Below are 118,254 nucleotides of genomic sequence, written 5' to 3' on the forward strand. Positions count from 1 at the left end.
CTTGCGTAACCATGAGTCTGTTTACGAGGATCCAAACTGAAGTTGGATGACGTGTGTTTCTTCAGAGGTTGTTCCAGCCTTGATAAGTTGTGCTTTCATGCCTTTCAAAATCGCTCCCATCTCAAACCTTCTCTGCTGATGTTCATCAGCTCAGTGCAGCATGCTTGTTGAACTCAACACAAAAATCAAGCTCAAAGAGAAAAACAACAACAAACAAAAGCTGTTTTGTCCTAAAAAGAGTCGACAGTCTGCTGATTGTAGATCTGGTTTCTGGCTAAATCTATGGTGTACTGACAAGAATTTAAAAACAAAATCTCTCCACAAGGTTTGTGCACCATATTTCAGTTATATTCTTCTTCACTGCAAGGTGGTGGTGCAGGGTTACGCATGTCTGGGAAACACACACACAGACACATACACACACTTAGCATCAACACGCCATATCTTATTCCAAAAGTTCTTTATTACAGATCTGATCGAACACATCCTGCTCTGAGAGACATCTTCATTTTTCCTGTTGCCGTACTTTGACACACAGCGATGCTTCACACACGTTGGTTTGGTTTCTCTCAGCTGGTGTCCCACCTGAGTGAGCTCAGGTGCAGATCAGGAGCTAACAACCTCAGTCTCTATTTGTTTTCTTTTGGCTTTCGGTTTAAACTCACAGAGCTTTCTGGAAAAGAGGAGTGGAAGGGTAAACAAAGAAAACATCTTTGCTTACAAAAAGCAAAGGCCGGATTTGTTTTGCAGCTTGACTCAGACCTGATTAAACGATTGTTTGCTCATCTTTACCTTATGTTGAATAAACACCGGCTTTCAGATGCTTTTAATATGAGTCATTTATCTAGAAACACTGTTACATTAATGGAGGCTTGATCCAGCGTCAAATTAATCCAAGTAAACAAAGTCCATCCTGATCAGGAATTCTAAGCACGAATATTACTGATTTATTTTTAACGAAACATAAACGTTCATCAGCACGCCTCCTCTCTGTCTTCACTTACAGAGTCCATCTGTTCCACATTAAAAAACCATAAATCTCTCATCCAAGTCCAACCAGCTGAGAGAAGGATACAACCCTGTGTGGTTCATAATAAAGTCGAATAAACTGCAGCTGGAGGTAAAACATCAGTGAGGCTTTTTGTTTTGACATAAAGCACCCTTCAGACCAGAGAGGCTGCTGTACAGATAAAGTTAGACAGGATTAAAGCTCACAAATGAGTCTGTTAATGCAAGCCAAACACTAGAGGGAAAGTCAAGAAATGATTGATTTATCTTCAAACTTGTTTTAACATTCTGGGCGGCATGAAAAGCAAATATTTAAATCGTTTTTAGTCATTAAAGGTTTATTTTAGTATGTTTCTGTGTAAAAATTATAAATATTTACATTGTGCACATTATGGATGGCTTTCCAAACAGAACCCATGAAATTGAGATTGATAAGCTCATGGCTAGTCAGTTCAAAGCAAGTAATGCAATGCTGTTTATTTAATTTAATTAAAGGTGGCATAGACTTGCTACTTCAATAAATCTACTGTGGTCTCAATGTTTCCGTTTCAGGAAGTAGAAGTTAGTCAGAGCAGTGGGAGTGGGAAACGGCAGGATTTCAATCCCTACTCATTGATATTCATGATATACGACCATCTCGTCACTAATTCGCTAACAGCATTGCAACTCTTCAGCTTCCTCCATTCGCTCTACTTGGGTGAAACATTGCATTGTTGATGTTTTATCTCACCAAATGAAAACCTGAACCTGTTCTGTCATTTGGTGAGATTGCTAATGCTAATAGTTAGCTTCTAATAGCTGAGACATGTTCTGCTCTGTCCTGGCCAGAAAATAAACACTTCCGTGGTCGCAAGACAAGGTGAGTGAGTTCATGGATGCTAACTAGCTGCCATTAGTTTGGCATCTTTCAGGTGGAAATGGCACAAAAATTTAGCGCACTGGAGAAAGGTGCGGAACTCTGAAAAAACATTTTTTAATGATTATTTCTGATTGTAATCAGTCACTCTGGGTTTTCCATGCAGGTTGAATAGTCTCCTACACCTATCTCCTGCATTAGCTTCTGATTAGATTTGAAAAGCCCTACAGATCTACATCAAGCCATCACTTGGACTCACTCATCTTGGCTCGTGACAGGGGAAGGCTATTGTTGTCCTGGATGCAGCATTGAACGTCTCAGCTAGCAAAAGCTAACCATTAGCATTAGCATCTCAACCACATGGCAGAAACTACTCCAGGCTTGTGTTATTTGCAGAGATCAAACATCCCTGTCGCAGAGCTGAGTCAGCACGTTGCTGTTATCCAATCCGAGGCAAGATGTCCAAATATCAGGAAGTAAGACTCCAAATCCTGCTGCCACTCTCTGCTGCAGCAGACTTGTCCATGTTGATCCAGGCGCTTCTGCAATTGTATTAATTAAACGAGTGTTCAGCACCTTTAATAATAAACCATGCATTCATAAAGGATCTGTAAGTAATAATTTGACACAGGAAATGCCAGCTAGCATAAAAGTGTGTGACCTTCAGCCTACTTAACTCCACAATGAGCAAAGACGATAGACAAACAGCACAACAAATAACCTATTATGCCTTTCCCTGCTGAAAGACACAAAGCTTTTGCTATGAAGAGCGAAACACGGAGACAGTGAAGCCATTGAGTCGGAGCAGAAACATCTTCAAGGAGGAAGCGGCTCCAGTCCTCAAACTCAGAATAACCCAGCAGAGTTTAGACGTTTGAAACATTGAGATCATGAAACTGTGAATATCAAACTCTGTGTTCATTTTTTCTTCTGTGGCTGTTTAGCTTTTTATCAACCTCAACAAAGCAGAAAAACACACTTTTTATTGTCTATTCGTGTTATTAGCTGTGTAATAATGTGATTTCACTCACTAAAGAACTTTTCATCCTTTTCTGCTTTGGGGTTTTTAAAACAAAGAGTTGTTAATTATACAGATATAAGCAAGGTTTACTGTTTAGTTGCTTAGTTTCTGCTTTATAACACTGAACCCACATCTATTTGAGAAAGGATAGTCGGCCAAATTAAATACTAGACAAATGGACAATAATTAATTTCTTTTTCACACAGAGAAACAGGAGAGTCCTTCTTAGGTTTACTTAGCTGATCTCATGATCTTAATTGCTCGTGTTTAGGATTGTTTTAGTGTTTCAAAGGGTACGTCAAAATCTGCATCCAGTGCGGGGCTGAGCTGCCGCAAAAACAGTCTTCAAATTTAAATATCTGATTTCTTTTCTCACCTGAACAACAGCACACTGTAGAGCAACGTGAGACAAACACAAGAGGATTTATAATTAACCAACCCACACTGGAACTGCTCCAGGATGATAAATCACCTCAAACTGGGAGTAGACACACAACCTGCTATCGTAGACCTAAGCACACAAGTGTGCAGAAACCCGTTCAGATCTAAGTTAAAACACATATTTTTACCCAACATGTACTTTCTTATCAAGGTTTAACTCTCTCCAGCTCAAAATAAGTTTTGATAAAAGGACAAACAACTAAGTCCTTCAGGGGTACTTCTGAGTAGAAAAATGCCCGTGAAATACCTGTGTGGAGTAACCAGGTAGGCAGGTTTTAACGTTGCAAATCTGCAACGCCTGCCTCCAGAGGGTTCAATTATACGTCTGAATTAACCACATATTGTTTTGCTAAGACCTCAAATTAAGTCAACATGATTCAGTCAGTAGTCTTTAGTAGGAATAACAATCGTCCCGCTTATGTGGTTCTGAAATGATCTACCGGACTTTAAATAGTGATCGTGTCTGGGTCGTAAAATCTTAAATGACATAGTTTTGTCTGAGGGTAGTGCTCTTTCATTCTGCAGCTATAGTTAGACCCCGTTTAGAAAGCTGTGGTTGCTTTGGGTCACTGATAATAATGATTATATCCCACTGAGATTCCAGTTTTGCTCAAAGCGGCGTCACAAGGCAGGATGAATTCACAACAGGGAATTTCACCAGCACTCCAGATTGGAAACAGTTAGTAGTTCCTTGTTTTTATGAAAGCTTTCACATCTTCTGCTGGTCCCATAATAGTTCTGGTTCATACCAGTGTAATGCAGTAGAGACAAGAGCTCGGTGCAGAGAGCTGGGACCAGAGGTGGCAAATCTCACCAGCAATAAAATATATTTTACATTTTTGCAAATTGTATTAGTTTTCTTCCACAATCCCAGTCGTTTATGAAGCTCCTTTAAAAAAAAAGGCAGACAGGGTGCAGATCCAAACCCGTCCTTGTTCTGCCTCAGGCCACACAGCAGTACCGCTTCCACCAGGACTTAGAGAGGCTCTTCATCTTGTCCGGCGTCTGCCTTTGCTTTTTGCGACGTTTTTGTTTCCCTCTCGAGTGCTTACGGGAGCCGTGGTGCTGCATGCTGGCCAGTATGGCCGTGTCAAACACCTCCTTCAGGTTCTTTTGGGTCAGAGAGGAGCACTCCATGTAGGCCACAGCCCCGATCTCCATCGCACAGTGCCGAGCATCTGCTGGCTCCACGGGCCGCTCTCGGTATTTAGCCAGGTCGATAAGAACCTAAAGGATGATGATGTTAATTACTCTAAAAGTCCTTCAGTTCCAACTTATTTACTTTCTGTTTGATTTGTGGATTTTGTTCTATATTCAACTTTATGTCTCTGTTATACCACCAACACCTTTCAATGAACTCTGGGGAATAAACTCACTTTGAAATGCAATACATCTGGTAAAAATAACAAAACTTGTGTTATTTTAGCTGAGGTGAAAGGCCTATAGATCCAGGGAGAATAATACAAATACAGTAACTTTATGTGGAAGTCTCTAGTGAGAACATCAGAGGGTTAACAAATGGTAACAAGTTTGGCTTCAAATTTTACATTTAACATCATTAATCACTTTAAATTAAAACTAAATGGTAATTATAAATTCAGCTACCTCTGGTGAAAATTCATACGTGTAAATAATAAAATAATGGGTTTTAATTAGTTAATGAAAGAATGAGAATAGTTGACAAATGCAAACTGCCACAGATGTAATTTTGACATAAACTTTTCTATAATGTTACTTGCGTGCATCTGCAACCAAAACTTCTGATGTAAAGCAACAAATTGGTAAGTGTACTGAAAAACGTGGCTACTGAGCTCAAAGAAGTGTGCTTGTTATTTAATTTCAAATCAGGCTTTTGCAGGCTCTTTCTTTTCTATAGTGGCATTAAATGATCAGAATAAGAAATAAGAGACACCTATTTTTACCATCTCTCAAAAAAAGGCTGGACTCTTTAAAATCAGGAAAAACAAATTATAACGTTTCTTCACTGAGTTCATGTTCACGGTTCACACTTTGACACATTTTGGGTTCTTTCTCTTTAGGCAGAATCAAAAAGCACAAACTAAATAACTTGTAAAAGAAAGATATGCAGATCCTTCACAGACTTGCAGAAAGTTAAAAGTAAAAAACAAGTAACACTTTGAAATAAATCAATTAACCAATTAACGTGTTATTGTTCTATTTATTAATGTCATTGCCTATTTTGTTGCTGTTACTTGATTTGTTTTAATTGTGAGGTGACCTTGAAGTGTGCCTATAATTAAAATGCATTATTATTATTATTATTATTATTATTATTATTATTATTATTATTATTATTATAACCAAAGTATTTGTTTGCATGGAAAAGTCCTCATTCATCAAGTTGTTGGTGGTTTATGACTTAAATGTCATCAAAAGAACTTTTTCATGTTTCTACAACTTATTTTGATGCCTTAAAATCCAGTCATTTCTGTCTATAGAGCAAATAACTTGAAATATGTTGCTTTTTTATTCTCTGGTAGATTTGGAGAAAGACCTCTCTGTATTTTATTAAGTTACATTAATTAACAAAGCCATTAGCTAAAATGAAATGACAAAAAACATATCAGGCTGCAGACCTAAAGTGCTGTTTAGGTGAAAGACAAAACTTCCAAACCTTGACATCCTCTCGGAGGTCACACTGCGTCCCCACGAGGACGAGAGGGGCAAAGGGGGCGTGTTTCCGAATCTCTGGGATCCACTTTTCTGGAACATTCTGGAAGGAGGCTGGACTGACGACGCTGAAGCACAGCATGAACACGTCTGCGCTGGTGTAACACAGAGGACGCAGCTTGTCAAACTCATCCTGGACGACACCAAGAGGGAGAGTCGCTGTTAGTTTTAATGTTACTGAAAAAAACAAGCAAACGTGTGCTTCAGGACATTCCTAACACATCATGTTTGTTTCAGTGGAAAACTGTGACAGTTGTTTTTTCTGAGCAGCGGTAGCTTGTCTCATGGATTTTCTACTGTTATATTTTCAGCCAACGATCCTCTGCTGCAGCTGTGAACCCAATGACATCACTTCCTGTGTACAGCCAAGGAAAGACGTTTCAGACACATAATTTCCCGAACAATGACTGAAGCCACAGGGAGCTTCCCGAGGAAAAAAAAAATATTCACAAGTAAAATCGACCCTTATTAGTAACACTCTTAGTGGCAACAGTTGTAGTCAAGTTTTTGTGATAACTGGTAATGAGTCCTTCGATTTTCTGGCCCGGAAGTGGTGAGGGAGCCCCATACCATGACACTATTGCCACCATGTTAGAAATTTTGACATATATTTACTGTTAAGGATGTAAGAAGATACAAACTGACCCCCTCTGACCAGTATCTACATTCACTTTTATAAAGTAGCTGCTTCTCTAATTATTGATTCCCTATATTATTATCATTTCATTGTGTTTATTTCTTGATTCTAACTTTGCTTTTCATTATTTTTTCTTGCACTAAGTACCGCAGCAATTTCCTAATGTTGTGATTCTCGCACAAATGGCAATAAGATTCTGATTCTGAGCTATTGATGCAGAAAAATATGATGATATTTCGTGTTAAGATACTGAATCAATATTTAAAGGCAGTGTATTGATATATTTTTGAGAATGTACATGTATTTATTACTATATATCTTTAGTGTGGTGCATTTAAAACTCCAACTGCTAGGTGGAAGCAGTTTTTCATTCCGATGGAATGATGAGGTCTCACGACAGGGAGCCAACTGTTTCTTAATGCCAAGGAACCTTACCTTGATGTCTTGGCCCCGCCCCGGTTGCCTAGGAGATATGTCATCAAGAACCGCCAAGGCGTGTTTCAGTGTTCGTGTTCTACCGAGGCGTGTGTTCTCCGTTTGTTAGCCGTTTAGCTAGCTGAGCAAGGATACACGGGAGGTGTCTTGTAGCCTAGCCTTGGTCAAAAATTTTCCAGAATACACCACAGTATTTTCAAAAGGATGGCGGCTCAGAAGCTGGCAGCTACTTCGGGGGCAAATTTCAAGTTTAATTGTAAGTCAACTAATTTAAAATGTTTTTTTTTTTAGATCCAAAGAAGTTTTCTTAGGTTGATTAGTTCCAGGTTCGGTGGCTAGTAGGTATTAACTCACATACATATTTAATTTAACAAATATATACACAATTTAAAATGCAAAAGGCTTGTCATTTATTTATATCGAAACTTACACATTCCTATAAAATATAACGTTATCTCCCGTGTCATGTGACGTTATGTGACTGGCTGCTGTGGAGGCCGTGGCCATGTGAGGCAAGTCTGTTTAATTTAAACATTTTCTTTGACCAAGGAAGGACAGTGTCCTCGTAAGCAAGGCACCTGGCCTCGCAAGACATCGCCTTGCGAGGCCAGGCGCCTTGACATTGAGAAATACCCGTCAGCTCCCCTTCCAGTCGGCTCATGTGTCCCCAGAATGAAGAAAACTCTATGCAAGTCAACAGTGCTAAAAGAGCTATTTTCTAATCTGCTTTGTCTTACGTCCTGAATCATACACATGTTGTACCTCAATTTAAAGATGTGGGACACGGAAAAACAATTATTTAGTCATTGTTTCTGATTATTCCAGTCACTGGGTTTTTCGTGCAGGCTGAACATGAAAATAGCCTACAACAGCTATCTCCTGCATTAGCTTCCAATAGAAAACAGACGGTGAAACTCTAGAATTTGAAAAGCCAGACAGATCTATGTGACACTGTCAGCTGTCGTAGACCCACCCATCTTGACTCACGACAGGAAAGGCTGTTGTTGGTTTAGCGTCCTGTAAACAGCAGAGAATGTCTTGACTAGTAGAAGCTAACCGTTAGCATTAGCAACTTAACCACATGGCAGAAGCTCATCCAGGCTTGTGTTATTTGTGGAGATAGAATGTCCGCGTAGTAAGTCAGCGATAGAGTAGCATTGCTGTTATACAATCCGAGTTGAGATATCGAAATATCAAGACTCCAAAACCTGCTGTGTGAAGCTCAGCGGTGATATGAGTCACTGCTATCGCTAACCCTATACACCACACAAGATAGGATCGTGTTCTATTTTTGCCACGAGTCGCTTTTTGGACACGTCAATTTCCACATAGGGGCTAGACAGGAAATCTCAAATGGTTTCAGTGTAAAACCCCCAGTGATTTTCTAAATAATAGACTATTGCAGCTATGCAATTTCATATCAATACAAGGAACCTAATGGCTTATTTACTCCCAACACCATTACAGAAATGCAGCAGTGTATTATTCATGGCTTCAATCCTGGTAGTGGAGAGGAACAACATTTGGCATATGACATCAAACGTGATTTCCTTTGATGTTTAAAGGAGAGGTAGTTTTGGCTTGCTTTTATCACCCCTTCGTGTCCGTTTGTAGATGAGCAAAACTTATCTCCTCGCTGTGTGTTCGTCATTTTAACACCTTAATCTAACAGCTGAAATGTCTCCCCAGCCTTCCTTAGTGTCTACAGGAGTGATTCATCACTAAATTAAACAAATAAGCTGAGTTCATGATCTAAAACATGCAGGAAACGTGCTGGAAGCAGACTGCAGCGCCAGGTATGTCAGTTCCATTTTTTCTAAGTCCCAACAGAGTGCCCGGCAACTCTGAAGTTGCAAATGGAATATTCTGGCCACAGGGGCTGGGTGGCCTTTCATTAATCCTGTAAAGGGTCATTTTTGCACATACTGACGTCTCGAGGGATCTTGTGATCCCGTGAGCCCAGTGAGGAACACGGCAGAGATGAAATCTCCGCGACTGTGATTTGCACTGGCATGCAGCAAAACTCACGAGTAAATCATCCCGCCGCTGTTCCATGATGCTGATGCTTCCAGTGTGAAGTAGGGTATAACACGGATGTGTCTTGGAAGCATCTGGCTTTTAGTATCACAATATATCATGTTGTCTTCCCTGTATTGTGACATATATATATATATATATATATATATATATATATATATATATATATATATATATATATATATGTGTGTGTGTGTGTGTGTGTATATCATTCCTTTATATGCTTGCCAATACACACCCCTACTGATATGAAACATTTAAGATTGACTAAAAAAAAGGCAAACAGAAGCAATCTGTAAATAAAACACTTTATAACCCAGTTATTGTTCAGCAAAAAGAAAATATATAAGTTGTTTTTGGTGGTCATACTAGTCCCTATAGGACAGCAGCTGACTGAAAAGCTTAGAGGAAACCCAGGCAGGAAGCTTTGATGCATTTCAAACATTCCCATCAGCCGTGTCATACAAATCCTGTCTGACTTTCCACTGTCAATTCCCAAATATATAGATAAATAAATAAAAAGGAAAAGTAATGACATGAAAACTAACTAACAAAAAATAAAATACATGTGAGCTTAGTGACTGACCTGTCCAGCTGTGTCACAGAGTTGTAGTGTGACTGGCTGCCCATCCACTGATACCTTCGCTGCAAGCAAACACAAACAGACACCTGTTGGTGTAACGCCCCATAACCTGAGAGGCTTTAGATAAGGAAACTGACCATATTTACTTGTTTATTGAAGATGTTTCACCTCTCATTGGAAAGTCTTTAGAAATTAAATGACCAGTGTGGTAAAAGCTCAGGACAATCCAGACTTTTCTCATGCATTGTTCCACAAATGTGGAATGACCTTCCAAGCACTACCAGAACTGCGGCTTCCTTTTCAATTTTCAAGAAACTCCTGAAGACCCTGCTCTTTCTGAGAGCATCTTCTTAACTAGCACCTTCCCTGCACCCGTCCCCCCTCTCTACTGTCCACTCCTTGTTCCCTACTCTCCATGATTGATGTCAATGTTGTTATTGTTGTTGTTAGCCTCAAGGGCCGATTATCACTTGTAAGTCGCTTTGGACAAAAGTGTCTGCTAAATACATAAACATAAAAGAAAATGTATATATGGTCAAATTATGGAACATCAGATAAATCAGAGTCCCTCTCAACTTCTGTCTGCGTTTTTTGCTCACTGTAAGGAGGCAGAGAAAGCATTCAGTACAATTCAGTTTTAACAAAGAATTATTTGTCTGTCATACTTCACATGTTTATAAAAACCCGGTAAATATTTGTTTTGATTCCTTCAAAGATGTTATGGAAGTCTATTTCTGCCACTCTGGTAAAAACAACACAAATAACTCACAATTATGAGATATTTTCTCATAATTTAATATCTCCTATCATTGAAGAGATAATGCACATGAGACATGTGCTTATATTTTTATTTACATAAAATTCACATTTTTTTCATCTAAGTGGCAGAAATGGGCTTCCATAGCCGTGACTTGGTTACCACCTGTTATTATTAGAAAATGCTATTCTAATAAAGTGCTGATGAATGATACTTTTATGAAATAATATATATTTACCTGAGAAGTTGTCAAAGGCGGTGGGAACGTACTCGGTGGGGTATCCATTGGTGGTGTAGCTGACCACCAGGCTTGTTTTCCCCACAGCTCCGTCCCCCACCAGCACGCACTTCACCCGCCTCTCTGGTGCCACAGACCGCCGCGTCCTTCCTCCGTCCCGACTCCGGACCCTCCGCGGCGGGACGGGCGGAGGAGGGGACAGCGGAGCCGCCTTGAAGCCCCCGTTGCCACGCGAAGGCACCTGGCAGGGAGAGGAGGGCGACATGGAGGAAGAGGAGGCGGATAGTTCAGGCAGTTTGGTCCGCTGTCACAGCGTCCATTCCTCCGTCTCTTCCCGTCCGCGGAGCCCTGCTGACACTAGGCTGTTGCTGCTACTTGTTTTCATTTGGTCTCCATGGAGGGTGAAGATCTACAGTTTCTCCTCACAGTCAAATAAAACAGTTAAACTGAGCCCCTTCAAACCTCAGCTTTCAGTTACTCATCAAGAAGTTTGGAATGAAAGTGCTGCTGATTTAATTTGAACTGGTCAACAATCTGTGTCCGTCCCAAAACTCCCCTTCCGTGACATCACCGTGTGTGTGTGTGTGTGTGTGTGTGTGTGTGTGTGTGTGTGTGTGTGTGTGTGTGTGTGTGTGTGTGTGTGTGTGTGTGTGTGTGTGTGTGTGTGTGTGTGTGCGTGTGTGTGTGTGTGTGTGTGTGTGTGTGTGTGTGAGTGAGTGAGTGTGTGAGTGTGTGAGTGTGAGATGTTTGAAGCAGCCTAGATCAGTATATCAGTAATATACAGAATGACACTGAATTTCCAAAAGATTTTAAAATTTATTTGTGAAAAGACTTTTCCTCTGGTGATCAGATTATTTTAGTTTTTTGTTTACATAATTTAACTTTAGGGCCTTAAAATAAAATGTATATGATAATGCGCATTTTACTCAAGCCTACATTACATTCGCTATTTCTTGAATGATTATACCCCACAGGGTACTCTGAAATGCGCTGATGAAATTATGTATTCTGACAAAATATAAATGAGTTTTGGTCACTGTTAAAGTTCAGTACTTGTGTTGTTGAGGTACTTTCCACTGCTGCTGTTATCCAGCTGTGCTGCTGTTTTCCAGCTGTGTTACGGGTCTCCAGAGTGATAAAGTGGGCGTTAAATCTGTCAGTCTCAGATTGTAAAGCGTTTGCGCCATCTAGTGGACAAACATAAACATTTCAGTCCAAAGTTATAACCTTTATTTAAATTATGGGTTCAACGTTTTGACAAAAGCTGGTATACATGTTTTAAAATTCAACTGTATACATTGGAATAAGTTTTCACACAGTAAACAGATTATTAATTTAGCTGTAATCTTTTTACCAAACACGGAACTAAATAGTGTCTCTCGTGTTTTCACACGGACGATTCTCGTAGCTGAACCAACATGTGTTGGTTGTGTGACAACTGAAGAACAATCACGAGAATGTATTCTCTGTTGTTGGTAAATTGGTATTTTCAATAGATTTGATGTTAATACGCTAACATGTCCTCGGTGGAGGTAGTTTTGGGGTTCCTTGAGGAGGCGGAGCCGTGGCGGCTTCGCTCCTCGCAGTTCCCCAGCAAGGTGGGAGGGAAGCCGGCGTGGCTCAGCCAGAGAGGCCTGCCCTCCGGCTCCGAGCTGGAGTGTGAAGTCTGCCGGTTACCGATGGTCTTCTTACTGCAGGTTGGTACCTCAAAGAATCGTGAAGGTCTGTGGAACTGCTTCAGACATTTTCAGATATTAAGTTTTATACTTTTTGTTTTTGGAACAAGAACAAAAAATCAAGAGAGCCAGAATTCATTTGTTAGAAAAAAATAACTAGAAACTATTGCTTTGTCCCCCATTTTTTATAGCGGAACTTTTTTTTTATCATGCACAAAGAACAATATCCAAATCAGTTAACAATTCGTAAAGGGGAATTTAATATTACATTTTAGGGTTATTTAAATAACAGATTAAATCTGTGACCTGAGGTTTTCAGAATGACGTCATTTGACTGAAGTTGAAACCTCTGAGAATTTGTTTTTATCCATCCATCCATCTTGTCTGGATGGTCTGAACCCGCCTTGTCTACGCAGGGTTGCGGGGGGTATCTCCAGCGGTTGAATTTGTTTTTATATAATTAAAATCGTTGGCTGCCCAAAAGTGAACTCCTCAGCTCAAAAATATGGTTTAAATCAATTTTTTGCAACATTTGTTTTTTTCTCCTTCCAAAATGATAAACTTCTTTCATGTTAATCCAGTTCTGACAGATTTAGGCTGTTAATAGCCTAAATATCTATATCTGTTGAAACTGACCAACAGTCATGTAAAACTATACCTGGCTGTGTGCAGGTGTATGCTCCAATATCAGGTCAGGACAGAAGTTTTCACCGAACCCTTTTCCTTTTCTGCTGTAAAACTCCAGAATGCTACTCCCGCAGCGACAGCCGCTGCATGAAAGGTGCGTGTTTCCATCACTTTCACCATTGTGCTTTTTATCACATCACAGCCAGGGTAAAACATTGTTTGTTGTGCCAGTTTTTAGAAGTCAGCTCTCCAGGAAGAATGAGTTCTATCCCTATGAACCTCCCCCAGGTTTGTCCTTAAATAATATTTCTCTGTAAACATGAATGGTGTTCTAAAATAAAACATATTTAATATGTGATGCATCTGAATAGATGACAAAATTTAACATATGTTTTAGTATTTATATATTAATCATGTTAAAAAAGGATCACTGTTTCTGTTCTATGTTTTACACATTAAGTGTGTTTTCTTCTTTTTGGTATTATATTCAGAGGACGAACCAGAAAACAGTTCAGAGGAGAATCATGATGTGTTTACCATCTCTGGAGTTAAACTGTGTTGGGTGTGTGGTTGCCCTGGCAACAAGGCCTGCTCCCGCTGTCATGGTGTAACCTATTGCGGAAAACACCACCAGACCCTCCACTGGAAACAGTCTCACAGGAGGGAGTGCTGTAAGCCAGGTACAGCTTGATGGTGGCTAGAGTTCAGCTCAGCGTCAGCAGATTTATCAGAAATAATTTTATCTGCTGCTCTGTGTTTCTGCGAGGGTAGAGACATCCGCAGACACAACCTCTCCTCTTCTGTTTTCTGAATCTGAGCTCGTCACAGAGCCTGAGGAGGACAGCAAAGAGGAGCAAGAAGATGCAAAGGTTGAAGGAGGGGGAGGAGAAAAGGGAGGTGGTGGCTCCTCGTTAGCAGAGGGTACGTTTTTAGTTATTAAACTGATCTTTATCTATTTCACACTAATCGTTCATGTCTGTTGCCTTTCAGCTCTGGCGGAGGCAGATCTGGAGGAGATGGCGATGCACGAGACCGAAGACAACAAAACGTTCCAGCAATTTAAAAAGAAGACCTCCTCTGAGCCTCATCAGGTACCAACACAATTCAGAGGACAGAACGTTCAGTTTTCCTCTGTGACCACCTGATGATGATTTGTCTCAAACAGGTGATACGTTACAGTCGAGGAGGACGTCCACTCTGGGTCTCCTCTCAACACGTCCCTTCAGACGAGGATATCTTACCATGCACCTGTGGCGCCAAGAGGATTTTTGAATTTCAGGTCTTCGTGTAGTGACTGATGACAGGAATTAGCTGATTTTCTGCTGACTAAATCTAAAACTCCGAAATCGGTTTGTTTTGTTTTTTTTAACGATGATGTTTGTGTCTGCAGGTGATGCCTCAGCTGTTAAACAGTCTGTCTGTGGACTCGACCGGAGCGAGCATCGACTGGGGAACTCTGGCCATCTACACCTGCACTGACAGCTGTAACCACGACGACCGGTACTACCGGGAGTTCATCTGGAAGCAGGACTTCACCTCAGATCAGAACGCAGATTAAAAACCCATAACGGAACTTTTTTTTTAGCTTTGGCTTCCAGGTGCCGATCTAGCCTCATGTGAGTCTCCTGAACTGAGACATCGTCAAAAAAAAAAGAATCTCTGCTTTTCCTGTTCTTATGCAATGTCCACATCCCATCCTGCTACTGGCAACAGCTTCTTTTTCTTAACCTTACCTGTAAATTGAGTAATTTCTGAGGCAACACTGACAAAAAAATACTTTTTTCTTCATGATGGGTATGAAATTGTATTAGCCAGATTTCCTTTTGTAAGATAAATATTGTTTTGTTTAATAAACAAGTTTGAGTCTTTAAGTTTCAGATATTTGAGCAAAATATGCATCAACAATTCAATATTTTAGAGTCTCTATTTTCTTCATGATGTGATTTGGTTGTTCTACTCAAAAGTTACACCTTTAAAACGTCAGACTTTTGCTGTGAAACGTTGCTACTGAGACAAAACAGCGTAGACTTGAGTCACGTACGATTTTATAATTGAACAGGGTGACACATTGATACTAATAATACCATCATCTGAGTCTGCTGAGGGCACAAATCAGATGGAATAAATGTTTATGTTTATGTATTTAGCAGACGCTTTTGTCCAAAGCGACTTGCAAGAAGATGATGACTGAAAATGTCACTAAAAATCAAACATTGACCTGGTTGACTGCAAAACGTCCAGCGGCTGCCACAACTGTGAACCCAAATCTTTTGAAAGACATTCAGTAGACAGATTGTGTCAAATAAACTCCTAAATAAGTCAAAGTCTGAACTCTTCAAACATTTGTGTGTATTTTATGATGATTCATGATCTTTCCAATCACAGACTGCAGTAAATCCAGCTTCTGGCACATGGATAAACAGAGGACCCTGGATGACTTCATCTTTCTGCCTCCATTTGTTTTATTGTGTGTTGGTTGGAAATGCTTCAAACCTTCTCCATGTTTTTTCTCATGGTTTTGGCACTTTGTTTTATATGCATCATGAGCAGGGACGCCACCAAAGGGTGGCCAGCAGTGGCGGACAGGTAATCTGTGAGTTCTGGGCTGTTGTCTGCGTGGTATGCTTTTTGCAGACGATGTGGCCCTGTTGGCGATGTCAGGAAATGAACTCCAGCTTTCACTGGAACAATTTACAGCCGAGTGAAGCGGCTGGAATAGGAATCAGCTCCTCTAAATCCGAGACCATTGTCTTGAGTCAGATATGTGTAGAATGTTTTATCCAGGTCAGAGATGAGGTCCTGCCACAAGTGGAGGAGTTTAAGTATCCCGGGGTCTTGTCCATGAGTGAGGGAATAATGGAGTGGGAGATCGACAGGTGGATTGGTGCTGCGTCTGCAGTGACGTGGGCGTTGTACTGATCTGTTGAGGTGGAGAGAGAGTTTAGCCGGAAGATGAGTTACCGGTCGATCTACCCTCACCTATGGTGACGAGCTTTGGGTAGTGACCGAAAGAATGAGATTGTGAATACAAGTGGTCAAATTTGTTTTCTCCAGGGTGGCTGGGCTCTCCCTTAGAGATAGGGTGAGAAGCTCAGTCATCCAGGAGGAGCTCAGAGTAGATCTGCTGCTCCTCCACATCGAGAGGAGCCATTTGAATTGGCTCAAGCATCTGGTCAGGATGTTTCCTGGACACCTCCCTGGTGAGGTGTTTCAGGCACGTTGAACGAGGAAGAGACCTAAAGGAAGACCCAGGACACTGGAGGGACTATGTCTCTCGTCTGCCCTGGGAACACCTTGAGATTACCCAGGAGGAGCTGTCCCAAGTGGCTGGGGAGAGGGAAGTCAGGGCCTCTACTTAGCCTCTTGATCCCCCGCAACCCGACTCTGGATAAGCGGCTGAAAATGAATGAATGGATCCTCATTGGTCTTGTACATTGTATGTTGGTTTTAGTCACAAATCAATCAGCTGATCACAGATGCAGCGAGTCACTGCTGTCTGCAGTAAAGTAAAGTCACTGACACAACCATCACTGTCAATAAAGGTCCACATGAGTTTGATCCAGTTGCTTCATCCATGATCTCACACATTAAATACATTAAATACAAGAGTCAATTAGTGATAAAATGTTGGGCTTTATTTGTCTTTAAGTCAAATTTGAAAACATGGTCTTCATTTTTCAATTATTATAGAAAGCCCAGGCTTTTCCCCCCTAGCATGACCGACCTGGGGCTCTTAAGAGGATAATCCTGCATTGTTACTTTGCCCCTTGTGCGTAAGCTCATAAAGAGAAGCCTAATCCTCCCAGGTATGTGTCTACAAAGAGCCCAAAGGCAAACATGAACCTCTGCTCTTTTGATTTTTATGTTTTCATCAACAAATAGTTGGAAAAGGGGGTTTACAATTCCACAAATTATTTATAAGGATCTCAAATACCTATAACTGGTTATTCAATTCAGAAATACTTTATTAATCCCAGAGGAAAATTGATTGCTGTAGCAGCTCAGAATAATAATAATAATCAAGTCATCAAAGAGTTGTTGTATATTACAATGGCTGTTGGCAGGAAGGATCTCCAGTAGCGGTCAGTGTTGCAGCCAAACTGAAGAAGCCTCTGACTGAAGACACTCTTCCGTTGTCGGACAGTCTTGTGAAGAGAATGCTCAGGGTTGTCCATAATTTTCTTGATTCTCTGGAGAATCCTTCTTTGCATTATCTCCTCCAGAGGTTCCACGGTCGTCCCCAGAACAGAACCAGCCTTTTTTATTAGGCTGCTGAGCCTTTTCAGGTCCCTGCTTCTGATGCCACTACCCCAACAGACGAAGGCTGAAGAGATTACACTCTCAACAACAGACTTGTAGAAGATCTGCAGCATCTTATATCTAAATTGGTCTTTTTTTATGTATTCATAAGTTGAATGGCATCTATGCACATCTAACAAAAAACCCTTTGATTAGCCCTGGTGCTGCTGTGCCAATTATCATCGATTGCAGCAGCAACTGTTAAGCGTGCTGAATGAATCAGCTCACAAATTGATTTGGTAAAGCTTCAGAACATCCGGCATGCGTCCTCTGTCACATGTTGCTGTGCTGTAGCAGCAGAATGACCATGAAGTGATCAGCAACTTATTACAAAGTAATGAAAAGTTAGAGAAAGTGACAAGAAAGTCAAATGCAGATCAAATGTAGATTGTATAGAAATTTTGTCCTTCAAAATTAAAACTCAGAATCACAAATTTTAATTTAAATTCAATTTTCTTAGATGATGAATTTAAATGGATAAAATATAATGCAAGAAGCCAGAGTGTCCAGCTGCTGCAGCTGTTTTTTTCTCATGCAGAAACAAACCAAATTTACAGCCACTAGTTTTTTTTAAAGTGTCCACGCATTAAATGCAGTATTTTCAAACACAGCTTAATGTAATTTAATATGAAGTAAACCAAATGTGATCCTTCACTGTTTTCTTACAGCTTTATGACTTCTACGGTAGTTTCTGATAGAAACACTCAGTCTTGAAATTTCCACATTTTTAAGTAATTTTATGTTTCAGAGTCATACAAATGTACAAAGTCTTTGCCATTTACATAAAGAAACGTTATTATTATATTATTTTTAATTATTAAATGTTTTAGGATAGTTTATCCCAAAATGGGGACTTGTGGGTTCTTGTGGGTTGTGAAATATCAGGTAAAAGGTAACGAGAAGGTGTAAAAGTCGTCCAATTATCTTTTAAAAAATAACAAACATATTTCATATATAGTTAGACAAAAAAATCTAAACTACAAAACTCGGGGTTATGAGTCCGCAGCTTTTATATAGGAATTGAGAAATACTAGTTTAGATCATTTGCACGTCAGTTTTTATTAAAATATGTCAAGGTATAAAAAAAACTGTGTCTTAAAATCGTTATTTTTAATGTAACAGTAAAACAAACAAAGCTCCAGCTCCACATTTTTTTATTTTTAGTTTTTAAAGGCAGACTAGGTAGTTTTGGCTTGCTAGTGTCCGTTTGTAAAACCAAGAGCAAAATGTATCTCCTCGCTGTGCGTTCCTCTCTAACACCTAAATCTAACAGCTGAAATGTCTCCCCAGCCTTCCTTAGAGTCTACAGGAGTGATTCATCACTAAATTAATCAAATCAGCTGTGTTCACGATCTAAAACATGCAGGAAATGTGCTGGAAGCAGACAGCAATGCCAGGTATGTCAGCTCACTTTTTTCTTAGTCCACCAGACCAGACCGGTGTCGGTACAGGATCTGCTCGGGTGCAAGATCGGCAAGATCGGCTCGGGGTCCTTCGACTGCCGATGACGTCAAAGTACGGCAACCCCCCTCGGACAAAATACACTACTCATCTATACTGTTGGAAAAAAATTAGCAGTTTCGTTATTAAAATAATGTTTCTTAAGACGTAAGTTTGTGTTTATAATGGTATTTGTAAAACAAAACACTATATTTTATTCATAATGTTGAACTCCTCTTTGAGCACATCCCTTGAAGGATCATAGGTATTAGCAACACCTGTGAAATTGTATTTGCAGGAAAGAAGTGTGTCCCGTTTATTGAAGTATTTTGTGTTTAGAGTTTTTGACGTCTTGTCCATGCGTAGTTCAGTTACGCTCATAGCTGCTAGCCAAAACTCTGGAGTTAAAAGTTTTCTGGCTTTACTAAAATACCTGTCTGTACTTATTTGATTGATGGTAGTTTTACTTTCTATTAGACTCCAAATGTAATCATTTGGCACGTTTCTAGTTCATAATTTGTAAGAATGTAATCGGTGATATTAGCATTAGCATTCCTATGGGTTTTTCCCGTACAGTCTATGGTTTTTCCACGTATATTAGCATTGCGCTAACCACTCGCTGCCAAATTGCAGCCTTTGCAATTAGAAAATCTCCTTTTGTCACATCGCAATTTAATTGCACATGCAGTTAATCGTTCAGCCCTAATATACGCTAAAAGTGTATTTTCAAAGAGGTAATGATGGATTTCTTTGTAAAAGTTGTCCATCTATCCAACAGAAAAATTTGCCTGGACCAACGTAACGTGTTTTTGTAATTCCGTAAGGTTCATGTTCAGCCAATCAACTACTTTGACGTGATCGGCAGTCGACGGACCCCGAGCCGATCTTGCACCCGAGCAGATCTTGCACCGACACCGGCACTCTGAAGTTGCAAATGTGGTATTCAGGCCACAGAGGGCGATGGGGGTCTGAGTGACATTTCATTAACCATGTAAAGGGTCATTTTAACACATACTGGCTCAAGAAAATTATTTAAAATTAAAAAAAAAATCACAAAGTATCCCTTTAATCCATGTTTGATCTCACTCATCATGTGTTCACTTTCACAGACTGAACAGAAGAGGGCAGCATAAATCCTGCAGGGAGACTTGCATCAATGCAGTAATGACAAAACATTTTTACAATTAAAGTCTACAGAATAAAACAGACATCATAATAAAACTTTCTCAAAAAAGAAAACACATCTAATAATTAGAAGCAAATGAATCAAATAAATTCCACTCATGCATTTAAAATATACAACCTTATTTTTTCCTTGACCGCATGTGTGACAGTAAAAATTAAAATCAGCTGGCATTCTAACACAGAGCTGCATGCAGTTTGATATTCACTGACATTTAGTGAACATTGCACATGTTACCATGGTGATGTGTTGCATGTGTGCACGGAGTGCAAGCACCAATCCTTGAAAAAAATGACACCTCTGACACAGGCCCAGTGTGGGGGCAGACAGTGTATTTTTTTTCCTCCTTTGTAACTTTTTTTTACAGAACGGAAGATCACGAACCACATCTACAGCCTCCCACACAATTTCTTTGCTTTATCTTCTGCCTTCAAAGGTCATCTGAAGATAAGAGGAGCAGCAAACCTGAGATAGACCAGGGTGGGTCTGGAGACATGGCTTCTACGCAGGAGAAAGTTTCTTCACTGCACGTGATGGCTGCACCGAAATTTGATTGTGTTCAAATGTACTGACGATTTTAAATATCTAAAACTGTGGTAATGATTTTGTTCTTAAATAATAACAAAAAACGATTTGTATGCATAAAAACTAGTGCTTATATTCCATTCTTTCACTTTAAAAACCAAATAATTTAGAGTTATTTGAAAGTTTTTACTTTAGGCACTTCTAAATAAATATTTTATGTTTTAATCCAGCTATTATTTATTATAACTAAAAATAAAACTGACAAAAATGTAAATATTTTTTCACTGATTTGTTTTTAATTCATTCAGTGAACTCCGAGACAAACATAATCCAACCCTCCAATGTTAATTAATTGTGAATTCTCACAATTACAATGTAATTTCTAATGTATTGTCACCATAAAGGCCCTTTCAAATACATTGCAGACGTGTGCATTATTTTGTAAATTACATAATCACTAAAAAGTTTAGCATTTTCTGCAATAGCACAATACCAATAAAAGCTTTGTAGAAAAAGCTCTGAGCGTCTGTTTTCCAACGCGAGAGGGAACTTGCTGCTGATCCAGCTCTGAGGGAGCAGACATGGACAGATGCTTGCAGGAAAAGCACTGCTTCACAAAACGGCTTGTAAGCTAAAAAAAAAAGTTAAGATTTGTGTTTTTGCTTGGAAATAAAGACCACAGGAAATGTGATATCGATGCTTTCAGCTGCATTTGAGAGCTGAGCGCTTGTCTGAACGCCCACATGCATCTAGTATAAGTAAGTAGTGTGTTTGTGTCAGAGAAATAAGAGGGCGTCGGCTTGCAGAACCTTTAAGGAAACGGCTGAAAAGCCACCCAGCCAACATGTTTCTTCAGAACAGTAGACATGTTTTGTTTTAGGATTGCAACTGTACATTTTAGGCTTAAAACTTTTAAAGTTCACATTGAGTTGCACACAGATCATATATTTGAGTGTTTATTGCACTGCAGGTTGATCATAAACACAGAGAATCTGATTGATCTGTGATGGATGAAATGAACAGCAGCCATGATGCAACATTAAAACGTGTTTTACTACGTTGTTTATCAGTATTGCAAAAACCTTTGGTGAAACATTAAAAACACGTTTGATAAATACCGACCTTGATTAATATGTGTGCGAGAAATGCAGGTGCAGACATGAGATGTTTCATTGGTATTTGACGCCGGTGTTGCAGGGTAACTGAGGTTGTTTGTTGAAAGTGCTAATAGGTGTTTGTGGCATTTATCTGAACTGCAAGCAGGAATTAGCTGGTCAGTGAGTATCTGTGCATTGCCTTACAATGAGATTTTTGCATTTTCAATTTAGTAGTTAAGGTAAGTGAGGCCCAGCCTTTCAGCTTCTGATCCACAAAATCCTGTAAACGTCTCAAATATTGCCTTAAAGCTAAATGAATAGGAACATGTTGTGGATGCAGTTTCAACTCATATTGAAGTGGTTTTTATTTATGTCTATTTTATTTTGTGACGATGATAATGAAAAAAAACTGTATTATGAATTACTATTGACCCCAACTTTAGGAACCATTCAGAATTAGGCTGATTATAAAATAAGAGCTTCAGTAGGTAAAAATTGCGGCATATCATTATGATTACCAAATCCTGGCTTGGATTAAAATCACACTAAGGGGGTAGGACAAGGTGCACTCCGATTTAATCATTGGGTGTGTGTTGGGGGGGGGGGGGGGGGGGGGATCAGAACAGAAATTGGATGGGGGGTTTTACATACATCCACAAATATGAGTGTGTTCTGGTTTCCTAAAATCATAATACGAAGTAAAGGGGACATATGATACAAAACTCACTTTTTGCGTCCTTCTGTGCAGCCACGTGGGTCTCGACAACACCCCAAATGTGAATAAAAACATCACTTTGTTTTCTGCCAGTGCTTGGTTTCAGAAGTTACATGACTGAAATGAGCTGTTTTAAAAAAGTCCCATGTTGTGATGTCACAATAAGGAAAGGAAGCATGGACCCCTCATTCACCCCCTCACCTCTCCACAGTGGAGATGCAATGAATCACTCCCGACCCTACCTTGGTGTATGTCCTGTCACGTGGTGACTGTGATAGTGTTTTTTATTATTTAAAAAAAAAAAACTCCAAACAAACAAAAAAGAAAACAAATACAAATGAAAAAAGTCTTACAACACAACCTCTTTATTTATTTTTTTTACCATCAGATTTTAAAGAGCAAGTCACCTCCTACCAGAGTCTTACACCACTCACACTTCCTGTTTGAAAAATGCAACAAATACTGTTGCCTGGCAGACCGAGAGGGCGGAGTCGCAAACAAACACACACACACACACACACACACACACACACACACACACACACACACACACACACACACACACACACACACACAGGCTCTTAATGACATTGTGACATCATAATGTACCAGCTAACGTTATAGTGCACCTTTTAGCCAAAAGCGATGACAGATTTTAATTCAAATGCAATGCAGACGTTTTACGTGAAGAGGGTGCAACACTGAAAGTTTTGGGGCAGAATATTTAAATTTTAACTAAGATGCAGTAAAGTAACAAATTATTGACTACAGATGTCTACAGCACAATTAGACACACAATTATGTAGTTTATCAGCAAAAAAAGTTAATTTGGGAGTGAATTGCTCTTTAAATAAAATTAATCCTCTACTGCTTCATCTGCCATTATTACAAGAACAAAACTCTCTGTTTGGCCCACAATAAATAGCCTTTACTAATGAGGATGCAATTTAGGGGAAATGAGGATGCAGTTAGAGTATGTTTATAATTAGCAAATCCTTTTTGCTTTGCAGTGATGTAATTTGCCTTAGAGTCTACTCTGAAGTATGTAGCCCCGGCATTTAGGCATAGCCTATATCAGCCAATCAGAAGATGAGTGGGCGTGGTCAGCAACATCAAGTTTTCTTTGACATAGCCCTGAAAGGGCTCATTTTGGATAGTACTGAAAATGTCAAGAATAAAGCTGCTGATATCACTTTTTATGAGACCAAATGTAATTGTTTAGGTGTCATGTTTTTTTCAGACAGTGAAATGTCTTCTTTAATTGAAAATACTACTGAAAATATTCACAAAATGCTATATTTTGTCTGTTTTTGTGACCGTAACTGTTTCTGTAATTGTTTCTTAACCGAATGGCTGATGGAGTGCGTGCGTGTGTGCGTGGCCCGTGTTGTTGTGTGGGTTGACGTCACCGCTGGAACTGCCCTGTCACGCGGGGGTTAGTAAAAGTTGGGATAGAATCTCCAGGCGGGGAGAGAGAGAGTGAGAGACGGGAGGAGGAGGCAGAGCCAGCGGGACAACCACAAGGGCAGCTCAGCGCCTTCAGTAGCGAACATTTAACTCAAGGAAACACGTTTGTTCTTCATATTTGTTCGGGAGTCGAAGACGGGAAGGCAGTGAAACAAGGAAAAGCTTATTTTCTGAAGTTCAAGCCGAAATTTGACTCGTAAAGTGCCACACGGAGAGGAAGAGGAGAAGCCTGCGTCCGTTTTGTGTTTTGGATTTGACTTGACAAGGAGCTGTTGGAGAAAAAACAATAAACAAACAGAGCAAAACTCACAGAAAGCTCACGAATTGAACTTTGGCGCTTTGGCAAGTTAGTTGATAAATGTTGTGACATTTAAGGACGGCGTAAAAATTGCTCCAGCGGTCGACGGTCTTGTGGCGGGGTGAAAAAAAAAACCCGAGCTGTCAAACCCGATGACTACTGCAAACTGCCCCGGGAATGAGGACCTGGACTTCAGACTGATATTCGGAGAGGACGTGCAGCAGCCGCCGCTAGACACTGCAGGTCAGTGCGTTTAATAGTTGGCGTAAAAAATAAGGCGCAACATGTTGTAACCTAACTCATCTGCTAGCCCACTGTTGTGTTAACTTTGCGCGGGCAGCTTAAGCCCCCATGTCAGAAAAGGACAGCACGACTCACAAGTGCTTAATAAAGTCAAATAACATTTAATAGAAATATTCGCCTATTTCGTCTTTTTTCATTGAAACGTCTGTTCAGTCTACCTCTCATTAGCTTGGCATGCTAAGTTAGCAGACTAGCATCTCGGTGGCAAAAGTTAGTTTAAAGTCTTTATCTGTTTTAGTTGTGTTAGCTTCAGGGTGAGGATGAAGGAGGACTTCAGTATTTAGAACTTGTGCACCCATTTTCTATTAAATATTGATAATTCTTATTTCCAGTCAGTCTAAAATATTTGCATGTTTTGTTTTAGAAAATATCCATAAACAGCACTAGCACGTGTTTTCAATGTGGAGAAATATTCAAACAAGAGCCGAAATTCTATTAATACACAGACGCTAAAATCCACTTTTTTTAGTTGATTAAATTAATAGTTGGCAATGATGAACGTGTTTCCTCCCCAAAAAGCAGACCAGATATGTGTTGACACAGCAGGAATATCACATTAGAGAAGTTTACACACTGTGGAGTTAATGTTTGAAAACAAATCCTTATTGCATTTAGTTTCATTATATTTTGGTTTGTTCACCTGTTGGCAGCTGTTAACATCTGACCTGCTTTGCACCACCACCAGGAGGGTTTTAGTTTTGTGCAGCTTGAATGTGACTGATGCAAGTTTTCTGCAAAGTAACGCAGGCTTATGTTGTCAAAACCTTTATTGTGTTATTTACAAAATAAGTCAAAGCAATAACAGAATTGCTGTTGTAGTGTTTTAAAAACAACCACAAGTCAATTACTTAACAGCAAACATGGCCTTTGCTCTATAAAAGAATTTCTTCTAAAAGTGAGATTGATTTATTTTAACCTAGTTTATAAAATGAGTTATGTGAGCAAATTGTTCTGCATGCTGTTTATGTTTAGGAGCTTGCAAAATGACTTCTGTATCTTTGCAAACTTACATTTTTTAACTGAAATTAAGCAGCTTTGATTGAAGCATTTAGCAGAAAAAACAAATCTAATTCCAGCTGGATAAAAACTATTTAGATATTTTGAGTTTTGTAAAATGTGTGTTTCACCAAAGAAAACCTCGAATGCTGCAGGATGAGGTGAGCTAGCTCACAGTAACAAATCACAGGAAGAACTTTATTGTGTTTTTTAGCCTCTCTACTCATTTGGGTTTTTCACACAGTTTTTAATTAGCATAATGTAACTTCTTGGTCAGCCTCTGGATGTAAAAAAAATACACAGCTCACAATAATAATTCTAAAATTCTTAAAGGTGAGCTTATCAAAAGTGTAAAGCGACAATGTGTATTTTTTTTACCTTTAATCTATGGAAATATCCATTGAAATGTATTTGAAGAAGAATAAAATGATATTGTTAAAACATTGGCGGCTTTGTCACATATAACCCTAAAAATTGGGTCTAAAGAACATAGGGCACGGGTCTAGCGTCCATGTTTCCTTCTGGCCGGCTCAGGGTCCTACGCCTGTTGATGGCGTCACACTAGATGATTGTCTGGACATACAAAATTATGATGGTACCCTGTTCAAAAACATTTAGGTAGAAAAACATGATTTTACTAGCAAAACTGGTAAACTCTTTCTAAAACATATGGGACAAAACAGAATAAAAAACGAGGTGCAATATTTTGGCCAAGTGGTTTTGCTGTAGTATGATGACGTCATTGGCAGGCGCAGGACCCTGAGCAGATCCGGAAACTACAGTGTCAGAAAACTACAATTGGCATTGCATTCTCCTGATGGTATTACCTGAAGGACCATCAGAGTCTGAGGTTTCACATCGGGGTTGCATGCTTTTTGCTCCACAGGTAACATTTACTGTAATGTTTTATTAAACTAGCGACAGTGACGGCGATTTGTTGTAAAACAACCCTGAAATGTACGTACTGCCCCCTATCGCCAGCAACTACTCACTGCCAATTTAATACAATAATAATCGTGTATGCTGCTGCGGCAATCCATTGCCAATACTTAAAAACTTTATAATTTATTTTGTATATGTCCATGGTTTCTGCTTTGTTTCTGATGCAGGTTTTGCATTTTAAGCATCTTGTGTGCCATTTTAAAAAAAGACACTAAATGGTACGGCAGTGCTTGGTTCGACTGCTGCTCATCAAGAGTACTATAGGCAAGCGTTGTGTGACAGTTTCCTTTTTAAAGTCACACATCCATTCTGTTTTGTGACAACTTGGGACTGCCAGCTGAGGGGCAGGTCAACTTTGACCCTCATTCCACATCCATACCTTAACAAACAAGATGGACAGGGACAATGAAGGCATAACGGTCCCGCCTAAACATGCAGTAGACATTTATCATGATATAAGGCTGTTTCAATTGTAAAATTGGGTAAAAATCTATGTAAATGCTGTACCTTTTAAAATAAGTGCTCAAAAAAAGTTTGAAACTAAGAAAATAAAGTAAAAAAAAAAGCTTTAGTTCTCACTGGGCAACTTTATTAGGTACTTGGTAAAAGACTGTAGTAATTGTGTTTTAGTGTAGCAGTAGATGAAGTGGGTTATGTTGGTTTGCTGTTATCTTGCGTACAATGTGCGACTTTTTCACTCGTAGCACTCAGCTTCAGCTCAAACTGTACGACTTCCTCGCAGGGCAGATCTCACGAGTCATGTGCTCACACTGCACGACCCAGTTCTCGGATGCGATCTGACTGCTCAGACTGTACGTCTGGTAGCAACACGTCAGCCCTAAAAATATGCTAAAAATAGCAGTTTTTACACAACACGTCAGACTTTTTTGTCTTGTTTTGCCTGTTGTCCTTCGGGAGTGCTGCAGGAAGACACACAGGGATTTATGGGGGTTGGATTAGGAAAACGAAATAAAGAAAGTAAATCTGTGTTTTGTGATCAATTTAATTTGACATGAACACAACAAACACGCTTTCTTGACAATTTTGTGAGTAAAAAAACGTGTAGAAATTAAAACAAACAACGTGTGTTATTAGGGAAATAGCGGGCGAGCGGTGTTGATGCAGGATTGCGCATGCGCCGTGAGCGGTTCTGATACATTTTGGGTCGCAGCTGCTCGCAGCGCCGCTTCAACAATGCGATACCCTCACGAGGGACGAGCAAAATATCAAACACGCCAGAAGTCCGTGCCAGCTCACGATTGCTGATCGGTAGCTGGTCACATGGTGTTAATCGCCTCTCGTAACCCCCTGTACACTACACGACGCTCGGCGCAAAACACGCCCCGATCTCGTGGAATCTCGCACGAGTGGAAAATCGGCTCAACAAAAGTGAAAAAGTCGCACAGTGTACACCCGGCTTTAGTTGTCTAGCATCACAATCCAATTAGTAATGCTAATATAAAAAAGACTAAACTTTACAAACAGAATAACATAAAAAAGGAAATAATTTGATGTGGTTTGTTTACTGTGTAAACATCATAGGACTGTTTGCATTAAAGTGGGAAATTACAGCTCTTGTGTTGTATAGCAAAGCAATATAGTGGAAATCACACACTTATTAGTTAATTTACACACTCGGATGACATTGAATCAAAATATACTTTATTGTCCCCTAAGGGGAATCTAGGGGAACTCGAAGTTCAGTGTTAGTGGAGCCAAGACGTTTTCTTTCTGCACCCCTCTCATAAAATGTCAACAAAATAGAATAGCTCCCGTAAATAAATGGTTTGTGCAGTCATAAATCAATTTTTCCTCCTATTAAAACAAAAGTTGGGTTTGCAGACAGGATGAGAGGAAAAACTGTTTGGAATAAGCGTAGGAATAAAAGCTCCACTGTGCAAAAGTGGTTTGAGTTAGGTCTGGGCTATAATGCAAGGCCAAAATGGAAAGGAAGGAGGGGTTGCCTGTCTGAATTAATAACTGGTGTGTAGTACAGGCTCACGCACACACAGTAAATGGGGGTTTAGCATCCTTCTAAGTTAAATGGTCTCTTCAAGCCAACCAGGGGAAACTAATGTGAAAATGTGAAGTTTCTGTTTTCAAGTGGGTTGAGTAAAAAGTGAACAACAAAAGGATAGTTTTACAGTTTTGGTTTCTCTTTTGTATCAGAAAATGATTTAATCTTTTTCTAAATTTAATGTTGACTTTACACTTTTATTTGTTTTTAGCCCAACATTTTGCTGACTTTGCCTTCCAGTTCATAAATATGTGATTATTTATGTAATGTAAACTACAACATTCTACACCTCTCTGCCTTTCTTCTTTTGTTCTTCCTTGCTAGGTGTCCGTCTCTTCTGTCACGCTGTTGTCTTGTTGCTCTGGAAACGAGTTGTTCTTTGGGGTGAAATATTCTATTGTTCCATTCGATGTACTGTAAGGGTTTTCCCCGGATAAAGTTTGGCCAAATTATAGGACGAGTCCCTCATTTGATTTATCGCCAAAGATTTCCTTTCTTCTTTGAAAAAAAAAAATGCAATAAAACTTCTCTTTTCCTGTCTTGAAATACAGACGCCTGACAATAAAAAATAAAAGAAAATCTGCACAAAACATCTGAAAGTAGAAAGATTGGAGAGAACAGAGAAAAATTAGGCCAAAACATTTAGAAACAGATTTTTTAAAAAGATTTTGTTCAGTTTCTGAATAGAAAGTGTTTCATTTCCCTCCATAACAACAACAACACAGATTGAGGGGGCTGAGAAAATGATTTTGTGACAATAACAAATGTGTTACCAGAATTCACTCTACAAAAATACTTAACTATAGAATTATTCACATGTAATTATTAGTACCACAGCACAATTATGTGTAAAAAAATGTATTATTATTGCTAACAATAATGTATCTAGTGACATTTATTGCAACACAAAACAGCCACATTTTAACAGACATAGCATTAGCTATCTTATGCTAACCGGTGCTAATAATGCTAATGTAGCACCAAAAATGTCAAGTAGCATGAATATGCTGTAAATAAAAACCTCAGTAAATTTACTTGAATAGAACTAAGCTCGAGATGATCAAATGCACATTTATTTTATTTTTTTCTTCTTCTAAAAACTCACAACAGTTATCAGGCTTAGAGTGTGTCACATCTAAAATGGTCCAGGTGGAAACATTCTCTAACCTGCTCTGTTATCAGTCTCTGACAGAATGTGTTCTACACATGAGCTCTCATCTTTGGCAGATCTTCAACATATTCAGATCTTTCACGATCTATTATCAATAGATCACCAACTACTTCTCATTTTAATTTTGTAGGTGTGGTTATGGCTGTTATCTGGATGGGGGAGGTACATTATTAAAGACATGGTGTAAGGGTCCACAGGACTGGACCTCAACCCCAATTTGAAGCGATGAGTCTTTGTATGTGGCACCAGCTTATACCTGAGCTGCTCATCACCTGAAGGAGGATGTTTTTCTAGACCTTAGAACTGTTTTTAAGACAATCGTAAAAGCTCACTCCCTAACTCTGGCCTTTTAAATGCAGTCATTGCCCACAGGCGTCTTTGGATGCCTCCAGTTCTGTAGAATGTTGCAGCTCTCATTGTAGATATTTTACCAACAGTGGGACATGCTACGCCTGTTTTGCAGGTGTACTCGTGTTAAAAAAAACTCAAATTTGCTACTTTTGTTCTAAGAATTGCACAAGTAAATGATAGATGGAGCTGCCAGTCTGTAACTTTGGTGAAGTCAGTTTTAATTAAAAATGTTTTCAGTATGTTAAAATGTTCCAGTCTTGTTAATTGAACTGTAATGTGTTTTGGGAAAAACTGAGTGAATTTTACCCATTTTGATGGAGCCAATGATATTTTGAAACAAGTTCCAAGCAGGTGTTTTAATACTCTTTTGAAAAAGCTTCATAATAAACAGCTTGCTAAAATCTTTTGTGTTGATTGGTGCTGAGCAGGTACATCACAGCTGCTCTTCTGAATAAAAAACTAACACAAAGCTGAGTGAGAAGCAGCGTCATCAGCTACAGCAGAGGTTAATGCTGCTTTTTGCTGTGAGTTTAAAAAAAGTGTATTTATGTAATTTTGTTCATTATGTTGCTACAGCTGCATTAAAAGGAAAACTGATATGCAGTTTTTGCTATTTTTTATTTTTCACAGGAATTTACATTTTTTGTTTCACGACATTTGCTGTTGGTAATAATTGTTGAGCCACACCAAACAAAAGCTGTGTTGACAAAAATATGGATAAATGATTAAATAGCTTAATTATTTGAATAGTAAATCTTTGAAATAAATATTGTACTTAAAACTGTAAAATAAAAAAGCACAGACTAATCTAAGCTTACTATTTTAAACTACAGTAGTGAATTAGCAAGTCAGAAATATAAAAGAAACACAGCACATGTATGTTTTCTGCTCCATCTGTTAAATGGTTTCTTTGCATACATTGCATTATTTGAATAAATTTGAAATAAGCATTGCTCTGACTGCTAACTTGGGTTTTCAGCCACAAAAAACAAAAAAAACAAAAACAAAAAAACTGAATAGATGAGTTGATTACTTGTCTTTTAGTTTAGCTTTGCAGGTGTTGACTTGAAAAAAGCTAAGACTCACTCGGATTTCCATCCAACTATCCAAACTTCCTCGAGTACTTCTGTTGTGTGCTACAGTGATTTAAAAACAATAAAACCTAAACTATAGCTGTGAAAGCCATTCTATTTTTGTTAATATATATGACCCATAACAGGGTTTATCCTGGCTCTAATTGAGGCAGAGGTGGTACCATCATGACCATGCGCCAACACACTGTGCATTCAACTGCTTCACTTTTTTTAAAGGCCAAATATTATAAAAGGCTCAATAATCTGCATTAGATTAGTGTTTAGTTCCCTTTTTCCCATCTGATATTTATAGTTAAAATATTTTTCAAATTTTGACCTACATTTCAGTAACATTTTAGGTTTGTATTAATAACACTCATCTTAGTCAAAATAACACAAATCTATCCATTTATATTGGAAATGGTAATATTTAATTTCTGCTGATAACAATGTAATGGTGACATGTCTATTATGTACGGGTTGGCAATAATCCAGTTCAAATTATGTTCAAAGATAGAAGTGTTTGTGGATTATATACTACAATGGTTTGCCGTACTTCCTGCTTCTGTGTGCATCGGTTCTGATCCGTAGCGCTACAGGATGCAGAATAAACAGGATGGTGGGGACTTTTCATCCGCTTATAGAGTTTAGTCTTTCTTAGTTTTACGATCATCATATTTTTTTTCTGTGCGCCACGTGATTGTGAGACTGCTACCCGTTAGCTTTAGCATTAGCCAGTCTGCGTGTAGCTGCACTTTTGATCCCAAACTTTGGACCGGATCTGCCTTAGTTTGTGCCTTTGCTGGTTCCTGTATTTTCCTCCACTGCATCCAGATTACCACACTGTGCGCCAGTAAAAAGCATTTTTCTTACACGTAACCTACGTTTGTTCAATAAAGTTCTGGGGAAGATAGTAATTCAAAGATGTTGCTCCAGTGCTACTTTTAAAAATAGACCGACACGCACAGACAGCTTTTTTTCGTCGCACTGTAGAGCCCTGCTCTGATATGGAAGAGCCTGGGTGAAAATCAGGACGTCAATAGCACCAACCATAGATATGTACCAACTATCGCCAAACCTCTATCTGCTCTTGACTCAAAAGCAAAAGTCTGAATAGTCCACAGTTGTTCTGCTCCGTCACATCCTCCCACCCACCAAACCGGCTTAGTGCTGTGATTGGCCCACCAAACCCATAGACTGTTGTGATTGGCCCACTAAACCATCATAGTGCTCAGGCCAATGGTAGACCTGCTGAGGCTCATGTGGAGTGTGGCTAGACAGACATGCAGAGCAAAATAATTTTGCTTCGATAACTGTCCGTCTAGATTTCTAGGCTACTAAGTACCGACAAGGAGGAAATTAAGCTATTTTTGTGGAATAAATGAAAATCCTCACATAAATATAATTTAATAAATTAACATATAGTTCCTCAAGGTGATGAGAGTGGATTTAGATAAAAAATGTTAGTTGACTTCACACAGTAAGTGAAACCACGTGCCATTATATATGTGAGTCATATTACTAGTAACTGCAAAAATCAGTGTGTCAGCAAAGGGTTCTTCAGTTTGCCTGTTGCTAGCAGTCATTATGAAAGAAATGATGCAATGAGGGATATTATTGATAAATAATATGTAATATTTTCATTTGCCACAGACGATAGCTTCATTCAAAAAGTTGTATCTTGATTACACATCCTTAATGACTAAATCAACTTTTATCCAAAATACTTTCAAATCTTGTTCCAAGTAATGACTCATTATATAGCATTATGTTTGTTAGCCCTGTTGACTTTAAATGAATGATGAAATGGGGAAAAAAAAGGTCATGCCTTTGCTGTGGATTAGTAGGATGTTAAAAATGAAATGAGGCAGAAGGAAGCGGTGTCCTTAATGGGTGTTAGAGTAGTAAATCCAGTGTGGTGGTGTCTGGCATTCTACTCTTTCAAACCATGTGGGGTTCATATGGTTGAGTGGCGGTAGGAGGTTCACCTAGTCGGCTCATCGTGAGTTTTTCACATCACTTTGCGCTGAGTGAGTATTTTTCCTGTGTATTTTTTGTATTTCACACTTTGAAGGCAGTGTTTGTTTTTGTGGTTATTGTTTGCTGCTGTGGCAAAACAGAATTGTATACGTGCCACAAGGACGACGAGGCTTCTCTCCTCCTACATCTCTCAGGATATGAGAGAAACCACAAGTGACATCAGAGAGACTGATCTAGGCTAATGAAATATCCAGATGCCAGTCGTTACCACAGCCACTTGGTGTCTAGTCAGGTCTGAGTTTGATCTGCTAATGTGCTTTGACGTTTTCCTGCACCTGCATGATTTTTTGTCTAGAAACAAGGATAAAGTACATTTTTTAACCACTATCAAATAATTAAAATGTGTGCAGCTGGTGGAGAAAGTGTTGTTGCCCTTGTCTGTGTTATTGTCATTGCTCCACTTCTGTGAGCCAAGCGCACGGTCCTCTTAGTCCTTGTCGTGGGAAAGACTGAAATTACATCGCTCTCATGGTGGACTATTTTGAGCTCCCAAAGAGAGTGGCAGAGGGCAGGCGGCTGGTTCTTGTGACTACTTTGTACCTAGAGCAGGAGAATCCCTGTTGTCCCAGCACGTCTGCAGTCTTCAGTTTTTTTACTGCTCAGCCCTTTGTGATCATAACGAGGAGAGGAGTGAAAGAATGCTGTGCACCACATCACCAGGTGAGTGTTATGGCACTCCCAGACACAAGTCAGGTGTAAGACGTGTTTTGTCTAGACTTTTAGGCTGATTGATGGCTTACATCTTTCTTTTAACAGATGTTATTACAACGCGTGCAGGGAATCATCAGAATCTATATATTATCTTACTGAAAAAAAGCTTTTTGTCTAAACATATCTCTTTGTGTTTACTTTTGACAGGTTTTCTTTTTAGTTTAAGCCTAAATCTATCTCCTGTGAAATTTTGCTGAGAACATCCACTGCTTTACTTGACTTTTTGCCTTTTATTAAGTTTGTATTATTAGAATTTGTATTAATTTTGTTTTGGCTTGCAAAGTATGAAGGAAAAGTGTTAGCAATTTTAATAAAATCCTAAATGTAGATGAGCAAATTTTGATAGAAGTTAATTTTTGCTATTGAAGATTAAAATGTTTGAAATTCGTTTGATCAACATGCAAGTGTGCATATACAAATTGAAATGTAAATTTTGGTGGGTCAGAGGTTAGACAGTCATACGTATGGTCTACATGTGGAGTTAGATCATCGTGTGGGTGCCCCTTAACCCTGCTGAAAAGAGGGGGTCCCGTCCGGCACCCAGTGTGATGAATGAGAGGTTTGTTTGCTGGGGCGAGGCATGAGTAACTATGCACGGCATCTGTTTAGTTTAAATTTAGTGTAACTAAAGCTACTGTTGGCTGTGGTGTACCAGCAGGTCAGAGGCTGCATTACAACACTATAGAAGAAAAAGATTGTTCTTTATTTTTTTTTCTCTTGTCTTTTTGTCTTTTGAGGCTTGCTCAAATCCCCAAAAGGGATTAGAGCAGACTGATCTCTTCATTTCAAGTCATACTTCAATCAGCCAAATGCTTGGTGTAGGGTTTGGTAAATTGAGTGCTTTAAGAGCTCAATGTATATATTACTTCTACTCATGACCAATGAGCTGTGATACTCTGTCTAAATATAGAATATCACCCTGCCTGGTCTTTATTGTGCTTTAATCAGAAGATTCTAGGATTCTTTATTCATTAGGAGATTGTACACACTTCGTTTTGATTCAGAAAACAGTCAGGTTTATAAAAGTAAGAATTAATTTTACAAACAATTAAAACATGACAGCTTGGTTAACCAACATTTACTGTGAGTGGATGGAGCTAAATGTGATGTATGAAACATACGTGTGAATGGGATGTTAATCAGAACGTCCGCATCTCGGAGAGCTGCGTTCTGGATGTAAAAGAATTTGGTTTGCGTTAAGCTATGAGTTGATTATTATCAAAAACCACACCAGACGCTATCTGTGTCTACATTACCCGCTTTCAGAGACCCTCTTGGTGAATCCGAAGGTCAGAGAGGTCAGATGACCTCTAGCACCGGAGGGCTGTAGAATACTGTGGCACCGACCCTTCAGTCCAGAGATGTCTCAGGTCACGACAGATGGATGGAACCGCGTGTCTGGGACTCCTAAGGAGTCTAAACAATATCAGCTTGTTCTGCAGGAACCGTTAGCTTTATCAGCTTTGCAGGTGCAAAAAGGTTTTGACGACGTGTCAAATGCTTTGGTGGTTAAAGAGGTGTGCTCCAGATGGCCGGTCTGAAGCTTCTCTAGAACTGAGGGAAAACCCCAGTAATCTGGTTTTAATGTTCTCATGTTATGATTGTGTAGCCAACCAGAGGTTGACAAGTTTGAGGGATATTGTCAAGAATTTCAGAAACACGCCTTCTTTGATCCGGATGCTCCGATCCAGGGTAAAGGCTATTTATGTGTCATCTTAACTTTATCTTACTTTGTTCTTGCGTGAGTGCAACTGTTATGACCTGGTCAAGTAAAAATGCAATCAATCATTGAGCACGGGTTAATGAAACATTTCATTATTTTATAATTATTATAAGTAGCAATAAACAAACATTTATTTAATGATTATCTGGCTTATAAGTTTTAGAAGTTCATATTTAATTTTTAAATATGTTTTCTTCTTTCTTTTGTGAAGCAAAGAGTCTTGGATAAGAGGGTGCTCTGTGAGGGACCTTGAGGAGAGAATGTTATTGTTATGATTCCAGGATGTCAACAAGCAGTGCAGTATCTTGTGGCTTGTTGGCAGATAGAATATAAAATCCACCTCATAGGATGGAATTAGGTCTGTAGATGACTGATGACCTATAGGTCAATCTGTAGGTAAAATTGACCATTTGTGGACATTACATTGGTATTAACACATTGACTTTAATGTTTACTCCAGTCTTCCATAATGTGACATATTCCAGGAATATAAAGCCTTTGTTTGCAATATACAGTCATGATTGATGACCACTGATAGTTAAGCAGTTTTTTTGGGGGGGTGAATAAAAAAAAATTACAACTTTTAGTAAATTGTCGAGAATCGCATATACAATGATTCTCTGGAGTCCTACATGGCTTTATAACATTTATTATCAGTCAGAAGTGAAATGTGAACTCCTTGGATGTGAGAACTGGGATGAAATGGCAAAGAAAAGTAAACTGCTGAAATCAAATTAAATTTAACGTTCACATTGATTATTTGCAATATTAATGATGTACCAAGTGCTTTTGGTACAAAATCATGTATTTTTACATCCGTAAAATTTTTTTGTTGTGAAAGTATTTTTTAATCCACCGTAAACAAGGTTACACATTACAAATGACACGGGTCTCTTAATTTTCCCTTTTGTAAGTTTTTATTTTGTTTTCAGAGTTGTTTCTAAATTCCAATTTATAACATTTGACTTACATGTTTAAAAATGTCACATTTTGTTTTCATCTAATTATTATCTAATAGTAGATTATTACATTTTACATGTATCAATAAAAAAACATTTGTTGCATTTCAACATGTCTGTGTTTTAAAATAGTACCTCACACATGTTTCATTTGAGACTAAACAGTCCATCCATTTTTCGCTTCTTTGACTGAACTTTGACTGCGTTTCATTAATATCACACACACTGCATTCATTTACTTGCAGCTGCTGTTTTTGTTGCAAAATTTACAGAAAATGTTCTCCTGATTTTAAGAAATGATTTGACTGTTCTGCTCTAAATTTAGGGCTTTATGTTGAATGTGATAATGTTTTGATGACTGTATTGTTTATGCTAACCTTTTGCCGTGACGTGAGGACAACCAGCGGCTCAGGTCTTTCCTGCACGTCACATCACAAAGATAAAAGACTGCAGGTGCCAAAATACAATCTAGTTTTTGCATACGCTCCGCTGCTGTTTCTCACCAGTATCAGCTGATAGAGGGCTCTAGTTTTCGTTGCGCCGAAACTTATTTTCTTCCGGTTTGTTTCTTAATTATTTCCATTTTTTAATTTTCCTGCCTGACAGAAGTTTCTCTAACTTAAAGAGCAAGTCACATCAAAATCAACTTTTTTTTTAGCGGATAACTAGCATAAATGAGTGTCTAATAGTGTTGTAGACATGTGTAGTTATTATTTTTGCATTTTGATGCATTTTCTTTGAAAACTCTAAATTCTGTCTAAAAACGTCAGTCATCTTCAGCTCAAAAGTATTGAACACGTTTATTTTGAGTCTGTTTTAGCCAGTGGCTAACGAGAACGATGCTACGTATCCAAGAACAGTACTACGTAGCAGCTCTGTGGCTGTAGGTTATAAAAGCACCGCGGTCTCAACCAGCCTTGTAAAAGTCGAGGCTCAGATTCGCCGCAAGTGAGTTGTGCTGTAGTTAGCATTAGCACTGTGTCACTTCTAGGATTATAGTTATTTAGTTCTAGTAGCTTGGCTGTTAATTTTGTAGTTAAGTGTTTTTTACATGTTACTCTTTCAACAACTTGATGGAGTTTGAACTGGGATGGAGTTTGAACGGGGTTATGCTGGTTTGATGAGCATTTCACAAGTTAGTCCAAGCCGTTCCAGTAATTAGCCAGATCCCGCCAACTGCTGCTTCCTCAAAACGGAGATTTTGGGCCCAATTTGTGGTGAGTAAGCTAAATATTTACTTTTAACAGCTTCTAAAGATCGGTCCCTACCTGTAATTTTGCTGCTATATTTGCTATATTTATAATTACAAAGTAAGAGAGATGTGGACGTGATTCACGTAATTTAGACAATCGATCCACACTGCCGCAGGCTCGAAGCGAGTGTTGTGTGTGTTATAATGTCACAGACTGGTTCGGGTTAAGTTTTTGTGCCAGTTAGTAATATCAGCACAGATGCAGAGCAGGAGGGACACTGAGGAGCAGCTCCTCCTGCAGCTAAACTGACCTGGTTCTGAACTGGTGCTGAGTCCGGTTCTTATTAGAACATGTCTGATTCTGGACACTGAGTTAGCTCTGAGAGCAGTCTGATCACTCACCAGCCGTGTAATAAAGCACATATATTAGACTGTTTATTTTGTACATGATCTATGTATGTTATTTATAACCTTCTGTCTTTCTTTACCTTCAAGATTGAACAGTTTGTAATTATTTTAGCTTATTGTTACACAAATGTGTTGCTGCTCTTAAAAACAACTATACATATATTTTCTGTTTCTTTATATTTCACATAGCCTCCCAGCAGCAGTGTGTGTGACACTGGGACTATGATGGGAATTTCACCCAGAGCAAGCTTCTACACACCTGAACAGACCCAGGTGTGGTGGAGAGCTTCTGAGCAGCTTCCATCTGAATGACAGGACAAGCTCTATCACTGTCCATCCAGCCATCCATTTTCATCCGCTTATCCGGAGTCAGGTCGCGGGGGCAGCATGAAGATGTCCTCACACACCTGTAACCTATCCGCTCATCTGGCAGAATAGAAAGAGAAGAGACAACACCACATCTCATGGTCCTGGAAAGCCTTCAGCCATCCTTTCGATGACTGAGAGCCTTCATCCAGCTCTGTCTCTTGTCTGCCTACAATTATTATAATAAATAGTGTTTGACAAGTTCTTTGTGCCGCCAAATGTCTCATTTTAATTCCAGTTTTTATATTTTAATGGAAATTGCATTAATTGAATTATCACATTGTTGCACGTTTAACTAGCTCTATTGTGATGAATTAAACTAGCACCTCACTGTTAAAAGCTCATTTTAAATTTAAGCATGTTTAAATATTTATGGACATGAACAAAAACAGGAAATATATAAATTGATATTTATTTAATTAATTTAACAAATAAATGTTTAGAGGAGGAAGGAATCATTCAAAGGCACAAGGAATCATTCAAAGGCACATTCTTCTGGGAGCTGTTGATCCTGATGACACCACCACAGGTGACCCAGTCTGTTGACACTTGAGGATCACCTACAACCAAGAGAAAGCTGGTATCAGTAAATAATGAAATCAGCGCAATTTTAGGTGGATGTTTGTGTAACATAAATGAACACATTACAGAATTTTCTCATGGGGTATTTTTATAACTTTCTCTGCAGTAGACCATAACTTTAGCTCAGGGTAGGTGGCCATGTCCCAGAGAGCTGCTATCGACACGTTTCAGTGGTTTTTCCTACTTAGATTAGCTGTTCAGCAGCTCAGCTATTTGCTGGTGATTAAAACCAGGTGTGTTGAAGCAGATAAACCTCTAAAACATGCTTGATAAAAGCTCTCTAAGGCCATGGAGCCAAACCCTGCAGCTAATCTGATGCTATGGCTAACGACTACCTACCATTCAGAGCTGGTTCTGTTGGGTCGGCTCCGGTAGTTTCAGGCAACTCACAAGCTCAAAACAATAGGGCTCAGGTCTGCTTGTCTCCTCCAAATAGACTCGGTCCCGTTCTTCTCGATTGTCTGGGTAAGGAGGGGGAGAAACGCCCTCCACTTCTAATGACTGCTCAGAGTGAAAAAAGCTAGCTTCCTCTCGTTACCCATCCATCTTCGTCACTGCCGCGGCTCTGCCCTCTCGGTCCGCCAGGCAATGCCTGCTAATGTTGCAATTTTCAAAACTGAAATGTGGGTGGAGAAGGACTCTGAAGCAGGCTTGACCTGCTCTTTAAAGATGGTGGACCATGTACTTGAGACATTCGATTTTCTTTTCTGGCCATTTTTTTATCCTCATCACCTGTTTCAATACTCTGTAATCAAGCAGTCAAGTAGAGACGGTCCTCTGCTACAGAATTACGTTATCCCCATATGAATAGCTACTATTTGAAATGCTTTTTTTCCTACCTGTTCCACTGGGTTTGAGTTAAAATAATGACACACTTTTTTTGTTTTGTCACATGCAGACGCTGCAGTCTCAGTACTCTAAGTCCTGTTTTATGCAAATGTCAGTCCTTTACTCTTCACCGCTCCATTTCTCCTCACACAAGTGCTAGTTGGAGCTCTCTCTCACACAGACAAAAGCTTTGTTTCTGTGTATGTCTCTCATGCTAGCTTTCTACCTCTGTCTGATTGACTTTTCAGGCACGTGTATGGTCAGCTCAAACAGATTGTTTAAATGTCACGCTTGTTAGCAACAGCCTCTGATGTGATGCCAGTGCTCGTGTTGGAGGCCACTCTTCAGCTGTGTTGTAGCTTTCCTATGGTACAAATGTATCAACACATTTGGATGATTACGGTGTAGTATTCGCACAGAAAGGTTCTTCTCCCATCGTCAAATTATGATGGAAACTTTATATGTGCTTCTTTAGGTTTTTGAACTGAGGGGGGCATTCTTAAAATGACTTGTTTTTGAAGTTTCACCTCTTACCTTGTCTTTTCCTAAATGCATGGGAATTCTTTTGTTAAAGAGCAACTTACCCTAAATGAACTTTTTTGTTGATAAACTGTAAAAACGACTGTTTAGTAGTGCCGTACACATGCTTAGTCATTATTTTGGCATTTTAGTGCATCTTATTTATTCTGCTTAAAACCACCAGTGTAGCGCCTTGTGCAGGTTTAAAGTCTGCACTGCATTTGGATTTGAATCGGCCATTGCTTCTGGCCAAGCAGTGCTGCGTGACATTAGCTGGCACAGTGTGATGTCAGCTTCACTTTCACTGTGGCGTATAAAAGCAGCCGAGTACCTGCCACACATCTGGCTGGCACAACCCTGGTGGCCTCTGGAGCCGATACAAAACGATACGGCTCATGGCCACTTGCCTCTTCCAAAAACCTTACTCCCTTTCCTGTCTTTTCCTCGGGTGAAAGAGGTGGAAGGAAATCCTTCAGACTAGAAAACGTGCTGACTTTTGTTTGTCTAAGCTTGGATGTTTGTGTTTGTTAGCGGTAGGGTTGTAGCGAAGCCTCGACAAAGTCGACGGCTCGATTCTAAAAATTTGTCGACGTCAGATCCGGAAGTTGACGCACCGCGCCCACTTGTTGCATCCCCAGGAGTTTGTAAATAGAGGAGGAATCTGCCTGTTTTTCCTCTAGCTCGCCCTCTTCTCCGCCTTCACTAACATCTCCACCAAATACCGAAGACCCGGAACAACGTCCGTCCACTACTAGATTATTTTCCTGTTTTGCCCCTTCGTCTCCCGGCAACGGACAACAACTTCCGGGGTCAGACGCGCTGCTTCGTGTCTATCGCGGATGTAGAAAATCACCGGGAGCGTTTCTCCCTTCATTAAGGAGCTTCTTTCAGACATGAGGAGAGCTGTTTTGGTGGTAGCAGTCTCTCCTCTGTGCTGGTCTGTTTGCTGCTGGGTGTTTTTGGTTTATTTAAACTTGGTAACTTGAACTTAATGTTGGTAAAGCTACTGTTAGCATCTTCGCTAACAGCTTCTTGCGTTGGGATAAGCTGTTACGTTTTGGTTTAGAGTAGGGTTGTCACGGTATGAAAATTTAACCTCACGGTTATTGTGACCAAAATTATCACGGTTTTCGGTATTATCGCGGTATTTTTTAAACGGTGTTGCATATGTTCAGAAAGCATTGATAGTCCTGTTCTACACAAACTGAAATAGTTCTGAAAAGGTTTAACAGTGTTTATTAAACCTAAAATAACACAAAGCCTTAGCAAAAGTGCAACTTTTCACAAGTAAAGGAACAAATAGCTTATTTTTCTGGAACTTGTTACAGTAGTCAGTGCAGGTTTAAATTATACAAATCCAAACATTCAAAACATAAACAATATGTAAACAAATCAAAGAAACACCACTTGTTTTCTCATATACTTGTTTTCTTCATTATCAAAATGAAAATCTAAAACTCCAGTCCACACTTGACTTGAGCACTGTACAAGTCAACCTTAAAAAATATGTATTTAAAATAAATATCCACTTTAAACAAATTACTAAAATAACTACTACACTATGTAATCAAATCCAAATGTTCAAGTATAAATGGCATTGAATAAGTAAACAAATCCATGACAAGGAACTAATTGTATATTTCTCTTCATCATCAACAAATAAGATGCTTCATCCAGCAACAGCGTGTCCGTGACACGGTTTAAATGCTGGCAGAGGACGCTGCGGCTGCAGTATGTAGTGACTCGTTGCATTCTCCCTCAACCAAAAGTCCTCACGTCATGCATTTCAGCTAAAATGCTAATGTTAACTTACCTTGCACTGGCTGTGGAGACGTGGGTGATCGTCACGCAGATGTGCCATTAGATTCGAAGTGTTGCTGCCTTCTGCAGACACTTGTTTCCTGCACGTTCTGCAAACGGGATAGCCGTCTTCTATTAACTGTCCCTCAGCATTTTTCAGAAATCCCAAATATGCCCATACTTCCGATTTAGTCTTCTTTGAGGGCTGATGGATGTCCTGGGCGCTGCCGTCGCCTCCTTCGGCCATTATTTCAGCTTCAAAGTTTTGGTGCCGTTGCAAATTAAAAAGTGCGTGTGCGCGCAGCGGGAACTTCAGCTGAAGCGACGGTGGCTGGTAAGGGTCATCGCGCCGAAACCGCGGCCACGGTAAACCCACCGAGATAATATAGTTTTTTAAAAACTGGACGGTTATTTTTATTGTCAACTTTTTTACCGGGGTTTACCGCTATACCGGTTACCGTGACAACCCTAGTTTAGAGTTAATCTTTTTTGTGGTGTAGATCTCCCTTTTTATTACATTTAGAGTGTTGTGGGTTTTCGGTTTAGTGTAAAATATCACCTGAGTTTGGTTTAACCCGTAAGACCACTCGCCTCACGCACATAAGTGACCAAAACAAAGCAGCATGGAGACACTCCATCTTCTACCACCTCTCAGGCAGCAGCCTGCACTCCCAAGTTCTACACGTCACCAGAACATAACCAACCGCAACACAATAAAAGCAGTGTTATACAAAATGGAAGGCCTGTAGTGTTTATTCTCTTACAGTAAGAATTTATCAATTTTTTTGAGGAATTTATTTGAGATTTTCTGGTTTTTGTTAATTGTGCAATAGAAAAATAATCATTAGATTAATTTTCTAAATAGTCATTAGAATAGTCGACTATTCGATAAAATAATCGTCAGAATAATCGTTTTAAAAATAATCGTTTACCCCCAGCCCTAGTTAGCGGCTTGATTCTCCAGCGGAAAACCTTCCACGTGCGTGGTTGGGATGCTGTTGGTGTCGCTGCCACAGCTCCATCATCTCAGCCTGCCAGGCAATACCTCCTTTTGGCACATTTTTCAAGCAGGACGTTTAAGTAGAGTAAGGCTCTAGTAGAGGGATGATTTTCTCTTCTAATATAATTAATGTTGGATTTAGGGCTGCAACTAACGATTATTTTCATAATCGATTAAGCTGTCGATTATTTTTTCGATTAATCGGTTTGTTATTGTTTAGCTATTTAACCTATACAAGTAATGAATACATTTCAGTTAAGAAAAAGAAAAACATAAGAGAATTGTGCAGTTGACTGCAATCTATTTTATTGCACATGAACACAGTCAGCGGTGTAAAATGAGCTAAACAGTGCAAAATATCAGACCAGAATAATTTTTTGGCATCAAAATATAAGAGGTAAGTTCCATAAAAAATAATGTCGAATCTAGAATAGAGTTTGTAAGTGGTATGCATTGCTGGGGGGTGAGTGTCTTGTTTCCCATGTAGTTGTCCATCGTTGCTTGTTTTTTTCTGCATAAGAAACACAAATAGACTGAAATAAGTACACATATAAAATAAAGCAGCACACACACTACAACACTAAATCAATATTACATTATTTGAATTAATTAACAATATACAGTGATCATTTATTTTGACAAAAATGTGTTGTGAGGCGTTTTACAGCGTTAGACAGTAAAACAGCCTTTTAATAGTTAAAAAAAAGACTTTCTGAATTTCTCCTGTATTTAAAAATTGAAAGCGTACAACTATGCCGCTTTATATTCACCTGGACACAGCTCGTCTGTATATTTTTCTCCGCGGAGTTGTCCTTTTCTGAATGAGGAACATAGTTATGGGTTTGTGCCGTTTTTCTCTTAACGAGAACATTCTTATAAACAGACGTGCTAAATTTGGCAAGCGCATGATACACAACACGGAGGAGATTCACAATTGCATCTAGTCAATCAGAAGTAGAACACCGTAGACTGACGCGGCAAAAAAACATGTTTAACATCCACTATAACGAACTCAGCTCCCAAATATGATCTGCGTTAGCTTGTTTATTTTCTGTTACTTACCGGACTTACCGGACTTTCCTCTGCTGCATCAGCCCTCACATGTTTTCGTCTCAAATGTTCACTTAGGGACGTCGTGCTTCCGTGCCATGCTAGATGGTTTTTGCATATTTTGCAGGTCACCCGTCTTTTCATGGCATCTAGAGTGAAGTGCTCCCATACTCGTGAGGTTTTTGTCTGGGGTTTCTCTTCAGTTTTGTCGCTTCTATTTTTCTTCCGTATTTCTTCATGTTCTGCCATCTCTCACAGCAAGATGCGCGGCAGTAACGTGTTACGTCGTGAAAACCGAGGGCACTTATTGGCTCCTTTCTTCTTCTACGGCTCCACTGGTAGATCAGTGGCTCATTACTGCCACACACTGGCGGCAAATTTAACAAATTGTAACCAATGTCAGATTTTGGTTAAAAATAGACTTTATGCGGTAAAATGTGATTATTAAACAACTAATCGACGACTAAAAAAGTTGTTAACTATTTTAATAATCGATTATAATCGATTAAATCGATTGGTTGTTTCAGCTCTAGTTGGATTCGCTACAGCTTAATTTTTAACGTAAAAATGTATATTTAGTTAATTTTATTATATTCTGTTTCGTCGTTACTTAAATTTAAGTACATTTTTCTGTCACTTTTTTCCCTTGCACATAATTAGACAGGTCTGTGAGAGATGCCAAAATACCTATGTCCTAGACAAATTTTGGTGTAGTAACTAACAGGGCTGTGTACTGTTGCTGTTTACTTTTTATTCATATCATAATAAGCTTTGCTGGGAGTGCCAAATTAATAGACTCTAGACTCCGTTTGTTTGTAAAGAGTCATAGTGTGTTGGTAGGTATTTAGTTCAGGTGTTTACTTGGCACTCTGTTCATCCCATAATGTTATCTCTGCATGAGATTGTTAATTAGGAGCTTAATTTAGCTGCCGGCATATGTTAGCATTGGCTTAGTCTGCCATTGTTAAGCCTGTGTTGGCAACTGAGTCTTCTGTAAAGACACATAAAGGCTTTTTGAAATATCCCTGGCATAAGGGTACACAATAATAGGGAAAAGATCTGCTAATGCCAGTTTATTGCATGTCATAGGATTCTAATAAAAATGTTTATTTTATTTTATTGACTCTGGATAAGGATAACCCTTATAATTGCACTTTACTGTTCAATTGCATTTTGCTCACTCTCGGTCACATTTACATAAGCAGCCGCCTACGACGCAGGGATCACCATTAAATTTGGCTCAAACCCAATAAGTAAGTATTACAGTCAAAGGGCCAGGTCAAGGCTTACAATACGTGTGTGCAAGTGCGTCACAGATTCCCCGTTAAGAAATGCAGGTCACTAGCCAGACAAAGAGTTCTTAGAAAGCCTTACATTTAACTTTGTGAGCTCAGGTGTTAATAAATGCAAATATTATTGTCTCTGTAGCATTGCCTACTTTTTAAGAAGATAACTGAAACGAGTGGAGCACATCTTTTGTGCTGGTGTAAAATGCATCTTTGCTCTGTTGACGTCACATCTTGCTCCCGCCAGGACCAACAGTCAAGTATAATCTTGGCTTAGTGTGGAAGGAAGCTAGTGTACATGTTTCAGTGTGCTACACCCACTGCTTCCTGTGTGAAAGCGACATTACTCGTCTGACCTGTAATCGTCTCAGCTGAACTCAAACCTTTCTTCTGATCTGTGGGGGGGGGGGGGGGATCTTAAGTGATTATTGACTTCTGTCTAATTAACCACATTAAAAAGACTATTGCTTTTACATTATTAGCTGTTTATGATTTTCATTATTATGTTTTTATAGAAAAAAATTGCATCAGTATTTTTAATACCATGGCAACTTTCCGATTCAGATAAAAATGTCAGTTGTATTTTGTTTATATTTACTTAACACATAATAAGAAAACAGTTTAAAGAAGGATTTGATTATTAATCTGAGGTATAATATAATTTATACGTGATGTTTCTAATGCATGGCTTCATGGCACACTTTTGCTCTGGCCTGTTGATCAGCTGCTTTTAAGAGAGTTGAAAGAGGAGACTGGCCTAAACACAAAGCCTTCTGTACAAAGGATGTAAGCAGAGACTGTTCTAATCAACCTGCCTGTCCACCAAAAAGGGAACCCTGGCTTATATTACCATCCTGCCTTAGCATCACATAATGTTGGGGCTCATTAGTAACATAAGAAAGTAATATATGTTAAGATTATGTGCACATATGCATAAATAAGTACACAAAAGCACACAAACATATGCATGAGGCACACTCCTATTCTCATACAACCTTTTTGTTTATACTCATAGACACGTGTATATACATGCAGGGAGAAGTCAACAAAGATATCTTTGGCACATAAACAGAAACCTGCAGCATAGATGAGCATATTGTACTCTCTGGGAGATATAAACACTTCTTATACTTGTAGTAAACTGATCTTTATCAGAATGTGGGCCTGTGGGTCACTGCTGGTCACAGGATCGTCACACACTTGGTTCAAAGTGAGAATAGGAGGGAGGGACAGAGTCTTTACAGATAATCCCATAAGTGAAAATCCTCTGGCAGTGGGATGGTCAACCAGAGACCTGTTGAGCTTTATGTCAGAGCCTTGGTAAATGCCACCACCACCAGTGGATCGGATTCTTCTCTGTTGCTACGGTGAGAACACAATGGTCTTGGTAGTGTGTCACAAACATCTACCAATCCTTCCTTCACTGAAACATTTCTGTGAGGTGGAGCTATTATTAGCTTAGGTACAGTAAAGCTTCTTAGGGATCTTTATTTAACCAGATTGGCTGTCTGATGTATGGACACTTGGAGTGTGACGCACAGGGCTTTCAGGAACAGCGCATTAGCTTTCCAACCAAGGCCATTGTTAAAACAACAGTACCACATGGTCCTCTTTGACCTCCTCTACAGTGACTTTGGTTTGGCTTTGACAAGGGGGTTTCCTATCAAGCACCCCATTCCTTACACTGTGGAGGTTTAGGTATCAAGCTAATCTTAATTTAGCACAAGATGAGTGCTGTGTGCCAGGAAATGCTTTTGCTTACTTTCATATACTCACTGACATTTATTCCCTTTGAGGATGTCTGATATTATCGGTCTACCATTATTATTGGCCGATACTAATAAAATGTAATATCCTAAAATATCCGTGTCGGATTTGACTCCCTAAACACAGCTTTTACTTACTATGCACATGTTATACATCAAACAGATTCTTCTCTCTCTCTCAAAATGTCAAAATATGACAGATCTGAGGTAAAGTAATTGAGATATTTTAGTTTTCTTGACACAACTTGTGAAAAGTAGGAATTTGCCTTGTGTAGTGAGCGTAAGCTGTCCTAGCATGTAGCTATGTGTTTCTATTCAATTCAATTTTATTTATATAGCGCCAAATCACAACAAGAGTCATCTCAAGGCACTTCACATAATAAACATTCCAATTCAGGCCAGTTCATTAAGCCAATCAGAAAAAAATGTTTCCTATATAAGGAACCCAGCAAATTGCATCAAGTCACTGACTAGTGTCAGTGACTTTACAGCAATCCTCATACTAAGCAAGCATATAGCGACAGTGGAGAGGAAAACTCCCTTTTAACAGGAAGAAACCTCTAGAGGATCCTGGCTCAGTATAAGCAGCCATCCACCACGACTCACTGGGGATCGAGAAGACAGAGTACGCGCGCGCGCGCGCGCACACACACACACACACACACACACACACACACACACACACACACACACACACACACACACACACACACCAAGCAATGTGTCCATGGTTACACCGTGATTGCTTAGTAAATATTCTATTTGGCGAGAGATAAACTTTATTGTATTCATCCTAGTGAATCTATTGTTAAATGGGTAAACTAGCAGTAGCACATCCAACTTCAAGGAAACAAAAAGTTATTATCAGGAGAGGGAGAAAGTTAAGTGGTTAGCAGCAGTGTGCTAGACGATGGCCCCCTCCATGAGTCCACCACAGCTCAGCAGAACATCGTTGTTGCTTCTTCTGGGGAGAAAAACACTTAGAGAAAAAAATAAAGTTAACAGCTGAAATTGCAGAAAATAATACAGTTAAAGAGCAGATTATAGAAGAAAGTAGTAGAGTGTGAAAAGTGGTCAGTGTATCCTCCAGCAGTCTAAGCCTATAGCAGCATAACTATAGAGATAACTCTGGATAACCTAGCCTTTTTAGATGGAGGCATGTTGGAGGCAGGGCCGACCGTATACTCCACCTCCCTCTACTCCCCCACTTGTCCAGATCTAGGCTAAAATCAGAGTTTAACCATAAGCCCTATCAAATAAAAATGTTTTGAGCCTATTCTTAAAAGTAGACAAAGTGTCTGCCTCACGGACTAAGACTGGGAGCTGGTTCCACAGGAGAGGAGCCTGATAACTAAAAGATCTGCCTCCCATCCTAATTTTAGATATTCTGGGAACCACCAATAAACCTGCAGTCTGAGAGCGAAGTGCTCGGTTAGGAACGTATGGATCAATCAGATCACTGATGTATGATGGACCTTGATTATTAAGAGCTTTATATGTGAGAAGGAGGATCTTAAAATCTATTCTGAATTATTTAACAGGTAGCCAATGTAGGGAAGCTAAGACAGGAGAGATATGATCTCTCTTTTTAATTCTCATCAGAACTCTAGCTGCAGCATTTTGGACAAGCTGCAGACTTTTAAAGAGCGGGTCAATTGAGCCTCGGAGTCCTTCTCCACCCACGTATCAATTTTAAAAAATGCAACATTAGTAGGCGTTGCCTGGAGGACCGAGAGGGCGGAGCCGCGGCAGTGACGAAGACGATGGCTAACTAGACGAAGCTAGCTCCCTTCACTCTGAGCAGTTATTAGAAGTGGAGGACGTTTCTCCCCCTCCTTACACAGACACTCGAGAAGAAAGGGACCAAGTCTATTTGGAGGAGACAAGCGGACCTGAGTCTTATTGTTTTGAGCTTGTGAGTTGCCTGAAACTCCCAGAACCGACCCAACAGAATCACCTCTGAAAGGTAAGTAGCCGTTAGCCATAGCATTGGATTAGCTGCAGGGTTTGTCTCCACGGCCCTAAAAAGCTAGTATTCAGCATGTTTTAGAGGTTTATCTGCTTCAGCACACCTGGTTTTAATCAGCAACAAATAGCTGAGCTGCTTAACAGCTAATCTAACTTGTTAAAGCAGGAAAATCCACTGAAACATGCTGGATAGTAGCTCTCCGGTAGCTCTGGGCTCAAGTTACAGTCTGCTGCATATAAAGTTATGAAAATACCCCATGAGAAAATTATTCTGTAATGTGTTCAGCCCACTAAAACTGCCCTGATTTCTTTATTTATTTACTGATAACAGCTGCTCTCTTGGTTCTAGGTCCTCTGGTGTCTGCAGCTGGTCTCCTCTGCTGGTGTCATCAGGATCAGGAACTTTCAGAAGAACGTGCCTTTCAATGACTCTTTCCCCCTTATTTGTTATATTAATTAAATAAATCTCAATTTATATATTTCCTGTTTTTGTTCATGTCCATAAATACTTAAACATGCTTGAAATTAGAACGAGCTTTTAACAGTGAGGTGCTAGTTTAATTTATCACAATAGCTAGTTAAACATGCAACAAAAATGTGATATTCAATGTAATTTATAACTATCCATTAAAATATCAAAACGAATCTAAATGAGATATTTGGCAGCACAAAAAACTTGTCAAACACAATATTTATTATAATAATTGTAGGCAGACAGGAGACAGAGCTGATGGAGGTTCTCAGTCATCGAAGGATGGCTGAAGGCTTTCCAGGAACAGGAGATGTGGTGTGGTCTCTTCTCTCTCTATTCAGCAGGATGAGCTGATAGGTTACAGGTGTGTGAGGACATCCTCATGCTGTCATAACCAGATGACAGGGGTTATCAGGTGATCAGCCAGGCTAATGAGATGCAGAAAGAAAACAAATTCAGGACAGTGTACAATATGTGGTGTTGCTCACCTTATGTGCTCTTATAGAATATTAATGTGTGCATGCCTCATGGTGTAGAGTCCATATTTTGCTGAGTGTCTTGCAATAATGCAGGTTATTAGTTAATTTACTTTTGATAGCAAAAACAAAATATTTAATGTAAAAGTTATTTTCCAGGAGAATCAGCTCACACGTCACCACCAAGTGTCACAGGGGCAGAATCAGTAGCCTCCGTCATGATGTAATCACATACTTATTTAATTGTTAATATCTTAAAAATTCTGAAATTTTTAAATTTTTTTTTAACCTTGAACAGTTCACTGAGCTTGCACTGTCACTGAGGTGGAAGCTGGAATCAACAGCAGACACCTCACATCTTGGTCTTTTCAGGGGGTCTGGACGCTCTGGGACCTTCTGGAAGATGAATTTTCATCATGGTCCCTGTGGGTCACCAGACACACTGCGGCTGTGAACTCCATTCTGGCTGGCTATGTACAAAAACAAAGAAGCAGCACATTTATAAATGTTTAAAAGAGCATAAAATCCCGTGTAACAATAATCTGTAAAACAAATTAAAACTAGAAGGTGATAATAAAATGTTTACATAGAAGATTATTAAAAATAATTCACCTTTGCTACAGGGAAGGTTTCACATCAGCCTGGAAAAGTACATTCATGCAGCTAAATCAGTCTGACAGCCAGTGTCTTGGGTAGATTTAGCCTGAAAAAAAAAATAGAAGCACATTGTTGTTGGGAGTTTATAAAGTCAGATAATATACAAAAGAATCTCCTATATAGGCGCTTTATAACATTCCTAGTGTGTGATCGTTGTTATAACGTAAAAGTCCGTCACATATGATGTGGAGAGCCTGAAATGCGACCTCCTGAACAGAATTCCTCACAGAACCTGTTCACAAGCTGGATTTCACGCTGTAATGATGTCTGTCAACTAGTGCAGCGTTAGTTAGAGACACTGTAGCAGAATTGCCGACTGACTAGCTAAAGGAAGTGAACCACGTCTCTCAGACTTTGCATTTAGGTAGGGAATTGTCTTTAGAAGATGTTAAAACGTTTATTTAGCTGACTCACCTCAGACTGGAGCCCGCCGTGGTGGGGGAGCAGAGTCGGTGGGCTGCATCTAAATCGCGGAAGAGCCACGGTGGGCAGCCTCCCTCTTCAAACGGAGGCGTGCAGAATCGCGGGTAAAATGCCCACAGAGTCACCGCAAGCATACTACACTACACCTACTCACCAATACTAAGACGATATGGAACACTAAACCCGAAATACTTTCCCAATTACACTAACAGCCAAACACTAACTAAACTACAATATCCAACAGCCAAATCGAACACTAAATAAGTATTTATAACACTAAAAGATATGCTAAAGACTAGGATATACTAATGCTATATGCTAATGCTGAACTACCGCTGACCTCCTATGCTCGCTTGCAAATCCAACTCCCACTCGCCACAAGGCGTGGCCGAGACGCTCGTTGCTTTTATAACTTTGGCACGGAGCTGCTACGTAGTACTCTACTGGTTTACGTAGTACTTTACTCTTTAGCCATTGGCTAAAAATTATTCAAAATGACTAAAATTCTATGTTTTCAGCTGAAGGTGGCGCATTACTGTGGTTTTTAGACAGAATTTTTAATTTTTAAAGAAAATGCACCAAAATGCTAAAATAAAGAATGCACACATTTAAAACACTATTAGACACTCATTTATACAGTTCATCAGCAAAAAAAAGTTAATTTAGACGTTACTTGCTCTTTAACTACATTCTGTGGACTTCCTGAGAGTAATGAATTACAGTAATCCAGTCTTGATGTAATAAATGCATGAACTAGTTTTTCAGCATCACTCCTGGAAAGGATGCTTCTAATCTTAGCAATATTCCGATGGTGGAAAAAGGAAACCCTACAAACCTGATTAACCTGGGATTTGAATGACATGTCCTGGTCAAAAATAACACCAAGGTTCCTTATTTTGTTCTCGGAGACTAATTTAATGCCATTAAGGTCAGGTGATTGACAAAGCAATTTCCTTTTCTGGATTTCTGGTCCAAAGATGAGAACTTCCATCTTGTCTTGATTTAAAAGCAAAAAGTTTAGAGTCATCCAGTTTTTTATGTCCTCAAGACAAGCCTGTAATCTACCCAACCGATTAGGTTCATCAGGGTTAATGGATAAATATAACTGAGTATCGTCAGCATAACAGTGAAAGTTTATCCCATGCTGTCTAATGGCTTTACCAATTGGGAGCATATATATAGTAAAAAGAATTGGTCCAAGCACTGAACCCTGTGGTACTCCACAAGTAACCCTGGAGTATGAAGATTTGTCATGTACATTTAAAAAATGAAATCTGTCAGACAGGTAGGATTTAAACCAGCCTAGCGCTGTTCCTTTGATCCCTACAACATGTTCAAGCCTTTCTACAAGAACATTGTGATCTACTGTGTCAAAAGCAGCACTGAGATCTAACAAGACTAGAACAGACACAAGATTCTTATCTGAGGCCATGAGAATATCATTTGTAACTTTCACTAATGTAGTTTCAGTGCTGTGATACTCTCTAAAACCAGACTGAAATTCCTCAAACAGATCATTGGTTCTAGAAAGCGAGAAAACAATTGAAACAAAAACAAGAATCTTTACCTAAAATGTGCTTTTCTTAACTGAAGGTCTTTATAAAAGTTTTATCACCATAACTGGTATATACAGAAAAATAAAATACATCACTAACTAGCACACACATCTTAGTGTCATGCTTAGTAGGTAGCCTTGCTTAGCTTGTGTACACTGCTTACATTTTATCAACCAAGTTTTAACATGTGCAAACATTCACTAAACACATCCATAGTTACAAAATGAATGTTCTCCAAGGCACAAATATCTAAAGCTCGTTCAGCGCTTTCGTGAGCCATTCATTCTTTCATTTCTGCCTAAATGCAAACAAGAACAGAGAAAATATGTCAAAGACGGATCAGAGGTGAGAGTGCTCACTCTATTGCTATCCTGCACAGACAATTCAACAAAGATGGTTTGCAACGGAGTGTCTCACTTTTATCCATTTTCAAAGTCTAAAACCTTTTCTTAAATACTAAACAAAATTCACTAAATTACTTGTACTATTTATTAACTTATTAATTTAACTTATTCCAATCATGAACATAATTATTTTTGGCCTAAAGGCATTACAGACTGTTTGTCAAGATTATCTCAGGAAAAATGAGATTAAGTTGCCAATGAAGACACATATTCCTATAGAAAAAAACTTACACTGTAGTTATAGTAGTAGCTGTCATATTACTAGATAATGTTTAAAATGTAAGCATGCATGATAGGAGATATGTAACTTTGTTGACCTTTTTGGGTGGGGTGGGTGGCAATGCATACATCGGTATCGGTTTATATTGGCATTGGAAATTAAGAGTTAGACAGTATCAGTATATCGGATATTGGTAATAAAGCCAATTTTGAACATCTCTATTTCCATTATCCTTTATTTTGTTGGAAGTTAAAATGAAAAAAGAAAAAAAAAAACATCAAAATGGCACACAATTTTATATTTCTTCTTTGTGCAGCAGTTGTCTGCATTTGTATTTAGCAGAAACAACAAACAGGGCAGCCGCTTACATTAGTGTTATTAGACCACAACACAAACCTAATATATCCCAACAGACATTGCTTACCTACTCAATACTGAAATGGACACCTTTTACCATTAATAATATATGTGTCAGATGAACTATGAACTAACAAACAAACAAGCAGTTTGGTGTACATTTCCTCTGTTGTAAAGAGGTTGTAAGGTCGTTAAATAAACACCTGACCGAATTTAATTAAGCAGAACATTCAGTATAATTGACATCATCTCTTGTTTATCATATAACTCTGATTTTTCTTTTACTGGCAGTTTGCTGAGAAACTGTTTTTAAATAGTTCTTTTTGAAATCTGATCAGTCACTCTGAGTTTAATAAGCAGGCTAATTGTGAAAGAGGTCTTCTACCCCTATTTCAACAGTTATCCGCCAATAAAAAATAGACAGGGACAGCTTGAATGAAAAGAGCCTGTGACATTTGACGTCATGTTAGGATTGATGGACTTGCTCTTCTTGACCCTTGACATGGAAGGCTGTAGTTGATTTAGCATCCAGAAGTGAACAGAGTGTGTCTCAGCTAGTGGAAGCTAACCATTAGCATTAGCGACTCCACAACATGATAAAACTCCTTCATGTTTGTGTTATTTCTGGAGACAAAACATCAATGTTACAAATAGGGTTGGGCTATATAGAAGAAAAATTATATCACCATTTTGTTTTTCCAAAATCACAATGACAATTTTATCACAATTTTTTTCTATCTCAGAAATGCAGATGTTAAAGTCATACCTCTTTACAGAAAATAGGATAAAAGATTTCCAAAAAAATCTTCAAATTCCAATGTCTGTTTGTCAATCCGTCCATCTAATCACATTTAAGAGCTAGAGATATATGTCTCAAATGTTCCACGGGCACTTTTATTTTATTATATAGTTATAATTAATGTAAAATAACTGAAATTCCATAAAGAGATGGTTTCATCCACATTATTATCAGTAATTATTTCTTGTCTAGAGAAAAAATCTTATTATGTTAAGCTAAACTCATGATACATCCTCATCTTATGCATCCTCTAGTCAGGATTACACACCTGCTACTTGTGACTCACTGCTCTCCATTGTTGTTTCCTGACTATGTGGTGGAGGGGTCTGGCACAAACAGAGCTCCGATTGGCAGCCACGGTGAAAAATGCTAAAACACATACGGACATCCCAGAATAATAAAAGCCACTAAAATAACTGCAAAGTTTAGAGCAGCACATTGACCCAGAGTTTCCTGATGGAGCAGACACATGAGAATACATCTAATGACCGCTTAAAGACTGAGCAAGCTAGTGGCTAATGCTAGTAGCTTGTCGCTATAATGGAGTATGTATGGTGTGCTTCTTCAAAGATTCATAATAGTTTATGTCCGCATCTTAATACATTGATTATTAGATTGTTTTTCCCAGCTCTACTGAGCACCCCAGCTATACCAACCAACGCTGACTTAAACTTCGATATGTCTGTCGTGCCGACAGAAGCAGACTAGCAAATAGTGACTCGGCTGAGAAAGAATATGTGCCCGTAGATGCGTCCAGAAATATTGGCACAGATGATAGAATGCAAATAGACAGCTCTACTATCTCCGCGCTTTGGTAGATCTCCATCACTTTATAATCCTTAACGTTTTATATTGTCAGAGCCCATGCCTCTAGTTGCAAACTGAGTCAGTGGTAGAGTCACATTGCTGATAGCCAATCAGAGGCGAGATGTCCAAATATCAGGAAATACAACTCAAAAGCAGCTTTTATCTGTCGTGGCTCACTTCTAGTTTCTGAAACAGAATCATAAGAGTTTTTTCCCCTCAGAGATTGACTCACAAGGCATTCATTTATATTAGAGACCACTGCCATTGTGTTGGGAAAAAAATCCAGTGAACCTAGTCTTTCAATTATTGTTGCCAAGTGGTGCATTGTTTCTAAAACTCATATTGGTGCATTGTTTCTAAAACTCATATTGTCATTTCAGCTTACACTACCTACATTTCACAACAAAGTAATTAATGATAAATGTGTTCACAGAAAAAGGTAAATGTACCCATTGTTGTACCCAATGAAATTACTGGAATTGTTTTATTTGTATTGACATTCATTCAGTTTGTTTCAGTGAAGTTGTATTTCTCCCTTTTCTTTTAGTGCATTCTGTAATTTTTTGTAAATGCAAATGCTGTGCAGTCTGAAAGCTCTGCTCAGTGAACCAAACGTCCTCTTTCAGGGAGGTCAGTGTTGGTATATGGTCTTGAGTTGCCTAAGGGCCTTGTTCGTAGTCCAGACTATTTTCGTTTACTTAACATCATACAATTCATATTTGGGGGTTAGGTTGGCAAACAATGAATGAGTAGTGTTCGTTAACGTTCCAATATTTACTACTCACCCAGGGATATGAGCTGGAATTCTGTTAATGAGATGGGAGTCTACATAGAAAACTTCCCAAGTAGATGAAAGCTGTACTGAATTTCAAGGGTTCTACCATAAAAATGTCTTGTTTATAAAGAGGTATAAGTAGTTATGGAAGTTATACTTATTCTAAACAACATAGCAAAGCTCATTTAACTTTTAATATAAAATCTAGTGTATATAGTATGGCAATGTTATTTATTTTCTTTGAGGATGTTTTTTGTTGCAGGAATTTGTATATAACCAAATAGTTATGTTTCTGTTTGGTCTGCATTCTTTTGTTATAAATTTCTCTGCCCTTTTATTTATTTTAGCTGAGTTAAGCTTAAAAAAGCTTCCCTTCTGTGGCTGTTGGATAGAAATGTCAGACAGCACATGATACTTCCCCCTCAAAATCATTTTGCTTCCAAATATTAACAGTGCATTGCTTCATGTAAAGGTATTAAACAGTAAATAATAATTTATTCCATCTTTAGTTTTATTTAATGGTTTTATTTCAATTGAGTTTTGCTAAATTATGTGTTACATTTACCCCCCCCCCCCCCCCCTTCTCTAAATGTTTGGGTGGTGGGTTCATTTAAGGAGTTTGTGGAAGTGTCTAGTGATTTCACAATCATATCCTGTACGGACAACACTGTGGTTTCACCTAAGCCTGATTATTCATGGACACTCATTGACAATTCTTTTGTATTCAGAGTTACTTTTATCATTTAGCTTTTGTGTTTTTCTCTTTTTAAACACTCTGTCTTCATTGTAGCCCAACACAAGGCAGAATGGTCATGTTACTTGGTGCTTTCATCGATCTTATTTTGTTGTTTTGTACCCCCCGCAATTAATGAAATGACAATGCATCTAATTCTGTCCATAGGGTTTCAGAGATGCTTCACTTCTGTTGCTCATAGTTTAAATTAATATTTCGAATGAGGAACATCCAGATCTCTCCAAAAGAGCTTTTCCAGAGAAAGTAGCTGATTGTATTCACCAAAAATATATAAACAAAGTCTTACTGAATAGATCCAATACACACAATGGACGTTTGTCTGTTTAAGTGTGTGTGTCTGTTTATGTGTATATATGGTGCCTGTGCCGAATGACCTTTGGTATAAATAGTCTACTAGCCCTAGCTGTGATGACAGCCGGCAGCATGCAACGTTGTGTGAATTTATTTCCTGAGTTGTGCAGTTCATTGGTTATCCCTTCTGGAACAGAGCCCATTTCACTGCCAGCTACCTAGCAACACTTGGGTCGATAATCTTCTAAAACTGAGCTGAAGCTCAAGCTTAAGGAAAAATCATGCAAATAATTTTGAGTTCATTTTGCAAACAAAAGTTCAAGTGTGGTGCCCCATGTAGTGTGGTGTTTTGTGTAAGCATGACTTGAGTAAGATTGTTATTAGCAGGTGAACTAAATCAATATTCTAGTGGTATCTTTTTTAAATATAAAATGGACTAGGTCAGGGTGAGATCTGCTTCAATCCACTGGGTCTAAACACAAAAATATCCATCATATGATATTCAAAATGCTTCATTAAGTTTAGAGCATGTTTGGTTTTCCTATGTGTTTGTTTCTGTATCACACAGCATATCAGACGAACATACAATGTCTCCAGCTCTGCCTGTGGGTTTTATATTGGATCTGACCACATAAATAAACCCAGAGAAGAAGCATCACAACTAAGATTTTTCAGCATTTTAACCAGATAGTATCTTGAGTCTGTTTTGATTTTTTCTATATTTCTGGTGTAAGAATCTGGTCTTTTTTATTTGTTTATTGTTTCCATGAATCCATCTAAATAAGCAATAAACATTTTAAGGAGGGACAAAACTAATGAACTTTAATAAGAAAGATTGATGTTCATTTTGCTGTTTGGTGATGATTCCTTCCTTTATCCATCCTAGATCTGGAGCCAGACGACAACACATCCTTCTATATCCTAAACGTGGGCCAGCCTCCATCTATGGTCACTAGCCACCAGGCTATTGGTCTGTCTCGCCATGGCATGCACTCCCAATCCCATGTCATCAACACTTTGTCACGCCTTCCATCACACAAACCAGGATCTGAGCCTTTAAGCTATGAGGTTCAAGACTCCAAATATGGCCCCTCTGCTCCTGTGGAGGCACCAAAGCCTTTTGAGTGCCCTAGTATCCAGATCACCTCTATTTCCCCTAGTTGCCAGCAGGAGATGGATGCCAGTGAAGGAGAGCTGAGGCCCAATGGTCCTGATGGGGATTACCATGGTGACAGGATATTGTCCAGAGACCACCTGTACTTACCACTGGACCATTCATACCGGGACTCCTCACTTAGCCCAAGCCCTGGCAGCAGTGTGTCTTCTAGAAGCTGGTATTCTGATGCCTCCTCCTGTGAATCATTTTCACATGTTTATGACGATGTAGACTCAGAGCTGAACGAAGCAGCTGCCAGGTTTTCTTTAGGTTCCCCTTTGACTTCTCCAGGCTGCACCTCTCCTCAAACTGGTGGTGGAGTTCTGGAGGATCAGCCCCCCTGGCCACAACACCACCCTTCTTTTATGCACCACAGTCACTCCACCCTTTCTCCTCGACAGTCACCATGCCATTCGCCACGCACCAGCGTCACGGATGAAAATTGGCTCAGCCCACGGCCATCTTCCCGTCCCTCTTCCCGTCCCACCTCACCCTGTGGGAAAAGGCGCCACTCTAGCGCTGACATTTGCTATCCGGGTTCTCTGTCTCCTCATCATTCACCCACACCCACACCAGGACATTCCCCTAGAGGAAGTGTGACAGAAGACACTTGGGCTGGGAGTCCCTCTGTTGGCATGTCACCTTTTCAATGCTGCCCATCTGAGCTTGACATCCCACTGAAGACAAGGAAGACCTCACAAGATAGAACAACTATGCAAACTGGGAAAGGGGAGTTGGGGCAAGATGACCAAGACAATACATCCTGTAGTTTGGACTCTCCTTCAGACGAGGCCCTACACAGCCAGAAGAAAGATGGGGTTGCAGAACAGTTCCTCTCAGTACCCTCCCATTTCTCATGGAATAAACCCAAGCCTGGCCATACACCTATATTCAGGTAAATTTCTTGATTTCAAACCATAGATGCACATATTGTCAAAGGCAATTTTATTCAATTTTCCCAGAAGTAACTATTTAGCCACATTAGAGAAAAAAGTTAGATTAACCATGATGCAAAAACAGGCGGTTGCGTTAATTGTTCACCAAGATCTTGCATTGATGGTGGTAGAGTCTGACTGCTGCGCAAAGCCTTCTCCAGCACATCCCAAAGATTCTCAATGGGGTTGAGGTCTGGACTGTGGTGGCTAATGAATCCTAGCATTGTCATCTTGCAGTATACCCATGCCATCAGGAAAGAAAAACATCAATTGATGGAATAATCTGGTCATTTAGTATATTCAGGTAGTCAGCTGACCTCATTCTTGAAGCACATCTGAACCTAAACTTGACCAACTGCAGCAAGCCCAGATCATAGCACTGCCCCCACAGGCTTGTACAGTAGACTCTAGGCATGGTGGATGCATCACTTTATCTGCCTCTCTTCTTACCCTGATGCACCCATCATTCTGTAACAGGACCCATCTGGACTCATCAGACCACAACCTTCTTTCATTGCTCCAGAGTTCAATATTTATACTCCTTAGCAAACTGGTCTTTTTTCCCAGTTTGCCTCACTGATTAGTGGTTTTCTAATGGCTACACAGCTGTTCAGCCCTAATCTCTTGAATTGCTTTTGCATTGTGCACATGGAAATACTCTTACTTTCACCATTAAACATAGCCCTGGGTTTTACTTTCGTTTTTCTTCTATTGGATTTCACCAAACATTTAAGTGATCGCCAATCACAATCATTTGGTACTTTTATTCCGCCCACATTTCTTCCTGGAAGTTGATAGGTTCCCACTATCCTTCCAGTTTTTAATGATGCGTTGGACTGTTCTTAACCCAATTGTAGTCTCGTCTGCAATGGCCTTAGATGTTTTCTCTGCTTGATGCATGCCAACGATCTGACCCTTCTCAAACAAAATAACATCTTTTCCACAACCACCAGATGTGTCTTTCCACATGGTTGTTTAAGACATGTGAAGCAACTCATTGCACCAGTTGGGGTAAAATAACTTATTGCCACCTGAAAGATAATCACCCATGCAGTAATTATCCAATAGGAGGCTCAAACCTGTTTGCTTTGTTAAATCCATGTGGTGACTTTTTTTATTCAGACAAGAAATGTATGTTGTTTGGATAGCAACAAATAAATAACACATAACTATAGGTGGATAGATATTTTCAGCTAAACCCCTAAGGAAGTATTTTTCATGAGTTTTGCATTTTGCTTAGTCCACACAGGTTCTTCAAAGCGGTCCTTCATATACAGCCCAAGCTTGTGCAACTGTCCAGACTGATCATGCTAATTATGACTATTCATGAGTCATTCTCTTGTTTAAAACAAAACAAAACAGAATATCAACATGGATAATTGATGTTATTCTTACCTAGACAATGCTTAATTGATCCAGCAGGAGGACTGTTGGTTAAATTAGAAGAAGCTATTTCTAGAATCAAATGAGTCTTGCTAAAATAACCAAGTATTTCTGACTCATGTGAGACTGTAAACCACGAGGCTACAAAAAATAACAAGAACTCTGTTTTGACAGGTTCAAACATTTGTTTGAACTGGTGGGACCTTTTTCTTTGCTTTTGTTTATTGCAAATGATGACTTTTTAACTTGTCAGCTCCAGTAACTTTTTCCTCCTTTGCTTGTTGCTGCATAGCTAGAAAAATGTGCTGTTTCCAGACTGACAGCTCTGAACATACTACATAGTAAAAGACACCTTGGGGCTATGGGTGTTGAAGAGGAGGATCCACAGGAGCTGGAGTCATTCAGAGAAGATTTGCGAGGGTGGAAATCAGCTATTTTCTCAAACAACACGAGGAACAGACTAGAAAATGAGGAACAAAATGGCATTAAAATTTTCCTGAATGAGCTAATGTGAATAAAGGGCTTACAGACATTATGAACGTTCATTTTTACTATGTTAATGCCGAGAAAGTCACAAAGGCTAGCCCATCCAAGTACACAGCCACTAACGTCTGGTCTTAGTGGTCAAGGTGGGGCCCGACCTATGTGGATGGAAGTAGCCAGATCCTTACAAGAATGCTACCCCTGAACCTGGACACACCTGTAGAAGGCTATAGAGTCAAAGAGTAGGCTTCTTGACCTTGAGAAAGGCAGAAATAGCTGTTCAAATTGTCAGTCAAATAAAGAATTTATTTTCTCACACATGGAACTGAAATGCGCAACATCTTTTAAAGTTTTTAAAGCTTTTTTTCGATGTGATTAGCACATCAGAGAAACCAATGGTTTACTGCAATTTAAAACGTGTAAAAATTCTAGAAATTTGAGTCTTTGACTTGGAGACTTCACCAATTCTTAAACAACTGAAGATCAAAGCTGAGAAATGCAAAGTTAAGAGTTGAAATCTACAAAGAGCCTGTATCATGTTACTTTACACCTTCCAGGGCAAAGAACAGGACAATATATTATAATATTAAAGCTGAATGTAGCAGAGCTGAAGGAAGATGCAGCTGAGACAGGAACATGCATATGTGAAACCCGAAAAAGCTTTGGGGGCATTTTTCTTGAGAAAATAATATTGTCAAAATCTCCAAAAAGTGGATTCTTCAGCCCATGTAGGATTTTTAAATGAACTTTATTAGATTACAATGTCATTAAGTGAAGCTGTGCTCACTGTTCACATGTGAGAAGCTGTGTTACATGAATTAATATGTTTGTAAATGAACGAACACACACACACACACACACACACACACACACACACACACACACACACACACACCCACACACACCATGCTAAATCTACACAAACACGAGCAAAGTTGGCTGTCTGTTCTCCAATGTGTGTGGCAGATGAAGATGAAGCCTTGTTTGTGTGCACTGGCCCCTGGTGCTGTAAATCAGCACAGGCCACATATGGCAAGGGGGCAACCACACACACACACACACACACACACACACAGACGCACAGATCCATAGACATAACACAAAGGCTTGCTCACATAGACCTAACACTGTCTAGACTAAAACCAGGTCAGGTCTGTGATTCAATCTCTAAATTTCAACCATAAGTTACTGTATTTTTAACACAGCCAAGACAGCAGATGGGACATGTTTGCCATGAAAAAGGGCCTTGAGTTGCCTCCACTTGCATGTTTTTAAACAGATGGCCGAGGTGGATTGGGTGGGTTAGAAAGGGTGGAATGAATGTTGGCTTGGATTATCAGACACTTGCCATGATTAAAAAAACGCTTAGCTTCCTTAACCTCAACTAGGTGAAAATAATAAAAACAATGGTATTCCTGGGTTCAAAAACCTGGAATTTATTTTTATGAAAGTCTTTTACTTTTACCGGTACTTTACTCAAACCTGCAACCCTCCAGTTATGGGGTGGGCACGTAACTCCTCTCTCACTGTTGCCTAGTAGTGAATAACAGCAGAAACTGTTGCATTCCAGTGTTTATATGGTAAAACTTTGTTGTGGGGTTCCCACCATATACACCACTAACATGGCAGCATCGTTACCTTACAAAAACAAGAAACTAAAACTGCTCAGGATGGGTAAAATTACCTAACCTTTATGTGGAGTCTGGTGGTATTAGAATAAGCAGCTCCAATCCACAGAGAACTCACCTAATACTTTTGGGGATCTATTAATAATCCCACAGGTACCCCTCAGATGTTCTCCTGACTGGTTGTGGCTGCTTTGACAGCACAAAGGTGACTCGCTTGATCAGACATGCTTGCATTAATGGTCACAGGAGTATATACACACTTCTATGGGTTTAAAAGCCTCTTCAGATGTAACAACAGGTTTACATCCTGCAATTCAAACCCCAAAGTAGTAATAAGATGTAATAGATTAAAAGCCAAAAAGCAAAAAAAAAAAAAAAAAAAAAAAAACTGAAAAATTAGGGTATTATAGTCTCCTTTAACTATGAATGAGACATGATCTGAAAATGTAGTCAGCTAATATCTTAATGTACACAAATATAAATGCTATTATGATGAGTACGGCAGAAATTAGGTCATGTTTCTTACTTCAAAATATTTCCTAAAAATGTATCTTGAACATGTTTTTGTGAGAGAAAAAGACCATTTTTAGTATAAAATGCATTCTAAATAATTCAACTAATTCAAAGAACTCCCAATTAACAACATTTACTATTAAACTGACAATGTTGAAGTGTTTTAATGCTAATTAGTAGCACCAATAAGTGAAATTAGGTTGAGCTAAACTAATCTAATGCATTCTGTTAGAAGAACCCAGTTTTTCTGAGTGTTTTATTTTTGAGTGCAGCTGTTCAAATATGATTGTGGTCTACTCTGATAACAAAAAATAAGCACTGAGGAAAAACAAAATGCTACCCCCTGTGATGCCTTGGGACACAAATTATTCACATTTACTGTATACTCAGACACAGACAGTGTCATTTATGAACTGGTTTAGCTGGAACGCTTCTCCTTTCACCCATTCTCTGACCCAAATGTGAAAGACTCAGAATAAAAAGTCCCCCCTAGAAAATGATTCACTCTTAGTATCTGAACTTGACCTATACAAGTTTAATGTTTAAGAGCAGGGCAGATTCACGTGGGCATTCCTGTGATTCACTGTCTGATGGGACAGAGCGCACTTCATCTTGTTCTGAGTGCTCAGTGGCAGTTTTTAACAGGGGAAAATCTTTTTTTTTTTTTCCAGACTTTTATTGTGTTCTGATAGCTTGAAGAGAGGTTTATGTCTTCAGCCGGGAGTTAGTGAAAGCCTGTTCTAACGCTTGATGTCAGAGAATTTACATATTTTTTTCAAAATATCACAGAATAATGTTGTTGGTAACATTTCCCTCAACCACAAAATGTCTCAAGTGTTTGCTTTAAGTAAAATTTTGACCATCTTTAAACACTTTATGATTTCAGAGTTTGATACAAACGCTCTAATTTCCTCTGCCTCTCTGTGTGGGTGTGTATGTGGTTCTGCTTCCTCAGGACTTCCTCACTGCCTCCTTTAGATTGGCCACTGCCAAGCCAGTTTGGCCAGTATGAACTGAAGATAGAAGTGCAACCCAAAGCCCACCACCGTGCACACTATGAGACAGAAGGCAGCCGAGGTGCCATCAAAGCAGCTTCTGGTGGCCATCCAATTGTCAAGGTAATCATTTTTTCAATTATTAATTTCTGTGGTCTCCCCACAACTTTGGACTTATTTTTTTAAACCTAAAACGCCCCAGATCATTCCTAAGAGCAAGTAGCATTTTGGCTTTTTTTGCTTTGGTATCTTATTCATAAATGTTTACATTGAGGATTACTTTTAGAGAGCAAAAGCCAAAAGTGTGCTTTGGATTTCAAGGAGCTTAGGTGCTGTCTTGGTTCCAAGGGGTAGTAAAGATTGGTATTCACTCCATATTAGTATATTACCTAGGTAGAGAGGATGTTCTCAACTGTGTTTTTATGGAACTTCTGAGGAGTACTTTTCCTAAAACAGAAACTTAATTGAAGCACAGTCTACTTTTGTTAAAATAACAGATTACCATGAAGGATAATAATAATTTAGTTGAGTTGTATTTACTAAACACAGATTACTTTTACTAAACACAAATGTCAAAGCCTTGTAGCTCCAACGGGGATCATTTCTTACACAACGCCTGTCGGTCAAGCTTCTGACGTCTGCCTGAACAGGACGAGAAAGCAGGCAGGCAGAAGGCTGACAATAGCTCAGTCAGCCGGTGTGTCATTTGATAGCACACGTGACATGTAGGTGAGGAAGAGCGAGAAAGAACAAGCAATAGAAGATTTCTGGCTGATTAATTCTTTAAAACTTGAGTGACAATCTCTCTTTGCGTGTGCGGTCTAGGTAAGGCTTCTCTGGTAACCGGTGTTGCAGAACTGAGATGTTGATCTGGATGTAGTTCAGTCAGAAAATTGGAATTCAACACACAACCCAAGTGTAGTTTTTTTTAAAGAGGTGGTTCATTAAAAAACACTTTTAAATTATTTTTTCTCGATTTTATTCAGTCACTCAGAGTTTTACATGCAGGCTAAACATAAACATAGTCTCCTACATCTATCTCCTGCAGTAGCTTCTGATGGAAAATAGACTGTAAAACTCTATGATTAGAAAAGTCTGACAGATCTACATCAAACTGTCACTTAAAGCAGCTTTCTGGAGTTTTCTACTTTCAGAAATTATGTCTGGTTTATCAGAAATCTGTAAAAGTGATTATCTTATCATGTACTGTGATATAATGTAAGCAATATGTCTTTTAAAATTTTTTTTTATTTGCTAAGCACGCCCCCTGCTCCGCAGAGCTCTGCAATAGGAAACTGAGCACCGTCCAGAACTAACCAATAGCGTTAGACTACCACTTACATGCTTCAAATTTAAGGAATACCTTGGATGATGCAGAGTTGATGAACTTTTCACGGACAAGAAAGTCTTTAAAATATAAATATATGAAAACACAACATGACATGAGAATAATACTTGTAAAACAACATGTTTTAGCTCTGTTTGACGGCTACAGAAGCACATTTATAAACAAAAAACATGAAGTCGCCATCTTAAAAAAACAGAGCGACAGACTTTTTGTGTGATATGCTTGTCAGCTACTAGATGGTGCCATCGGATAAGAGAAATACTCTGGAAAGAGACTAACTTTCATGGACTCACCCATCTTGACTCACGACTGGGAAGGCTTTTGGTTTAGAGTCCAGGAAACGGCAGACAATGCCTCAACTAGTAGAAGCTAACCATTAGCATTAGCAACCCCACCACACTGCAGAACCCCTCCAGGCTTGTGTTATTTGTGTAAAAAACATCAACGTTGCAAAACAGAGTCAGTGGTAGAGTCACATAACTGTTACCCAATCAGAGGCGAGATGTCTAAACATAAGGAAATAAGACTCCAAATCCTGTCATGTTCTGCCACTCTCTCCTCCAGCTGAGTCATCCGTCTTCAAAAAGGTACTCCTGAGCTTTTTTTCCTAGAGTATGACTACAAGGCATTCATTTCTACTGTAGACCACTGCAAATCAATTGATTAAATGAGTGAACCACACCTTCAACATGTCTACTTTCCAAATTTTTGGTTTGGTAAAGTAAATGCAGCTTTGCAGATTCGGCTTGAAACCTTTGACCGTCTTTCTTGGTTACTTTGTATGAATAATTCTATATGCAAATATTCTGTGTTGGAAAGAAGTACTTTTACTGCTTGTAGCTTCAGATGGAAATAAGATAAGTTATAAGGTGAACTTGGCGACCTCTAATTAAGTGCATTATGCAAGATTTAATAAAGAGATAAAATTCAGCACTTGAACATCTGTGGACACTAAATTTCCTAAAACAACAAGGACATCCAGACTTCTGCCATTTGTTGCTTTAGAAACAGCCTATGTCCTCATACATTCAGCCATGCAGGCTTCCTTCAGGCCAATCATTAACCATTTTTACCTTCGTTAGACCAAGATTCAATCCTGCCATATGTGACGATGCATAATTTACCGTTCAGACTTTTTTCTACCGAGCATTTGCCATGCTTGACCTGATTTCTCATCCCCAGAAGAAATAATTTGGGGATAGTACATTTCATTTTTGCGGCAAGAGACTGAGGAGAAGTTGTCCTGCATCAGATGAGGCTGTCTCAAAGTTGACTTCAACCAAAAAATTTTTTTAATCATACTTTCAGTTTTAATTGTGCAGTTTAGTTTAGTCAGCTGCTCATTGTTTTGAAAAAAGGAGACTCAGTGTTGGTTTCCAAGCTTTGTATATCTATTTAGTCAAATTGTGTTTTTTTTTTATTAATAACATATTTATTATTAAAAAGTTTTAGTTTGACTAAATCACAATATCTATAAGTTTAGCTTATATAAGAAACCGTAAAATGAAATAACCACAGTAGCATGGTTGCCCAATTTATAATTTAATCATAATTACTTAATTTTGTTATTCATAATTACTTTCAAACATATCAAAAATGATGTGAGCTGTAATTTTCACAGTTCAGCATTTTGTCACGAACCGAGTAGGTAGAGCCACGGAGAGACAGGCACATACTGTTTGCTTCTCAGCAGCAGCGGTTTGCAGAGCTCTGCACAGGGAGAGAAGTGTGTGGGTGAGTAAGTTAGACTGTAGGAACCAAAGTGGGTTGAGCACCAAAAGTCAGAAACTTTTTCTCTCTATATCTATTATTTATTTATTTTCTATTTTAATATATATACATTTTGCTTTACGCACTTGTGCATTTTTTCCTCAGGAACTGCTCACATCGCCACCGTTTTCAGATCTTTTAAATAAAAAAATAAACAATACAAACCCAATAAAGCTCATTTATATAAGGATAAATACATTTACCAGTTTTAGTTTCAATTTCTGTGTAATTCTCACATGTTAAACTATACATAAATAGCAAATTACTGCATGGGTTTTAACTGATACTATAGTTTTTGTCCTTCATCAGCGGGTGATTTTTCTAGTAGAAGTGTAATTTATTACACACGTCACTATCTCCAAAAACACAAAAGTTTTCCAACCAGACCACACGCCTCATTTTCATGTTTGAGGAGTCTTGAGGTTATTTGCAAGACAATTTATTCCTCATAATTCCAAGATTTAGCTTGTGTGTCTGCTCCATTTTATTTCCTCATTGTCAGAAAGCAAGATGCAACTTTAAGAAGCCAATGACCAATTTGTAAGTAAAATAAGGGTAAATTGCAAGCAGTTCGAGATATAGTTGAGACTTTTGGGGAATAAATTGAAACAAGAAAATTTGCACCTCATAAAACTTTATTACTTAAATGTTCTAACAAAAATGTGCATTTATTTATTAACTTATTTATGTATTTATTTTTATAAGCTGTATCCCTCACAGATACTGGTCAGACATATGTGGTTGTGTCTCGACTTGTCTAAATGGATAGTAGTTTCCACTTGTTAGTGTCAAAAACACTTACTTATCTCATAAATTCTCTACTGCTCATTTAACCTTCTGATCTGCAAACAAACAAACAAACAAACAAAAAATGCACAATGTTAGAGTGCATTAGTAGACTTAATTACAGTCCATAATATAGTACACATTTTAAACTAAGTGTACAGTTTCTGCACACATTCAGGTCTCATCTGCTCAAACGGCTGTCCATAGTGTTCATTTACCTTCTGTTTGAACTTTTCAGTGTAATTACACTGCGTGGCTACAACTGTGACTGGCTGTTTTTGTCATTCCTTTGGGGCTCATTGCAGACCTTAATCGGTACACCTGTTGCTAAGAGATATACAAGTCCAAAGCCTCTCTGCTAAAGGCTGGGGTATCCTTGGGCATATTTAACCAGCTTATTTGAGTGCTGCTGTGCCCACACCAATATAAGGAGCCCCTCTGGTATTACAAAATTGGCTACAAATAGAGACTGTCAGACCCAACAAAAACAGGCGGACAGACATACTGAAGAGACGATTGCACTTGCTAATACAATTACTACACAGCATTGGGGGAAACAGGTGTATTTGGGTGTTGTCCAAAACGTTACTGTATCACAATAAAAGTTTGGAAAAACAACTGAGAAAATGTCTTTCAACCTGTTGCCACAGTTAATAAATCTAAATAAGGCCGTGGAGTCTGGTGTTAATGATTTGAAAGATAACACAGCGGCCTCGCTCCAATGCAGCCTCATTTCCATCAGCTTTGATGCATTAAATGATTTTTGATCCCAGAGCCTGAATGTGCGGCCATGGCCCCATTACTGCCTGTTTCAGTCTGTCGTTCAGGTTCACATTTTCACAACCTCTAAAGCTTTCACTTCACTTCTCTTTTCACTTGTGTTTCTAAATTTTCACCGTTCAGACTTGTCCTTTTTTTTCTAGCACGCATAGTGTTGGTTCACCTTGACAGGTCTTCCTCACACCCTGACTCTCCAGACCATGTTAAAATGAGGAGACGCAGCAGAGAGGAGCCGTGTACAAATGTTGCCTTGCCCCAAGGCTGTATTTGATGTAAACATATTGGATGCTTGTCTCTCATTTGTAGTAATCGGGCTTTGCAAACAGTTTTAAAAAGTTGCTGAGAAGAGGTGAAGAAGAGAGAGAGAGGTGAGTGAAAGTGAGAGAGGATGGAGTAGGAATAAAAGGAATTGAGCCTGGACTAGTCTAACCAGGCCATATACAGCCCTCATGCTGTATACAGTAAACGTGTGTGTGAGTGTGAGAGAGCATGCACATGTATTGACCTTGTTTAAACAAACAGTCAACCAGCCCCCTGGCTCTTGCTGCCCTCCCTGATGTGCTGGGCAAACACCAAGCATTTGTGAACTGTGTGTGTGTGTGTGTGTGTGTGTGTGTGTGTGTGTGTGTGTGCGCATGTGCGTGTGCGTGTGTGTGTGTGCGTGTGTGTGTGTGTGTGTGTGTGTGTTTGTGTGTGTGTGCGTGTGCGTGTGTGTGTGTGCGTGTGTCCGTGTGTGTGTCCATAGATCCCATGATGCCACAGTGCCACACCAGGAAACCACTGCCAGATAGATTGGGCCCTCCCATGACCTTGACCACCATTTCTGCATTTCTACATCTGCTGCACATGCGTTTTTAACTACTATAACACAGACAGGCATACACGCTCATACGCACTCACACACGCACACCCATCAGAGGAGCTTAGTTTTATACTAAAGTCTGTGTGCTTAAATACACATTTTTAGCACTCAGACCTGGTTTCTTACACTAGTTTTAGTGCTGCAGTTTACACTAATGTTGGCCTATAAGCCTCTCTCTCTCTCTCTCTCTCTCTCTCTCTCTCTCTCTCTCTCTCTCTCTCTCCTCTCTCTCACACACACACACTCTTGCATACACATGGGGAGTCTCACCATGGCAACAGTGGAGCAACACAGGGAAACAACTCAGCAGAGTCAGGCGCTCGTTGTGAGAAAGTGTCATGTTATGGCAGAGGGTAGGGACTGAGGAAGGTGAGAGGCTACGACGGGGACAAAGAGGAGAGACTGACGAAAGGATAAAGGGACGACTGAACAGATTTTTTTGATAGAACAAATAAAATGTTTACTAAGATAAATAATTGTGAAAGAGTTAAACACATGATAATTGACTGGTCATTTGATTATTGATGCTATTTTACTCTTGAGAGCAATTGATGCTGTACATCTAAGATTTTCAAATTCTATTCTAAACAGCAGTTTTCTTTTTACTGTCTGGGGTTTAAACAAAAACTGAATATTTAGTATGGATTTACCTGCAAGTCTGTGTGTGCATGTATGCAATGCTGGAGCATGGTCCCACCCATGCCCCCCTCAGCTTGCCATCCTTATTACTGGCCCAGTGGAACAGATGAAGGCCAAAAATAAGCCTGGTCTTTATTTAGTGGAAGATGAGTATGTAATCGTATCGTGCAGTTTAATTTTAAGGGAACGGGTTTATCCTCAATTCGATCCACAATCAGTTGCTGGAAGTCATAGTTGGTTGCGTGCCTCAGCGAACACAGGCCTGGGGTCTTGTGACTGCTTTTTAGTTTGGTGTTGGATTAATAAAAAAAACTTATTTCTATTGGACCTGATGTACTAACTGACTTACCAGTTAGGCTCAAAGTTCCTTTGGAAGGCGGCAAGTTAAGGAGTTAGATGCCCATCAACCATCCTCTTGTGGTATTTCACACTCAACCTTAGACTTAAGAGGTGGTGGAAGGTTGACTCAGGAATGTGTGGGTGTACATGTGTGTGTGTCATGTGCATTGAAGAAGCCATCAGTGTCAGGTTAATGCTTCACTCTTGTGTGTTTTTGTTTACATGTTGTAGTGCACCCTGGAAACTCTTTAAAATCTATGTAGCACATGTAGGGGTAAATACTGTTGCTTTTAAGCTCAATATATTACCTTTACTTATGACCAATAAGCTGTGATATTCTATATAAATACAGTGTCAGTCTGATTGGTCTTTGAATGTTTAATCAGAAGAATTAGGATTCTTTGCCTTTTCAGTGATCAAACACACTTCGTATCAATTCAGACAGTCAAGTTTATAAAAAGTAAGAATTTATTTTCTAAACAATTAAAACCATGACAACTAGGAAACACTTTATGTGATGAATGGATCTAAGTGGATGGAATGTGAGGTGTGATGATGTGTGATCGAAGACCCCCGTGGTAGATCCGGAATGTTAAGGTCCGGGGACCCCAGAGGTACCGAAGTCCGTAGAAGAAACCACAGTGCCGACTTGACCGGTCTTGGGATGTCTTCAGGTCACAACAGTTGTTATTTTCGTCTTAGGAATATTTCTTAAGGAGTTGAAGTTGGTTCAGCTTTGTTCTGAAGGAACCATTTACATTCAGCTGTAACTAGGGCTGAAACGATTCCTCGAGTACCTCGAATAATTCGAGTACAAAAAATCCTCGAGTCAAATTCTCTGCCTCGAGGCTTCGTTTAATTCATGTTTAATTAATTCATGGCTTTGCAATCACCCGGGGTCATGTTTCACCCGGACCGAAATAAGTGACGCACATACATACTGCACTAAATGCACACGCGAGTGGCGAATGTAACTTAACTTTCTCAAAAAAAAAAAAACCTTAACTTTCGCTTAAGCCATGGCGGACAACGTGGACCCCGGTGGAGTGCGAAAAAGACAGAAAATGTCAAAGGTGTGGGACCATTTTTCACGTCGTAAGGCGGAAAACGTACTCCAGTTTAAATACTGTAAAATGGATTTAGCCTACCACAACACCACATCCTCGATGCTGCAGCACCTGACCAGGATACATCCACATGTAAATGTCTCTTCTGCAAGCGGACTCGGAGCCTCTGTAAGATAATGCATTTTAGCCTGTATTTCTATATATTCTGTGGACACTGTGCGACTTTTTCATTTGTAGCACTCAGTTTCAGCTCACACTGTGCATCTGGTAGCAACACGTCAGTCTTAAAATGTGCTAAAAATAGCAGTTTTTACAACACGTCTGACTTTTTACTGTGTTGTTATTGATGTCCGTTGTCCCTCGGGATTGCTGCAGAAGGACACAGGTATTTATGAGAGTGACGGAGGGAAACGAAAGAAAGTAAATAAATGTTGTGTGATCAGTGTAATTTGACATAACCACGGCAAACATGCTTTCTCGACAATCCTTGTTAGTGTGAGGAAAAAAAGTGTAGAAATTAAAACGGACGTGTGTTAATAGGGAAATGCTGGCGAGCCATGTTTGCGCATGCGCCGTTAGCGGTTCTGGTGCTGTTTGGGCCGCAACCGCTCGCATTTGTTTACTGTAAAGTAAAGTTGAAGTGCTGAAGTTTTGAAAACTAATTTTGAATAAAACTTGAAGAATAACTGGCAATTGCTCATTTTAAGAGGTCTTTCATATTTTATAAAATGCTGTTTGATATAATGGTTTACAAACGCAAAAGGGTAATTTATTAGAGTACTCGATTAATCGATAGAATATTCAATAGAGTACTCGATTACAAAAATAGTCGATAGCTGCAGCCCCAGCTGTAACATGCAACAGGTTTTTGATGGCTTGTCAAAGATACGATGGGAGCAAGTTTCCCTCCGATGGTCAGTAAGAGTTAGCTCAACTAAATTACTCGGGAAGTGATGCTGTTTTAAATAATGGCCATATCTTGGTGTATTGATAAATCAGAACTTGCCCTGTAAAGGGGTTTGCCAACAAACTCAGATACACACCTCCCTCAGATATGAAGATGCTGATTTTGTGGATAAGAAAACATCTATGTGCAGTGACGTTAACTATAACTTGCGTCATTGAGATATGGTGAATGTGTTTTGTCCAGTCAGTGTGCTGATTAAATATATGGGTCATATTTCATTTCATCCTTGTTAATCTTTCAATGTAATACTAATATTCTTTCCACTTCAGTAATTTAAGCACAGATTATTCAAAACCAGTGTTTCCCTTACATAGGCGTAGCCGTGGCGGCCTGCCACGGCAGAAATCCCAGCGCCACGCCTGCAAGATCCCATTTTATAGAATTATTATTATTATTTTTTTTGCACTGTTTCCCGAAGAAGCAGCGGGAACTACTCTGTTGTTGCTTGTGATCACAGCCGGCAGGCAGCAAGGAGGAGGAGGCATGGCAGGGTGGTTACAGCTAGGGATGAGCCGCGGATAAAGCATTTTTGATGAATACGAACATGAAACGAGTAAAACTCGTAAATATCTGTAATCGTGCTGAAGAAAAATCCTCATTGGGTAACTGACTGCCTTCACGCTCTGTGATTGGCCAGTCACATGGAGCGCCCGCCCCTCCCTACACACAAAACTCTGATCCGCCCCACGCACACACACAGACAGTAACGGATCTTTGTGCTTGCTTCACTGTTGCTCACATTTCTTCGGTACTTCCTAGGTTTTCTTAAGCTCGCCTCTTTTTCGGTTGAATATTTAAAGTTACTTTTTTCGTAACGTATGTGGTGCATTTGACAAGACAGAGCTGAAAACGGCATGCGTCGGTCACTGCCTCTGCTCCGGTTGGGTTTTTTAAAATTATTTTAACCCCCCCCCCCCCCCCCCCCCCCCCCGTCTCTCTCTCTCCCCCTCTCTATCTCACTCTCTCTCTCTCACACACACACACACACACACACACACACACACACACACACACACACACACACACACATCAACATTGTTTTGTTTAACTGTGTGTGGGAAAAATGCCAACAACGTTGGGAAGAAATCAGTTTAATCAAATTAAAATAAAATCGGTTCAAGTATTTCATATTTCCTAGTTCCTACTGCATGAGTTCAGATGTATTAATTCATGCACTTAAATATTAATGTTCTGATTTTACTGAAAAACTTGTTCTGTAATAGTTCCTTTACCATTGTGATCAAAACTATTTAATCTCAATTCTGAGGCTGCTCTGTAAATAGTTTTCAAATAAACAATACACATAGCAACTTCTGATCATTCCATATCAATTTCAGACTTAAAATAATGTATTGATGTAAACCACACCCACTCATTTTCAAATAATAAATAAGAGATGCATTCATCTGTGGATCTCCTTTGATCCAGATTAGTGATATTTTCAGCACCAGAACAATGAAGCAAAGAAACAGATTCCTGAGTTTGTGTTAGTAATTTTATTTATTAGGTGCATCTGACCTGTTCTATTTTCTCTGAAATGAGATCAAATCAGTGCTTCTATGGGTTGTCTCCTCTGCACTAGAAAACTTTACTTTATTATAATGTTCACTGTAATGCATCTTGATGTTCTTAAAAATTAAATGAAAGATATTGGTCAATAATGCCAAATATGTAAATTAGTGTTTCAGTCATTTTTATACTGGCTTAAAAATACTTCATTAAGTCTACTAAGCAGGGGTGTAGAACGTTTTTAATAGGGCCAGCCCAGTAATGATCTTGGACCAAAATAAAGGGGGCAGAAAGTCAAATAAAGGGGGGCAGAAGGAGATGTTTTTCCAGACGCCAAGAAAAATTAAATGTCAACACCCCCCCTCTGCAAAGTGTGTCACTGAGAGTTTAAAACAAAAATTATTCTTGTGCAAATATTGGTGTATTCACCTTTAATACTAGTTATTAAAATACAGCAGTTGCTGGATTGGTGCAGTTCAAAGTGGAGTGCGTCTAATAAAACAATAGTAACATAAAGGTGAGACGTGTCATAATCCCCCCCCCCCTCCGCCCACCATTACAGCTGTAAAAAATCCTAGGGGAAACACTGAAAACATTTCATTAGTATTCATATAAAATTTGTTTATTCAACTATATTATTATTTAATGATTATTTAACTTACGAGTTGTAAATGTTCCTCTTTCATGAGAGTGAGCAGTCATGCGGTCTTATCAAAAGAAGGCTCTGTTTGGGAACATACATCTCGTTTCCCCTGAAATGTCAACAAGGGCTGCAGAATCTTCTGGGCTTTAGAAGGCAGGTTAGAAACTCCACTCAGATAGTGGAATTAGGTCTGTAGGTGACCGGATATTGTGTCGGTCAATATGTAGGTGAAAACTGACCATTTCTGGACGTTACACACACATTCTGATCCTTTCTCCTAAGTAACAAATGAAGTTGCATATAGCAATTTCACACTAGCATCGGCTCCACTTCACGTGGACCGGGTTGGGAGTGTTCTCATTTAGGTAGCCTTGGATTTTCCTGCGCAAAACTGACGTCTTTTCAGCCCTCTTCCCGAGGCGGTCTGCCTGGAGCTGAACAGGGCCGACACACCCACTGCCGGCTGATTGGCTGGCTCAAAATCACGCATACCATTAGGGGGAGCCTCCAATTGGCTGATAAATTCAGCATGCACAATTTCTTATCATTCTGAATGTTTTGCGGACTTCTCTGCGTTCTTTTACCCTGCACATGCGCTCGAAGATGTGCAGCTGAGACTGTGGTCTGGAACTGAGTCATTTTAGTTCAGCAGAGTCCAAGTCCTGAACAAACTTGATCCTGAGATCTGGATGGTTGTTTCTTCTTTTTACGATTGGCAACACGTTCCTGTGAGCCCGCAGGAAGGCCCTCACCCCAGATAGACCGACTGGGAGGTAAGGCCTGGGGTCATTGACCAGCATTTGGGCTCACCACTGCCACTGGCACCACTGCTGTCTGAGGCGGGGGAGGCGAGATGATGGCTTGTTTAACCATTCCGAGCCTCTTGTTCTCGCATCTCGTTGGTGAGGGGGTCAGCAAGCTGCGGGGTGGGGCCAGAGCACCAATGTCTGCCATACACATTGCTAAGCTGGTCTGCAACATGGTGGCAGAGATGAGTGCGAGGGCAGAGGTGACCTGGGCCCGGTAAAACCTCTCCAGTTGTGCGGCGGAATACCTGCACTGCACTGCATAGAGGATAAACAGCTGGTCCACTCACCCCACTGTTACTGGTCAGGGCCAAAGAAGCTGCCAGTCAGGGCTTCGTGGGGGAAGGTTCCCAAATTCCAATTTCTCTGCACCATCGAGTTTCATGAACTGCCCATAGCCGGACACCTCTGCGTGGTTGGACAGTGGCTTCCCCTAGGACGATACAAGCTCGGCCACAAAGTCCAGAAAAGGTAAGGTAAGTCTTTGACCTCAGCCAGTTCAGTGGGAAGGTAAAAACCAACAAAACGGGACCACATTTGGGCCAGCGGAGGAGCAAGCTAGTCCACTTCCGAGTTTCTCCGCAGCATGTTGGCAAAGCGGAAGAAAAGAGGTGTCCTTCCGATGAGTTGAAGCAGCGGTAACAGTAACACAATCCACCGTATAGACAGTTTCCTTGTCCTCCAGCAGGTCGTGACTGTTGACATAAATTTCCAGCATGTCCTCCTCATCCTCCTCCTCCCGAGAGAACTGAATAATCTCCAGGGCAGATTCGGTCAGCCTGTCTGCCACCTCCATATGATCTGCGCAGCTAGCAGAGGGGAACTCAAGCCGACTCTGAGAGCATTGGGTCTTGCTGCATACCCGCTGCATCCTCCAGGACAGTGTTTTCCAACCCTGGTCCTCAAGGCACACTGTCCTGCATGTTTTCCATGTTGCCCTTATAAATATCAGTGTTTCCTTGCTCCCACACACCTGACTTAAATGAATGAGTGATTAAACGGCATCTGCAGCACTTGATGTCCTCCTGAGGAGGCAATGTAAATCAGGTGTGCTGAAGCAGAGACATGGAAAACATGCAGGTCAGTGTGCTCCGAGGACCAGGGTTGGGAGACACTGCTCCAGGACACATGTTGGAGGAAGTTCACATGCCAATCGAGCGTGGAACAATGCAGCTGGCGACAAAACTTGCACTCCTCTGGTTCTGAGAGCGCTCTGGACAGGACAGGCTTTGTGCAGGTGCTTCTCGTGGAGAAAAAAACCCACAGCCCTGAGGACAGGGACGCAAAGCAGACTTTCGCCTAGCGGAGTCCAACACGGTGCTCATGGCGAGACACAGAGTGAAGCAGCAGAAGCGAAAGAGCATAGAGGCTGAAAGCTAAAAGAGCCATGAAAACGGAGCGCTTGGTGGGCGAACGCTTACCGGAAGGCAGCGGAATCAACACCAGCGAGCAGTTAAACCAACTTTTTAATAGCATAGCTAACAATAATTTCTTTGTACTTACGTGTTATCAGTGAGGTGAAGAGCATAGGAACTGAGAAATGTTGTGATGCTGGGGGCTTTTAGTTGGAAGGTGGGGTCACCACTTGCTGTCATGCTCATTTGTCTTTACACGAGGGTGTGATGTCCCCATTGTACCTTCATTGTACCGAGTGAATCGGCTGAAAGGGAACACCAATTACATGAAGATCAAGTACAACAAAGTTTCTTCTAATCTCAAAAATATTACAAAACGTGTCGTTCAGAAGTTGTCGTGAAATGGTTTTTAGAATTTTTTTTTTTAATTATGGCGTAAGCAAATTAAAAAAATATCAGAAATTTGGATTGGGTAACACTCAATCCCAAAAAACTTGAATTAGTTTTTAGGCCAATAAATCTCAATTGGGAAACTGGGATTGGAAGTCTTGTGGGATTAGATTAAGAGTTGTAAATCCTGCTTTGGAAGTCAAACCCTAAAACACGTTTGGTTTTAACGATATTCTCACAGGTAGTTAAAAGTAAGACTAGCAGAGCTTCAAGAACAGAAAACAATTAAAATGTGCTCCATGAGAAATTATTTGTGCTTCTTTAAATTATACCTTTAAAATCTTGTTTGTTCTTTCAATATCTTTCCTCTTTTGCAGACAGCTTCCTCTTTCTGGAACACATATGGGTCTGGATGTGGTTTAAACTGCAGACAGACACACACACACACACACACACACACACACACACACACACACACACACACACACACACACACACACACACACACACACACACACACAAAGTAGTACAGTCATTTATACATACAGTGGTGTGAAAAACTATTTGCCCCCTTCCTGATTTCTTATTCTTTTGCATGTTTGTCACACAAAATGTTTCTGATCATCAAACACATTTAACCATTAGTCAAAGATAACACAAGTAAACACAAAATGCAGTTTTGAAATGACGGTTTTAATTATTTAGGGACAGAACAAAATCCAAACCTACATTGCCCTGTGTGAAAAAGTAATTGCCCCCCCCCCCCCCCCCCCCCCCTGTTAAAAAATAACCCAACTGTGGTGTTTCGCACCTGAGTTCAATTTCTGTAGCCACCCCCTAGCTTTATTACTGACACATCTGTTTCAATCAAGAAATCACTTAATTATGAGCTGCCTGACACAGAGAAGTAGACCAAAAGCTAGACATCATGTCAAGATCCAAAGAAATTCAAGAACAAATGAGAACAAAAGTAATTTAGATCCATCAGTCTGATAAAGGTTATAAAGCCATTTCTAAAGCTTTGGGACTCCAGCGAACCACAGTGAGACCCATTATCCACAAATGGCAACAACATGGAACAGTGGTGAACCTGCCTGACCAAAATTACCCCAAGAGTGCAGAGACAACTCATCCAAGAGGTCACAAAAGACCCCAGGACAACTTCTAAAGAACTGCAGGCCTCACTTGCCTCAGTTAAGGTCAGTGTTCACGACTCCACCATAAGAAAGAGACTGGGCAAAGATGGCCTGCATGGCAGATTTCCAAGACGCAAGCAACTGTTAAGCAAAAAGAACATTAGGGCTCGTCACAATTTTGCTAAGAAACATCTCAGTGATTGCAAAGACTTTTGGGAAAATACCTTGTGGACTGATGAGACAAAAGTTGAACTTTTTGGAAGGCAAATTTCCCGTTGCATCTGGCGTAGAAGTACCACAGCATTTCAGACAAAGAACATACGTGGTAGTGTGATGGTCTGGGGTTGTTTTGCTGCTTCAGAAAATGGAAGGCTTGCTGTGATAAATGGAACCATGAATTCTACTGTCTACCAAAACATCCTGAAGGAGAATGTCCGGCCATTGGTTCGTCAACTAAAGCTGAAGCGATCTTGGGTGCTTCAGCAGGACAATGACCCAAAACACACCAGCAAATCCACCTCTGCATGGCTGAAGAACAACAAAATGGAAACTTTGGAGTGGCCTAGTCAAAGTCCTGACCTAAATCCTATTGAGATGCTATGGCATGACCTTAAAAAGACGGTTCATGCTAGAAAAACCCTCAAATAAAGCTGAATTACAACAATTCTGCTAAGATGAGTGGGCCAAAATTTCTCCAGAGCGCTGTAAAAGACTCATAGCAAGTTATCACAAATGCTTGATTGCAGTTATTGCTGCTAGGGGAGGCCCAACCAGTTATTAGGTTCAGGGGGCAATTACTTTTTCCACACAGGGCAATGTAGGTTTGGATTTTGTTCTCTCCCTAAATAATAAAAACCATCATTTCAAAACTGCATTTTGTGTTTACTTGTGTTATCTTTGACTAATGGTTAAATGTGTTTGATGATCAGAAACATTTTGTGTGACAAACATGCAAAAGAATAAGAAATCAGGAAGGGGGCAAATAGTTTTTCACACCACTGTACATGTGCTCACTTCAACAATATGCAGATAAGATCATAAAACAAATAAAACCAGCCCAGTTAAGACTTTTGGTTATTTTGATTCAATTCTTTGTAAATTCTTAAATATTGTGTCATTTACTCTTACAGATGGATTCCAGCTGAGATGTGTAATTAGCTCTGAAGTTTTTGGTAGCAACATTTACACTTTCATGTGGTGTTGAATGTGTTTATTTCAGGGATTCCCAAAGTGTGGTGTGCGCACCCCTGGGGGTGCGCGAGCTGCCGCTAGGGGGTGCGCGAGGTGAAAAGTGTAATGGCTGCGGAGCTCAGAGAAGTCTGTCATGTGTCACCATTATTGTAGAAACTCATTTGTGGGTGGGCCAAAGAAAAAGTAAGTGGGCACAATAAATGTAATTGACAACAAGTATATTTTTGCGCGCGCGTGTCCTCCACATGTGCCCTAACTTCATGATAACAATGCGCCGAGCTTCAGCACTCTGGCCTGCGCACGCCGATATGTTCCGTATTTGATCATTTTTAACGGTGTTGGAGAAATCTGAAGGTGGTGAGTCATTCTGGCAGATTGTAATTAACACCTGTCTCATGCAGGTGTTCTGACATTCTAGACCTCACACACGGAACATTGTGGATGTAACAAAATAACAAGAAATGATTCCCATTCAGGCTATTGACAGCGCGCTGAAGATCTGAAGTTCAGAGTGCGTCTGTCAGAGGTCACACGCGTTCCAGCGGAACCACGGCTCACGGGTGCACATGTGAGCACATCTGGGCTGGGCAGAAGTTTAAATAGCGCCAATAACGAGACGCGGTGGCTTGAGCGGCTGTGCCGCGCGCACGTGCGCACACACAGATTCAATAAGCGCGCACGCTGCTTTAACTCCGGCGCGCAGTCAGACTGAAGGCAGAAATGAACGCTGCCTCCACCACGATAAAAACTTTTAAGAGGTTATTTTTCATTCAAGGTCAAATTAAGATATTAGCTTCTGGGATGAGTCGGGTCCGCTCCAGCCAGTGACTCCTCATGAACCTGACCACAACTCACGTTACTGCACCATTTGTTATTCCAGTCATCGTGGCAGCGGATCGCAGATTCAGCCACACCATAAAACAGCAATAAGTCGGTCTGAGGTAAAAGTGAACATCATGGCTATATCTTGTCCCCTATAGACATTTGATTACGCACAAGTAGGTGATCAGCTCAGGTTTAAGCAAAACAGAAGGAAGGAGAGAGCTCTTGCCACAGGTTAAACGTTCCTACTTTAAGAAAACCATTAAATTGCATTGTTTATGTGCTACGTGGGCACTCTAAATATTTATTTAAAATGAAATCAAAGGAAATTGTAATGGTATCGAATGTTTATTAATTACTATTTAAAAAATGAAAGTGATGGGGAATTTTTTTAACCCTGTCTGTTTAGCGTGACATCTGATATCTATATATATATATATCTATATATATATATAGATATATATATATAGATAGATAGATAGATAGAGCCATGCCCCGATGTGGGGGCGGGGGGGGGGGTCGACATGGTCGGGACATAGAAGGGGGTGCGCGGCTAAATAAGTTTGGGAACCACTGATTTAGAGTTATTTCGTTTTTTTTTTTTTTTTTTTTTTTTTGAAATACTTCCTTTCAGGTATTTTTCAATTACCAAAAGTAAACTACAATTGCTTTGTTTGTGTTTCATAAGGGGTTTTCAAATTGAAGATGAATTTTATAAATTACCCTTAAGCTTACAAATGTTTCATACCTCACCTCTCTACTGAAACACACCCAAAAGGTTCTGTGAATCATTGCTGTTTATTCACTCGCTCTAATTAGTCCATCAATACGTCGTTAGAAAACACACTGGATGTGGCATGGGAGTGTCAACATACCTCAAGGTTGCAGATTTTTGCTTTCCAAAGCCTAGTTAAGCATCAGAAGAATGGTTTGAGGTTTAATGATTGATTCAATTGTGCTAATTGGCAAGCCTTTTCCAACATATTCAATTAATTCAAGGCCATCTATTTGTGTATTTGTTTTTCAGTCCAGTTCAGTCTAATTGTTTGTTTAACCTAATTACATTTGAATTAAACCAATACAGTCAAATTCAGTGCACAAGTCATTAAAAAAACTGTGTGTGTGTGTGTGTGTGTGTGTGTGTGTGTGTGTGTGTGTGTGTGTGTGTGTGTGTGTTTAAGGAAACATGGGAAATATTTTCTGTGGGCCCAGGAAATCTGTTTTCCTAAGCGTTAATATCTTATACGTGTATATTCCATTAAATTTTATGTACTCGAACATTTTATTGAATTTAATTTTTTTGTTTAAAAGTCAAGCAAAGGTTTTCGATTAAAATTTACAAGTACTGGATTTCAGCATGCCACCTTCATGTCCTTTACTGCACCAAACATTTAGTCCCGAACAGCAACACACGTGTGTGGGATGAACATATACAAAGAGGAAAACAAAAAGTCTTTGGTGAAGTTGAAGTTTTGGAGTTATGAAGTAAAATTGCAATGAAAGGCCTTCTTCATCTCTGCTAACCTTAATGAGTGACCCTCCGTCTGAGCTGGGGGTGTGGTCTTTTTGGAGCTGGATGGTGGGAGTGTGAATGTGGGGGGATGCCATCCTGCCGTCACGGAGTCTGCCAAGTTCAACATTACAACAGTGGTGGGATTGTGTGGATGGCGTGTTTGTTCTGTCCCTCTGTAGAGGAAAGGTCCTGCTTTCCTTTCCATTTCCCCTTGTCTTTACCCAAAATGCTAAAATTTTCCTCAATCAAAGATTTTCTTCTCAGAGCAGAGACCAAGGGGCCAGCATTCAGGAACAAGTAGAGAGGACAACTGTTCCTTGGCACTCATAGCCATCCGTTTTGGCGTACATGGACCACTGGAGCTGAAAATGCTGATGACATTTCTACTGGCAACTTTCACATCCCACAAAAACCATAAACATTTCATTTTATTTGCCAGACCTCACAGAATCAGTTTTGTATAATCTTAGTGTTGGTGTGCATGAAAAGTTTTTTCTAAGATGCACAAATCACCACAATTTCCCTCTGCCAAAATTTTCTGTAAGAACTTTTTTTTTTGGGGGGGGGGGGGGGGGGGGGTTGCAATTTCAAAGTATCACTCAGGTCTGAAGCCAAAATGCCAGCTAAACTCTGAGAAATATCAATGTCAAACAGGCTTTGAGATTTTCAAAAAGCTAACCTTTGAAAGGCAGTGGAAATGAAGGAGAAACAACCTTTTGTTCCCACCTTTCATAGTTTGGAATCCAAGAACTCACATCTGCTTTTTGGGTTTTTCTATCTGTCATCTCTCAGCTTATTGGCTACAGCGAAAAGCCTGTCAACCTCCAGATGTTCATTGGAACAGCAGACGACCGTTACTTGAGGCCACACGCCTTCTACCAGGTGCACCGGATCACCGGTAAAACCGTAGCGACGGCCAGCCAAGAAATCATGGTCTCAAGCACCAAAGTCCTGGAAATTCCTCTCCTTCCTGAAAACAACATGTCAGCCAGGTAGGTGTTTAGGGTGATGACATTATGAGCTTGCCACCATGAAGGAAGCCTTATTCAGGCAAAAATGACAAATTTTTCAATTATTTGTTACTTTCAGAGATTAATAGATTTTCCTAATTGAAACCAAGGATGAGATTGATTACAGGAATAAAGAATTTCCTGAGAAGCAGAGATCCAGGGTTTATTAATATACTTATGACCTATAATAATCAAATACACATTGGTAAATAAGATCTGGTTCTATTTACAGTGGAATTCATAAGAATGGACTTGGTAGGGATTTTCTTGTTTATGGCTGTAATAAATCAAATTCATGTGCATTTTTAGTTTGTGATTCAACTCTCGTACCCGTAGTTCTCGTTGCCAATTCCCTGCTGGGCTTGTGGGCTGTTTTCATCACGTCTTGGCTTTTACAGGTACTACTTAAACATGTCTAAGATGCATAGCCTTCTGACTGTTTCCCTTTACCTTGCAGTATTGACTGTGCTGGAATACTTAAGCTGCGGAACTCCGACATTGAGCTGCGGAAGGGGGAGACGGATATCGGAAGAAAGAACACTCGGGTCCGTGTGGTATTCCGAGTGCACATCCCACAACCCAACGGGAAGGTGCTGTCGTTGCAGGCTGCCTCCATTCCTGTGGAGTGTTGTGAGTGTTGTATTCATTCAGAATTGTCCTCAAGAGCAAACTTGTGATCTTATGCTGATGATAATAATGTCCATCTACTAATTAAGTAATTTCAAATGTAAACATTGTTGTACCCTGTTTTTAGAGAGACTATTCTTTTAGCAACTATTGCATGAAAATACATCATTGAGCATTTTTAAAATCCTGCTTTCTGCATCTTTTTCAGCCCAGCGTTCAGCTCAAGAGTTGCCTCAGGTTGAGAAATCCAGTCTAACCAGCTGTCTGGTCAGTGGGGGGGAGGAGATGGCCATCACTGGTTCCAACTTCTTTCCGGAGTCCAAGGTCATCTTTGTGGAGAAAGGCCCTGGTGAGCACTGTGGCGGCGCAACAGCTTAGCCATAAATCAAATGGATTCCAACAGAAACAGGGTGTGACACAAAAACAATCAATGATTCCTGAGATATCTTATCCAAATGGTGCTCTGCGTAACGCAGAAAACCCTCGTTAGTATGTGACTTATGTCATCTGAATTTTCAGGGATGCACGATTATCAGCATCAGCATCCGTATCGGACAGTTTTAGTCTTTTTTTTTAACATGTCTGAATAGATCTGATTAGTAAAACTTGGCCAATAATAACAACCAATGTTTATTTCTATCTTGTTGGTGTGTGTGTGTGTGTGTGTGTGTGTGTGTGTGTGTAGGAGTGGTTTGGCCATGTGGTATTTGTTTAGGTGTGTGACAGAGAAAGTTATGATTGTGTTTTTTTTTTTTTTACTGAAGTAGAGAAACAATCCAGGTGGTGTGGTCGCTTTTATAAAGTGTAGGGAAATATACGTACTATCAGTAAAAATAGATTATCGGTCGTAACACCAGTATTAATATGAATGTCTTCTCAAATGTTTTTATCGGCTTAGCCGTAGTTTTTACTGTCCTGTCTAGAATACGATTTCTGTTTAATTAGAAAAGACAAACATTTTAAAATCCTCAATTTATCACAAAAGCAAACTTGTTTTTCTGTAGCTGTAACTGATTAATTGCTCTCACAGGATGCTTCCTGAGAGGCAAGGCTGATTAATTTGTTTCTTACTGATTCCAGCTGTTGATTCCGCTTCTTTGTGGACTGGTTATCATCGTCATCATGTTGCTAGGGCGTCTCCATGTGGAGTTTTTATGTTCTCCCTGTGCATGTGAGCTTTCATCTGCAGGTGCTCCTGTTTCCTTCCACAGTCTAAAGATATATGTGCTAGGTTATTAGCTATTATAAACTGGTTTCTTGCATTAGTGCGTGCATCAATGATTGCATTTGTTTCAGACTCCCTGTCACTTAACACAATGAAGAGGAATGGATATAAAGGTTATTTATTTTATTATTTTATACGTAAATACAGCAACTAAATGTGGAACATTAGAATTTGCCCAAGAGGCCCGCGTGTTTGCTTGCAGTCATTTAGAGAAAAGCTCAGGGTTTTGTTACATAGACTTAATGGAAAGACCTGTGGTGTTTGAACCAATTTTTTAAAGTAACAGTTTTCCTTAACTTCAATAATGCACTTGCTGAATGGAAATTTTAAATGGGTGGCATTTGTTGAACCAGTCTTTACCTGCCTGATGTACTTTAGCGATGTGGGGCAACAGATTCAAGTTTACACATGGCAAAACGTTGAGTGGTGTCGTCTTTGTGAGCACGTGTCATTCTTTAGAGTTCTCAATTAAAATGATCTGCCGGGAGGAATGTGTTCAAGTCCTTTTCAGGCTTAGCTGTTGAAGCGTGGAAGACTAAAGTAGTGAGTGGAAACCTCGGAGAAGCACATCTTGGTTTGGGAAAACTTTGGGCCCCATTCAGCATGCAGTCACTGGGCTGTGGAAAAGGCAGAAAAAATACCAAAGTGGATGTGGATGTGTGTAAAGGAATTGCCTTCATCGTCACTATGCTGGCTGCTTTACCACAAAAACAAAACGACTGGAGGAAACAACAAAGAGAGGCACTGACGGATATATTTTCATCATATCTCATGAAAGATGACATCGCAGTGGGACCCGTCGCAGTGTCCTGACTATTGCACACACGTACATTGCGATGTTGATGCTCAAACATGGTAAATGGTCTGTATTTGTATAGCACCTTCTTAGGGTTCTATAACCCCCCAAGGCACTTCACAACACAAGTCGCAGTCATTCACCCATTCACACGCTGGTGTTGATGAGCTACGATGCAGCTACAGCTGCCCTGGGGCGCACTGACAGAGGCGAGGCCTGTTAAACACAGGCGCCACTGGTCCCTCTGACTCCCACCAGCAGGGAAAATGGGTTAAGTGTCTTGCCCAAGGACACAACAGCAGCATTCTCTGGTCAGAGCTGGGATCGAACCCGCAACCTTCTGATTACTGGACAACCCGCTCTACCTCCTGAGCTCATGCTGTGCCAAACAAAACGTTGTGCAGCTGTAATTTATGTAAAAGTCAATAAAACAATTGCTGAGTCAGCATTCTATTTATTAATTTTGACTTTAGTCTTTCCTTTCCATTCTTTGAAGGAAAGAAGCTAAAATTAAAAAAAATGTTTTTGGTGTATGTAAATAAAGAGGAATAGGAAGAAGCATTCAGAGCCTGAGGATACTTTCTGGTTGTTCATTTGAATATAAACTTTTCCTGCAATCATCTTTTCTTCAGGAGTCAGAGACTTTTAAGCTTCTACTCAAAAGAGAACTATCTGAGTTACTCGACTCCCATCATGCACTGAAATTGAAAATGTCCATAGTTGGTATAAGTCATTCAGTTTTACGAGCATGGATGTTTATACAAAAGGTTTGACTGTAAAGGCTGTAACCATGTCTACCCTGAGCAGTGACTAAGAGGAGAACTTTGGTGTTGTGTTATTAAAGCCACAGAATTACGTTTTTATAAAGATCTCTCTCTCTCTCTCTCTCTCTCTCTCTCTCTCTCTCTCTCTCTCTCTCTCTCTCTCATTTATGTTTATTTTTATTTATTTATTCTTCAAGCACAACAGGCAGCACATTTTACCCCCTCAGAAAGGGGAGGGAGACGAGAATGGCCTGATGATCTGAGTTATTGTTTTACTGTGGTATGAGGCTCCTGTCGGTGCTTGTTGTCTGACGGAGCATGTGGGGCCCTTGCTCCTGCCTGTTGAATGTCAACAAGCTGCACAGCAGTAATGCACCGTTGTCAGCTTTCAAGGTCATCGCTCGTGGAAAAACTAAAAACTGCCACCAACGAGTTAAGCTCTACTTTCACAACAAATATCTTTTCTTTAAGGTTTAGAAGTTCCTAATGTACTGGTGGGTGAATTCCCTGCAAAAATGGGAGCACCTTCAGCAGGCTGAGCTAACAGAAAGCTGAAGAGCTTTCATTTGAACATCCTTTGTGTGAGTCTTTATTTAGGCTAGGCCTCTTTGCAGAGATGTTGCAGATGCCTGACAGTGGTATTCGGGGGGAATCCTTCGGGTTTTGTGGAAGAGGCCCTGCAGGTGCAAAATGTACATGATGCAACATGAGAGCTCCATAAAAGAGACAGCTGCAAATGTTTTTCTTTTTAGCTCGAAGGCTGCCCAGACCTTCAGATGTCAAATGTCTTCAGTCTTTTGTGATTAAAGCAATTTCTTGTCTTCATTCAAACTTTCAATTCAATCTGTTGCTCATAAGATGTTAGTCTAAAAATAGATTTCTCATGAGAAACGTCAAACTGAAACTTAGGCAGTTTGAAAGGAATTATAAAATAAATGTGATTATTCCACTTCTGTCATGTTAGCCAGGCAAGACCCTATCGCTGTTGGTCACTGCTTAACTGCATTATCATTATAACTACTGATTGGGATTTCTGTGCATTTAAAACAGCATAATTGTTCATGTATGTTGACTTGAGGAAGAAAAATAGGGAAAATAGCCTCTAGAGAATTACCGGTAAGTTAAAATTTGGCACCAATTTGGATCTAAAGCAAAAAGGCAGTCGTGATCATCTCTGACCTAGATTCATCCAGTGACACGCATCTTACTTTATGTGGATGACTTATTGTGTTGACAGTAAAAGTTTTTACCATAGAACACTGGAAACGCATTACTCATTCGCCTTGTGTTTCTCTCTCTTTATCGCTTGCTCTAGATGGACGACCACAATGGGAAGTAGAGGCAAAAATACTCCGGGAGAAAACTCTAGGTGTAAGTAAGGTTTTATTTCATCCATGATTAAGTTCCAGGATTTTTTCCTGGAAGATCTGGGCAGCGTTTAATTTATTGAGTGCCCTTCAATTCCAATCTGTCATCATCAGTGGTTTATAAATGTAATGTCAATAGCTCCTTACTAATTAGCATGCACATCCAGTCAGGTACAACTGGAGGTAAAACGTTATAGCTAAAAACAAAACCTTTTAGTTTTTGGCTTAAATGCCTCATTCACTGAAAAATCGTATACTTGTTTTTACCATGCTGAATGTGGAAAAATATCTTCAACACCCATCCTCTGGCTTAGCTACTGTAAGGAAATAGATGATAAAATTGAGTCAGACAAAGCCAGACTCTTCTACGTCGCAAGATAATTCAGCATTCTTGTGGGCCGACTGTAAAGATTTTACAGCCAGGAGAGAGCAGAGCACATCTTGGATAGTAGAAGCTAACCGTTGCAATAGCAACTCTCCAACATGGCAGAACACATTCAGGCTTGTGTTATCTCTGGGGCAGAGGTCGCACTAGACATTTTTGTTGTCTGCCATTTTGACCAATGAAATGAAAAAAAAAAACTGTCATGATAATTCTTTCCCCATCGATTTACTTTCTAAAATAATACATTGACATTCAGTGCCATTTGATTTAATTTTTTTTAAAATAAAGTCCAAGCAAGCTGAACAGTAATTTACTAACTTATTAACCTTAGATTTAAATGACTTCACTTAAAGTAAGAATGTTTCACCTGCCGAATGCACACCTTCCTTCTGCTCTGTGTTAAACTGAACCTGCTTGTGCGTAATCAAATGCCTCTAACGGTCTTGCTGATGAGGCTATAATCATGAGGTTCAGGGGCCTTATTTATAAAGACTGCTTAATCAATAAACAGCATCCGAAAACTGCATAAGCGACTTTTCATTCACACTTTGTGATTTATAGACAATCTTGTCAGAAAAGCGTACATAACTTTAAGCAAACTTAGGACCTGTTGCAAGCCCATTTTGGAGACGAGAAAGTAAAATGTTTCATGTAGGACTTAGGTTGGGCATCATTTGATTTTGAACGATTCCGATTCTGATTCAAATTCCTTGTTTCGATTCCGGTTCCTATCAATTCCTGATTCTGATTCTTTCAAGACATGACATGTTTTAAATGAGCCAGCTAACCACAGGTCCTACTTGGTGAAATAAACATAACTTCAACATAAATTTTAATTCTATGAACAGGGTATCCGCGGGTCCTTAAAAAGTATTAAAAAGTCTTACATTTTCTTTTCCAAATTTAAGGCCTTGAAAATCCTTTAAAATGACAAATAATGCTTAAATACAGTTTCCAAAGGTCTTAAATTACCAAAGACCCAATAAACAAGATTCTTTTATTTCTATAAAATTTTTGTGAATTTCTAGTTAGTGTTCAGCATTTTTTGTGTATGATGTTGGCGTAAGCGGAACCGTGCACGTTCAGTTGGTTGTGAAAGGGGACTATTTTAAGATGACTGGTTAAGCTAGCTGGTTAAGCTAGTGGGCGCTTGCGCCATGGGGAAGTGCAAGTTTAATGGTAACTGGATGGCTAATCCCACGTTTGCGACGTGGTTAGCACCGGTTCCAGGCAATAGCTGGAAATTATAGCTTAAATTTAATTTTGAAAAATAGCTTACATTTGGTCAAAGTGGCCTTAAAAAAGGTCTTAAAAAGTCTTAAATTTGGCTCCCTTAAACCTGCAGTTACCCTGTATGAACAACATCACCTTCATTTAGACAGAAACATGTTTTGGAGAGAAAAAGATAAAGACTTGCAGCACAACCAGTGTGTTTGTTTCTGACCACAACCAAAGTCTGGAAGAAGCCTCTGGGATGAGAGGCTAAATGTCTCCAACATATCTAGAAACGTCCAGCTGTTTTCAGCTAACACTCTCAGGACGATCATGTTAATTATTCTACTGGTTATTGTTCAGCCTTCTGACGCTCACGCTCACACACGAGTGTTGGTGAGCGGCTGTGTGTGACTGCTGACGCTCCGTGTGTGTTTTCATTTCTGCAGTGAGAAAAATTCACCTCACACCGTCCAGAGTTTGTTCTTTAAAGTGTCTAGTAAATCCACTCTGTTGACCTATTTTAACAAGTTTCCTGTACGCTGCAGGAATTAAAGTTTACATTATGGAGTAAAAGTTCGGCAGAAGTGTTTGTTTATATTTGGCCACTGCGTGCTGGGTGTGGGGAGGGGGGACGTGGCGCTGCACACAGACAGCTGGTGTGATCAGCTCTGAAAGCGTTGATCAGAATTAAGAGATCATGTTTATTTTTCACAGAGATCGGCCGCGGATTCCTCTTTCGGTCAGCATACAAGGAATCGAAATAAAACACTTTGAGCAATTCCAGGAAAAACTAACAGTTGGTCCCGGTCCTAATCGATGCTCGATGCCCAACCCTATTTAGGACACATTTCATGACTTGTAGACAGACAAAACCAACAAATCAGAAAACATTTCTTCATCAGGAACGAAGAGCTGGAAAGCACTTGATTCACCAGGCCAAATCCTGCCACATGTGCACTAGAACCTTGTGGTTCTGCTTCGCTGGCCTGTGACTGTGAGTCACAGACGCACTCTGAGCTTCAGCACGCTGAGATGCGTTGAGGATGGTGTCCAAGTGTGAGATAATGCTCGTACGGCAATCTGTGCTTGATTGATTTTGTTACCTTAATCATGTACTCTGTGTAAAATGTCTGCACACCTGCATGAGTTAGTGGCGGGAATTCCAGTCTGTCAAATGACCGACAGACTTCAGATTTTTCCATCACCCAAAAAAAAAAAAAGATCAAATACGTTAAATATCCAGTTAACATGACCCCTGCTATAGAGATAACTCAACGTTGCATTTTTTAACTCAGGAAAGAAGAGGGAGGCAGCATAAGAGTTGTGTTGCTTTTAGCCAATCAGAGGTGAGCTGTTTACATGTCATGAATATTACTAATTAGTAATCCCTCTTCTTCCACCACCTGAAGCTTTTATCAGACAGAAAATGACTTGCCAGGCATTCATTCATACTAGAGACTACAGCATGTTTATTAAAAAAAACTACTGAACAAAGCTTCAAAATAAGTGATTCACTAATTTCCCATAATCAGAAGATGATTGTTCCCATCAGACAGAAAATGAAAGAGCTGCTTGTTTCGGTGACATAGGTGTGAGCTCGTTCGCTTGCACGCTGAGAATATAGAATGGAATATAAATGATAAATGACCCGCAGTTGTATAGTGCTTGTCTGAGTCAGACGACTTCATAGCGCTTCACACTACAGTGAATCATTCATCCATTCATGCACACATTCACACACTTTCATCATAAAAGGATCATAAAAATGTTGCATGCTTAGTTTGTTTTTCCTTGTATATGCGATTCTTTAAAATTTTTGTTATTGTCTGTTTAGTCGTGCATCATCGTGGAGGTCCCTCCTTACCACAGTAAGGCCGTGAGTTCAGCCGTACAGGTGCAGTTTTATGTCTGCAACGGCAAACGCAAAAGGAGCCAATCACAACGCTTCACCTACCTTTCAGGTGAGTTTAGACACCATGTTAATTCTAGAACCTTGATCTTCACAATGCCAAAGATTTCTAGGTGTTTGCTCTGAGCTGTGGCGACTCTTCTGCGTTCATTTGAAAACGTTTGAGAGCGGAGATAACACACTCATCCTTTTGCACACTTCTCCACGGGGGCTTCACTGACCTCTTTTCTCTTGTTGTCTCTTCAAAGAAAGCCCTGACGGGGACTAAAGTGGAATCTTCCATTAACAATAACATTAACACCTGCCAACTGTTTTATTTTGTAAAGCTTCCTCAACGGCACCCCCCCCCCGCCTCTTGCTCTGGCTGCATTTGCATGAGATTTTCTGATACCAACCTTTTGATATCCAGGATAATGTTACTACATTCTTACGTCAGTTGTGATCAGTGTGTAGAAATGCATCGAGGAAGCTCGGCATTTAGATTTTTGATTGAGCACGAGGGACATATTCATTCGTGTCAGGTTTCATGTTGTGTTATTTAAAATTGTTATTGTTTATTTTTTTCTGGTTTAATTTCTAAAAATCCAGTCAAACTGAAAACGGAGTTGGTGTAAGATATTAACATGTGAGCTTTTTGTGCAACACATCCAAACCTTGAGTTTTACCGCAACAGTGTGTGTGTTGAGTGTGTGTTTGTACGTAGAAGCGACCTAGCCCATCCACCCACCCAGCCTTTCTGTTTGCAAGCACGCCCACTCGGCACAGGCAGTTCCTGTTTTCCCCGCTGACAGACCAGTGCAGCCAATCAGCAACACGTAGAAAAGCGCTGCTCTGTCAGTCAAACAGGGTTGCTGACACCACTAATGTCACCACGGACACCGCCTGCTTTATTGTGGCAGAGGGGAGAAAAATAGAGAAAAAGAAAGTCAATCAGCGGAGTTTCATCACAGGTATCGCTGCAGAGGCTCTGTCCCGATTAAAATATATTCTGAGATTTGAAAAAGCAACATGTTTTTACTGAAAACCGAGGAACAGACTGATCTTTTCTTTCTTTTATAATTACAACATCCATTTAAATGAAACATCTGAATCCCTCTTCTCTTTTTCTGGTTATCCCTGGCTCAGTTTCCAGTTTAAGCTTTGAACGCTCAGTCCTAAAAGCATAGCGGGGTGAGTAGAAGGCACAGGCAGCAAACCGGTTTGTTCTTTCAGCTTGATCTGAGCTGGGGGGCATTCAGCTACTCTACCCGCACATTTCACATGATGGCAACCAGGCTGACAACATATGCTCTCCTCTGATTCAGAGCTGGATAAAAATAAAACTCACGGTCACAAGGCACCAGATTGGGAAATGGGTTACCGATTGGCATAGCAGCGCTCTAAGCTGTTGCAGTAAAAGAGGCCGGCCCCATTTAAAAGTCAACGTCAGTTTGGGTTCTGGGGACGAGTTTTAACCTGTTAGAAGACCCATTTCACGTTCACACAACGTTTGGAAAGTAGAGTAGGTAGAACCTGTCCTTAAACTTTTAACAGTTTTTTTCTTCTTTAGATTAAAATGCATCAAACTTGTTGCTTAAAATCAGAAAGAATCTTACGTCTGCAAACACACACACTTGTTTACTAAAGAGAAAAATAACAAGGAAAATAATCCATTTTGATAGAATTTGGGTGTTTTTCATGTAGTTTTGTATTAATGCAATGGTGGTGAATCTGTAATTATGTTAATTAGCTTATGGTATAAATGTTATTTTTTTTTGTTACGCATCTGTCTGCTGTGGAAAGTGAATAAAAGAGAGTGGAGTTGAAGCATATTTGATGGAATTTGATCTGTGTTTCTAACTGTTATCTGTAATCTTGTCCTCTTCTAAAATTTGCTTTCTCTCTGTCTCTTTACTCTTTTGTGTCTTCAGTCTTGGTAAAGCAGGAGCAGAGAGATGATCTGGACCTCACTGCTGCCCCCCCCATGCCCATGGCACATGCTGCCAGTCTGGTGCACCCTCAGCTGCCTTCTCCTGAGCAGGGCCACCTATCGGACAACCTTCTGTCCAGCTCCCTTCATAGCCTGGCGACAGGCCCCAGACCCGGCCCACTACCTCGGCCCGGCCCCTGCCCCTCACTGAGCTCCGCTTCTTTCCAGCAACTGCCTCCCCCTCCGGGTCACGGTTTGCACCCCCTCCCTGCAGACTGCCACATGACGTTCCAGCAGGGCCCTGCTCCTGGTCCCCTCCAGCCCTCTTACCAGTCTTTGCACCAAACTCAGAGCCATAGTTTGCCCTTTAATGGCCAGCCCAGCCTCCCCCTCCAGAGCTATGAGAGAATGCCCTTTCAGCAGAGCCCCACTGCAGCATCACACCCGATTGGTTTGGGGATGAATTACCAGCCCTCCCCTTGCTCCTCACCATCAGCTCCCTCCTCCTCATCCAACAACCCCATCGTTGGATCTCCCCAGAACCAGCACCTCCATGCATTGGCACGCTTTCACTGCTCCCCAAACCCCAACCAGATGCCCTCTCAGCACCCTCTCACTGGGCAGCACTCCTCACAGGTGCAGAGAGGTTTGGGGTACCACCCTGCAGGTCAAAGGTCAGCTTCCTGTCCCACACCATCCACTGCCCATCCTCCACAGATGATCCCATCTCCCCATTCTGGTCCCTCCTCTCCTCAGCTCCACTCTTTGCCCTACCAGTCTCCCACTTCATCCTCCCCCACCTCAGGGGGCAGCCCGCTGGGCGTCCTGCCACAGCAGCAGCATTCAGGACAGCCCTCTCCTCAGGCAACAAGTCCAGTCTTGACCAGTTTATCTCCTTCAGCAGTGGGGCCTCTGGTTCACCCACTCAGTCCTCAGGGGCAATTTCCCTCAGATGGGGAGAGGCTAAATATTAAGCAGGAACCAGAGGACAGGGAGCCCACGTTCCGCTCCATCGGCATCCAGGACATCACGCTGGATGATGGTAAGATGTTAACTCGCCTAAAATACCTTCTGTTTTTTGGTCTTTGCGCAGCTGCAGCTGTAGACTAGTATTGTTGAAGGCCACCTTATGTGAGACGTATTTACACACAGACTGGGAAGTCAGATCTGTTTTAGTCATTTGATTGCTCAAAACCATTCAACAGCTGGATCAGAAATAACATCTGAGTAACTGGGTGTGATATCACATGATCTCTATAACTATATTTACTGTGATTATGTTTCTGTCAGTAGTTAGATTTCATAAACCTTTGAGACTCAGGAAAGCAGTTTTTAAGAGCTTCTATGGCCAGCATACAAATCCATCAAAAGCAGATGCGTCTCATCACTCCAACTTTTTACTTCATCCAGTCTCCTCTGCTGCGTCAGTTTGTTTTCTCTTTGTGATTCGATAGTTGCTGCCGGTCCACTCCTTTGCTCTCATCATCACTTTATTTATCCTCACCCTATTCATTGACATGAGTTATTTAGAGCACAACCATCTGTGATCAATCCCATCTTCTGTTTGAAACGGTTGCCACCGAGGGAAAACAATACATTTTTTTTTCTGCTGGCTGACATCTGGGTGTCTGATAAGACCGATAGTGTTTCATCCATCTTTGCGATGCGTAGTTGTGTCTCGTTACAGAGGGTCCTGTAGCCTAGTATTGAGTGTCATGGACACACGGGGAGCTGATGGCTGTAATATCACATTAAAGTGAGTAATTGGAAAACTGCAGCGCTTCTGTGTCTCTGACAGCAGTTTGAAGATTAACAACACTTTGAATCTCGTTTGGCTTTTTTGGAGCTGAGGAGCAGAAAGGTATTGCATCATTGTGTGCTACTTGCTAAAGCTGTTGCTGGAACATTGCAGTAATCACTTCCTGTGTGTGTGTGCGTGTGTGTGTGTGTGTGTGTGTGTGTGTGTGTGTGTGTGTGTGTGTGTGTGTGTGTGTGTGTGTGTGTGTGTGTGTGTGTGTGTGTGTCCTTACATTAACAAGTCTAATAAGGATAATCACACTTGAAATCCTGCATCCAAAGTCCTCAAATCATCCATCCTTATAAGTTGGAGCCATGTTTATTTATCTTTTTACACAGTGTGGCGTATTCAGATGATGGTACTGAGATTTAAGGTTAATAAGTAGCCTGGTCAGGCAGGGTTAGCAGGGGTCAGCCTAATTAACTCAGAGCTGCAGCTGCTGCTAAATCACGCATGGAAGACCAACTTCCACTGGAGTTGGTCTGAGCACCTATGAGCACATGCACTCCCCGTCTGTTTAATTTTCTTCACACCCTCGTTTGCATGCACAGATGAAATCAGTTTATTCAGTAAAGTCTCACGCAAAACTACAGCTATGATTTATTTTGTCTCACCCACAGCGGAGAGATGCAGCCACTCTGAAAGTGTAACTGCACGCACTTGTTCTCTTCAAAAAAAAGAAGTTTGCAACACAGTTCAGCTGGGATTGTAAAAATCTCCCTTTGAGCCTGCGGCTGAAAATAGATTTCTGTGCCAGCCCGGCTCTGTGGGCCATGTCTTAACGTAGCAACAGGAAGCTTCACGCGCCTCTGAGTTTTAGGAGGTTGTGGCACACTCTCTTAAGTAGATCACACTCTCTCCAGTTTAACACACAGAGAAGGTTGTACAAATACAGTTAAGTGTAATTGCACCATCTTCTCATAACTACTTCTTTTCTTGCAGTTTTTCCTCAGATGCACCTGTTCAGAAAGTTACCCTTTAACATCATCTAAATAGTGTATCACAATCAAAACAAACGGCTTTAGTAGTATCCCAGACTCGTGTTGGTGTCATAATAGAAAGCACGAGTGTGTGTGCGCGTGCCTGTGTTTGGAAACGGCTCCGGTTAGCTAGCAGATGGCTGCCGTGACGCACACCAGGGCATGCTTGAAATGTGTGTCTTAGTGTTTGTGTGTAAGGGAGAGATGGCGTGTTGTGTTTGTGCAAATCTGTTTGATGTCGTGGAAGGGCCAGAGCATGCAGGAGGTGAAAACCTGACTGACTGACAGATGGGCAGACATGTTCAAGATCCAACCCCTCTACAGGGTCACTCAGCTGAGGCGCTCAGTCAGAAATGTGCTCAGATCCTAAAATAGAAGTAGTTTCACTGTTTGTCGTTTATGTTTTATAATACCAACGGATACAGAGGGTGTGTGGAGGTACTGGGCAGGAAGTTAGTCAAAGATTTATTTGAAAATTAAAGTTTTTTTTGATGAAACAATTCAGAAACCAAGAAGAAAATTATGAAATTTCGCTGAAATGTCAGAGCAAATGTGACTGTGTCAGTAAAATAAACAGCATTTTTGTAGCTTGACTTCTGGATCTAAACAAAGCTGGATGGTTTCTTCATGAAAAATTATAAATATGAAATTGAAAATGGCCTGTTTTTTATATTGCGCCTTCTAGAGTCCTGGAACACCCCCAAAGCGCTTTACAACACAATCAGTCATTCACACCCTGCTGGTGATGAGCTACGATGTAGCCACAGCTGCCCTGGGGCTCACTGACAGAGGCGAGTCTGCCGTCCTCAGGTGCCACCGGTTCCTCTGAACACCACCAGCAGGCAAAGTGAGTTAAATGTCTTTCCCAAGGACACAGCGACAGGCTGAGCGAGGCTCAAACGTGCAACCTTCCGATTACAGGACAAGCACTTAACTGCTGTGCGACCGTAGCCCAAAAAAGAAAAGACTGGATATTGCTTAATTCATTTGGCCAGCATTGAAGGTGCAATAGGAGACGCTTTTCTGAGGCATTATTTGCCATTTTGTGTAAAATGCTCTTCACATACTGATGGCAACTAATGAATCAAATTAGGGATCTACCGTAAATCCTCTAATACAGGCCTGGGCCTGTATTTGACTCAAGCTCATCAAGCTCCAGGCCTTTATTGGAAGGAGGGCCAGAATTAGAGGCAGGCCTCTATTTCTATTTGAGCAAAATGAACTAATGGTTCGCTGGAGTTTTTGACAATTAAAATTGCGCCCACATTTTCAAAGTTAAACACATTTCTTTTAACAACGGTAGTTTCTGCTTCAGCCCTCTCCCCCCTCCCCCGTGCAGCGGCCGCAAACTCACTGATGCGCCTGCAGCCTCTCGGAGTTCCTGCTGCTCTAAACATTAAAATAATTATTTCATTTTCTGTTCCTCACTTCTGATTACCATCAATGGTGTCCATTTGTTGCAATCACCAGGTACAAAAACTAACTTTTTATTTGACTATTTTTCTGTCCTGCCTGTTTATTATCTTCCTGCATCTCCTCTCAATCCTAAAGAAAAACTGCTACCTGGGTTCATATATATTGACCTTATGAGTTACCTTTAAACTGCAGTTCTAAAAGATCTACCGACCGCAAAAACAGCGGAGTGCTCGCTGCTTTCCGGCCACATCAGTGATCAGTGCGTCAACGGAGGACAAGGTGATGCGCCCCGCTCCACAGCAGCGAAACGCATCAGGCGCAAATAAAAGACAGAAAACATTAAAGGAAATGAACCGACATGAACGATCGCGTGTCACTACCGACGCTCTGGCACAGCGCGTTGCCCCCTCGAGCGCAGGAGCTTGTCACCTGCTGACAGCAGGCTGCTGTCTTTTCCGAGGGCTGCATCTTGCCGGTCATTATCACGTGACAGCGACTAGTCGATGACAGGCATAAAAAGTCCCTATAGTGAAGTCGACTAGTTCATACAACCCCTATTGCTCCCCAGTGTTCTGCAGCGCATGTTCTCTTTGAACTTGATATCAAATTTTCGCCTCCTCTTCGTCTCCGCATGGTTAAAGTTACCCTCGCGGTCTATCACTGGCAAATCAAAAGTGAGACGATGACACAACCGCCCCCCGTACTTGCTTGTTACCACATTCCACCCGGCCGCAATAAGAGACCGGCCATTATTCACCTCCGCCGACTCCGACACCGGCCAAAAATATGAGACCCGGCCGTTAATTGAATACAGGCCTATATTAGAGGATTTACGGTATGTAGTTATGTGGTTATTTGCCCTTTTACGTCATAACCATGTAAAATTATTTTGCCCGGTTAGCTGCATTAGTCCTCCATGTCTTGGAATGGCGTGCTGGTGCAATATATTTTGTGCCACTAGGGGGTGTAGGAGTGTCACTATCAAAATAGGTTTACTCGAAAACCACAGAAGAGGTGAGCTTGTCACATGATCAAATAAATGTACTCAAAGATGAAGTGGTTAAGAAAAAGCACAGCGTGAGAGCATTTTCTTCTTGGTACTGAACACAAAAATAGGCCCCACATCAAAGCGCTGAGCCTGGCAGAACTTGGAAATGAAGGCGTGCAGCAAATTACCGAGACCAGCAACAGGTCAGTCTGCCATGGCGCTTTGCCTCTGCCTCCTAAGAGTTAATTGTTTAGTAAAATAAAGATGTAGTAGTGTAATTATTTAGTTCAGCGTAAGAAAACTAAAGAGTTTTTTTAAATTGCGGCCCCCAGAATGCGCTTATAAGTAGCGCTGTGTAATTAATGCCAGATGGTCTGCTCCGCAACAGGTCCTGACGGACATTTCAGCTCTCATCCCATCAATGTTACTTTTAGTTTATGAATGTTGTAACAAGTGGGGGACTTTGGATGTGTGACAGAATTATGTTAAAAATAGAAGACGAAAAAGTGTTTGCCTCTGCTCTATAAATAGTACAAAGATTTGCTTGTTACCGGTATATGAGTGTTAACTATTAAGTGCAGCAATAACTGGTTAAACAAATTTTGGAAAACGTGCATCCCTAAATCAGTAGTTTTGTCTAATGAAAGTATTTTTAAAGATTTCTGTAACATACAGTCCCAGATTAAATTAATCAGATGGTTGTAAAAGCCCCATTCTTAATGACTGGACCCTGATCCATCCATCAAACTGCCCTCCAACTGGTCCGTAAACTGGGTGCTTGGACTGTTCTGTATCTGCTGGTGTGCATGTGTAAATGAGAAGGCATTGTTTTAACATATCTCACCAGTCCTAGCACCGCCAATTTGTGTATTTGGAAAGTTTTTATTTTTTAAGTTGAAGTCCTAGTGTGTAAAAATATTATACTCCTTTGCACTCGTGGAGTTCAGGATAGGTATTGCAGCTACAGTAGCCCACATGCATCAAAAAGGCAATGTGAAAAGACCACACACCAACTGTCAACTATCTGCAAGTTTTACTGACGGTTTCTGCTGCTTCCTGCAGTCAGTGTCTCTCTCAGGGATTAAGAGAACCCTATGTTCGTGTCCTGTGAGTATACGAGCAGGTCTGACCAGTCATTTGCAGCAGCAATGTCTTCTTGCTCCAGGGCTGCTGCTTCTGCCACGTGAAACACGTCTTTTGCGTGTCTGTTCACGCACCACCAAAGTTATAAATAGGGATGTTTCGATATCGATGTCGGAAATAAGGCCCATAAACACTGTCGGATTATATCGGACTGCATCAAAAATCTCCGACATGAGCAGTCCGTTCCGCTTTAAACTTCATTCTAGAAAATCTATCCAGCAGCGCCCAGATTCAACATGCAAAGCCCACTTGATCAGAACAGTCTGTGCTAGCAAAGTATCGCTGAACAAGAGCTATGTCGGCAGTATTTTTTGTTAAAGTTTGAGAAAAACGTGGCTCAGTGCAACATTTGCCATGCACAAGCATCCTGTGGTGGAACGGAACCAGGAAAGTTTAATACGTCCAACCTCATAGCGCGTTTGAAGCAGCATCACAAAACACTGCATGAGGATTTTTGCAGTGTGTGAAATTTAAACTTGGGACACTCAACTTGTAGCAGTTGATCGATGGACAATATTGTGTTTTTTTCTTATGTCCCTGCACTCAGCTGTTCCTACCATTTGCAGACAGTAAAACATAACCGAAGTGACCTAGAATTAGTAATTTTGTATTTTAAAAAGATATATTTTTGTTTAATCTACTAAGTATTTTTTAGAATTTTTACCCAAACAGCTATGGTATTTCAAGATGGTGCCTGACTATGAGGCGTCGACCACAGTTTATGTATATAAAAATGAAAAATTTCAAGCTAATAGGAATATTTAAAATAGATGTTGGTAAGAATATTACTAAAAAAGGACACGTTCACAGTCAGTGTTGCCAACTCAGCGACTTTGTCGCTGTTCCTAACGACTTTTTGACCCCCCTCAACGACTTTTTTTTTCCAAAAAGCGCCTAGCGACAAACCTAGTGACATTTCTCAGGACCCGTTGCTACTTTCTGTAGAATTTTCTTGTAAGTATTCACAGATTAGCAACAAAGAAAGCATTTGCACTCTGAACCTTTCTTCCGGTAGTAAGGAAAGAGAACGATAATCTGCACATGTGCACGAGGACTGGCCAACCATAAACCGTTTTCGGCCGGGCCGAAGACAAAGGTACAGTTGTAGAGCTGGAGACTGCCGATTTACATCTGCTGCTGCTGCAGGCTCACACTTCTACTAGAGACGACGCAGGCGTCAACCTGCGATCTCTGGTTCTGCGGCCGTCAGACACTTTGGCTTTTCCTGCATTTGGCAAATAAAGTCAACGGGAGTTTCAACTACTGTCCCGTTTACACACGCAGCTCTGTGGCTCATCTGAATTTCCTTCAGTGACACAGGGATGGTTATACCATGCTAGGGCTGCAACAAACGATTATTTGGACAATCGATGAATCGGATGGGGTCTCGACACGATTAATTGGATTACATGGGGACATTTTTAAAAACTGCTAGGGAAACGTTTTTTCTCTCCTTCCTTCACTTTATTAAAAACAACGTTATTAGAAAATAGTTCAACATGCTATCACCTAAAATGTCTTACAGCTGCTATTTGTGACGACTGCTGCTTGTTGAGGTGTGCATGATTTGCTTGACAATAATAAGCTGCTCAGTGTTTGTTGTTTTGCCCTGGAGATCATAAAGAATAAAGTTAGCCTATTATGACACAACATGAACTTTTAGCATAGCAAGTAAGAAAGTGTTGACTCCACCATGTACCATGCGGTTCTTCAGACAACACCTCTTTCTGCCTCATTTTTCAAAAAATGATAAACCAGAAATGAAGCCTTCAGAATACTTGGAAAGGGGATGAGCAAGGGAGGATAAGGTGTATAGACAGTGACCCTAATCTACACTTTATGTGTGACCTAAAATGCTTGGTCCAAGTTAAACAGCTTCAGACAATTCTCATCTGTCTTGTTTGATCTCATCTGTAGACATTTATCATAATTGGGGATGTCAAAAGACAAATTTTTAAATGTAATTAAACATAGGCTGTGAATTAATCAAAATTAACCACTATTTCCAAAAATGACTGAAAGTATACCAAATTCAACAAAAAAATAATGGATGCCGCCCTCCTTGTGATGATGCCCTGGGCAACCGCCATAAAGTCACATCAAGAAATGCTGCTGATCGTTCCAATGATCCCAAATTCCATTTCCAAAACAACGCCAACAACTGAACATTTTAAATGGACTCACATTAGGCCACATGAAAGCAACTGAACCCAAAAATAAATTAAGCAGCATATAACTGTACTCTCACACAATACGCCTGCAGCAACAGTTAGGACACCCCCCACCCTTTTAAAAGTGTTTTCGCTTCCGAGGACATTGTGGTTGTAAAGCCACATTTTAGTAGTCTGGCCCCGGTGTGATCAACCAGTTTCTGCGGGAATGTGATGGCGGAACCGGTTCGCAGCAGCGCGAGTCTACGGGAAGACACCCCCCCCCCCCTTCCCCCGTTTATCTAATAAGCGTCGCACTTACGATTTTATAGACCTTTATTTTACTAGCTTAGGGCATGTCTAGCCTGTGTAATAATCCGGGGCTTGGGTGAATCACTTTTGACAAGTTTTTAAATTACTCTGACACTGAGCTCTCTCCCTCCTCGCTGATGATTGCGACATGCTTGCATTTAAGATGCTGCACAATCACCGTAGTACTCCCGTGCCATGCTAAGTCTGACCTACAAACGTTGCAGGTAACGAATGTCTTCGCCTGATTTAACTGAAAATGTTCCCAAACTTCAGAAGTTTTAACTTTTTTTGGGTCTCGCTGCTTCTGCCATGTTCCTCTTCCAAACACCTGCCGGCTCTCCCTCACGCTGATCTGACTTGCTCCAGTCTTCGCGCAACGGCGGGCGGGAGGCGTGTTTGTGTGTGTGTGTGTGTGTGGGGGGGGGGGGGGGGGGGGGTGGAAGAGTTGTGGAACACAACGAATCGATGACGCAATTCGTTGCCAACGCTTTTAATAATCGATTTTAATCGATTTTATTGATTCGTTGTTGCAGCCCTACATGAGACACCTGCTCCCTTTTGCTCGGTGTGCCGTTATTATCACGATGGAGAGAGTACACAACAGAGAAGTTGAGAAACTATGAGGTGTAAAAAAACCCAGCTTTTTAGGAAAATGTCAATGAGAATGAGGAGAGCAAGTCTGAGGTATATCCTACAACAGAACTGTTTGGATCACCACACCATATCTTGTCTTAATGTAACTGTATTTATACTTTTGGAATTTATTGTACATACCAAAGCAATTTGGGCCATTTTAGTCATACTAATTAATAACTTTAACACATAAAATAGTTTTTGTTACTTTCCTCCCTTTTAGTCCTAAAAAGACCAACATGCTCTAAAAAAACTTCAGTGTGTGTGTATATATATATATATATATATATATATATGCATACATATATATATATATATATGTATGCATATATATATATATATATATATATGCATACATATATATTTTAGATGCTATGAGGAAAATGAACGCCAATGTGGCGTGATGATGTCATCAATATGCAAATTAGCATTTGGCGACATCTGGGTGACTTTCTGGGTCAACTCCAGCTACTTTCTATCAGGGGGAGTTGGCAACACTGGTTCAAATACGCGTCACTGTAACATCTAGTTGTTGGTAATAGAAAAAGTAGCTCGAGATATTTTACATTTGCTTCTAATTCACCATTAGCATTGTTAGCTCAACGTTAGCCTCAACCCTGCTTCACCTGATATTACAGTAAAACAAAAAGATGCCGAGGCTTCTTAGAGGCACAAAAGTGAACTTCTGGGTCGCTCCTTTTTCTAGCTTTGGTTCTTTAAACAACGCTGGAGCTTTTTGCTGGGCCGGTGTCAAATTAAAAATGTCAGCGCTTCAGCGTTATTTCAGCGCAGACTCTGCAACCTCTCAGACTCACAGATTGTAAACATTTATGTCCGTCTTTTTTTTTTTTTTTTTTTTTTTTTTTTTTTTTTAATGAGAAACACTGACAACTCCCCATCCGACTGAGAATGAAGTATAACACTTCCTACCTTATGGTGACTGTTTTGTTTTTCTGAGCAGGTTTTGTCCTCCTCAACAAAATTACATCAATGCCCGTGCCCGTGCAGCAGCTGCTAATCACTGGTTAATGATGGGATCGCTCGCTGGCCTCTTTATGAAATTTGAGGAATAATGCTAATTTGTAGCTTCATATATTTCAGCAAACAATATAAAGTATTAATCGTTATTAGAGAAAATGTATGTAAAATAAAAGAACAACGGGGGGTAGTCGTTTAATCAGGGATGCCGTCTGGTGAACAGGAAGGACAGCTTTGTTAATGTGCAGCGTTTGGCAAATCTAGTAGACTTTTGTCATGCTTGTCAAGATAGTAGCTCAGTCCTGGATAATAAAACTTGTCTTTTCTAAGCCAATATTGAAGCATTTGTTTGTTTGTTTTTATAAAATCTGCCAGAATAAGAAGTCTTAGCTCTTTTAGGTGGAATTGTTTCCAGTGAAAGAGATAAATCTGTGGTTGTTATGAGTGGGAGACTTCACGCAACCATTAATCATCCAAAACAGTAATAACCTCCAACTTCTCATTTGATGGTATTTAAATAACAAAACACAGAATGGAGGGAAAACTTGCTGCTTTTTAAAAACAATGGCAAACATTAGCTGCCCCTTTCCTAACAAGTGGAAACAGGCTTTCTGTCTTGTCATTCCACGCGATTGGGAGTGAAGTGCGGAAAGGTCTTGGCAGAAGCAAAAAGTGTGGGAATGCCGCCAGCTGCTGCGTTTTTAGTGGAGACCTGTGTTTCTGTCAATAGGCTTTTTGATAAGAACAGTACTTCACTTCCACATCATACAGCCTGTTTTATTCATTATTTTGTGTTCCTGTGGTCTCCAAGTGTTGCTCCACTCCAGCAGCTTCCTCCATCCTGTCAGATCTTTTGGTTATCAGCGGAGAAGCTCGTAGTGTTTCGGATCTGTAATTCTCATCAGTCCAGCCGTCACCTCAGATGTGAAATCCACAGATGATTCAGAGAAACTGTCCGCCGACCCACTCGGTCTGTGACTCCTAAAATGAAGCAGAAAGGGACCGCAGAGCAGCAGCAGCCCACTTGTGAAGATGCGTAGATGTTATTACAGGGAGTAAAAATTGAGGTTCCTTCCCTCTCTTCCATTTTTCCATGGTACCATTCTGTCAGTTTTGATATTATTTGTCTAAGCTGCTCTGCCAAGGTAATGTTTTCATGCCTGGGTTAGGGAACTTTTTAGCAGTGTCGTAGCTAGTTATGATAATTACCCATTTTCCATTTCCACACTAGACATGTTTATCGTTCTAGATGTCCAAATGCCTTTTTCACTTCTGTTTTGCATTATGGAAATTTTTTCAATATGCCCCTTTGATGTGCTCTTGAGAAATGGAGCGGTGAGATTACTCAGCCAGCAGGGGCTCCTTCTAGACATGAAACCTTTGGGGAAATGAGACACTTATATATATATAAGCTGTATATTTTGGCTAGGGAGCCCCCCTTCTAGTCATCTACAGAGGATCTCCCTCAGGCAGAGACATTCAGAGCCACAGTCACTACGACACGCTGCGCTGAATCACTGGTTTTCTGTTGCTCTGTCCTGAACAATACCAGTAAACCTGAGAAAACGCTATCAGCATATGAAACCTGCCAGAACCTCTCTTTCACTTCTGGATCCCTGCCCTGTAGAACGCCACCTTAAATTGAAGCACTGATTATTTCTCGTTCTTTTTGGCCAAATTAATATTTGGTTTTATGTGGGAAAGCGAGAGAGGAAAAAGATTTAGTTTCTGATTGGCTTTTTCTGACCTTTAAGATAAGAGAAACTTTTACAGCTCTAGTTTATTTATAGCTGTTTGTTTTGAGGTTTTGCGGCCCGCGGAGGTTGGTCTGATGATCTCCTCTTAGAGGAGAAAACAAAGAACGTCTTCTGATTTTACATCTACGAACATGAATAAAATAAAATTGCATTTTTTCTTTTTTAAAAGCCCAGAATCAAATCATCCAGATTTGCATCTGGTGCAGGTGTGACCTCAGTGGTAAAGCTAAACAGAAATCCGTGACAGACTGTTGCCTCTTTTATGAGAAAACCGAGTGAATCAAATGGAGAGAAATTACTTTCAGGTTTCATTTAGCCGAGTCATGGGTTCTCAGTTCGTTTTATGCTAATTGCCACAAGTTCGTCTTAGTCCACAGGTTCAAGTTTGCCTCTACAACCATCTAATCAGCACAGCGGAAAGCGATATGTTTTTGCAAGACGCCCACCTAATGTTGGTTTGTCACACTTAAGGCAGCATCGCTCAAATACCTGTGGTATTAGAGAAAAACAATTCCTGTGATGCTTTACGGTTTCAACTTGTGCACCTGAAAGCACCACGGTGTCTGCAGATGAAAGCCACGATGCTCAAATGTAAACTTCTTCACTAAATCTAGCACGAAAGTTCAATTTATCTAAGCTATTATAGATAATCTAATGCTAATGTTGGTGTTTCTTGGCCCTAGAGATGCACACTTCTTCATTCTCTCATTATTCATGCAGCTGCTTCATTCTTCTGCTTTTTACCAGATGTGTGTCTTTTTGCTTAGTGTGAGCTCAGCCCTACCACCTGTCTTTGGAAAGGTCGCGGTCTTTACCGGGAGATCTGCAGTCCTCCATCACTGTTTTACTCCACACTCAAAACTTTAACCCCCAAATCGCCTCAGCTTGTGCTTCTGTATTACCCTTGCAAAAGGTAAACGGCTACTGCGACTATGGTGTGTGTGTGTGTGTGTGTGTGTGTGTGTGTGTGTGTGTGTGTGTGTGTGTGTGTGTGTGTGTGTGTGTGTGTGTGTGTGTGTGTGTGTGTGTGTGTGTGTGTGTGTGTGTGTGTGTGTGTGAACATGATTGACATGGGAAAGGAAGAGCCTCCCACGCTAACAGGATGATTCAATTAAATTCAAAAATACTTTATTAATCCCAAAGGGATATTGGTTGCTGTAGTAGCTCAGGATAATAATAATAATCAAGTCATCAAAGAGTTGTTGTATATTACAATGGCTGTTGGCAGGAAGGATCTCCAGTAGCGGTCAGTGTTGTAGCCAAACTGAAGAAGCCTCTGACTGAAGACACTCTTCCGTTGTCGGACAGTCTTGTGAAGAGAATGCTCAGGGTTGTCCATAATTTTCTTGATTCTCTGGAGAATCCTTCTTTGCATTATCTCCTCCAGAGGTTCCACAGTCGTCCTCAGAACAGAACCAGCCTTTTCAGGTCCCTGCTTCTGATGCTGCTACCCCAACAGACGATGGCTGAAGAGATTACACTCTCAACAACAGACTTGTAGAAGATCTGCAACATCTTGCTACAGACACTGAAGGACCTAAGCGTCCTCAAGAAGTGCAGTCTGCTGTGTCCCTTCTTGTGAACGGCTTCGCTGTTCTTTCTCCAGTCCAGTCTGTTGTCCAGGTGAACTCCAAGGTTTTTGTATTCCTCAACCACCTCCACTTCTTCTCCCATGATGGAAACAGTGTTTGACTCCACCCTGTTTCTTCTGAAGTCTAAAATCATCTCCTTTGTTTTGTTCACGTTCAAGGTCAGATGATTGTTTCCACACCTTGCCACAAAGCGCTCCACCAGCTCTCTGTACTCAGCTTCCTGTCCATCTCTGATACACCCGACAACTGCAGAGTCATCTTGAGTATTTCTGTAGATGACAGGTCTCTGATTTGTACTGGAAGTCTGAGGTGTACAGGGTGAAAAGAAATGGTGAGAGTACAGTCCCCTGTGGTGCTCCAATGTTACTGATCGCCTGGTTTGACATGCAGTTCTTCAGTCTCACAAACTGTGGTCTGTTTGTCAGGTAGTCTTTAATCCAGGCGATAGTTGAGGCCCCCACCTGTGTCTTCTGGAGTTTCTGGCAAAGTACATCAGGCTGAATTGTGTAAAATGCACTGGAGAAATCAAAGAACATGACCCTCACAGTGCTGCCTGCTTTGTCCAGATGACAGTGGGTTGGTTGGAGCAGCTGGATGATGGCATCTTCAACTCCAGCTCCATGGTGATAAGCAAACTGCAGCGGGTTCTAGTTTGCTTATTCAGGTGGACCAACAGGAGTCTCTCCAGGACCTTCATGATGTGGGATTTCAGGGCAACCGGTCTGTAGTCACCATTGACTGATGGGCGAGTTTTCTTTGGAACTGGAACAAGGCAGGATGTCTTCCACAGGACTGGAACCTTCTCCTGGGCCAGGCTGAGGTTGAAGAGGTTCTGCAGAATCCCACAGAGCTGCTCTGCACAGGCCTTCAGAACTCTGGGGCTGACACCATCTGGACCTGCAGCCTTGTTCCTGTTCAGTCTCTCCAGCTGCCTCTTCACCTGACTTCTAGAGACAGATAGGTGGGAGGGAGAGGTAACTGGGGCAGCAGCCTCTCCTGACTTGGTTGAAGACAGATTTATAGAATCAGAAGAGTCCATGACTGTGTTAGAGGACAAAAGAGCTGACGTGTGACAGGAAAATGTTGGATCAGAGGAGGACGGGATGTCTGATTGGCTGGGGACAGGCGAGGAGGATGCTGAGTTTGTTCCTGAACTGAACCTATTGAAGAACTTGTTCAGTTCATTGGCTGTGTCCAGGCTGCCATCTGTGCAATCCTTCCTCTGCTTGAAGTCTGTGGTCTTTATCCCTGACCAGACATCTCTGATATTGTTCCTCTGTAGTTTGTTCTGCAGCTTCTTTCTGTATGCCTCCTTGCTGTCTCTGATCTTGATCTTCAGTTGCTTCTGTATACTCCTTATTAATTCCCTGTCTCCCTCGTTGAAGGCTCTTTTTTTCTCATTTAGCAGATTCTTCAGTTCACTGGTGATCCAGTGATCTCTTTCTGCTCGTGCAGTCAGGAATCCTGGCAGAGAGATGCTGGAATCGGGGATATGGTCCTGCAGCCACGTCTCAGTGAAACACATAACACTGCACTGCTGATACTCTGGCTGAATCCTTGAAAGGGCTTGGAGTTTATCCATCTTGTTGGCCAGTGATCTCACATTGCCCATTATGATCGATGGAAGAGATGATTTGAATTTCCTCTTTCTCTGTCTCCGTTTTGCTCCCGCTCTGAACCCACGCTTCTTGCGTTTTAGCGTTTTAGCTCATTTGGGATTTGTGGCTTCAGTTGACGTATTATTTCAGCCTTCAATTCAATTGAATTCAAGTTTATTTATATAGCGCCAAATCACGACAAGAGTCGTCTCAAGGCACTTCACATAATAAACATTCCAATTCACAGTTCATTAAGCCAATCAGAAATAATGTTTCCTATATAAGGAACCCAGCAAATTGCATCAAGTCACTGACTAGTGTCAGTGACTATACAGCAATCCTCATACTAAGCAAGCATGCAGTGACAGTGGAGAGGAAAACTCCCTTTTAACAGGAAGAAACCTCCAGAGAATCCTGGCTCAGTATAAGCAGCCATCCTCCACGACTCACTGGGGATCGAGAAGACAGAGCAGGCATACACACACACACACACACACACACACACACACACACAGGTAATGTGTCTATAGTTATGTTGTGATGTCTTAGTAAATATTGTATTTGGTGAAAGATAAACTTTATTGTATTTATCCTAGTGGATCTATAATTAAACGGATAAACTAGTATTAGCACATCAAAAGTCAATGAAAACAAAAAGTTATTATCAGGAGAGAGAGAATGTATTAGTGGTTAGCAGCAGTGTGCTAGTCGATGGCCCCCATGAGGCCACCACAGCTCAGCAGAACGTCATTGTAGCTTCTTCTGGGGAGAAAAACACTTACAGAGAAAATAAAGTTAACAGCTGAAATTGCACAAAATAGTACAGTTAAAGAGCAGACTGTAGAAGAAAGCAGTAGAGTGTGAAAAGTGGTCAGTGTGTCCTCCAGCAGTCTAAGCCTATAGCAGCATAACTACAGAGTTAACTCTGGATAACCTATCCTATTTAGATGTAGGCATCTTGGAGGCAGGGCTAGGGAGAGCCGTCTTTACCGACTGTACACTCCACCTCCCTGTAATCCCCCACTTGTCCAGATTTAGGCTAACATCAGATTTTAACTATAAGCCCTATCAAATAAAAATGTTTTAAGCCTATTCTTAAAAGTAGACAAACTGTCTGCCTCACGGACTAAAGCTGGGAGCTGGTTCCACAGGAGAGGAGCCTGATAACTAAAAGATCTGCCTCCCATCCTAAGTTTAGATATTCTTGGAACCACCAGTAGACCTGCAGTCTGAGAGCGAAGTGCTCGGTTAGGAACATATGGAACAATCAGATTACTGATGTATGATGGACCTTGATTATTAAGAGCTTTATATGTGAGAAGAAGGATCTTAAAATCTATTCTGAATTTAACAGGTAGCCAATGTAGGGAAGCTAAGACAGGAGAGATATGATCTCTCTTTTTAATTCTCATCAGAACTCTAGCTGCAGCATTTTGGACAAGCTGAAGACTTAACTACATTCTGTGGACTTCCTGAGAGTAATCAATTACAGTAATCCAGTCTTGATGTAATAAATGCATGAACTAGTTTTTCAGCATCACTCCTGGAAAGTATGCTTCTAATCTTAGCAATATTCCGAAGGTGGAAAAAGGAAATCCGACAAACTTGTGAAACCTGGGATTTGAATGACATGTCCTGGTCAAAGATAACACCAAGGTTCCTTGCTTTGTTCTCGGAGATTAATGTAATGCCATTAAGGTCAGGCGATTGGCTAAACAATTTCCTTTTCTGGATTTCTGGTCCAAAGATGAGAACTTCCGTCTTGTCTTGATTTAAAAGCAAGAAGTTAAGAGTCATCCAATTTTTTATGTCCTTAAGACAAGCCTGTAATCTACCCAACCGATTAGGTTCATCAGGGTTAATGGATAAATATAACTGAGTATCGTCAGCATAACAGTGGAAGTTTATCCCATGCTGTCTAATGATTTTACCAATTGGGAGCATATATATAGTAAAAAGAATTGGTCCAAGCACTGAACCCTGTGGTACTCTGCAAGTAACCCTGGAGTATGAAGAAGATTTGTCATGTACATTTACAAAATGAAATCTGTCAGACAGGTAGGATTTAAACCAGCCTAACGCTGTTCCTTTGATCCCTACAGCATGTTCAAGTCTTTCTAAAAGAACATTGTGATCAACTGTGTCAAAGGCAGCACTGAGATCTAACAAGACTAGAACAGACACAAGATTCTTATCTGAGGCCATAAGAATATCATTTGTAACTCTCACTAATGCAGTTTCAGTGCTGTGATACTCTAAAACCAGACTGAAATTCCTCAAACAGAGCATTAGTGTTTAAATGCTGACATACTTGGATGGCCACTATTTTCTCCAGGACTATGGATAAAAATGGAAGGTTAGATATTGGTCTGTAATTCATTGGGTCATCTGGATCCAGAGAAGGCTTCTTAAGTGAAGGTTTGATTACAGCAACCTTAAAATCCTGTGGTACGTATCCATTTACTAAGGATAGATTGATTATATCTAGAATGGGTCAGTAACCAAAGGAAATGCATCTTTAAATAATTTGGTTGGGATTGGATCCAAAATGCAAGTTGAAGGTTTAGATGAAGCTAATATTTTTGATAACTCTGAAAGCTCAACTGGATCAAAACGGTTCAAGCACAGATGAGGTTCTAGAGTCACCTCTGAAGCTGCCTCACTTACTGAGGAAGAAGAAATCGCATTAGGGAGGATGCTAAAGATTTTGTTTCTAATAGAATTAATTTTACTTGTAAAAAATCCCATGAAGTCATTGCTGCTGAGGGCTGAGGGAATAGATGGCTCAGAGCTACGATTCTGTGTAAGTTTAGCAACTGTACTGAAAAGAAATTTAGGATTATGCTTATTCTCCTCAATTAATGCTGAAAAATAAGCAGTTCTAGTTTGTTGAAGCTTATTTTTATAAAGCACAAGACTATTTTTCCAGGACAGGTAAGCCTCCTCATGGTGCGTAGAGCGCCATGTTCTCTCCAATTTCCTAGAGTTTTGTTTTAAGGCTCGTAGATGAGAGTTAAACCAGGGAGCCAAATTCCTGTCCCTAATTACCTTCTTTTTTAAAGGGGCAACATCATCTAATGCCACACGTAAAGAGGAATTCACATGATGAACTAAGGCATCAATTTGTGAGGGGCTAGAACTGAAAATATTGCCCTCTGCTACATGCCTCTGAGATGCTGAGGACAGTAAAGATGGAACAGTTGATTTAAAAGACGCAACAGCGTTGTCAGATAGAGACCGACTATAATGAAATTTACTTTCATGTCTCGAGAACTCAGTTATAAAAAACTCAAAGGTTATCAGAAAGTGGTCCGAGAGGACTGGATTATGTGGAAAGATTGTTATTTCCTCACACTCAATGCCATAAGTCAGAACAAGGTCCAATGTATGATGGCAGGAGTGGGTGGAGCTATGTATTCTTTGAGTAAAACCAATTGAGTCTAAGATATTACTAAAGGCTACATTGAGGCAATCATTTTCGATGTCCACATGAATGTTGAAATCCCCCACTACAATGACCTTATCAGTATTTAGCACCAAATCTGATAAAAAATCAGAGATCTGATCCAAAATCTCAGAGTAAGGGCCTGGTGGACGATATAAAACTACAAACAAGAGTGGTTTTACAGTTTTGCAATCTGGATTAGGAAAACTAAGAATAAGATGTTCAAACGAACTGTAGCTATTAATCTGTAAGGGACTGATTAATAAGTCAGAATGAAAAATGGTTGCCACTCCTCCTCCTCGCCCTGTACTTCGAGCAATATGATGATTTAAATAATTTGAAGGAGTCGACTCGTTTAAGCTAACATAGTCCTCTTGCTGCAGCCAGGATTCTGTGAGAGAGAGCAAAGAGATCTGATTATCACAAATCAACTCATTAACTAACAAAGTCTTAGAAAAAATGGATCTAATGTTCAACAACCCACATTTAATTTTTCTAGTTTTCTGCTCAGTTGAATTTGTTCTAATATTTATGAGATTTCTATGATTTGCTTTATTAAGCCTGATATTTAATCAGTGTGATTTTGGCCGTGGGCAGGACACTGTCTCTATGGGGTAGTGGGTGGGTAACAGTACAGAAGCTGCAGAGGGGTGGGTTAAACTACGACTCTGCTTCCTGGTCTGGACCCTGGGTTGTCATGGAGGACTAATAAAACTGGCCATATTCCTAGAAAGAAGAGCTGCACCATCCAAAGAGGGATGGATGCCGTCTCTCCGCATCAGACCAGGTTTTCCCCAAAAAGTTTTCCAATTATCAATGTAGCCCACGTTGTTTTCAGGACACCACCTAGACAACCAGCGGTTGAAGGACAGCATGCGGCTAAACATGTCGTCACTGGTCCGATCAGGCAGGGGGCCAGAGAAAATTACGGAGTCCGACATTGTTTTGGCAAACTTACACACCGAAGCAACATTAATTTTAGTGACCTCCGATTGGCGTAACCGGGTGTCGTTACCGCCAGCGTGAATAACAATCTTACTGTATTTACGCTTATCCTTAGCCAGCAGTTTCAGATAAGATTTAATGTCGCCCGCTCTGGCCCCAGGTAAACATTTAACTATGGTTGCTGGAGTCTCTAATGCCACGTTTCTGACTATGGAGCTGCCAATGATCAGAGTCGGCTTGTCAGTGGGTGCGTCACTGAGCGGGGAAAATCTATTAGAAACGTGGACGGGTTGGTGGTGGCCCACGGGCTGGGTTCTATGCTTCCTGCGTACCGTCACCCAGCCGGCCTGAGGTCCCGGCTGCTCGGGTTCCACTGGAGGGTCGCTACGGGGTTGTTCTGAGCTAGTTAGCCCCGCGCTAGCAAAGTAACTACGGCTGTTTACAGGTTTTTCAACAGCGCGGAGCCGGGACTCTAATTCCGACACCCTCGCCTCCAAAGCTACAAAAATGCTACATTTATTACACGTACCATTATCACTAAAGGAGGCAGAGGAGTAACTATACATCTGACACAGAGAGCAAGAGATAGGAGACGGAGAAGCAGAGACAGAAGTAGCCATAGCCGTGCTGAGGCTAAGCTAACTGGACGAGCAAACTGTTCAGTACCAAATAAACTGCGTGCAGACTCAAATGGTTCCCTAAAAGCTAGGTGGAACAACAGAAAATGTGCGTTTTAGCGTGCTTTTGTGCTACAATAACTCAGAAATATCCAAGTACAGAGAAATTAAATCAGCTTTAGCGAGCCCCAAACACCAAACAGCTACACGGAGTGCAACACTGAAAACAGGAAACAGGAAACGCCTTACCGCCAGGTGCAGCCTTCCCAATGTTAATCAGCTGCTCCCAATTGTAAACCAGCTTGTTGCCATGGTTATGCATCATAACAAATGCTAAAAAAGTGAAGAAAAAAAATAGCAGTAAAAATCCTCTAAACTTCACAGCACCAGAAACAGAAAAGTAAAATGTCCAAAAAAATAACGTTTTTCTTGAGAAACTAGAAGAAAAAAATTTCCAAAAAAAGGCAAAACTTACATATAGTCAACAGAGCTACTCCAACATGCAGCCACCCAGAGCAGCACAGTACCGAAAAAAACAATGAATGATGCGAATGATGGTGGCCAGACACAAAAGCAAAGCACCAGAAAACACCAATATTGCACGCCAAAGAACTTGACGCCTCAGCAAAGCGTCTAGAAGAACAATGCTTTATTGAAGTTGAAGAAGAAAAGGCTTTAGGGGCTGAATGATGATCAGATTAGTGAAACTCTGTGTTGTACAGGTTTGGGTGGCAGCTCGCTGTGGTGTAAAATTTAAATATGACATAGCTTTTCTTCAGAAATCCTCTTGGCCGGGAGCCGTTGCTCATCTCCGACTGACTCACTTTCATCTTAAGCTTAGTTACCGTAAGACATTTGCTTATGAGCTGGAGAATGTCTTGATTTTGTGTTAGCGTTGCATCGAGGTACGGCTGTATTTTATCTGTCATGTTCAAACTAGTCAGGTCGTAAATCCCCACTTGCCTAACTGGGCCAGAGGTCTTTTCTACACCCTCTCAAACCAGTTTTCCCTGTGTTGATTCCTGTTGCCTGACCTTTCATTGTCACTTTTAACATTCTTGGAGCAAACCACATGAAGAATTCGCTGACACGTTTCTACGGTGGGAGTGAGACACGTTTTCCATACGTTTCAGTCAAACTGAGGTCTCGTGTGTCCCCGTCCTTGTGTCTTTCTCACCGCGTCAAAGTACTTGATGTCGATTCACTTCAAGGCTACAGATTTTACAAGCCTTGCTGCTGTTTCTTGTGGTCCCACTGTGAGCTCTGAATGGAGGCAGCAGATGTAAATAAAAAAACAGAATTAAAACACATTCCCCTGCTGCACAAATTGATACTTATCTGTAATTTTTCATTGAAACCAAACTCTTAAACTGAGCTGCCTTTTTGAGATTAATTACAGACTTTAGACTTTAAGTTTGAGGAGCTTTACCTGGAAGGTAACAAACATGTTGTTGTTCTTGCTGACTTTGTGAGCTCAGTTTTCTAATCAGTTTGGCGTGAAGCTACATCGCCCTCTGCTGGAAGGAAGCGCAAATGCCCTTAGAGTTAATCTGCTACTTTATGAAGAACAAGCAGCTGGAGTGCTGAAAGCTAGTTTTTACTAACCATGTGGTAATAAAGCTTCTCAGCTGGATCAGGATTCTGTTCTCAACTGTTCCAACCAGTCAGATCCAAGAACATCTGAAGGTGTCCAGGAGCAATGCCTTCTTTCCTCCTACAGATGGAGTCACATCCCATCATTCCTAAGACCTCAAGCAGACTGATATGTGCTTTTCTGTTGCTGAACCCGATATCTAGACAGTTTCCTCCTTTATTTACCTGCTAAAATGTCACAAATGAGAGTGGAGGCAAATATTTCTGAACCAGAATCAGTTTTTGAACTCTGAAGTTTTTTTTCAAGTGAAATCAAACATTTTAACAAATTTAATCGACTTAATGAATAAGCTGACCAAGTATTAAACATAAAAACAGGTGAGTAAAATAATTGTGTTTTATAATGTTTAAATAGTGTTTTCCTGTTTATGTTTCGTGCACACAGCACCGTGCATTATCGATGCTTGTAGGACCAGTTAGTGCCTGTTGGTCTCCATGTTCAGTGATAAATGTTACTGGTTCATGTGAATAAAGTTGATATAAAAAAACTGTTTTTTAGTTTAAGATGTTCCTCATATACTGGCACAATGTATTCTCTTTTCTTTTTCCTGCTTCAGACCACACACACACACACACTAGACTACGCTCTATACGTATTGATTGTGAATTGATTTGAATCAAGAACCAATTCTGAATCAAATCGTGAGTTGTTGTAAGATTCAGACCCGTACTAGAAACTAAATAAGATAATGCTGAAACACAATCGGGTTCCTGTTAAAACACGCCAGCAACATCCGAAGGACATTCAGGGTTGTTTTATTTTATTGATTTTGCTAATATAATATTTAATAGTTGAGCATTGATTTGAACCGGGGCTAATTATCAGTTTTTCTGGAATCGTTTAAATTTTTTAATCCCGATTCCTGGTTTTGATGCCCAGTGACCAGAAAAAAACCAGACAAATACCAAAGTAGAAGAATCCACTGAAGGTTTTTGCTTTACTTTGCAATCATAGGAAATGTGCGGAGGAGTCCTAAAGTGCAGCTTTGGCCACCGAACAAAATCAGCCGACCTGTGTGGAAAAACCATGATCTGCAAATTCTGTTCAAAGCCTTTCAGAGGCGATCATACCAGCCGATCACCTGTTGCTCATTCATCCATCATTATGTAGTGTTGTGCTTTATAGCGTAATGACTGCATATCTAAATATGACTAATAAGATGTGATCTTCCATACAAATATGAAATATTAACCTGATTTATCTTTGAATGTTTAATCAGAATATTTTAGGATTCTTTGCTTGTTCAGGGACTATAAACACACTTCGTATTAATTCAGACAGAGTCAGGTATAGAGTTTATAAAATGAATTTAATTATTTTTCCCTAAACTAATGATACATGACAAGATATGAATAATGAGATGTGGTGTGGTGGATATGAGTTGGTGTGGTGTAAAGTAGGTGTGTATCAGAACCTTTGTAATCTGAAAGAGATTGTGAATTCTCTGTGTAAAAGAATTTGTTGTCTGCTGTAAACTAGAGAGTTGATTATTAATAAAACAACGTCAGACACAATCTGTTCTTTCTACAAACCCTGATCGGAGACCCCCGGTCAGATCCGGAATGTCAGGAAGTCGTGTGGACCTCAAGGCACCGAAGTTCGTAGAATAACTGCAGTGCAACCAGTCCGGTCTAGAGTTTTCTCCAGGTCACAACAGGCAGGAAGGTTCTTTGCGTCTAACACGGATGTACTCTTAAGGAGCCGTGTGGCTGTGTCATCTGGCAGTGTGCCAATAGGTTTGACTGTGTGTCAAAGAGAGAGGTGTCTCAAGGAGGCTGGTTCTGAATTGGTCACTTCGGAGTTCCGTTCGAAACAGAAAAACTCGGGAAGTCACTCTAGTTTTAATAATCCACTTGCTATCATTTCTGTGAATCAGAATTTGACACGTTTGTAGGCTTTACCAAACGTCCCTCAGAAAACCACACCTTCCAGATAAAAGCTGATCTAGTTCTGTGGATAAAGAATCTCTAAACTTTATGTGAGATGACCTTAACCTTAATTTGCATCTAATGAACATTGTGTATGAGTGTAGATAATGATTAACTTGTTAAATCAAACATTACTGATCATACGATATAAATGGATCATTGTAAAAACTATATTCATTTCAACTTCACTGAATTAGGCACAGATTATTCAGACATTTCATTTAACATCTGGTTCATTCAACCAGATGATTATAAATGATTATTTAACTCATGAGCTGTAAAAGTTCACTTTTCATTCAGAGTGTGGAATCCAGCAGTCTGAGATAAGTTTGACAATCTTGTCTTCATGGCCTGTCAACAAGCCCTGCAGAATCTTCTGGGTGTTAGAAGATAGAGTAGCAACTCCACCTAGATAGTGGAATTATGTCTGTAAATGACCGCTCACTATGTAAGTCAATATATAGGTCAAAACTGACCCTTTCTGGATGTTACACTTACGTGCCCGTTGGAGAGAGAATGGTGCTGCGCGTCTCCACACCCCCGCAGACGGAGATGTCTAAACTAGGCTTTATTGTCCCAATCTATCCCCGAAGCTCATCCACCAAACGTTAGAACCCTTCAGCTAGCGGCTAGAAGTTTGGTTGTACTCACAGTCTTGCTCTTTTTGTGTCTTCTTTTGTCTCCACAGTAAATGAGATCATCGGTAGAGACATGTCCCAGTCCCCCAGCACTCACGTTCCTCCATCAGTTCACAACCAGTCATAGCTCAGCTCTTTCTAAAGCTCCAACGCCCCCAGCTCCTAAACCTCCAATCTCCACAGCTACGACTCTGAACCGGCACCCGGTTCTGGTTTCAGGTCCTTGTGGGAGGAGAGTGGAGGAGCTTCGACTGAGCGACGATTCCTTTCTGTGATGCTGTAGCTCTGACTCCGAGGTAGAGGTGACTTTAGGCAGGCCAGTGGAGCCAGAGCCCAGGCTCACAGCCAATCAGCTCCCTCCTCTGCGAGCCCAAATTTCTTCTTGC

The 118,254-nt window shown here is 40.4% G+C and overlaps 3 protein-coding genes and 1 long non-coding RNA gene across 4 annotated transcripts; 2 read left to right on the top strand and 2 right to left on the bottom strand.

The window, feature by feature from the left end:
- Positions 1-4,041: 4,041 nt before the first annotated feature.
- Positions 4,042-11,198, bottom strand: rhoua (ras homolog family member Ua). Its single transcript, XM_015953820.3, has 4 exons — positions 10,705-11,198; positions 9,713-9,771; positions 5,962-6,150; positions 4,042-4,553 (listed from the first exon to the last, which is right to left on the bottom strand). Exons 1-4 carry the CDS (start codon positions 10,967-10,969, stop codon positions 4,269-4,271), a joined length of 798 nt encoding a protein of 265 aa, XP_015809306.1. The 5' UTR covers positions 10,970-11,198; the 3' UTR covers positions 4,042-4,268.
- A 901-nt stretch (positions 11,199-12,099) lies between these two features.
- On the top strand, positions 12,100-14,878 carry pdcd2 (programmed cell death 2). The gene is made up of 8 exons (XM_015953821.3): positions 12,100-12,401; positions 13,053-13,161; positions 13,239-13,295; positions 13,499-13,687; positions 13,779-13,928; positions 13,998-14,098; positions 14,173-14,286; positions 14,398-14,878. Exons 1-8 carry the CDS (start codon positions 12,222-12,224, stop codon positions 14,563-14,565), a joined length of 1,068 nt encoding a protein of 355 aa, XP_015809307.3. The 5' UTR covers positions 12,100-12,221; the 3' UTR covers positions 14,566-14,878.
- Positions 14,879-24,281: 9,403 nt separating this feature from the next.
- nfatc3a (nuclear factor of activated T cells 3a) lies at positions 24,282-99,866 on the top strand. Its single transcript, XM_070554950.1, is given in 11 exon segments — positions 24,282-33,525; positions 33,528-33,584; positions 57,960-59,124; positions 64,127-64,289; positions 82,882-83,081; positions 83,557-83,729; positions 83,935-84,075; positions 87,827-87,882; positions 91,313-91,439; positions 93,298-94,338; positions 96,760-99,866. Coding segments are annotated over 11 exon segments (3,357 nt in total). The 5' UTR covers positions 24,282-33,392; the 3' UTR covers positions 96,861-99,866.
- LOC139071806 (uncharacterized) lies at positions 49,094-53,470 on the bottom strand. The gene is made up of 3 exons (XR_011521623.1): positions 50,643-53,470; positions 50,320-50,500; positions 49,094-49,982 (listed from the first exon to the last, which is right to left on the bottom strand). It is a non-coding gene; the product is annotated as an uncharacterized lncRNA (long non-coding RNA).
- Positions 99,867-118,254: the final 18,388 nt, after the last annotated feature.

Source organism: Nothobranchius furzeri, chromosome 9, assembly GCF_043380555.1.
Source record: "Nothobranchius furzeri strain GRZ-AD chromosome 9, NfurGRZ-RIMD1, whole genome shotgun sequence".
Lineage (NCBI taxonomy): Eukaryota > Metazoa > Chordata > Actinopteri > Cyprinodontiformes > Nothobranchiidae > Nothobranchius > Nothobranchius furzeri.

Coding starts and splice junctions, on each gene's coding strand:
- rhoua (XM_015953820.3), bottom strand. CDS start 10,969: ATGTCGCCCTCCTCTCCCTGCCAGGTGCCTTCGCGTGGCAACGGGGGC. Junction 9,772..10,704: donor CGCCTTTGACAACTTCTCAG/GTAAATATATAT, acceptor GTTTGCTTGCAG/CGAAGGTATCAGTGGATGGG. Junction 6,151..9,712: donor TCTGTGACACAGCTGGACAG/GTCAGTCACTAA, acceptor GGTGTCGTCCAG/GATGAGTTTGACAAGCTGCG.
- pdcd2 (XM_015953821.3), top strand. CDS start 12,222: ATGTCCTCGGTGGAGGTAGTTTTGGGGTTCCTTGAGGAGGCGGAGCCG. Junction 13,296..13,498: donor TCCCTATGAACCTCCCCCAG/GTTTGTCCTTAA, acceptor TATTATATTCAG/AGGACGAACCAGAAAACAGT. Junction 14,287..14,397: donor AGAGGATTTTTGAATTTCAG/GTCTTCGTGTAG, acceptor TTGTGTCTGCAG/GTGATGCCTCAGCTGTTAAA.